Genomic DNA, 139,673 nt, shown 5'->3' on the forward strand with positions numbered 1-139,673 from the left:
ATATCTTATCCATATTCCTATTGATGAGGTCCATTTGGCAAACTTGTCCCCAAAGACAATTGTCTCTTCCCACCAGCCAAGAAATAAATTTGCATAGGTGGGAGCAGTGGGACTCCCCATAGCTGTACCGCATTGCTGGTGAAAGATCGTGTCTTCGAAGATAAATATATTTTTTTCCAACACAAAATGTAATAACTGTAATACCTATTGGTTATGGGCCACAAACTGAGTACCTCTGGATCTAAGGAAGTACTCTACCGCTTCACAACCAAGTTTATGTGGAATAGACGAGTACAATGCCTCTACATCCAAACTAGCCAATAGTGTGTTATGCTCCAACGTAATACCTTCAATTTGTTTCAGAACATCCATGGTGTCACGTACATATGATGTGAGACCCAGTACAAACGGACGCAGCACCTGATCTATATATGTACTCACATTCTGTGTTAGATTGTTGATGCCTGAAACAATCGGTCTGCCACGTAAGGGAGGATACCCTTTGTGGATTTTGGGCAGGCTATAGAAACATGCCATGATGGGAAACTGTGGATACAAAAAACCAAACTCACTAGCACTGATCAAGGATCTGCTCTTGGCATCACTCAGAATGCCCAAAAGCTCATTTTTGAACCGTGCTGTGGGATTGTCTTTTAAAATGGTGTAACAGTCAGGATTGAGTAAAATGTCCTCACACATTTTCTTGTAGTCTTCTCTGCTCATAACCACGATGTTACCACTTTTGTCAGATGCTTTTAAAACAATATTTTGTTTTTTCTCCAAGGTGGCTATATGTGGAACATTATCTACAGGGTGTGCTATATGTGGAGTACTATCTACAGGGGGGCTGTATGTGGGGGCGATATGTGGAGCATTATCTACAGGGGGCTATATGTGGGGCACTATCTACAGGGGGTCTGTATGTGGAGCACTATCTACAGGGGGAGCTGTATGTGCGGGCTATATATACGTAGAATTATCTACAGGGGGGCTATATGTGGGGCAATGTCTACGGGACTCTGTGGGGCACTGTCTACAGGGGGCACTATGTGTGGGTGGGGACACAGTGTATGGTGCTATTATAATCAGGGACACAATGTATGATTCTATTAGAATTAGAGGTGCAGTGTATGGCGCTTTTATATTTTGGGGCATTGTGTGTGGCACCATGAGAATTTTATCTTCGTTTATAGGTGCAGAAATGTTTGAAAACTGAGAAGCTGAAGACATCTGAGCGCAAAACTTCAGAAATGGGTCATGACTGGGAGAAGTCATCATAGAGGTCTGGACCGAATGGAGACATCACCTGTGAGTCACTTAATGTAAATTTTTATTCTGCCTCTAATCAGTACTGTACTCACTGTATGATCTGCAATGAGATAATAGGTGGTATGATTTTTTTTTTTCTTTGTGAGGCTGCTAATGATGTAGAATAGCTAGGGGTATGTCAATCAAAAACTGGGTGGCGCCATTTAAATTTTCGTCTCAGAAAAGCTAGAATCGGCCCTGAATCCTGGAACTTATATCCTTCTCTTTTGTTTTATTGCCAGAAGAAAGTAAGGCAGTACATAATAATATGATTATATATTTATAGGGCTTGGAGGGCCGGTGGTTGTGATACAGAGTTACAAGCCCCCAATTTCAGGGGTTTTCCCACAAAATATACACAGTAAATGAATGATTGCAGTGGACACCACTCCATTCAAAATCTATAAGACTAACGAAAACAGCCAAGAACATCACTAAGCCATTTCTGGTCATGCGAGAGGAACGGGATACTCAGTGGGGGTCCCAGTGTATGAATCATACTGTGCGTTTAGCACCCTTCCTGTCAATAGGTGAAAAACCCCTTTAAATTACAAAATCAATGTCCCAGAAGCTGCCATAAATAATTTCACAATGTTATATTCATAAATGTATTTATAGATAACACTGTATATGTAATCAGCTTTGTACAAATCAGAAAAATATAAAATAAGGGACAGTAAAAGCTAATTTCCTTGCAGAAATAAATGAACGAGAAAAATATTCGATGACAGGAAAGTTTTTCTAGGTGTTTTTGTAAACAGATGTTTTTTCCAATCGGATTGGTATTTTTGGATTAAAATCCTAATGAACAAAAAGACATACAGTAGTTAGAAAAACACCTGCTTCGGACAAACCGTTTAGTCTGATCAATTGTATAGAGACATAGCGTAGTGGAGAGCAGCGGGAAAGAGATGCTCCTACTCTAGCGGATTCACCATGACTATGCATTACATAATCACCCATTTAGGTTCCCCCAGGACCGCAGCAGATCTCCAGTGCGGCTTGTACAGATTGCTCATTCCCCTAATAACAAGCTTACCCACCCACTCCATTCACTATACTACTGGCATCTAATATTTGGCGTCAGCACAGTAGGGGGAGGTGTTGACTACCGCTTCACCCTTTGTCCCATGCAGGGGAGTATTACTTTAAGAACCCTATAACCCTGACAGCAGATATAACTGTGATTTGAAAATGAACAAAATATCAGGGCTGAATCTAAATATTCAGCTCTTAACACCGAACTGGAGGACTGCTTTAATTTTGTCTGAGAGTTACGATATGAGAAAATCCATGTGCGGCAAATAAATTTGCAATGATCATAAAAAATTTTTTTTTACAGAGGAAAACTTTGTGATCTTTCCAGCTATCAACATACTGTATTTAGGGTTAGATCGGAGGGACAGTGACACATGCATTATCTAAGAAGAAAGAATCTGTCCAGTAAGGTCTTTTTTCCCATATCGCTTATGGTTGATCTTCACTGATCGTGCATATAATGAATAGAAATGTCCATCCGATTCTCAGCCAAGATGTGAAAAAAACAGCCAGGTAGATCCCATTTTTGGCAGGTTTCTGTCTTTATCATCCTTTTAAATAATTTGTTTTATAAAAATGACCCCCCCCCTCCCCCACCCACAATAACCAAAAGGCAAACAGTTGCTGAAAAGTTGCTTTGCTTTATGCTTTACTTTGCATTATGAAGTTTTCCCTGGACAATTTACAATTCTTCAAAACTCTTCACATCTTTAGCGAAATAAAATAAGCACAATTTCACACTAGTTGAATTTCACTATTTCGAAAAGGGAATTCAGATATTTTTATCAGAAGATCTGGTTCAGTGCATGCCAACCATATTCTGTGAACCAAGCATGTCAAGAGGCCAAACATGATCATTTGAAAGCTCCAAATTAGGCCTGTCCTTTTAAATTCAGAAGACATTAAGACCTACTGTTGTGACTTGTCATCCATCTCTTTAAGAATATATTACGTTTCCATTCATTTCTTTATCAATGTTCCATATCAATATCAATCATGGATGTTATCATCGATGTCATATAGCTTCTGATACCTTCCTAGTCTTTGATCTTCCAAAGATCTTTTAAGGTGGGTCTTCTACTAGAACCATATCTCTCAGAGTTAGCTTTGGTAGTTGCCATACTGGGTGTGAGGTTCAGTATTGATTTCACATGAAAACAATAAGTCTCAAGAGAATAAGTCTGGAACTACTTAGGATGGACACCAGATGGTTCCTTGCATGAAGAACAACGCTTACTTTCACCATGGACTTCAAGGTTCTTAAAGTTTTTCACACTTTTTTCTTGTCATTGTTTTCTCATAACTCCATGTACTGTTTCCTTCTTCCTATATGAGGAGCTCCCTCATCTTTACTCTTCAGTTCCAGCATCACTATCTGATCCCTTGATCGGTTCACTACGAGTAGCTTTCACTGGCATACGGCTGAAATGGCCCCTGGAATATGTTAGACTTTCAGAAAGGTTCTCATCGTCTTCCTCTTCTCCCAGATATACTCGTTCACCATCTTTTGCATCAAAATCTAGAATAAAAGACAATGGGCTGATCTATCAATGGTGCCGTAGGGAGCATAAAGACGGAGAAAATGACTTTGTAATTCTGGTTTACATCCAGAGGCTGAAAAGTGTTTAATAATTGGAACAAATCAGTGCAGGTTTGGATGTAAACAAGATTGTTGTCGTTCACTGGCAGCAAGCAGAGATCTTGTAAGTGGTGCATAAGGAGTTACAAGACAAAGTATATCAGATAGTTGTATAACTTTTCATTATACAATGAATACGTTTTTGTACTGTCCTAAAAGTAATAAAGGTTTTCGATGACCTATAAAGTTTGATTCAGGCCGTATGCATTATTACCTGATGTATCAGCACAGTATTCAGCACCCTCTGCAGGATCCTATGGAACAGAGCACATTAATACATTATTTCATATCATCTGTGTCTCTAGGAATAGCACATAAGAGAAACGGTTACACAAATTGATTTTGGCAGCAACAAAGTGCCGGTACCAAGTGCAATGTAGCATGCACCATCCATGTCCTACCACTAGAGGCAAGGTGTAAGGTGGGGGAGACAAATTGGACATCTCCTTTTAATAACTAATGATCTTTTAGGATTAGTTTAAGAAACTTTGTGCCGATAATCGACTGGAGGCATCCATTTTATGAATTTCCTGTCTATGAGATAAAAACTGTTTATTATTTTTCTTTTCTGAAATGAATACATTTTGTAATATACTTTCTTTTCCAAACCTGCACGCATCGCAGGTTTTAAGTCCACGTCGCGTGGACCAGGAAGTTCGGAGCGGCCCTTCTTTTGGTGACACGCGGACACAGGTTCTGAGGTGGAAGGAGTCCCCCCCCCCCCCTTGCTCTGTGTGTCGATGATGCGGATGAAAGGGAATTCATCAGCTAAGCCAGCCCCCCTCCGTCACGGCTGATTCAGAGACCGAGAAGGGAGCTGGTATGGCTGATGAATTGAGCGCCAGGCAACCACACTAAATGAGTTGGCTGCTTTCTCATAAATATCGACGCTAGTAAATCTCTACTTTCACTATATATTAGTGATTAACCAGGTTCAAGATGTACAGTAAGACGTCCACCCAAAATTGTAGTAAAATATGGTCTTCTAGAAGGGTGGTCCTCTCTAGGGAGTGGCCAATATACATAGGACAAAAGGGAAAAGAAAATCTACCACAGAAAAATCTGGCCTAAATGGGGGGTGGCATTCTACAAGAAATGGCCTTCTAGTGGGGTTTCAATGTACTGTATTTCTTACCTCAGATATCATTGACTCATCCATTTCGGCCTCAGATGTGTCCTCGGCCACTTCATGACGCCCTCCTGCAGGGAGCTCATCCATCCCAAATATCTTTTCATAGTTCGTAATGAGAAATTCTACAGCTTGTGCCTGGTTTCCTGAATCTAACAAGCAGGTCATAGGTTTGTCCTGATCAGGGGCTGGACGAATCAGTGTGGGTCCAAAGATAATTCCCAAGTTATTAGGATTCATCTTGTTGTCCTCAAACCGTACAGAAACTCTGAGGAATATGAAAAGAAAGGACTGATCTTTACTGTACACAACAAAATTATGGGGAAAAAATATCTTAAATTTGGGAACAATTGATCATTTTTTTGTATTGTATTGTACAAAATTACGCCAAACCAGACTACTGCAGTTTTTCTTACCAAAATCTTGGAACAACTCCAGTTAGAGAAGGCAATTGTCAGAACTTGTTCACATCTATATTTTTGTTCCTAGGCCATAGACTTTTATTGCTGGTAAATATATTCAACCTAAAGCTTAAAGGGGTTGTCCAACTTTGGATATTGCTTTTTAGCTACAAAGGTCCCCTGACAACGAGCAGATCACAGGATGACCCACAGCAATCAGCTGTAATCTTATGGAAAACATGGCAAGTGATTAATTCTTCTACAGCGCCACCACATTAGAAATGAAGCATTACACAGTTCCCATTGAAATCAATGGACTGTTCATGTAATGCATGGACATACCAGGACCTCCAGAACAAGTGATTGTTAATAGATGATGGTCTAGAACATGGATTCCATTCCCCATTAACTCATAATTCTCTAGTAATATATTTAAAAATCTATTTTCGATATTAGACAGCTCCTTTAACTACAAGATAGACATAGGCTTGATCACTGACAACCACTTTTCTGGGTCAGAAGTTTGCTCAGAAGTTGTCACATCCACGCTCATTCAGGGTGCATTACCGAGAAAGGCAGGCAATGAGCATAGAGGAATGCATTGTCCTGAATAGAAATCTATAGTGATGGGAGTGATATTCATAAAAGGTATGGGGTTTAAGTGACCCAAAATAATGTATAATTAAACCACTTTCTTATATACTTGTCTGATTCCACTCAAGTGTCGTCGTCCCCCCCTCATGCAATTCTATAGACTAAAAGTCACAGCCACCATCATCAGTTGGAAATGATGTGATGTGATGTCATCAAAAATGGCAGAGCCCAATGGAGAGCTGCACCAGGGGACTAGAGCGGAATCAGACCGGTAAGTATGTTAGATATTTTTAAACTATATGTTCCTTTTCAAATGTAATTGAACAGCTGGAAAACAGACTACACAGTCAGACCAATATACAGTTCTAGACTGCTGATATGGGGGGAACTCCAGAATACAAAGCCAGACTGCTGCTGTAGGGCACACTCCATCCTACACAGTCAACTGCTTGTAAGGCCCCATGCACACAACCGTAAAAATCGTCCGTATTCGCGAACCGTAATTACGGTCCGCAATTACGGACCCATTCACTTCTATTGTCCACAGACACCTTCCCGTTTATTTACAGGAAGGTGTCCGGGCCGTAGAAAGCCGCCGCAAAGGACATATCCCATTTTTAGCTTTTTGCGGACCGTGCTCCCATACTTTGTATGGGAGCACAGGCCGAAAAATGCAGGTGGCTGTCTGCGGCCGGCCGCGCCCACAATCACGGGCAGTGATTATGGGCACGGCCGTGTGCATGAGGCCTTAGAGAGCATTCCCAGAACAACATAGACAATACAGTTGCAGTTAAACTACTAACTTTATATTTGGTTCAGTGCCAAAAGGCCAGGTTGTGCCAAAGTGACTGTTGACTCACAGCCCGACCTACGTGCAGATATAGGTCTCTCAGAGGCTACTCTGAGCCACAGCCTGACCCACCTATACGCAATTCACGTGGTTGCACCAGTCACTTTGTAGGGGTATTGCACTGCACCTTCGCGGGTCCTCGTAGACGCTACGTCACCATCTTTCACAGAATCCCAGCTACCCTCGGCTATAGGTGTGCGGCGTGCATGTCGCATAATACTATGCTTAACTCAGAGGCCCCTCAGTAGGCCTTAGGGCAGCCAGACTCACTGTACACTGAACACTCAAACTCTGGACTGGCACTCTTACATTCCACTCTTGATTATACAATGACTCCTGAAGTCTTTGTGGCACTACACACCATTACATCCACTCTCCTTCACTTCCTTCTTGCTCTTTCTTATAAACCCTTGCTATAGGTCCTTCCCTACGCAGCAGTGCCATAGTGCAACGATCCACTCCATCACATTCCCCCAACATCAGCAGCAAGCCCTGCGAGGGCCTGTGCTGACACTGGACTAGTCCTGAAAGATGGTCAGTAGAAGGCTTAAAGTTTCTGTGACTGGCAGGGCTTGATGGAGCCGCCGCGAACAGGCGTACAATAAATGTGAGGGCAGCAATGGGTACACATTAAACACCAACAACAAATGTAACCCTTTCAGGAACAAGGTCATTATGGCCCTTGAGGACCAGCCCCATTTTTTTAAAAATCTGACGTGTCATTTTATGTGGTAATAACTGTGGAATGCTTTTGCCTAGCCAAGCGATTCTGAGATTGTTTTCCCCTGACATATTGTACTTTATGTTTTTGGAAAAATTTGGTCAATAAATTCATTGCTTATTTGTGAAAAACACCAAAATGTAAAGAAAATTTGCAAAAATTATAATTTTCTAATTTTAAATGTTTCTACTTGTAAAACAGATAGTAATACCACACAAAATTGTTGCTAATTAACATCCCCCATATGCATCGTTTTTTTAACATTATTTTCTTTTTCTAGGACGTTACAAGGCTTAGAACTTTAGCAGCAATTTCTCACATTTTCAAGAAAATTTCAAAAGGTTATTTTTTCAAGGACCAGATAGACCCCATAAATCACCCCATTTTAAAAACTGCACCCCTCAAAGTATTCAAAACAGCATTCAGAAAGTTTCTTAACCCTTTAGGAGTTTCACAGGAATTAAAGCAAAGTGAAATTTACAAATTTCATTTGTTTTTCCTGAAATTCATTTGTAATACATTTTTTTCTGTAACACAGAAGGTTTTACCAGAGAAACGCAACTCAATATTTATTGCCCGGATTCTGCAGTTTTTAGAAATATCCCACATGTGGCCCTAGTGTGATAATGGACTGAAGCACCGGACTCAGAAGCAAAAGAGCACCTAAAGGATTTTGGGGCCTTATTTTTATTAGAATATATTTTAGGCACCATCTCAGGTTTGAAAAGGTGCCAAAACAGTGGAAACACCCCCAAAAGTGGTTTTGAAAACTACACACCTCAAGGAATTTATCTAGGGGTATAGTTAGCATTTTGACCCCACAGGTCTTTTGCTATATTTATTATAGTTTGTCTATGAAAATGAAAATCTATTTTTTTTCAGAAAAAATTAAAAAAAATTAAATTTTTACAATGAATAAAGAATAAAAAGCTTGTAAAGCTATGTCTCCCGATTACGGCAATACTTCATATGTGGTAATAAACTGCTGTTTGGACCCACGGCAGAGCTCAGAAGGGAAAGGGTCATATGTAAGCTGTGCAGAGTACATCAGGGTATATAATAAGAGGGTATAATAATGCGGTAAATAAATAATATTTCATAGATATGTGGCCGGGGTCGCACTGATAATTGGTGCCCAATCTTATCCGCTTTTGGAACGCTCTGCACAATTTCTGTTGCTATATTCTGAGCGCTAGAACTTTTACATTTTTTTCTCCAACGGAGCTGTGCGAGGTTTTATTTGTTACGTTACAATCTGTGGTTTTCATTGGTACAATTTTAGGGTACATGTGATTTTTTGATCACTTTTTATTAGATTTTTTGGCAAGGAACGTCACAAAAAAACATACATTTTGACAATGTTTTTTGTCCTTTTTTTTTTTTTTTACAGTGTTCACCGTGCGCTATAATTGACATTTTACTTTATTCTGCATGTCGATACGATTACGGCGATACCATATGTATATAGTTTTTTTTAATGTTTTGTGACGTTTTCGCAATAAAATCACTTTTCTATAAAATTATTTATTTTTTGTGTCACCATATTATGAGAGCCATAACTTTTTTATTTTTCAGTCAAAAAAGCGGTGTAAGGGCTTGTTTTTTGCGGGATGGTTTGTAGTTTTTATTGGTATTATTTTGGGGTATATGCGACTTTTTGATCACTTCTTATTCTATATTGTGGCAGGGTTGATTTTTGCAGTGTTCACTGTGTTGGAAAAATGATATTATAGTTTTATAGTTTTGGTTGTTACGAATGCGGTGATAACAAATATGTGTACTTTTTTAACATTTTAATTTTTTTCCTAGAATAAAAAACGTAGGGAAAAAGCATTTTTTGTTTTTGTAACTTATAACTTGTTTTTACACTTTTATAAAACATTTTTATTACTTTTTTTTTATTTATTTTTTACTTGAAGACCTGCAGCACTGTTGGCTGCTATAATACATTACACTACCTAGGTAGCGTAATGTGTTATAGACTGTCAGTGTGACGTTGACAGTCACACTGACAGGAAGCCTATAAGGACCAGCCGGAGGCTGGTCCTCATAGGCTTCCGTGCATGAAAGACCGGGAGGCCGTCGTATGGCCTCCGGTTTTTGCCATGCAACCGACGGCAGCACCCGCAATCGGTCCCAGGGAAAGTTTGTTGTAGCAGGTCCCGATCATGTCTCCGGGGCCAGAGACAGGGGTTGACAGTGCGATCCGGGTGTCACCGCTACTCTGACACCCAGATCGCGCTTTTAACACCCACTCTGAATTCACTTCGGCGCTGCACAGAGCCCAGCAAGCGCGAACGTGAATTTACTGTGGGCGGGCAGGAAGCAGTTAATAACGGTGATCATATTCTCTGTAGCCGAACCAATCGGTTCGGCTATCAGAGAACAGGTTGCTGGGGAGCCGGGGACACTGACACTGCCGGCGTCAGAGCGCTCTCCCCAGCGGTATGCCGGCAGAAGCAGAGGTCTGCAGATTCACATCCTCGCTGCACGTGGGTATATGTGAATAGGACGTGAATCTACAGATTGTCGGCATGAAAGGGTTAAAGAGGAACACAAGGATACTGTAAAGGGGGATGGAACATGAGGGTTATCCAACTTACATGCTCTTATAGGGGAGATCCAGACTACATAGTCAGACTGCTGTTATAGGGGGCTTCATACTACACAGCTAAACTGCTGTCATAGGGTGCTCCAGACTACACAGTCAGACTACTGTTATAGAGGGGCTCAATACTACACAGCCTGACAGCTGTTATAGAGGGGCCCAATACTACACAGCCAGACTGATGTTATAGGGGGAGGTCCAGACTACACATCCAGACTACTTTTATAGAGGGGCTCCAGACTACACATCCAGACTGCTGTTATAGGGGGAGGTCCAGACTACACATCCAGACTACTTTTATAGAGGGGCTCGAGACTACACAGCCAGACTGCTGTTATAGGGGGAGGTCCAGACTACTACATCCAGACTACTTTTAGAGAGGGGCTCGAGACTACACAGCCAGACTGCTGTTATAGGGGGGCTCCATACTACACAGCCAGACTGCTGTTATAGGGGGAGGTCCAGACTACACATCCAGACTACTGTTATAGGGGGCTCCATACTACACAGCCAGACTACTGTTATAGGGGGCTCCATACTACACATCCAGACAGCTGTTATAGTGGGCTTCATACTACACAGCCAAACTACTGTTATAGGGGGCGCTCCAGACTTCACAGCCAGACTGCTGTTATAGGGGGTGCCCCAGACTGCACTGCCAGACTGCTGTTATAGGGGGCGCAAAAGACTTCCACAGCAAAATAGATATTATAGGTGGAGCTCCAGTCGACAAGCCAGACTGCTATTATAGGGGTTGCTCTCGACTACACAGCCAGACTGCTGGTTTGTCTTGAGCTCCAGGTGACATTGTTGTTTATATAGATGACAGCCCCACACCTATAGCAACGGACAAAACTCACCGGTACAGATGAGCAGTCAAGTGGCGCAGTGTGTTGTAGTTAGTAGCTGGAAGCTGACAAAGAATATCCTTCATCTGCTGAATGGCCTCTTGTCGAATTTTTGGCTCCCTCTTGTCGTCAGGGAAGTCTCTTGAAAAGGCCATAAACGTCTCATACAGGTGATGGGAGACCACAGAGTCCGGGAGCTGGAAAAAAAAAAAAAAGAGATGAAGCTTCACTGTTCAAATGTTTATGTCTACTATTGTTCCTGGCTATGAATTGTGATGTTCAAAAATATCTATACAGTATAGTGCGCAAATACCATCTATGCAAAATGACAGGGCATTGTACCTCTTTCAGGAAGTGCTTGAGGGCACTGGTGATGTCATGAGGTGAATGTCCTGACAGATCCACAAGTTCTCTGCCATTCTCAAATGCCTGCAGAAGTTTTTCCACCCGAGCTTTGGCCCCACTTATACGGTACAGGCCCTGGAACATATACAATAAGAAAACAATTATTAATAGGTGGCTTACACTCACAATTAGATTTTGTGCGTTTTGCAGCAAGAGACATCGGTTAAAGGGAACTTGTCACTAGATTTTTCAGTCACTTAACCACCAACATGTTGTTACACTGATGGGGAATAGGTTTCTTAACCTGTCAAAAGTGTCTGTTTTAGCATCATGAATAGAAAGACTTTATGATGCAGCATGCGCTGCATGTAAATTATCTGAGAATAGTCATGTGGGCGGTACCAGTCTACTAAGGAGTCATGTAGGCTTGGCTTGATTGACGTCCCACAGGGCCGGGATAAGTGATTATGGAGCTGGGTTGTAATGACGTATCCTGGTCTGTGGGACGTCATTCAACCCAGGACTGCATGACTCCTCAGGAGACCGGGACTGGCCACATGACCCTTTTTAGGTAATTTACATACAGCATTATGTTATAAGTTATTTTTATACATAATGCTAAAATGATTACTTTTGACAGGGGCATGTTTAGAAAACTATTTTTCCCCGGCAGTATAATGATATGGTGGGGGTCTGGTGGCCAAAAATCTAGCGACAGGTTCCCTCGAATCTTGAAGAACCAAATTAAAATGAATAAATATGTGAAAAGAGAAGGTAATGACTAACCATGACCAAGTTTAGTGTGGCATGATAAATTTACCTGTTTTCCCAGTGCCCGTAACTCAATCTCAGATGTACATTTGGCGATGATAAAGGGCACCTCCTCAGGAAAGTATCTTGGGAATTGACAAAAATCAACACCAAACAGAGCTATTTTGGGTGGTAGTTTCTGATGACCACATTTGATCAATAAGCCCTCTAGACATTTCTTATGACAAGTCAAGTAGCACTGCAGTAAAAAAAAAACAGGATTAAGTCAGAAAATAGTAGAGATGTATAGCTCCTATACATGTATGGTAGGAGAACTTGTACTATATATTCACAATTTTAACCTCTCACCTCCTCACACTCAACTCCAGAGACCATGAAGCCTTCACACTCTCTGCATTTGCTTGGAACTCTTGTACGTCGAAGTCGGTGGCTTTGGGAAGCTGGTGACATGACCAGCTTGTCCAAGCTGTGTGGATGCAAGCCGTTCTCCGAAGAGGCATCTGTAGAATCTACAAAGTCATGTGAACAGTGAGGTAGGTAGCAAAAGGGCTTTATGCACAAATGTTAAAGGATAAACCTCGAGTGTAAAGGTTTCTAAATGGAAAATTACTCACCAACATCCTCTGCATGGAAGGAATCTCTCTCATCAAGGTCTTCAGAAGACATGGTCCCCGTAGAAGAAGCCTTGACCACTTTCTTTACTAAGTGAACTAAATGGAGGTAGGAATAATAGAAAAGTTGTAACTCATATAGTTAAAGGAGTCAAGATCAGCTTGGTGACACCTTTAAGGTTAACAGTGTGTCAATTAATATCTCCAACCAGGTACTGTCATGTGGAGAGAACTAAAAAATGATGAAGGCCTATCCCTTCCAATTCAGGATCGAACCCAACATCCCAGCATTACAAGGAGGCAAAGCGATTATTACTTATATATCCTTCTCTTAAGGAAGGCAAGCACAGCCCATATTACTAAGGGGGTACACTATCCGCAACGACAGAACAGTACAGACTCTGTCTTGATATCCACAACTGGTGACTCCAGACTTTCCTTACCTGAATTGTCCAAGAGAGATTCTAGATATCTGGGATCACTGGTACCTCCTACACTCTCAGAGTCGCTGGGCAGAATCTTGTTACCCCAAGAGCCTCGTTCTCCTTAAAAAGAAAAGGGAAAAAAATGCAAGTTAAGGAAACAACAAGGGGAAGTGCAAGATATTTTTTGTATTTTGAGCTTTTGTGGCTTAATATACATCAATGAAGGAGGCCTCTATTCTGTTCATTCCATGTGAGATCCCATCTGCAATCACATCTCAGATAATGATGTACAGGGATGTAGCTATAAAGAATGCAGGGATAGCAGTCACACCCCAAAGGCCCATCTCTTCCACACAAAGAAGAAACCAGTATTATTATTATTATTGGCACATGGTAGGTGGGTGGCCCTGTTACAGATTTTGCAGTGGGACCCAGGTGCTCCAAGTTATACCTCTGATGCTGTATGGTTGATTGTGTACGTATGATATCATTATATCATATTGTGAAAGTATAACCTGTATGTGTATTATTCTGTATAGGTATATCCCATGGGTGTATGTGGGTTCAGCATGGATAGGTACATAATCAATTCAACACAACACCTGGTAATATCCTTGTTCCCGTCTCATCAATTTTGATATTGAGGTCAGATAAGGAAGATGACACTCGGACTAGTTGCACTGCATTTTTTCGTTTGCCGCTAGGTGACAACCTGCAAAGTTATAATAGGATTAATATATAATTAGGCTGTAGATAAAAATCAAGCAGTCATTATGTAGGGTGAAGTAATAATAACCGGTATGCCAATTATCTAATAACATTTCTGTGTCTATGATTTGCGTGTCCAATGAGAACCCAGCTACCAGGGATTATTTCCTCTTAACCTGGCAGTAGACATGAAATTTCTGTGGGTAGATCCCACTAACAATCTCATGAATATGGAAACCAGTATACGTGGCTGGATTTAACAATTGGACAGGATATATTTCAACCCATTCTATTCTACTGTTTTCCAAGGAGAAGCGGCACCAAAGGTATCTGACAGCTGCTTATTCCTGCATAAAAAAAATATATTTCCTATGATTATAATTCAAGACTTTCTAATTTCATGTTAGGAATCTATTTTCAATGCAATATCAAAAAAAATTGATCCTCTTTGGTCTTTCGGCTCGAGAGTATGCACTGTGAACGGTGCAATATAATGTTCTCCCTTGGATTATACCAGAAACCAAAAAAAATTGCAGTGGCCAAACAGCTCATTAGTTTAACCAGTTTTTTCCATGTTAAAGGGGTTGTCCGCTTTGTTAGAAGAATCCCAGAAGATACGTTGATCACAGGGTGTCCTGCTGCTGAAAAACCCAGTGATCCACTGTGATCTGAAGCCCAGCAGCAGGTGCACAATTCTCCTACAGCACCACCCCAGGGGAAATTAAGCATTGCATAGTTCTCATTTAAATCAATGGCTTGTCTGTGTAATGCTGTCTCCTCCAGAGCAAGAGGCGCTTTATGTAGCTGTTCACCACTATGACTAATAGATGGGGATCCTGAATTGGGAATCACTTTATTAACTCAGTTTTCCAAATAGGATATTCGAAATTCTTTTTTGTAAACCAGACAGCCCCATAGGGATACAGAGGCTAATGGAAAATTGGTAGAATATTTCATTTTGCTGTATGGTGGGTATGGGCAGCTTGTCAATGCTCCATTTTAAAGGGACAGGTTGCATGTTCTATATTTTTTAGATTGGCTGTACCTCAATTCAGCCTGTAGATGTCACTGTTGCTGTAGTTATTGAAGTATTTAAACAATCAAGTTGACATATAATAGTAATTTTCATAAAATGTAGAGCAAACAAATAATTTTCCAATAAATCTGCATATTTCAGATGGATAAAAACTACTAATTCCCCCCACAAGTAGATATAAAGTATACAGGAATATTCTTCATAGCATGGTGATGTCACCTTTGGCCTGCAGGGATGTGCTCTTGGAAAGTGAATTTTTCAGGCTCTATACACTTTCGTGGTAGAGTCAAGATGAATTGAAGATATCGGTCTCCAACTTCATATGGTTCACACAGGCTGTGCAAGTTACCGTAACCAGCAGGCACTAATTCACACTGTGAACGTTTCAAACGCATAAGGTTCTGTGTCACCTGCCAAGAAACAGACAAAATGACTGTCATAGGTTCTGTTCAATATCAGGTTTTCACAACAGAAAAAAGGCTCTCCCCTAAAGACGGAAGGAAAATGAGGGATAAACTTTTCTAGACAGGAAAAGCTTTAAAACGAAGTGCATAATGAAAAGAAATGGTATCAGCAGACCATTGAAGGAACATACAGATGTGTCCACCCTTAGGGTATGTGCACACACACTAATTACGTCCGTAATTGACGGACGTATTTCAGCCGCAAGTACCGGACCGAACACAGTGCAGGGAGCCGGGCTCCTAGCATCATACTTATGTACGATGCTAGGAGTCCCTGCCTCTCCGTGGAACTACTGTCCCGTACTGAAAACATGATTACAGTACGGGACAGTTGTCCTGCAGAGAGGCAGGGACTCCTAGCATCGTACATAACTATGATGCTAGGAGCCCGGCTCCCTGCACTGTGTTCGGTCCGGTACTTGCGGCCGAAATACGTCCATCAATTACGGACGTAATTAGTGCATGTACACATACCCTTACCTTTGCTTGAATTTGGTTAAGGACTCCAATTTTTCATGTAACCAATTTAATAAAACAATAACACGACATGCTACCAAAACCCTTGACCGGCTGCTAGTCACATCACAACCACTGGATGGCCACACGTAGACACAGAGCGTAGACATCTAGTGACCAAGCATCGCAAAATCATGTGGGGTTTTTTAAAGCTGGTCATCTCTCCCTATACGTCTCAGGATATGTTGAGATATGAGGAAAGATAAGGAAGGACGCATCTGTTTGCCAGCAACCACATATTGAAATAAAAATATTGCATAAAAAACACAATGCTGCAATTCAGATCGTTCTTGAGAACTGCTACTTCAAGAAATAATATGGAACCAAAAGTTCAGCCCACAGATTTATCAAGCTATAAAACATTTAGTAAGCCTACATAAGTAAATTTATGAGAATGGTGTATCCATACCTACCAACTTTCAAGCAGTGCCAAGAAGGACATACAGTATAATGCCCCCATGGCCTCCCGCATACAGTATAATGCCCACATAGCTATTACCATACAGTATAATGCCCCCATAGCTGCCTACATACAGTATAATGCCCCCATAGCTGCCTACATACAGTATAATGCCCCCGTAGCTGCCTACATACAGTATAATGCTCCCATTATTGCCCCCATGCAGTATAATGCCCACACAGATGTCCCCATGCAGTATAATGTCCCCATAGCTACTCCTATATAGTATAATGCCCCCTTAGCAGGTGCCCCATACACTATAATACCCCTTATCAGGTGCCCCCATACAGTATAATGCCACCTTAGCAGGTGCTGCCTACAGTATAATGCCCCCTTAGGTTCCCCCATACAGTATATTGCTCCCATAGCTGCCCCCATACAGTATAATGCCCCCTTAGCTGCCACCATACGATATAATGCCCTTTCAGCAGGTGCCCCATATAGTATAATGCCCCCTCAGCAGGTGCCCCATATAGTATAATGCCCCGTTAGCTGCCACTATACAGTATAATGCCCCTCAGCAAGTGCCCCCATACAGTATAATGTCCCCTTAGCTGTCACTATACAGTATAAGGAGGAGGAGGAGGAGGAGGCTGGTGACAACTCATGTACATAAGTATTGTATGAGATGCGCACATAGACGCAGTAATACGTATCAGTCTACAGTAGATATTTACCACCATATGGAACATACTAAATATTCAATGCATCATCTGGATCTCACTGTAAATAAATGGGACATGTTTGAAAACAGATCTGTCATACCAGTCGTGGCTCCATTAACAACGGAAGCCATGATGGTAGTATGAACAGAGCCCGAGTGCAGGATGCCTATGTGCATTTTGACCCCTAAAACAGTATGTAAAGCGGAACCTGATGGCACACTCTATTGCGTGCACCCTTTGATAAATTTGGCCTGATTCTCGCCAAATGTCCTCTCCAATTTCATTGGTGCAAAATACGCCATAATGAATAAACGTGGGCCAATGTCTTGCACCTATGTAGTTCTGTCCTACTTGATGTTGCTGCACGATTGCAATTGTATGGTTTATTTTCAATGCTACCTTCATAAAAAATGATTGAACTAGCATAAAATAAGGCTTTGGACATTTAACCCTGCAGATCTTCAGATTTGTTAGTTACGGAAAGAAAATCACTGGTAACCATCAATTTCCCTGTAAGCCAGTGTTTGCCAACCAGGGAATCCCAGTGTTCCTCGGTACCTGGTTAGGGGTTTTTCAGGAGGCAGCAACTGTATGAACTGTCCATATTACATAGGAATGAAGTAGTTGTAGGAGTTCCCCAGGAGCGGAAATCTTTTAACGGGATGCCTCCAAAGGTAAAAAGGTTGGGAATTATTGCTCTAAGCATTGACCCACTACCAGTTGGACAAAACTGCCTCCTACTCTTCTTAATGTGCTGTACTAATGATATTCCACATGAAAAACGAACATGACGGTAAGCAAATTTTCAAAGTGCCATAAGGAAGGTGCGCTATGTATACCTCACAGTAAATGATCTGTCGTCAGTGTCCACCCCTGCACAGGGCATCTTGGCTGCAATGCTCTGCAGTATCATGGTTAGGAAAACATTAACCAATTAAGAAACTGTTCTATTTTACCGAGGCTTCACACCAGTGGTCTGCAATTTGTGGCTTCGCAACAAAACTACAACACCCAGCATACCATGACAACCACTGTTAGAGAATGGGTTTAGTTCAATTGTGTGCAGAGGTAACAGTCCATTTGATCCCCGGTGCCAGATATGAAGACACCAGTGGCACATGGTAGGTGAGGGGCCCTGCTACAGATTTTGCACAGGAACATATGATTCTACAGAATCCGAATGTGCTTTCTTCTTTACCCTCTATTTGGCACTTTGACGGCTGGTTATTGGGATGGTTGTATCAACAAGTATAACTCTATTAGGGAATTAAACTTCTGGTCTTTCTTTAATAAGCATGTCATAACAATGGGTTACTTTTAAACAAAATTGTGGCACCAATTTAAGAGAAACTAATGCAAAAACTATATATTCCAAAAAGTTTTTGCCCCATTTTTTGGATGTGGTGGTTGTGCAGATACAGTACCTGCAGCGTATATACATCATCATTTCACAGACCGTATATTGGCACATACCTCCTTCATCACCTGGTCCCCCTGGTTAATGAGTTTTCTGATGTGAGATATTATTCTCTGCCGGACTTTCTCCTGCTGATCACTCCGGGCATTCGCTTCTGTCACACTAGATTTGTATATAACCTCAGCCTCATGTGCCTGAGATGGAAAAAGAGAGTATCCAGATATCGTAAATAGTTAACTAGATGCACACATACACATCATGTCTCTGAGTACAGCCATAGACCCAACGATTATCTGTACAAAAATATTGAGCCGCTTGTATAATAGGTGATAAGAAACAATAGACCGGATTCAAAGTTATGATTCCTTTTTTTTTTTATGAGCCCACTGTTTCCCCACCTATCCTCGCCTCCCATCCCGTCACCAATGATTCACAGGCGCTGATGTGTACAGGCAGATACATTAGTGGCCATCAATTATTAATGAGGAGTCCAGTGAATGCTTTCTTATTGGCAATTATACAAAAAGGCACAATATTTTTTTATGCTGTTTGGTGTAATAGCTCAGCTGATCGGCCCATGTTTTCACATTATACTATTATTGAGTACTTCCAGGAGGGCCCAAGTACCCAACATATTTGTCTGTTTCAACAAGTATTGTGTAATGCTTCATTTGTTCCTGTGGCATCACTGCCAGGTTTCCCTGGAACTTACAGCTGAACACTGGGAGACCTAGGAAGACCCTGTGATCAACTGATCAACAGGAAACCCCTTTAATAAATAGGGATTGCCAAAAATGGACAATTCCTTTAAATGAACCTCTGTCCGCCCTTGTTCTTACGCATTAAAGCTTGTTCAGGAGCCTCTGTTCTTGTAGTCCTGATCTGCAGCAATAATACGTTATTACAATGGGCAGGATGAATCATGTTCAGAGGGGAATCCTTTCAAAGGGATGCACGTACACAAAATTTTTATCAACACCCCCAAAGTGTAGATGGACCATGCAAGACCTGTGGATTCGTCAACTATGGGATTTTCATCTCAGAATAGGTCAATTTTAATACTATATATATATATATATATATATATATATATATATATATATACCTTGATATGAGCCTCTTCACGAGACTTCCTTCGTTTCTCCAGAAGTTTGCTTGCATTTCCTGTGCTCTGCTCTTCTTCTATCTTGGCACTCAGTTGCTTGGCCTTCTCGAGGTCTTCACAGCGTTGTACATATTGCTGACGGGCCTTACGTAAGGAGGTCACTGAATCTGACTGTAATGGAATAGAAAAATGTGTCACAACAGGACGTATTAAAGTTTACAGTTTAATTACATGGTGAACATGTAACATGGTGATTATGGAACTCGAGTGGTCTGGAAAAAGGTTTCTCTGCCTCCCATTGATTTCACTGAGCGGTCATAGGCGGAACCACGGAAAGAAAGAACATGCCGCTTTTTTCCCTTGAAAAAAAATGCCTCTGCCTCCCCATGAAATCAATGGGACACGGTTTTTTGTTGCTGATAATGACGTGGTTTCCGCGTCTAAGTCAACGCCAAAAAACTCTGTGTGAACTGGCCCTTATACTACTAGTAGGAAAGCACAGCCTATATTATGCTATCTTACCAGTCATATTCTATCAGTGTCAATTGTTTCTTCCCAGCTAGTTTGCATTTATATATTTGAAACCCTTTCATTAAGGACAGCTGTGTCATGTCATCTTAGTCTGACCCCCAAAATAGACCATGCTCTCATGTGCAGACAGAAGGTCACTTTCCCCTGTGTCTCTGACTTCCTGTGAACTGCAGAATTGCATCATCACCTATCAAATCCCTCCTGGCAGCACTGAGACACCTCCACTCCCCACCCAACTTCACCCTCCTTGTTCCTCTGTTTGCCCCCCCCCCTTCCTTCTGCATAGAGTTCTGTCAAAGAGATTATCTCTGCCCTATCTAATGGAGCAGGGGTGCAGTGATATAATAGGTGAGTCCATACATTGAGTAGCTGCAGAGTTATAAATCTCCCTTGACTCACACTGCCCATCTATACTATATGTAAGTGCTGTATGCAGAGTCCAGTGTATTCTATGAGATACAGCTTCACACTGCTCTCTCCTGCATCCTGCTTGTAAGAGCTGACAAAGAAAAAATGATCACCAGCAGGAGGCAGAGAAGACAGGTAGAAACTGTATCACAGAGAAAACACTAAGAGTCTGCAGTGTTAGGGTACAGCAGTTTTTTGTCACTGATCTATCATTGACTGCACTTAGATATGACTCAGAGCAGAGCAAGTGCAGTGTGATGAGTCTCTACCCCAAATGCAAAGCCAGAGGCATGATGGGAAATGTAGGCTGCATTAGTGGAATCATATGAGAGAGGAGGAAAGAACAAAGATGGCAGACATCCCATGAATGGCAAATTAACTAAAACAGGTATACACAAGGCATACACAGAAGCCTCTACATTATTCTTTAATAATAGCCTATGCTGCACTATATAAGCAAAAAATGCTGGAGTGTTTCTTTAAACAGACACGGTCACTCACCATTCTTTTCTGTTCTCTCAGCCATTGCTCCCTAAACTCCTTTCTCCACTTCTCAATCTCTGTCTTCTTTGCTAATAAAGGCTGGAACAAAAAACAGACATTATATGACAGAAGCTTAGGACATCTCTTGTAGAAAATTTTCCCCTAGGTTTTCAGTGGGACATGTTTAAAAATAGGGCTCAACTCTAAAGTCTGCATTACAGCTCTGTGCAAGCTGCAGGTCCAAAAAAAAAAATCATAATATAGCATTCATAGATGTCTTTGGGGCCATTCTATACCTATAGATGTTTCCACCCTCACCTATGCTTTTAATTTTTCATGACACCAATTCAATACAAATATCACATGCTAGCAAAACCCGTAAAAGACTGCAAATCACATCACAACCACTGGGTGACCACACATAAACACATATAGCATAGACATCTCGTGAAAGAGTATCGCAGATTCATGTTTTTTTTTAAAAGCAGATCATCTCGTGCCACACATCTAAGGATATGTAGAGATATGAGGTAAAGGTAAAGAAGGACACATCTGTATATATGCTTCTGATTTCAAACAGACATATGGAGGTATTCTTGTCAGATTTATATGGAAACCAACATAAACAATTGTGGCATGCTCCATCAGATGCTGTTTTATGGTAGTATTCTTCTCTAGAAGCATTGTCTCCAATGGAGAATACCTTCCTATCATGGTGCCATATGGTGTTCTTACCTCTCTGTAGTATGGAGCCATAAGGACTGCCGAAAGGGAAGGTAAAGTAAATCCCATTTCCAATTTATGGGTAAGATATTATGTCATAGCTATTTTGTGAGCATAACCTCTTAATATACTTATGCCCATCATCTTCACAGTAAAGAGCGGAGCCAAGTGGTAAAAAGAGCAGCTACTCACTTGGCAATACTTCTTCATCTGTAGCAGAGCCACAGTATCAAGGGCTGAGTTTCCAGTCTGGGTTTCATGGTCCAAGAGTAGGAGGTAGACATCTTGTAGGGGCATGCATGTCTGTAACACAGAGGAACCACATGGAAACATGACTTAGTTATCTGAGTATGACCCATGTTAAATACTGACATTGTTCATAACTATGGATATTTCTATTGTGTGCGTCAAGTTAACTAAATAGATTTTACTCTCTTCCTTACCCAAATGTAACTGTTTTGTTCACATATTTCCAAATATTTTTAGTAAAAGTCAATATTTTCTTTGTTTTCTTTTCCTGCTGCGATGACGTACCATACAGCCACATGACAACTGCAACCAATCACTGGTCTTAGCGTTCACATGGATTGACGGCACGTTATCATGCAGGAAGATAAACAAGGAACGGTGGGATCAACGAAGCATCATAGCTAGGGTAGGGGGGTTTAATTAACAGGCGAGTAATTGTTTATTTTTTTATTTAATAAAATTTCCTGCACCTACGTCTATCTTAGTAAAATTTCTACAACTCTCGGATTACCTCCTTAAGTGTACAAATAAATGTAATATTTTCCTGCATAAAGCTGGCTTACATGTGGTGTGGCATATTTTATAAACTGTCAGCTTTTATTCTGTGGTTGAGGAGCCAGGTGAAAGTGGCAGGTTAGTTATGGAGGATTAATTTTAACTAATAGAGGATGTAAAACTTCATGGTGGTGAACAGGCTTTGGAAGTGGCCAGCCTGAAGGATGTGGTAATGGTAACAATATTCAGGGGTGGGCAGGGTGGTTAAGCACAGGAGTGAGGATAGGGTCATTGGTGCCCTTGAGGGAAATGGCTCTTCTAGAATGGCAATCCAGAGCGTGCTACCCCTTTATTGATGTCTGGCCGGGTGCTGTACGTCACACAGTATTTGTGAATCCCAATGGCCTAGCACTTCACCTGACTCCTGTGATTATTTAGTCTTGTGATTTAAAGGGGTTGTCCACTACCAGACAACTGATGACCTATCCACAGGATAGGTCATCAGTGTATGATCGGTGTGGGTTCGACACCCGGGCCCTGCACCGATCAGCTGCTCCGGCTGCCTCTGGGCCCCGGAAATCCATGCTGGAAGCAGTTGGCTCTGGTCACGGAATAGCGGCCCAGCTGCAGTACTGCAGCTCTGCTCCTATTCAAGTGAATAGGAGCAGAGCTTCAGTACTGCAGCACGGCCGCTATGCAGTGTGCAGAACCAACTGCTTCCAGCTCTGTACACTGCATACTGTGCCATGACAGCTGATCAGTGCAGGGTCCAGGTGTCAGGAACCGGTGGATAGGTCATCAGTTGTTCGGTAGTGGAAAACCCCTTTAAATAAAGCTGTGACCATTTTCACACCCAAATAAAGTGTTTTGTATATTTAATACATAGTCTATGTGGTTTGGGTTGTTTTTAGTTGGAGTAAAGTCCCAATCCCTTATCCAAAAGTCATGGAAATGTTGTCCAGGGAGCTTAAAGGGTTTGTCACATCAGAGACAACTCCTTTCAGAATGCCACCCCTTGTGACGATTATCTTTTCCCCATGGGTTTGGCTCCTGGCACCACCGGCAAACAGCCGATCTTGTTCGGGAAACCCTGGCCAGCCAGGCATTTATCTGCGCCGGCCGCTGCAGGGGAAACGTAATATTACATGTTGGTGATTCCGATGAATGGCTGCCCTTGTAATACAAGGACAGCTCAAGACCGCTAAAACGGGAGTTGCTTATTCAGAGTGGCTCTCCGTTCTGACTCACAGAGGGCGGTTTCAAGCATTTTTATATTTTTTGCTAATAGGATATTCACTGAGAAACAGGCATGTACAAAAAGATATTCCCCTCCATGCTACTTTCCTTACTATATCACAGCCTGCAGTCTTACACCGACATTGAGGGAGATATAGAGTACAGCAGCGACATCTCCCTCCTCTCTAGTATTTACTGTTTTACACTATACCGATTTATAGGGAACTAGGAATGTTTTTGAACATTTACAGAGAGCTTGCAGGCAACGAAAGGGAAGTTACAGGCTGCAGGAAATTAAGGAAAATGCTCCTTCCCGCTCATAAGATATGGTACAATGTTTCATATATTCAAATAAACTATTAATTTTTGAAACATTTAAATTACAAATTCAACTCTGCTCCATACAGTCTTTATATAATTTGTCTTTTTGTTCCATTTAAGGGAGAAATTCCCTTTAATATTCAACAACTTACTAAAGCTTCCATATATTGAGATTTGTAAACCATGACAATCCAAACCTACAAGTTTAAAGGATAACCCCATGTTTATTGATCTAATTAATCTATAAATATTTGTAAATAGTCTTATTTAAACATTTTCTAACGTTTTGTGTTTACAGTTCCTATACAGACCTCTGTGTCTCTATGGTTACAGACTACAAATGAACCCTGTGTAGTCTGATCCTGCAGTCATGTGTTACTTTGTTTTATCTGTCCCTCTCCTTGCTAATGGGCAGATGGAAAAGAGTATCACATAACTGTAGGACGTGCTCGTAATTACGACTCGGGCCACGGGCAGCCGGCCGCTTTTGCGAGCCGTGCTCCCATTATAAAGTATAGCAGCACGGCCCGTAAAATAAAAAAATAGAACATGTTCTATTTTTTTTAACGGCACGGGCACCTTCCCGTGAGAAAACGGGAAGGTACCCGTGGCTAACAGAAGTCTATGGGCCCGTTATTGTGGGTCGTAATTACGACCCGGAATAACGGGTGTTTTTACGGTCGTGTGCATGAAGCCTTAACTAAGTAGAATTGATGCTTCCTATTATCCACTGGGTACTACATAAGGAACTTACCTGTTGGTTAAGGCTACTTCTTGCAGACTCACACAATCGGATGGTGTTCTTAGCAAATTCAGACTCTGCAAAAAAGAATAACTGAGTTGAAGAGAAAATATCTCACATATCAGTACTTTGTAAAACAATGTAAAATTACAGAGTTTACTACAATGTCTCAGAGGTGTAGGTGTCTGTCCACCTTCTATGAGCACATTGAACCAAACCGAAAAGACATAATCAATATCAAGTGTTACAATTCAGCCTACAACCTAAAGCTAAAAAATTTAAAATATTATATTAGGGCATTCTGTGTTAATATCCTCCATCAGTTAGCCAGAGCAGACAGTGGCAATAAAGAGCATGTCTTACTCTGGAGAACCCAGCACATCTACGCTTGACATGAACATCCCATTGATTTGAATGGGAACTGTGTTATACTTATTTGCTCCTGTGGTGGTGCTGCAGGAAAATGGAGTATTTGCTGCCAGGTTCACCCGCGGATTACAGCTGATCATTCTCAGTTCCAGCAGCAGGACAACTTGTGATCAGCTTTTTTTTGGCAGACTATTCTAACAAAAGCTAATAGTAAAACGCACACGACCGATTTAACCAAATCTCGCACAAAACTATTACTGACTTTGGTCCTTTCTTGTGTTCAAAGATGCCACTAATGGTCTAAGAAGGTCTTCTTTTTTGTCTGGGCAACCTTGAGACTATGTCCACATTAGTTTAGGTGGCTCTATTGGCATTTCTGTCAGATTTACTGACAAAAATAGTGCAGCATGCAATGACGGAAACCACACCGGGACCCTAGTAGACCCCATTATAAGTGAATGGAATCTGTCAGGTGCCATTGTGATCCGTAATATGACTATTAATAATGGAAGTCATCACACATATGTGAACAGAGCCTTACTCATTTTTTTTAAAGGTAATTTTATTAAGACCTCCTAGCAAACAGCGGTACAAATAAAAAAAAAGTATAAATAATGTGTAATGACGGGGGGTGGGGAGACAGACAAGTGAGCCCTAATCTACCCGCCACTCAGTCCCTGCCTACTTGCAACGACCCGCCCTAGGCGACGGGGTACAACTGGGCGACAGTCCCTACGCTCAATAAGTGCACGACAGACAAACAGACAAGGGTACACAGAGCTAGGGGGAGAAAGGGGCAGTTGCCCACGGCAACACCGTGAGCAACAAGAGAAGTAAACAAGCCGAGTCAAACCAGGAGTGTACGCGGTACCAAACGCAGAGCAGGAGAGTAGTCAGCAAGTCGGGGTCAATATGAAGCAAGGACAATAGTACAAGACGCTGCAGCAGGGCCAGGAAACCAAACGAAAAGAATCACAAGCAAAGGAGGAACAGGAAAGGCAGGTATAAATAGACAGAGGGCGGGAGCTAGCTCCGTCTGGCCAGGCTGTGATAGGTTCTCCCACTCCTAAGCCTGCCACCCTGAGTGGTGGAAGATGGAGTCAGTTTTACAGACATAGAAGCAGGTGCAGACTGATTATCTATGGGCGTTAACCCCGAAGCTGTGCCTGGCAGATCCTTTACATAATGTTGCATGCATCAAGTAATACAATAGTACCAAGCATATATGGTCAATTCTTAACAAAAAAACATACAGATACATTTCCTCACAAATCAATATGCGTATATATTAGCTAACAAAACAAAACCTTAACAAACAGCCTTTCCTTATCGGAAGAAAATGTAAAATAATATCTGGTGAGGTCCAGTCAAGGGAAAAGTTTAGTGGAGGAATGGGGGACCAGAGATAGACATCAGTAAATTCCAGGCCCAATCAACTCAATTAATGTCAAGTTATGAGCTAGTATGAGGGTCGGCTATCCAAGAGCTCCACACTTTCAAAGATGTATCAGGGAATCCACATGCTTCATAATTGAGTATAAGAAGCAGCAAAGTAGAATTAGCCAACGTAATCCATGCTGACAACGTAGGGACCTTAGGATGTTTCCAGTGCAGGAGTATAGTTTTTTTTAGCATAGAATAATAGGAGTGTCATGAGAGATCTAAACAGAGCCTTAAGGTAGTGTTACATGGCCCGACGTGGGCTGGGTAAACGAGCGGTCTTGTTGATCGGCGCTCGTTTGGTCCTTTCACAAGGAACTAGTACGGGGACGTTACTCCGATCGCTTGTCCCCATTCACTTCTATCGCATCGGCAGCACATCTCCCTGTTTACACAGGGAGACGTGCTGCCGACAACGATAAAAGTTTATGCATTTAAAATGATGCAATCAGCCGGTGAACAAGCGTTTGCTCGTTCATCGGCTGATCGTTGCCCTGTTTACACAGGGAAAATATCGGGAACTGCTCGATAATTGGAAGTATAAAAGGGCTTTTACTCTTAGTGGTGGAAATAAGCTTCTTCCACAGTCATTGTCTCATTAATCCATTCTCCTAAATTAAAAAATAAAGGAACTTGACCACATGACATTGTTTCTGAATAAAACCCACCACAACATAGAAGGCTGCACCTTTAGAGACATGGTGGTAGAGCCAGACATATCTAGGGTTCGGTTGAGTGCAAGTAACCCAAATATTATTTTACTTCTCTAAACACACAAAATATACGTAGAATTCTAGATTAACAAATAATAATTTTAGTGTAAAAAATCTGCTAATCCAAAAAAGCTGTTTTCAGCAGTTACATTATATATACCATAGCTGAGTTTCTTCTCAATGTACCCCAACACTTCCCGCACATATTTACACCAGCGTTTGGCATAGTTGAGAGCAGATTCCACTCCTCCCTCATTACATATGAGAATTTCATCATCTGCAAAAAGAGACAAAACAGACATGAATTAGGGGGTGTAAATAATAGTGTTTTAACGTTAGCAAAACGATGTAGTACAATGTGAACTGGTAACTGGGGTTTAAAGGAACACTCCAGACAAAACTGATAGACTTTGCTATGCCTAATGCAGGGTCTGAGGGGGAGGTGTATGACACAGGGATTCAAAGAACACCAAACAGAGAAGTCCTGTCTTGAGACCTTGTTGCACTAAGTATAACACAGCCTGTCCGTTTTGCCTGGAGTATTCCTTTAAAAATAGAATAGGTGTATAAAGATTGATCGGTACATAGCCTTTAATGGTATCCGTTAAAAGTATACGTCATGAACTGGGGTCGTGAGAGTTCATGACATATATGTTAAACGGATACCATTATAGTCTATCGGTGAGGGATGACACTATTGAGCAGTCATTTAACATATGGTATCCGTGTTTGTCATTAAAGGCTATTAAAAAGCCCATGACGGATACGATAAACAGATGCCTGTGAGGTATGCCATACAGTAGCACGTCACCCATAGGCTTCCATGTTAAAACCAAAAACGTATACAGTGCACTATACGTTTTACGGGATCTGGGAGGATGGAATATTGTAGTCTATCACTTATAGGAGCCTGACAGAAGCCAAAAGGATACACTTAATGGACCCCTATGGACATGTTTCGCGTCTACGTCAAGAGCTTTCCCGACATACACGCTAAACATAGGGCAAAAACGTGATGTGCCTTAACCTGTTGGAGTCGTGTTGTGCCACTGGTCACGCCTGCTTATATATACCACGTCTGGTGTCTATAAGTTCATCTGTGCCGAGCCTCCATTACTGTCTGGACTAATAAAGGTACTTTTGTACTAGGACTGTTGTTTGGCCATCTGCTACTCCGCTACGGCAGTGCGGCCTAGTGGGTCCACATACCCACGGATCGTGACAACAGGACATAGGAAAGAGATGAGTGATGAAAGAAGGGATGTATGGAGACCAGGACAGGTACTTGCATATCAAGTAATATCGGGAGAGTCCATGAAAACATTCCTTGTGCTTATTACAGGTGTGGGATAATGTTCTGAATACTGAAAGGCAAACTTTAGTCGGTACTTACTAGATAAAGGTGTCCCATCCTTGTCATTTGCTGTACGATTTATTTCCAGAGGAGTGCTGATCTATGAGAGAATAGTAAATGGACATTGATAAGATAAATGTCATATAATCTCAATGTAATATTTATTTGGAAAACACTTTATCAAGAATAGTTGTAGCTACACATTTGTGTCCTTGGTATTCACCAGTTAGTAGCTTCTTACATGAATATTATTCTTCAGACGAGAAGAGAGAGTACCCCAGAGCAAAATGCCTCCCCGTCCCCATCATAGTGCTGAATTTTGTCATCTAGGACAATCTGGTGTTTGTCACCCCCTACATGTCTCTTGGGCCAATTGCCACCCATTTGTTTTCTTACAATTCTGTTCCTTTGGAGGTCCCCATAGCAGTTGCCTGTTCTGCCTCTATGGGATGTACACCCTTGATTCAGACAGATTGCATTCAGGCCAGTCTTTCGTAAACTTTTAGAAATCCCAGGTTTACACACCATAGTTCAGATGGGGTTTGCAGATGGCTGGGCTGGATCAAGGTCTGAGGAAACCCCTGGGAAAAACATATGGGGTGGGTAGACCACTGTTTTGAAAGGACTACACCTTACAATGTACAGTTCTGTATAACATAATTATTCACATAAAAATGCCATACACTGCCTACATAACAGTTCCATACAGTGAACCCAAAAAGGTACCTAAATAATTCCACAACTAATGATGTAAGCTCCAGATCACCCACCAATGAAGTTTAGGCCTCATGCACACGACCGTAGTGTTTTTCTGGTCCGCAAATTCCATGACCGTGTTCCGTGAAATGTCATCCGCAGTTCATCCGTATGTAATCCGCAAAATGCGGATGAAAAAAAAAAAGCCTAGGTAAAAAAGGATGACGACAGAACTCATTCCCGCTCGTCGCCTAGCAACACTTCCGCAAATACGCAAACTGCGGATGACACACGGAGGTGTATCCGCAATTTCCACGGGCCCATTGACTTCTATTGGCATGTCCGCATCAAATTTGCGGCCCGTAATAAGACATGTCCTGAGTTTCTGCGGCACGGATGTGCGGACATGCGGAGACCCGTGAAAACACGGATAGTGTGTATGGGCCCATAGAAATTAATGGGTCCGCAATTCTCCCGTGGATTTGCGGGGGAATTGCAGACGCAAAAACACGGTCGTGTGCATGAGGCCTTAGACTGACCCTGAGTGATGGATGGGAACAGGTTAGTGGAGGCCCCTTTTGCCCATTATATAATCTATAAAATGTAACCTCTCTCCTTTATATCTGCCAGTGGAAAACACATCTGAGCCTGGGTGTATGAACATCTAAGGCTATGTTCACACGGGGTATTTTGCCGAGTTTTTTGACGCGGAAACCGCGTCGCAAAACTCGGCAGAAATGGCCCGAGAACGCCTCCCATTGATTTCAATGGGAGGCGTCGGCGTCTTTTTCCCGCGAGCAGTAAAACTGCCTCGCAGGAAAAAGAAGCGACATGCCCTATCTTCGGGCGCTTCCGCCTCTGACCTCCCATTGACTTCAATGGGAGGCAGGAGAAAGCGTACTTCTCGCTGTTTTATGCCCGCGGCGCTCAATGGCCGCGGGCGAAAAACGGCGCGATAATCGCCGCGGAAATCGGCGTGCAGGGAGAGGAATATCTGCCTCAAAGTTCCAAACGGAATTTTGAGGCAGATATTCCTCCCCCAAAATACTCAGTGTGAACATAGCCTAAGGCTATGTTCACACGGAGTATTTTGGGGGAGGAATATCTGCCTCAAAGCTCCAAACGGAATTTTGAGGCAGATATTCCTCCCCCAAAATACTCCGTGTGAATAGCAATTATCGCGCCGTTTTTCGCCCGCGGCCATTGAGCGCCGCGGGCATAAAACACGCTTTCTCCTGCCTCCCATTGAAGTCAATGGGAGGTCGGACGCGGAAGCGCCCGAAGATAGGGCATGTCGCTTCTTTTTCCCGCGAGACAGTTTTACTAATCGCGGGAAAAAGACGCCGACGCCTCCCATTGAAATCAATGGGAGGCGTTCTCGGGCCGTTTCTGCCGAGTTTTGCGACGCGGTTTCCGCGTCAAAAAACTCGGCAAAAGACCCCGTGTGAACATAGCCTTAGGCTGGGTTCACACAGAGTTTTTTGCAGGAGGAAAATCTGCCTCAAAATTCTGTTTGGAATTTTGAGGCAGATTTTCCTCTGTCTGCACACCAATTTTCGCAGCGTTTTTTGCCAGTGGCTATTGAACATTTCTTCTGTTTCAAGAGGCGATTTATCAAGGCACTAAAATTAGGGAACCAGGAAGGGGAAGGCCCAAACATATCTGCTGGAAGCGAGGGTGCCCGTGTTATACCAGGACAACACTTTCCCAGCATAATTCCCAAAACTGCAAAGGTGGGGAGTATGGACCAAAAGGGGATAAGAAACAACCATTTATCAGTGCGACACTCGCCTGTGCATGAAGGATTGTGTCACAGCGTAACACACATCTATGGCTTATTTTACCCCATTATTACACCACCTGACTATGCCCCTGATATACTCCGCACAGCTCACATGTGCCCCCACATTATAAACTAAAATACAAGAGAAACTCCAAACAAAACTACTACCAAGCAAAATCCACCCTCAAAAAAATGATGATCTCTCCCTTCTGAACATTACAGCCTGCCCAAATAGCAGTTTACTTCCACATATATGGCATCGCCAAACCAGGGAGAACCCTTTTAACTATTTTTGGGGTGTGTGTCTCCAGTGGCACAAGCTGGGCACGACATAATTGCCACTGAAATGGCATATTTGGGAAAAATTTACATTTTTACTTTGCACCATATGCAGCGCAATCATTTATGGAAAAGACCTGTGAGGTGAAAATGCTCACTACACCCCTTAATAAATGCCTTGAGGGGTGTAGTTTAAAAAATGGGGTCACTTCTCACGGGGTTCTTTTATTATTTCACATCTGAGCCTCTGCAATTGTGAACTAATACTTTATAAGTTGCCAAATTAGGCCTCCATTTCGCGTGGTACTCTTTCACTGCTGAGGCCTGTCGATCATTCAGGCAAAAGATTAGGGCCACATGTAGGATGTTTCTAAAACCGGGAAACACTGCATAATAATTAGAGAGCTGTCTTGTTATGGTGGCACAAGCTGGGCACCACATATTGGCATATCTATGGAAAAGTTCCCATTTTCACACTGCAACATCGAGTGCACACTAATTTCTGCAAAACACCTGCAGGGTTAACATGCTCACTACACCCCTAAGTGAATACCTTGAGGAGTGTCGTTTCCAAAATGGGGTCACTTCTGGGGGGTTTCCAGTGTTTTGGTCCCACAGGGGCTTGGCAAATGCGACATAGCGCCCAGAAACCAATCCAGCAAAATCTGCACTCCAAAGCCAAATGCCGCTCCTTCCCTTCTGAGCCCTACTGTGTGCCCAAACAGCAGTTTATGATTTTTATTTTCACTGCCCAATTCTAATAAATTCTATGAAACACCTGTGGGGTAAAAATGCTCACTACACCCCTAGATAAATTCCTCAAAGTGTGTCGTTTCCCAAATGGAGTCACTTTTGGAGTTACCACTGTTTTGGTCCCACAGGGGCTTTGCAAACGAGACATGGTGCCAAGAAACCAATCCAGCAAAATCTGCGCTCCAAAGGCCAAATAGTGTGCCTTCCCTTCCAAGCTCTGCCGTGTGCCCAAACAGCAGTTTATGACCACATATGAGGTATTTCCGTACTCTGGAGAAGTTGCTTTACATATGTTGGCGTTCTTTTTTTCCTTTATTTCTTGAGAAAATGAAGAATTTTAAACTAAAGCTACATTGCATTGAAAAAAAAAATATTTTTTTATTTTCACTGCCCAATTCTAATAAAAACTATGAAACACCTATGGGGTCAAAATGCTCACTACACCCATAGATGAATTCCTCAGAGAGTGTAGTTTCCATAATGGAGTCACTTTTGGGTAGTTTCCACAGTACTGGTACCTCAGGGGCTTTGCAAATGCGACATGGTGCAGAAAAACCAATCCAGCAAAATCTGTGCTCCAAAAGCCAATTGGCACTCCTTCTCTTCTAAGCCTTGCCGTGTGCCCAAACAGCAGTTTATGATAACATATGGGGTATTTATATACTCTGGAGAAATTGCTTTACAAACGTTGGGGGTCATTTTCTTCTTTATTCCTTGTGGAAATTGATTTTTTTTTTAGCTAAAACAACATCTTATTGGAAAATGTAAAAAAATAATTATTTTCACGTCCAAATTCTAATAAACTCTATGAAACACCCGTGGGTTCAAAATGCTCACTTCACCCCTAGATAAATTCCTTGTGGGGTGTAGTTTACAAAATGGGTTATTTTTTGGGGTGTTTCCTTTGTTTTGGCATCACAAGACCTCTTCAAACCTGACATGGTGCCTAAAATATAATCTAATAAAAAGAAGGCCCCAAAATCCACTAGGTGCTCCTTTGCTTCTGAGGGCGCTGCTTCAGTCCATTAGCACATTAGGGACACATGTGGGATATTTCTAAACACTGCAGAATCTGGGCAATAAATATTAAGTTGCGTTTCTCTTGTAAAACCTTCTGTGTTACAGAAAAAGAAAATTACATATGAATTTCTGCAAATAAATGAAATTTGTGAATTTCACCTCTAAATTGCTTTAACTCTTGTGAAACGCCTAAAGGGTTAAGAAACGTTCTAAATGCTGTTTTGAATACTTTGAGGGGTGAAGTTTTTAAAATAGGGTGATTTATGGGTGATTTCCAATATATAGGGACCTCAAAATCACTTCAGAACTGAACTGGTCCATGAAAAAATAGCCTTTTGACGTTTTCTTGAAAATGTGAGAAATTGCTGCTAAAGTTCTAAGCCTTGTAACCACTGCCAGCATCAGCACCCGGCAAACCCGAGAATGTGCTGGGGCCCACTCCACTTGGGGGGGCCCAATCGGCCGCCGGGTGCTGACGCTGCCATCGTTAAGGCATCACTGTCCATATATGGACAATGATGTAAGAAGGAGAGGAGTTCCAGGCAGAGTACTAGCAGCTCTGCTCCGGGACTCCGTCTCAGTAAATATGGACAGCGATGCCAGGACCAGAGCAGTGTCCCAGCCTGACTGTGCTGGTCCTGCCTCCAACTGAGCCTGCGTCCGCAGGACGCAGATTCAGTTGGGTTGAATGCTGGAGACTCGCTCCAGCATTCACTGTGCCGTGAGCAGCTCGGCACAGGCAGGCGCGATGTAGTGACGTCACTACATCGCGCCTGTCCGCGACGAGTCACTCACAGCACAGTGCAGAGGAGGAGAAGGATCCTCCACACGTCGTGGGAACGGGGGTAGGTAAGTATTTATGTTATTATTTTTCTATTAGCTATATATGGGGGCATTATACTAGGTATGGGAGGGGGGTCCTATTGTAGCTTCTGAGGGGGCATTATACTGTATGGGACAGCTATGAGGGGCATTATACTGCATGGGGCATTATACTGTATGGGGGCATTATACTGTATGGAGATCATTATACTGTATGGGACAGCTATGGGGGACATTATACTGTATGGTGCAGCTATGGGGGGCATTATGCTATGGGGCATTATACTGTGTGGTGCAGCTATGGGGGCATTATACTGTATGGTGCAGCTATGGGGGGCATTATACTGTATGGTGCAGCTATGGGGGGCATTATACTGTATGGCGCAGCTAAGGGGGGCATTATAATGTATGGTGCAGCTATGGGGGGCATTATACTGTATGGGACAGCTATGGGGGAATTATACTGTATGGTGCAGCTATGGGGGACATTATACGGTATGAGGCAACTATGGGGGCATTATACTGTGGTGGTCAGCTATGGGGGCATTATACTGTGTGGAGGGCAGCTACGGGGAGCATTATACTGTGTGGGGGGCAGCTATGGGGAGCATTATACTGTGGTGGTTAGCCATGGGGCATTATACTGTGTGGGGGGCAGCTATGGGGGGAATTATACTGTGGTGGATTTATACTGTGGGAGCAGCTATGGGGGGCATTATACTGTGTGGGGGCAGCTATGGGGAGCATTATACTGTGTGTGGGGGGCAGTTATGGTGGGGTCATTATACTGTGGGGGCAGCTATGGGGGCATTGTACTGTGGGGGCATTCATGGGGTCTGTCGGGCAAGGCAGCTGGGCATAGGTGTGCGCAGGGGTCTGGTGGTGTTGGGGAGGGGGAGGGGGGCCTAAGCTGAATTCTTGCACTAGGGCTCATGAGCCTTTAGCTACGCCACTCCCAGGCAGAGTGCTAGTAGGGCTCTACCCGGGACTCTGGATCTGGGGTTGCCCCTGACAACACTATCCATATATAGACAGTGACGTCAGGAGCTGTGTGGCACTACCTGGTAGGAGGGGGCTGTGTGGCACTACCTACTGAGGGCACTAAATTTATGGGGGTACAAACTGGGGGCTTAACTTCTATATGGGGGCATAAACAGGGCCTAACCTCTATATGGGGGCACAAAGTGAAGTTTTTCGGCATTTTACTGCCGCTGTGAGTTCCCCTGCAAAGGGGCCCACTAAGTCTGTGTCGCCCAAGGGCCCACATATACCTGGAGCCGGCCCTGCTTGTAACGTCCTAGAAAAATAAAAGGATGTTCAAAAAATGATGCAAACATAAAGTAGACATGTGGGAAATGTTAACTAGTAACTATTTTGTGTAGTATTACTATAAATTTTACAAGCAGATACATTTAAATTCAGAAAAATGCTAATTACTTGTACATTTTCTCTAAATTTTGATGTTTCTCACAAATAAATATTGAATTTATCGACTACATTTTTTTCACTAACATAAAGTCCAATATGTCACGAGAAAACAATCTCAGAATCGCTTGGATAGGTAAAAGCATTCCAAAGTTATAACCACATGAACTGTCAGAACACATGTCAAATTTGAAAAATAAGGCTCTGTCAGGAAGGTCAAAAGTGGCCACAGCGGGAAGGGGTTAAAGGGGTTACCCGAGTTATTTAAAAAATTGTCCATGGATGCAAAAAAAAAAAATAAAAAATAGCCATTGCTCACGCATCCCCGTCATTCCAGCACCGCCGCTCCTGTTCTTTCTTGCCGCTGTGTGTTGACTACCCACGAGATCACGGAGGCCAGTGATTGGCTGCAGCGATGACAATACACAGCGGCGGGGAGGAACGGAAGCGGCGGCACTGGAACGACAGGGATCCATAAGTTGAGCAAAGGCTAGGGCTGGGAAATTAATCGAAAAAAAAACTAAACCGGAATTCAGCGCAATTAACTGATGTCATTTTGCACTTTTCAGTTTTTTTAATTTTCTTTTCCGGTTTAAACTGTATCTGCATCTTCAGGACACAGATACAGTTGAATACAAGGGTATGTTCACACGCTTAACAAAAAATGGCTGTAAAATACGGAGCCGTTTGAGGGAAAACAGCCTCTAATTTCCAGTTTTTTATGCATCAAGCGTTTTTTACGGCAGTTTTTGGAGCTGTTTTTCTATTGACCCAATGAAAAATGGCTCCAAAAATGGCTCAAAAAGTGACATGCACAAGTAAAAAACGCCCCGTGGGAACGATATGCCGTTTTTCCCATTGAAATCAATTGGCAGATGTTTGGAGGCGTTTAGCCTCCGTATTTTTAGCCATTTTTCTGGGCATTTACGGCCCTAAAAATGGCAGAAAATAAGCCGTGCGAACATACCCTAATAGTAGAGCAGCTATACCGAGAGATCACGCAGTCTTGTCGTCCTTGTCTGCCAAGAGCTTAAGAGCGAGAGCGTGCGCGTTCTCGTGCAAGCGTGCACAGCTCCGACACCGCTGCTGACGATACTCTTGCCGCCATGGAACAAAAGAAGAAGAATTCACATTCTTCTTCTCCTCTTCTGTTCAGTGGTGGCGGAGCTCTCCTTTACCCATGCTCTTGCTGTGACACTGTCCGTAACTGATTGGACAATGTCACAGCGATAGTAACACGCCCCCTTGCCAATTTTAACGGCACCGATATCTAAATAACGAAGGAGGATAGTAAAACAATTTAAAGTGCCCCAGGATTCGTACAGCCCTGCCTATTACATGGTGCACTTAGCTGCACATGTATGGGCAGGTAAAAGGTACTCTTTAAGCCTGTGGCTCCTTCACTAGCTGCAATCGGACTGCTTTTATAGCACCCTTCAAAGCATTGTAATGGTCAAGTCCACCAAGGAGAAGTTCAGTGATCCGCCAGACACCCCCAGGCCGGGGAAAAATCAATTGGTTCTCCCTAAATACTGGAAGAAAATAAACGCTCCTTCACCCGCGAGATCCTTCAAGATGGTGATGGAGGCGGCCGCAGCAGCAGAAACGGCAGAGTCAGACCTCGATAGCGTGACTGACGGGGAACAGGCCAAGGCCGCACCTGCACCGATCTCTAAAGGCTTTCTTCGTAAAGCTCTAATACAAGCACTGCGTCCAGTGATGACCGAGGTAGCTGACATCAAGATAGAGGTTCAGCAGATTGGCCGTAAAGTGGAGGAGCTGGAGTTGACCTGCACTAGCTTAGTGGAACATTCTGAAGTGCTTGCATCTACAGTCTCTCAATAGACAGTACATATCAACAGGGCCCTTACCCTGATTGAGGATCAGGAAAATAAAAGTAGGAGGCGAAATGTACGTATTAAAGGCTTACCAGAGACATGGGCGTCGAAAGCACTACAGAAGGTAATCATGTTCTCTGACCTAATAGGCCCAGATAGTGCGGCAACAGTCACCATGGAACGGGTTCACAGAGCACTACGCCCGAGGCCCAAACTGAACAAGCAACCCGCGATATTATATGTGGCCTATTCTCATATGTGGACACAGCAGCTATGCTCTCAGCAACAAGAGAGAGGCGCTTGTTTCTTTACCAGGACGCAGAGCTTTCATTCTACCAAGATTTGGCTCCTACGACTCTAGCTAAGTGGTGCCAATTGAAGCCGTTACTAGAGACTTTACGTTCCCGCAATATTCAATATTCCTGGCTCTTTCCATTTGGCCTTGCCATCCTACATGAAGTAAGAAGAATGACAGTCCATGCTCCATCTGATCTAGAAGGGATATGGCCGATATTGGGAATGGTGCTTGTAGAAGTGGAATCATGGATGCCGATTCAAGACATGGGACCCTTTACCATCTCTCCCGAAATTCACACCTTGAACTGTTGTGCGTAAGCCAAAGTCTCCAAAAACAAAGAAGTCTTCTTCCAAGGAACCATCTCTACCCACCTGAAGATGGATCATGGACTTTTTGGCTGATACTTATCGTGAGTTGCTCGGAAACTGTGGTTTCTTTCTGTCACAAATATAAGTTGACAGTTTCTAGTTTTTGCCAGTGACCTACAGGTTGATTCTATAAGGTATTCTATCTCCATTAGAGGGTCTTTGGTATTGTTTATCTCTTTTTCCATGCAAATGTTTATTATGTTTTGAAGTTTTCTGTTAGATTTCCATTAGAGTGTGGTCCACCCATGCGCCTACTCGAGCGGGGCCCCATCTCCCACCCCCAACTAATCCAGACACTTCACTGCCTTGTGATTTAACTGGATTCCCCTTCTGCTTTGGTAGAGAGGGCTCAACACAGAATTATTGATTTGTGGGCGATTTTACTGCGCTAAGTGCAGCATTGCCTTCGGGCAGTCATACATTTATCTTTTGATTGTTTCTGTCCTCCAATTTGTAAATACCTCCACCCCCTTTGTTTCTTGCTCATTCCCAGACACCGAAACCCGCCCCTTCACCCCCTCCCCATTATTATTTGGAAGGAAGACAAGACTTCAGCCCCTAAGTAGTCTGATTTGATGGCAGAAATAGTAATTTAGTCATTCAATGTTCAATTCACCTGAAAAAAAGACACCATGTTATTCTGCTTTCTCGCAAAATTAAGGCCTCTATCACCTTTCTCCAAGAAACGCATTTTAAGTCCAACAAAATTCCAAACCATCCTAAAAATTACTTCTCACAATGGTTTCACAGCTGTCACTTGAATTCAGCTTCTAAAGGTGTCAACACCGCGATCTAAATACCTGTTCCCTTCAAGCTCACCCAACACTATGCTGACTCAGAAGGTCGTGCCCTTTTCCTAAAGGGTACTATATACATCTGTAATGTATACGCTAGTAAATACCTATGTCCCTAATGTTAACCAGGTTGCCTGGTTACTAAAGACACTGGAACACCTCAAGATGTTTGCAGAAGGCCCCATAATCTTAGGTGGAGACCTAAACACAACTTTAAACCCACTATTAGACTCTTCATCAAAGAGGTCTAGTACCTCACAAGCAGCTATAAGTAAGTTGTACTCAGTACTTCAAAATCTTCATCTTGTAGACATCTGGAGGCATCATAACCTAGCTACTGATTTTGCTTACTTCTCCCCCGTACACAGATAATTTCAGAGATTGGACTATATTCTTATGTCATATACAGTCCATCCCTACACCGCATATCCCAAAATTGGGAGCATCACAATATCCGATCATGCCCCTGTATATACTCACCTTACTCTGAATTTATTACCAGTGAGGGAATGGAGATGGCATTTAAATAAATCTTTGCTGGACACCGAGACTCATTGTACATTTCTGAGAAAACATTTACAAGTGTTTTTTTTAATTTAATACTACCGATAACAATAATCACCCAGTTGTTTAGGAATCCCATTAGGCCTAGATACACAGCTTTTTGATAGCACTTAGATCTAGGGTTAAGAAGAGCAAACAAAAGGAATTTGACTCCATGCAATCACAGATAGCTGCATTGGAACGTGTGCACAAATACTCTAAAACTGTTAAGGATCTGCCAGGCACAGCTTCTGTATCCACGCCCATAGGTAATCAGTCTGCACCTGCTTCTATGTCTGTGAGACTGACTCCATCTTCCACCACTCAGGATGGCAGGCTTAGGAGTGGGAGAGCCTATCACAGCCTGGCCAGACGGAACTAGCTCCCGCCCTCTGTCTATTTATACCTGCCTTTCCTGTTCCTCCTTGCTTGTGATTCTTCTCGTTTGGTTTCCTGGCCCTGCATCAGCTTCTGAACTATTTGACCCTGCTTAATATTGACCCTGGCTTACTAACTACTCTCCTGCTCTGCGTTGGGTACCTCGTACACTCCTGGTTTGACTCGGTTTGTTCACTACTCTCCTGCTCTGCGTTTGGTCCTCGTACACTCCTGGTTTGACTCGGCTCGTTCACCTCTCTTGTTGCTCACGGTGTTGCCGTGGGCAACTGCCCCTTTTCCCTTGCTTCTGTGTACCCTTGTCTGTTTGTCTGTCGTGCACTTATTGAGCGTAGGGACCGTCGCCCAGTTGTACCCCGTCGCCTAGGGCGGGTCATTGCAAGTAGGCAGGGACTGAGTAGCGGGTAGATTAGGGCTCACTTGTCTGTTTCCTTACCCCCATCATTACAAAAACAGTTTTGGTTCAAAGAGACCTTATTTCTCTTAGGCCCCATGCACACGACTGTGCCCGCAATCACGGCCCGCGATTGCGGGCACAGCCGGCCGCTGACTGACAGCCGCATTTTTGGGCCGTGCTCCCATACAAAGTATGGGAGCACGGCCCGCAAAATGCGAAAGAACGGACATGTTCCATAATTCCCGGAACATTTCCACGGCACGGACACCCTTCCGTAGTGCTACGGAAAGGTGTCAGTGTTCAATGAAAGTGAATGGCTCCGTTTTTTACGGTCGTGTGCATGGGGCCTTAGGGAACAACTACGAGCACTACTTAATGCTAGGTCGGCAAAACACCACCTTTATTTTCAACATAAGGTTTATGCTCATGGCAACAAAGTGGGTAAATAAGTCATCACTCATAAAGAAGGCTAGAACTCACATTAATACGATCAAAAATGAATTGGGTATTGTACAATCCTCCACTAAAGATATAGCACGGTCCTTCCAAGCATTTTATTCTAAACTCTATAACCTACAACAGTCTGAAACCTTAGATCCCCTGATGGATGGAAGTGACACGGTGAACTCCTTCCTCACCTCCTTCAATTTACCATTCATGGACGAGGATACAGCCTCTAGTTTGCTAGCCCCAGTCTCCCTCTCTGAACTTTCGAAAACTGTTAACTGCTTCCATCCGGGGAAGAGTCCGGGACCTGACGCTTTTCCCTTACTCTATTATAAGAAATTTTAGGAGATTCTTCTTCCACAGCTTGTGCTCACCTGCAACTCCTTATTGTCTGGCTCTTCTCTTCCTAGACAAGCCTCGGAAGCACATGTCACATCTGTTTTGAAAGAGGGTAAATACCTGATGTTGTGCAGTAGCTACAGGCCTATTTCTCTTTTGAATCTTGATGTAAAAATCTGACCCGAATCCAAAGACATATAAAGCTACTGATTTTAATCCCTTACTGAGAGGAGTTTGCGAGACCTGGAACACAACACATTCTCAATATGTTGGTTCCCCGGTTACTCCTCTCGTCTCATTAGGGAATACTTTGAATACTTATCTTAACAAGACTTGCTGATCGCACACATAGTTCCGGATGAACCTTCTTTCTAACAGATAGTCCCTTCCCTGAACCCTACATTTCTCCACTATCAACATTTTAAAAGGTGTTGCTCCATTTTTTTGAAGTCACATACTGTTAGCAGACCACTTACAGATTTTGTGAAGATAGTCGTAACTAAATCTACAGTTTCAAGGAAAATTTAGAACTTGTGTCATGGCTTTCTTGTTGTTCCTCCAGCTGACAAACCAAGCTTCTTATTGGCATGGGAAAGAGAATTAAATGTCACCTTATCAGACTCCAAGACTAAATTAATTTTATCTCATGCACATAGCTTCTTAACGTGTGTGCGTCTACAAGAGAACCATTACAAATTATTAACTAGATGGTACAGAACCCCAGAGTTCCTGCTTAAATGCAACATCTCCACCTCGAATCTCTGCTGGAGATGTAAGAGTGACATTGGGTCACACTCTCACATATGGTGGAGTTGCCCTCACATTTCACCTTTTTGGAATACAAATCATACAGGCTATTCGTAGTATTTCTGACTCAAACTTTGACCTAACGGTGGATATGTTAGTACTAGCCAGACCAAGTAATCTTTATTACCCCTCCAAGAACTGTCTAGCTGGACAAGTAGGTCACATGACAAATATATTTCTACTTGGTCTCCGAGGCTTAAATATGCTACAACTTTGAGTCCTACTTAACACATCTCTTTCCTAGGCATCAGTAGACAAATTTGGCAGCTGCTGGATCGTAGATATTTCATATTCTATGTGGATTGTTGTCAACGTCTTTTTTTGTCTCATCCTCTTCCTTTTTCTGCCCCCCTTCTTTTTTTGTCCTTCCTGTTTTGCTTTTTGACTTTTCTTTTGCTCATTTGCAATCATCTCTGTAATATATGACGTATGTTATGCATAAAGGTGCACTCATATAGATCCTTGTTAATTAGGTGTGCAAAAGAAGATGTTTTATTGCATGTACAATGAGCTTATTTTCCTCTGTTTGTATTACAAAATTTGAATAAAATTTGAATATTTAAAAAAATAAAAAAAGGGGGAGAAAAATGCCTTCCTGACCCGACACCAAATATTTTTATACATTTACAAAAGCATTCTTGTTATTTTGTTCTAGACGGCATCTAAAAGCCCTTTTACACAGAACGCTCATTCCCAATCATTGCCCTGTGCAAACCGGGCAAAGAGCAGTCGATGAACGATCTAATTGCATAGTTTATCCAGCCGAAAATATTATCATTGTCGGCAGCACATCTCTCTGTGTAAAGAGGGAGACGTGCTGCCGACATGATAGACGTGTATGGGCATGAGCGATCGTAATAACGAGCTCTCGTCCCCATACATATCTCCTTGTGACCTGTCTTGTTGATCGGCGCTCGTTTACGCGGCCCCCTCAGGCCGTGTAAGAGGACCCTAAGCTTCATAATCCATCTGCATCTCCTGTGACAGTACTAGCAACTTCCACTACAGTGGGACAACCTATCTGTCTTTTCAGGTTCCCCAGCCACATTATCCACTCTACTTTATATTGAAAGCTGTGTTATGCAGTATTTATTGCTACTCACTGCTTATCTCTGACAGCAAACTGAAAGAAGAAGAATATTGCTCCCATTGTAGTAGAAGGCCCAGGTTTCTATACCCTAATGCAGCATCTATAAGTTTTCTATATCTGCCCATGTTTCCTTGGGTATAGATGGCACCTAGTTCACATTATTGGTGCAATTACACACACTAGAAAAGCATAAATTATATATTATATCAGACAATCATAAGAAAAAATATATAATCACTAGCGTTCGGTTATGTAAGTGGTTTGAGTATTATCGTACTTGCCAGCTTTTGAGAAATCCCATCAGAGGGACAATGTGGGAAATGCACTTATCACAACAAATACATTTTTTTTAGGAATATATCCTACCCATTAAAATGTGGACCCCACTCGTCAAACCTAATCTTTAAAAGTGCATACAGATGTGTTCACCCTTATTTTTGCTTAAATTTGGTTTAAGACTTCAATTTATACCGAATCAAATTCTATACATTATCGCGACATGCTAGCAAAAATCTTGACAGGCTGCAATTTACATCACAACTACTAGGTGGCCACACATAGACACATAAAGCATAGACGTCTCGTGACAGAGTATCGCAAAATCATGTTTTTTTTCCAAAGCTGGTCATCTTTGTTCCACATATCTCAGGATATGTTGAGATTAGAGGAAACGCAAGGAAGGACACATCTGTACTAGTGTACATGCCTGCTGACCCTCATAAAACACACCAGTGCCAGTCACAGCGCACGCCACAATTCCCCTCCTTTTACCTGGGTGCGATCATGACGCCTTTAGGGGTTCAACATTTATGTGGAAGTACTCCCACTTACTATAGCTCTGCCGGTGGTTTGCCGGGCAGGTGGTAACCCTAGCCTTACCTACCATCACTGTTTGTATGGTTGTGGTCAGTAATGAATCGGAGCATACACTCACAAGCTCCCAGCATGCCTTTCTGCCAAGATCAAGCAATGTGAGTCATATAGTCAATAACATTCAGGACTGTTCTGACCGGGAAATTGTCAGATCAGATTAAAGTGGCACCAATCAGAAGAGGAAGTAAAATATGCCTATTATATGTATTGTATATATTAACACATTCATAACCTAGCACCAGTTGTAATAATTTACACTTTATTTTAGAGATTCTAAAATCTTAGCTGATCCCATATCTTTGCTACTCGGTAGAGAGAACCTGTGCAGGACACCTTTCTCCAGAGGAACTGCATTATAAGCAAAGAGGGTGGGAATTTTGCCCAAAGGTCATGGAATAGGAAATGAAGGGGTAAAACCACCATAATGAGGGGACCATTATGATTATTGCTATGGTGCCCGCTGTCTTCTATGTACAGAAGAGGCTGGACGCAGCAGGGTGAAGGGAGGCCGACATGACCGTCCTGGTAGGGAAAGGGTTAATTAGGTGAGGGAGAGTTGGTAGGAGCTGAAGGAGGGACGGGGAGGAGTTAAGGGGGACGGGGGGCCGTTACTGCGCTTCCCGCTGTTTCTCGGCATTGAGCCGGAAGCAGCGGGAGGAGTAACATAGGAAGCAAGTAAGCTCCCCGTTGCCCGGCTTTTAGTAATGGCAGAAGCCCTTATGTTAGAGCGGCTGCGTGCCGCTGCTGTGCACCACGGTCCCGGATGGCTAGAGGAGACCGTGGCTGCAATAACTAGGATCCCGGACGCCGTTTCGCCACGTCGGGCACGGCGTTCGGGGTCTGTTGAAAGGGACAGGCTCCCCTCCCCCGGCCCCCTTACGAGCATGGCTATGGCGGCGGGGGGGGAGTCGGCAACAACCGCTCCTGCGCTGGGCAGGCAGAGAGCGGTGCCAGGGGTGACGGCGACGCAGGCTGGGTCGACCCGTCCCTCTCGGCGGTCCCGACCTCCAGAGCGCCTCAGTCCGGAGGTAGTCCCGCGGACACGGCGTCGCAGAGGGAGCCCGATCCCGGACGCTGCAGGCCAGGCAGCTGGGAGGACCGCCCCTTCCCAGGCCCTGCGTCCTGGCAGGAATCCCAGGCCGCGACGGGGTCCGGCGGTAAGCAGGGAGTCGCAGGCTGGGCTCCCTGTCACCCCTCCCCCATCAGATGGAAGATTTGGAGAACAAGGTACGGCCGCCCCGCATGGTGATGTTCCGGCCAGGGGGCAGGCTTCGTCAGGATCATCGAGACGGACGACTAGATCTGCAGCGACGTCAAGGCAACAGGTCCGGTCGGAAGTCTGGGTCCCGGCGGTCGGGCGGCAGGTTGCCGGCCCATCGGTCAGCGCGTCCTCATCCCCGTTCCGAAGATGTCGTTGGGAGGGACAGTCGACGGCGAGAGAAGAACTGGAGGAAGGTGAACTGGACGTGTATCGTCGAGGTCAGGATGGTCCGGCTGACGGGAACACAGCGCCTGTGCAGCCCGGTGAGTGTATAACTCCATCTTTGTCTTATCCAGCGATTTTTATGTCAGGTGTCGGCGGGGGGGCGGCTAGCATTGCATCGGGGGCCGGTAGTGGCGCGGGCGGACGCGACGGAGCGGGTTTGGCAGACTTAGTGGGTTGCTTAAGGGAGCTGGTGGGGCGCCTGGATAGGGCCGCGGCGCCGGTAGTAACGGAAGTGTCTCCTGCGGTAGTTTGGGAAGGCCCCAGGGACGTGGGATCGTTACAGGCGCGTCCTGTGGTGGCGGTTAGAGAGGCGGTCGCGGTGTCGGTACAGACCGAGGCACAGAAGGACGGCGATCGAGTGCGTATGGACGATCGTGCTCGGGGGGAGGTGTATGTTTGTTTTGAGGGTCCGTTGGGGGCGCATTTAAAGCAGGAGGTGCGTGATCGGATCTGGAAAGACGAATATGTTGAAATTTTTTCTCTCTTGCCGCTGGCTAAATTTAATTTGGATAAGAGCAAGCGGGATGAGAGTAAAAAGGACGAGGAGGAACGGCGGCGGTATAGGCTTATCCCGCAGACGTTCGTTAATTGGTCGCAGGCGTTCGCCATATTGGCTAGTGTGATAGGGGAAAAGGCGCCGGAAAATTGTTCGGCGTTATTTTGTTATTTTGATGCCATTGGGGAGGCTCATAGGGCGTATGGGGGTCAGGCGTGGCTGCGATATGACGAGCAATTCCGTCAGCGGAAGGCGGTTCGGCCGGCGATTCGGTGGGACCAGAAGGATATTGCTCTCTGGTTACGGGTTACGGCTCCGGTTAGGCAGCCCTTTCCCGGGAGCGGTGGCCAGGGAGGCCAGCTTAGTCAGAGTGGACAAAGCGGCGGGGGAAAGGCGGGGTTTTGCTGGCAATTCAATGAAGGTCAGTGCAAGTTCGGGGCCACGTGCAAGTTCAAGCACGTGTGCTCCGAGTGTAATGGTGCATCACACGGGGCGGCAAAATGTATGCGAAAAAAGAGGTCAGGGAACCAGCACGGGGCTGGTCAAGGGGGTGTCGCCGGTGAGGGTGGAAAGGATGGCCCCTTATCTAAGTGAGTATCCGGATAGGGCGGCAGCTAAGTTGCTTTATGAAGGGTTTTGTGTTGGTTTTGTTATTCCTCCGCCTCCTTATGAGGTTCCGGTTACGCGGAGGAATTTAAAATCGGCTTACTTGCATGCGGAAGTCGTGTCGGAAAAGTTGTTAAAAGAAGTTTCGTTGGGGCGCATGTCGGGGCCATTTGTTGAGTCGCCGGTAAAAGATTTAGTTGTGTCCCCTTTGGGTATTGTCCCTAAACGCGAGCCCGGAAAGTTTCGTTTGATTCAACATTTATCGTATCCCAAAGGTTCGTCGGTAAATGACGGGATTGATCACGAGTTGTGTTCCGTAGTTTATACCTCATTCGATAAGGCGGTGGGGTTAGTGCGGGCTGCGGGTCCGGGGGCGCTGCTAGCAAAAACCGACATCGAGGCGGCGTTCAGGTTGTTGCCGGTCCATCCAGAAAGCCAACGGCTGTTGGGTTGTTTTTGGAATGGGGCCTTTTACGTGGATCGGTGCCTTCCGATGGGGTGTTCTCTTTCTTGTGCATACTTCGAGGCGTTTAGTAGCTTCGTGGAGTGGGTAACGAGGGGAGTATCCGGGGTCGACTCGTTGATCCATTACTTAGATGATTTTTTGTGCGTTGGCCCGGGGGGTTCGCCGGTTTGCGGTAATTTGCTTCATGCACTACAGAAGGTGGCGAGGGATTTTGGGATCCCTTTGGCGCCGGAAAAAACGGAGGGCCCGGTAGCGACGATTTGTTTCTTGGGAATCGAAATTGACTCGGTGGCAATGGAGTGTCGGCTCCCGGCGGATAAGTTGGGGGCTTTGAGGCTGGAGGTTCGACGGGCTTGTAGAATGAAGAAAATGGCGCTGAGGGAGCTTCAGTCGCTGCTGGGGAAGTTGAATTTCGCCTGCCGGATTATGCCGATGGGGAGGGTGTTTGGTAGGAGGTTGGCGGCGGCAACGGCGGGAGTGCGCGCGCCGCATCATTTTGTGCGGCTCAAGGAGGAGCACCGAGCTGATCTTCAGGTTTGGGATGACTTCTTGGGCCAGTACAATGGTCGCTCGCTATGGATGGCGCCTGCGCAGGATACGAGTGATTTGAATATTTTTACGGATGCGGCTGGGGTGGGTGGTTTTGGAGCTTATGGGGGAGGTCCGTGGTGCGCGGGTCAATGGCCGGCTAGCTGGGTGTCCAGTGGACTCACGCGGAATCTGGCCCTGCTCGAGCTGTTTCCCATCGTGGTGGCGGCTACCATTTGGGGGGACAGGCTCAGGGATAAGAAGGTCCGTTTTTACTGCGACAACATGGGGGTGGTGCTGGCCATTAATAACATCACGGCGTCCTCTCCTCCGGTAGTTCAATTGTTGCGACATTTAGTGTTGGTGTGTTTGTCATTGAACGCGTGGGTGGTGGCGGTGCATGTCCCGGGTGTTCAGAATTGTATCGCTGATGCTCTTTCTCGCTCGCAGTGGGACCGGTTTCGGCAATTGGCACCGGGAGCGGAACGTCTCGGGTTGGCGTGTCCGGAGCATCTGTGGGATCTGGTATCGGTCCCATAGAGCAGCTGTTAAAAAGGTCTTTGGCGCGCGCGACGTGGAGTGCGTATGCTGCTTGTTGGAGGCAGTGGGAGGAGTGGTTAAGAGAGTTGGGTGACGTCAATACGGATAGAGACAGGTTGGTGGCACTTTTGTACTGGTTAGGGGACGCCTGGGAGTCGGGGTTTTCAGTAGCGAAGGTGAACCGGTTCATATCTGCGGTGGCGTTTGGGTTTAAGCTGCGGGGTTTTCGGGATGTATCGAAGGAATTTCTGGTATCGCAGGCTTTGAAGGGGTTGCGTCGAGGTAGGGTGGAGGCGGATAGTAGAAGGCCGGTGTCGTTTGCTTTGCTTAACTCTTTGGGCGGTTCATTAGCATCGGTATGTCGTTCTGCAGATGAAATGGTTTTGTTTCGATTGGCTTTTTCGTTAGCGTTTTTTGGAGCATTTAGAATAGGGGAGTTGGTGTCGCCAAGTACAAAACGGGCAGGGGGGCTGAGATCTGGGGAGGTGAGCCTATTTGCAGATCGGCTAGAGGTATGGTTGCGTCGATCAAAAACTGACCAAGTAGGGAAGGGAAAGCTGATAGTTTTGTTCGCCCTCCCGGGGTCGGTCATGTGCCCTGTAGAGTGCATGCGGGGTTTTACGCAAAACGGGGGGTCTCCAGATTTGCCTCTATTACGTCATGTGGACGGGTCGTTTTTGTCCAGGTTTCAGTTTGGAGCTGTATTTAAAAAATGTTTGGCGGCAGTTGGTGTTGCGGCAGGGTCATATTCATCTCATTCCTTCAGGATTGGCGCAGCAACGGAAGCGGGGCGCTGGGGGTTGGATGATGAAGGGGTGAGGCGTATTGGTCGTTGGGAGTCTAAAAGGTTTAAGTCCTATGTCCGCCCCCATATGTTATGATTGGGGTTGTTTACGCTTTACAAATGTTATATTGGTGGTGCCTAATTGTTTTTTCCGTTTCAGATTCGCCTCCTTGTCTGGTGTGGTTGATGGGTCATTCGTACGTGCACTGGGGGGCTTTGAGGGCGGACGTCCGCCCGGATGGTCGCCAGTTGCGCATTCCGCGACAGGATGCGGTTGTGCATTGGCTGGGTTTTAGAGGTATGTCGTGGAACAGGGTGTTGGCGGAATTCCAGACATATGCGCGGCTTGATAGGGTTCCGGAGGTTTTAGTGTTGCACGTGGGTGGGAATGACTTAGGAGTCCGCCCTTTTCGTGAGTTGGTGCGGGATATCAAACATGATATGTTGTGTTTGTGGGTATCTTATCCCAAGTTGGTGGTAGTGTGGTCGGACATAGTCCCAAGAAAGCATTGGCGGTTAGCTAGATCGGTGGAGAGAGTCAATAAGGCTCGCATAAAGGTTAACCGGGCGGTGTCCCGTTTTGTGGCAAAGAACGGGGGCATTTGCGTAAGGCATAGGGATTTGGAGTCAGGAGTGGGGAATTTCTGGAGAAGTGACGGGGTTCATCTGACCGAGGTTGGCATTGATCTGTGGAGCTTGGCGATAGCAGAAGGCATAGAAAGGGCGGTGGTGGTGTGGAGGAACTCACAGGCTTAAGGGGGTCAAGGCCTGTTTCGCTGTGGCGGGGGGAGTCCTTGAGGCCAGTCAGTACAAAATGGTGGGGGGGTCGCATCGGGGGTATGCGTCCCCCAAAAAAGGTACATGGTTGAAGACTTCATCGGGTGTTATCCCTTTGAAGTGGTCTTCTGGTAGAAGGTATATCACTTGAAGGCTTCATCGGGTGTTATCCCTTTGAAGTGGACTTCTAGTGGTCGGTATATCACTTGAGGGCTTCATCGGGTGTTATCCCCTTGAAGTGGACTTCTAGTGGTTGGAGCCATCTGCAGAGGTGAACGGTGCTTCCGAGCTGGTTTACGGCTGGAGGTAATTGGTGGTTTGCAGATGGCTAATTCGGTGTGTTCTTAATAAGGAACATCTGAAGGGGCTTCAAGGACTTCCTCTGCTCGGGTTAATGTTAACGTTTAATTGTTATTTATGATTCTGACCCATGTTGGGTCATGTGAATTATTAGGAGGAATTCTCTGGTGGATTCCTAACTAGTTATCCGAATGTTTCGGATTTAAATTGTTTTCATAAAACTGTGAAATTAATAAACGGCTGCTGTGGCCATTTCACATCCAACCTCGGTGTCATGTGTCTTTACTAAGTGGGGGTGGGGGGGATAGTATGGTCTAAGGTTAACACACGACTCTACCTAGGCAGGTCAAGAAGAGGCTGGACGCAGCAGGGTGAAGGGAGGCCGACATGACCGTCCTGGTAGGGAAAGGGTTAATTAGGTGAGGGAGAGTTGGTAGGAGCTGAAGGAGGGATGGGGAGGAGTTAAGGGGGACGGGGGGCCGTTACTGCGCTTCCCGCTGTTTCTCGGCATTGAGCCGGAAGCAGCGGGAGGAGTAACATAGGAAGCAAGTAAGCTCCCACCCTCCCACCCTTGGTTTGTTACTCCTTAGGTCTTATGTACGTCCGTCTATGAGCGTTGTTTTATTTGTGTGCTTATTTAACATGTTTTTCTTTTTTCCGGAGTAGGTTCTGTTGTCATGGCAGCTGGCGGGGGGAGTCCTTGAGGCCAGTCAGTACAAAATGGTGGGGGGGTCGCATCGGGGGTATGCGTCCCCCAAAAAAGGTACATGGTTGAAGACTTCATCGGGTGTTATCCCTTTGAAGTGGTCTTCTGGTAGAAGGTATATCACTTGAAGGCTTCATCGGGTGTTATCCCTTTGAAGTGGACTTCTAGTGGTCGGTATATCACTTGAGGGCTTCATCGGGTGTTATCCCCTTGAAGTGGACTTCTAGTGGTTGGAGCCATCTGCAGAGGTGAACGGTGCTTCCGAGCTGGTTTACGGCTGGAGGTAATTGGTGGTTTGCAGATGGCTAATTCGGTGTGTTCTTAATAAGGAACATCTGAAGGGGCTTCAAGGACTTCCTCTGCTCGGGTTAATGTTAACGTTTAATTGTTATTTATGATTCTGACCCATGTTGGGTCATGTGAATTATTAGGAGGAATTCTCTGGTGGATTCCTAACTAGTTATCCGAATGTTTCGGATTTAAATTGTTTTCATAAAACTGTGAAATTAATAAACGGCTGCTGTGGCCATTTCACATCCAACCTCGGTGTCATGTGTCTTTACTAAGTGGGGGTGGGGGGGATAGTATGGTCTAAGGTTAACACACGACTCTACCTAGGCAGGTCATGTATGTCACTGTATCAATACAGTCTATGGACATACTGTAGATATATAGTGCATCCGTAGACTCCATAGACTGCAAACATGTACATCCTGACAGCAGAGTCTACGGCAAATATACACAACATGTTCATACAACTGCGGTACCTGAGATCTCGACCCATGGAACAATTATTACAGCATATACAGTAAATGACAAACATTTATCAACTTTAAAAGTTTGTTGCCACCATTTTTGACCCATTGGTACAGCAATAAAACCAGACATCACACCAGTTTACTCTGTTATAAGAATAAGACTATCTCTGATACAGGCATACAACATAATAATAGTGCTACCATGATTATGACTGATTTCTGAAACTGATGAAAGCCATATTGGCCCCTATTGCAATAACAGCCAGGGTACCCTAATAGTAGTGACAAAGTGCCCTCCATAACAGTAAAAGCCAAAGTGCCCGCAATAGCAGTGACATGTCCCTCAGAGCATAGGCAGCTAGAGTGCCCCCTAACAGTGGCAACCATACTGGCCACATAGCAATGCCAGCCGCAGTTCTACCGTTAATGCCACCAGTCATACTGCCCCCTATTAGTACCACAAGCCACACTGCACCCCCATGTGCAGGACCTATAAGATGCATGTGAGCCCCTCCTGGTGGCTCACATTACTCTTCAAGGTCCCGCAGTGTAGAAAACAGAGAATCGAGCTGCCCTCAAATTAAAGCCCTCCATTATCTGTATCAAAAAATGGAACCGTGGTCGCTAGTTGTGCTCCCCTGGATGTAGGTCTCCCATATGGAGAGTCATGTGGTGAAGGCAGGACTAAAGAGTTGTGTTGAACAGTCATGTAGTCCAATGTATGGAAATGAGGCCTCTGGTAATTTTACCTTATCAGCATTGCATTAGTGATATTTTTTGCATTAGTTATAAAAATCTGAACTGTCTCCTATAAACTAATTAAAATAAAAATATGGAAAGAATAGCCAGGCAATATAGTGCCCCTGTGCAAGACTAGAACATAGGCCCCTTGTCATGTTTATCGAGAGTAAGGTGCCAATCATTGATCGCCTTTCTAGCAAAGCCTTAAATGCTGTACCCAGAAGTGAGATGCTCCCCCTTTCCTGGATACAAATGTATATACATCTATAAGACTTTCGAATATGGTAGCGGCGCTGCATGACGCACGGGAACCCTGCTAGGATTCCTGCACTCCCATTCGGCACCTTCCCTGACATGTCATTGAACCGCCTACATCGTTCCACAGTAGCCTGGCAAGAAGAAACCAAGACAGTGGCTGTATGATGACATGGGAACACAGGCATATTGTGGAAATGTGTTTTTTATTCAAGGGGCACAGTGTGGGATTTTTTTTATTTAGAAAACATAGTGTAGGACATTTTATTTATTTAGGGGCCGTATATTATTAAGGGGCACAGTGTGTGGCATTATTTTAATCAGGGGCACTGTTAAGGACATCATTTTATTTAGGGCACAGAGTGGGATGTTAGTTTATTCAGGGGGGACTGTGTGGAGCATTACTTTATTCAGAGGGCCCAGAGTGTGGTATTATTATATTAAAGGGACGCAGTGTGTGAAGCTAATATATTCAAGGGATACTGTGAATGGAGCTCTCATTATCGGGGGCACTGTGTGGGACATTATTTTATTCAGGGGGGACTGAGTGGAGCATTACTTTATTCAGAGTGTGGTATTATATTCAAGGGATGCAGTGTGTGAAGCTATTATATTCAGATTTCACACAGTGTGTGTGTTCCTACTTTTGTCAGCACCATAATCAGCATTGATTGCGGTGCAGCACAAGTTAAATGGGTTGTAACCACCACCGTAGCAGTGGTAGAGGCTGCTAACTGGCCATGGTGTCAGTCATCCTTGAATTAAAAATGTTGGCAGAGTTTCCTGCCCCGTCACTTATGCAGGTGGGGCAACGATGTCACATCATCCCGCTCCCTGCGCTGGAGAGGAAGAAGTCCCACCACACAGTTAATTGAGTCATTTTTTTTCTTTTCAGTGGCACTAATAATGGTGGGTAGGGCAATAATTTTGTAGAGGGCAAAATATAGGGCATTAAAGAGTGCATAAAAGGGGGAATTATTATTGAGTGGGGGTATAAAAGAGGGCATTATTACTGAATGAGGGCATAAAAGGGGCATTAGTACTGAGTGGGGCATAAAATGGGGCATTATTACTGAGTAGGGGGCACAAACTGGGCATTTTTACTGTTTGGGGCATAGAAAAGAGAACAGGGGCACTATAACTGTGTGGGGCATAAAGGGGGCATTTTTACTGTGTGGGGGGACTAAAAGTGGCACTGTGTAGGTTCTGTAAAGGGCATAAAAGAGGGAGTACTATTATTATGTGCGGCACCAAGTGTGGAATTATTGCAATCTGGGGCACTATGGGTGGGGAGTGTGCTGAAAAAGTGAGGAGCCACAGTTGTTTGTGTGTTGAATTCTGCAGAGACAAGCTGTTGTTCGGGAGGAGTCGTAAAGGGCGGATAAAGAAGAAAAGTCACTCCAATCATAGACTCACCTGTGAGTTACTGGGTAACTGTGATGTATTCATTTATATGGTCAGCAGAGTGCCTGTGTATAACTGGTATCTACTACTATATGGTCAATGTTTGCTGGTAATATTGGTCTTTATACAATGGATTGTATTCCTTAACAGTATGGTGGTATTATTCAGTCACTATGTAGTGGTAATATGTGGTCATTGTGTGGCGGTATTATTTCCCCGCTTATATATAGTGTTATTATTGGTAATGATGGTCTTGGTACTGTTCAATAACAGTATGGTGGTGCTATTTAGTCACTATGAGGTGGTAATATTTGACTTTGTGTGGTGGTATTATTTAGCCCATATATAGTGTAATTATTGGTAATGTTGGTCTTGGTATACTAGGTTTTGTGCAGCAACAGCATTATGGTAACATGTAAGGTAATATTTGCTCCTTGTACAGTGGTGTTATTTGGTAACTGTATTATTTAGAGGTATACGATCACACATAGATTAGTGCTTTTGAAGAGGCAATAATTTGTAGGCCCGGCAGTGCTGCTATTCATTTTACAGTATATATAGAGACATTGTACTGCTGAGGCGCTATATCTAGTGCCATCATGTGCTAGAAATGTTATTTCATTAAAAAAATTTGGTGGTGGGAGAAAAATATATGCCTTAGGGCATGTATGATATAAAGAAAAACAGATGTGGTTTTTACAAACCATACCTAAAGAACCCAAAATTGCAATATAATATAGCACGGTGCCATTCCTGATATGAATTAAATAGAAAAGAAAAAAGAAAAAAGAGATTCAGAAATGTAAATAGGCACTCTTGGGCTCAATAAAATTGAATAATTATTTTATTTCTTGACTCCAGATAATACCGGAAAGAGTAAATTTATACATATACAAAAAACAATTTAAAAAGAGAAATCTCCTGGCCAGGGAAAGAACATACGAGTATTATTCAAAACACAAGTAGTATAACCTAATAATTGTGTGACATAATGTATGTGTTTCAAACCATTTTACAAAAGAGTTTCCAATAGGAAAACCGCCATGATATGTTCACACCTGCGGTTTCCAAACATATATTCAATGTGTATCAGAAATACCAAGAAACCTGTTTAGAACAATGGTTAATCATATAACATGTAATAAGCCTTCAGAATATAGGTAATATTACAAGAAAAATATAAAGTATGATATATATATGTACCACACATTAACAAGACGATTTCTTGAAAAACCGCTAGACTGTATTCACATTTGCGGTTTCCAACCATATATGTATTAGGTATAATAATGTTGCCAAAGGACCTTTTGACAGTAACTATTGATGTTATAATATACAATAGACCCTTCGAGACAAGATTGATATTACCAAATGGATATATAACATGATGTATATGTTATACAATTATACAATTGAATTTCAAAATGGAAAACCGCTGGACTGTATTCACACCTGCGGTTTCCAACCATATATGTATTATGTATCCAAATATTGCCCAAGGGCCTGTTCGAGGTTACTGTTAGTGATATTAATAAGGAAGATATTTTCTACCTACGTATGTAATATGATTTGGCTCTCAACAATAAAAATGGCCTCATTAATTGAATAAATGTGGTTATAAGCACGTTTTTTTCACTCTCATCGAGTAGATGGATAATTCCAATTCAAAGCTGATCACAATAGGAAGTCTCTTTCCCAGACCCACGAGTCTGTATGTAGCTCTCAGGCAGTTGAATGTTCGAAGAAAAAAACTTTTTGATATTATAAGCTTTTCAATGGATTTTTACCTTCACCTCCGACATCCAATAAGTGCCAGGAAGACCATGCAAGGAGATAATTTACTCCGATGTAGAAAGTATAGTAGATCTCCTCAGGAGGAAAATTCACCTGTATGGTCACACAATTGATTTAAAAACAGCCACGACTCCACAATTATTTCTCTTGGCGCCTTCCTCTATAGATCCATGCTGGTAACAACCATTGTACTCACTGGGATAGAAGCCCAGAAATGCAGGATCATGCACTGAAATTTCAGACGAAAAGAAGGCACTCCAAGAGGAACAGACCAAGCCGGGCAGAATCGCACGCCGGCAGCCGAATAGGTAATGGTTCCAACGTATGTTCCTTTCCACAGAAGGTCTTCAAAACTGGACAGGTATTCTCTGGGCAGGGTTAGGACGTCACTACCCGCCCCATTGATTAACACAGCTGACGCGTTTCATCCCTGAACGGGATTTCTTCAGAGCAGTTTGACAATTACTACCAATCACACTATATTTATATAGTGTCCCAACTTCATTCATTGGTTCCATAATCAAAAACATAATGTTTCACATAAAGATCTTGTGGATATTATATATTTAACTCTTGCATGAAATGCCGCCATGATGTATATCTCTCAATTTAAATAACAGACAAAAGAATTTATATATTCAAACCAGCAATTAGAATATCCAAAAGATCAAAATACATAGAAAATATTTAATATTTATCCGGAGGAGGGTAATCAGTGATGTGTCTCTACTTGGTCAAAAATGAGATCAATCGTTAAATTTAAATACCATTACTGCCTAGATTTTATTAATAAAATTAAATCTTCCGCTAATACGGTTAGCCATTACTGTACAGACTTTACGATGGATTTATGGAGGAAAATATTTTTTCTACATCAAAAGGAGATCCCCCATTGTAACGGAAGATGAAACCTGTTCAGTTCTTTCAGCACATGTATGTATATGAACTATATTCAACAATACAAGAAAGTATATGAGATACAGATGATACCTTAGGGGAGGCAGGGACGGAGAACTATTACCAGTTAAGGCATCAGTACCCGGGTCCCCACCGCCCCCAAAGCAGAATCAATCCCAATACAATAAATCTAAGTGTGTAAATTTAACTATTGAATTACATCACATTGAATATATGCATAAAAAGAGCTATGATGACTAACAGGAGCCATCCCACCCATTTGAGATTTTTTATCCAATAGATTGATCATTTTATATTGGGAATAATGTTACCCACAATCATACTAATAAAGGAAGATTATAATTGAATAAAAGATATATAAGTTATCCAGATGAAGAGGCAATTTAGGGTTAAACTTTCAGATTTCAATAACAGGACCAGAGATTTTTATATTAAATTCAAAAAGATTTTTTTCCCAAGAATTTCACAAACAATTATCCTAGATCATCCTCCAAAGGTAACATAGAGAGGATTCCTTTCTTTTAATCCAACATTTTTTTATATATCAAAGATAATATATATATAGAACCAACTGATTCCAAAGTACTAAAAATTGGGGAAGATATGGAGCAATCTTTCAGACCCCAACCGTTTAAAGGAACATGTTAAATTTAATTTCATTATTCAATCCCCAAGGATTCAAAGTTTTTAATGTATAAATCCACATAGTTTCCTTCTGAAGGAGTATTCGATTGAGATCACCTCCCCTTCTATCTTGAGATAATTGATAAATCCCCATAAATTTTAAGCCAGTTGGAGATTGAGCATGGTACGTTTTAAAATGTGCAGCTAGAGGATTAGCCATTTCACCCTTGTTGATATCTCTAATATGTTCACTGATGCGAACCTGTAGTTCACGTTTCGTTTTCCCAATATATTGTTTCCCACATGGGCAAGTAATAGAGTAAACGACCATGGTTGAGCGACAATTAATAAAGTTATAAACTTTAAATTCCCTTTTATGTTCACTATCCAGAAATTTGTCTGATTTTAAGACATACTTACAGCATTTACAAGAGCCACACATGAACATTCCTTTGGGACGTTTCTGTAACCATTTCTCATTATTTGGGGTCCTTCTCTTAAACTCAGAACTCACCAGCAAATTCCTCAAAGTAGGGGCCTTTCTTGGAACCATACTCGGTATGTTCCCTACTATTGAATTAATTCTTTTATCCAAAGTCAAGTGTGGCCAGTTTTTAATCATCAGATTCCGGAGTATGTTCCAATGGGACCCATACCTTGAAATGAATCTAACTCTATCATCACTATTATCCTTTTTGACTCTTTTAAGAATTTCCTCTCTATTATGCATAGATGCTCTATTGTATCCTTTCTTGATCATTTTCTTGGAATAACCCCTATCTTCAAAGCGAGATGATAAATCTTGCGCTTCGCTTTTAAAGTCCCTGAAATCCGTACAATTACGACGAATTCGAAGGAATTCACTAATCGGAATCCCCTTAATTTGAGATGGAAAATGATGGCTGGTTGCTGCCAAGAGGGTATTACCAGATGTCGGTTTCCGATATGTGGTCGTTTTTAATTTATTTCCTTCTCTATGGATATTAAGATCTAAAAAGCTAATATGATCTTTGTTATGAGAGAAAGTCAGAAAAATATTAAGTTCATTGGAGTTTAAATCACCAATAAAACTTTCAAGTGAGTCCAAGGGTCCCTTCCAGCACAAGAGAACATCGTCCATGTATCTCAGCCAAACGGATGCACATTTTCTGAAAAGAGGATGAGGATATACTATGAACTCCTCCCACCAGCCCAAGTGCAAGCAGGCATATGATGGTGCACAGGAGGATCCCATAGCCGTTCCACGAACTTGACGATAAAATTTACCATCAAAAGAGAAACAGTTATAATTCAAAACGAATTCCAACATTTCAATAATAAATTCATTTTGATGGGCCCAGTCTCCTCCCCTCCTCTCCAGAAAATGCGCAGCCGCCTTAAGGCCAACATTATGTGGGATGGAAGTATACAAGGACTCCACATCCAATCCTACCAGGATAAAGTCTTCCTCAAAATTCAAATTATTGATTTTATTAAGAAGATCCCCCGTATCCAATACAAAAGATGGAAGTGTACGCACAAAAGGTTTCAATTTTTCATCAATATATTTGCCAAGATGATCTGTTGGGCCATCACACCCTGAAATAATAGGTCTACCTGGGGGTGTATTCCTATTTTTGTGTACCTTAGGGAGTACATATATTGTAGGCATACGGGGTTCTCTTACCTCTAAAAATTGGAACTCATTTTTGTTTATTAGGCCCTCATCCAATGCAAAAGTCAATTTTCTATTCAAAGTTCCCATTATGTTATCCAGTGGATTATCATTCAAAAGGGAATATGTATCCGTCTCCAATTGTCTTCTAATTTCACCGACATAGTCATCCTCTCTGAGGAGGACAACATTCCCACCCTTGTCACTGGGCTTTATTACAATGTTCTCAATATTTTGTAGTTCTTTTAGGGCTTTTCGTTCCCTTTCAGTTAGGTTGTCCTCACACAGAAAGGAGGACCAGTCGATGACACTTATATCTCTAAGCATGGCCTCCAAAAATGCATGTGTATATCTGTTAGAGTGTATACTAGGCATAGTACTACTTTTTTTACGCAAACCCGTGAACTCTGGGATAATCTCCGCACGGTCCTCTCTAGGAATATCTATATTCTCCAATAGGTTACCTTCCTCCCATAATTCATTTAAATCCGCTAGGGTGTCTAAATCAGACATTTCCAAATCTATTTCTCTCTGTGATTCTAACATAACATTCTCATTTTGAATATTCCTCTCATTTTTTTCCCCATGCCAAAGTCTCAAAAGAATCTTTCTAAGAAAAAGGTGAAGATCTTTACATATTTCAAATTCCTTACCAGGGGTAACTGGTGAAAAACCCAAACCACGATTTAATAAAGATATATGGTGTGTTGATAGAGGGAAGTCTGTTAGATTAATTATATTATTCAGATTATTATCTATCTTCCCCTGCGGTTTCCAACCATATATGTATTAGGTATAATAATGTTGCCAAAGGACCTTTTGACAGTAACTATTGATGTTATAATATACAATAGACCCTTCGAGACAAGATTGATATTACCAAATGGATATATAACATGATGTATATGTTATACAATTATACAATTGAATTTCAAAATGGAAAACCGCTGGACTGTATTCACACCTGCGGTTTCCAACCATATATGTATTATGTATCCAAATATTGCCCAAGGGCCTGTTCGAGGTTACTGTTAGTGATATTAATAAGGAAGATATTTTCTACCTACGTATGTAATATGATTTGGCTCTCAACAATAAAAATGGCCTCATTAATTGAATAAATGTGGTTATAAGCACGTTTTTTTCACTCTCATCGAGTAGATGGATAATTCCAAGACAGAATAGGAATAGAGTAAGGGTGAGAAGAAATACCTTTATGTCAACAGATGGGGAAACTACAAGTGACCTATCTAGTGACAATGAGATGGGTAAACACGTTAGAGTTGAGGAATCACAATCCAAGGTTTCTTTTTTAGGGGACAGAAACAGAGGAAAATTCGGAGAGGAAAGAATAGTAGAGAAAAAAGGAGGACCCAATACAAGACAACGCAGGGGAAGATAGATAATAATCTGAATAATATAATTAATCTAACAGACTTCCCTCTATCAACACACCATATATCTTTATTAAATCGTGGTTTGGGTTTTTCACCAGTTACCCCTGGTAAGGAATTTGAAATATGTAAAGATCTTCACCTTTTTCTTAGAAAGATTCTTTTGAGACTTTGGCATGGGGAAAAAAATGAGAGGAATATTCAAAATGAGAATGTTATGTTAGAATCACAGAGAGAAATAGATTTGGAAATGTCTGATTTAGACACCCTAGCGGATTTAAATGAATTATGGGAGGAAGGTAACCTATTGGAGAATATAGATATTCCTAGAGAGGACCGTGCGGAGATTATCCCAGAGTTCACGGGTTTGCGTAAAAAAAGTAGTACTATGCCTAGTATACACTCTAACAGATATACACATGCATTTTTGGAGGCCATGCTTAGAGATATAAGTGTCATCGACTGGTCCTCCTTTCTGTGTGAGGACAACCTAACTGAAAGGGAACGAAAAGCCCTAAAAGAACTACAAAATATTGAGAACATTGTAATAAAGCCCAGTGACAAGGGTGGGAATGTTGTCCTCCTCAGAGAGGATGACTATGTCGGTGAAATTAGAAGACAATTGGAGACGGATACATATTCCCTTTTGAATGATAATCCACTGGATAACATAATGGGAACTTTGAATAGAAAATTGACTTTTGCATTGGATGAGGGCCTAATAAACAAAAATGAGTTCCAATTTTTAGAGGTAAGAGAACCCCGTATGCCTACAATATATGTACTCCCTAAGGTACACAAAAATAGGAATACACCCCCAGGTAGACCTATTATTTCAGGGTGTGATGGCCCAACAGATCATCTTGGCAAATATATTGATGAAAAATTGAAACCTTTTGTGCGTACACTTCCATCTTTTGTATTGGATACGGGGGATCTTCTTAATAAAATCAATAATTTGAATTTTGAGGAAGACTTTATCCTGGTAGGATTGGATGTGGAGTCCTTGTATACTTCCATCCCACATAATGTTGGCCTTAAGGCGGCTGCGCATTTTCTGGAGAGGAGGGGAGGAGACTGGGCCCATCAAAATGAATTTATTATTGAAATGTTGGAATTCGTTTTGAATTATAACTGTTTCTCTTTTGATGGTAAATTTTATCGTCAAGTTCGTGGAACGGCTATGGGATCCTCCTGTGCACCATCATATGCCTGCTTGCACTTGGGCTGGTGGGAGGAGTTCATAGTATATCCTCATCCTCTTTTCAGAAAATGTGCATCCGTTTGGCTGAGATACATGGACGATGTTCTCTTGTGCTGGAAGGGACCCTTGGACTCACTTGAAAGTTTTATTGGTGATTTAAACTCCAATGAACTTAATATTTTTCTGACTTTCTCTCATAACAAAGATCATATTAGCTTTTTAGATCTTAATATCCATAGAGAAGGAAATAAATTAAAAACGACCACATATCGGAAACCGACATCTGGTAATACCCTCTTGGCAGCAACCAGCCATCATTTTCCATCTCAAATTAAGGGGATTCCGATTAGTGAATTCCTTCGAATTCGTCGTAATTGTACGGATTTCAGGGACTTTAAAAGCGAAGCGCAAGATTTATCATCTCGCTTTGAAGATAGGGGTTATTCCAAGAAAATGATCAAGAAAGGATACAATAGAGCATCTATGCATAATAGAGAGGAAATTCTTAAAAGAGTCAAAAAGGATAATAGTGATGATAGAGTTAGATTCATTTCAAGGTATGGGTCCCATTGGAACATACTCCGGAATCTGATGATTAAAAACTGGCCACACTTGACTTTGGATAAAAGAATTAATTCAATAGTAGGGAACATACCGAGTATGGTTCCAAGAAAGGCCCCTACTTTGAGGAATTTGCTGGTGAGTTCTGAGTTTAAGAGAAGGACCCCAAATAATGAGAAATGGTTACAGAAACGTCCCAAAGGAATGTTCATGTGTGGCTCTTGTAAATGCTGTAAGTATGTCTTAAAATCAGACAAATTTCTGGATAGTGAACATAAAAGGGAATTTAAAGTTTATAACTTTATTAATTGTCGCTCAACCATGGTCGTTTACTCTATTACTTGCCCATGTGGGAAACAATATATTGGGAAAACGAAACGTGAACTACAGGTTCGCATCAGTGAACATATTAGAGATATCAACAAGGGTGAAATGGCTAATCCTCTAGCTGCACATTTTAAAACGTACCATGCTCAATCTCCAACTGGCTTAAAATTTATGGGGATTTATCAATTATCTCAAGATAGAAGGGGAGGTGATCTCAATCGAATACTCCTTCAGAAGGAAACTATGTGGATTTATACATTAAAAACTTTGAATCCTTGGGGATTGAATAATGAAATTAAATTTAACATGTTCCTTTAAACGGTTGGGGTCTGAAAGATTGCTCCATATCTTCCCCAATTTTTAGTACTTTGGAATCAGTTGGTTCTATATATATATTATCTTTGATATATAAAAAAATGTTGGATTAAAAGAAAGGAATCCTCTCTATGTTACCTTTGGAGGATGATCTAGGATAATTGTTTGTGAAATTCTTGGGAAAAAAATCTTTTTGAATTTAATATAAAAATCTCTGGTCCTGTTATTGAAATCTGAAAGTTTAACCCTAAATTGCCTCTTCATCTGGATAACTTATATATCTTTTATTCAATTATAATCTTCCTTTATTAGTATGATTGTGGGTAACATTATTCCCAATATAAAATGATCAATCTATTGGATAAAAAATCTCAAATGGGTGGGATGGCTCCTGTTAGTCATCATAGCTCTTTTTATGCATATATTCAATGTGATGTAATTCAATAGTTAAATTTACACACTTAGATTTATTGTATTGGGATTGATTCTGCTTTGGGGGCGGTGGGGACCCGGGTACTGATGCCTTAACTGGTAATAGTTCTCCGTCCCTGCCTCCCCTAAGGTATCATCTGTATCTCATATACTTTCTTGTATTGTTGAATATAGTTCATATACATACATGTGCTGAAAGAACTGAACAGGTTTCATCTTCCGTTACAATGGGGGATCTCCTTTTGATGTAGAAAAAATATTTTCCTCCATAAATCCATCGTAAAGTCTGTACAGTAATGGCTAACCGTATTAGCGGAAGATTTAATTTTATTAATAAAATCTAGGCAGTAATGGTATTTAAATTTAACGATTGATCTCATTTTTGACCAAGTAGAGACACATCACTGATTACCCTCCTCCGGATAAATATTAAATATTTTCTATGTATTTTGATCTTTTGGATATTCTAATTGCTGGTTTGAATATATAAATTCTTTTGTCTGTTATTTAAATTGAGAGATATACATCATGGCGGCATTTCATGCAAGAGTTAAATATATAATATCCACAAGATCTTTATGTGAAACATTATGTTTTTGATTATGGAACCAATGAATGAAGTTGGGACACTATATAAATATAGTGTGATTGGTAGTAATTGTCAAACTGCTCTGAAGAAATCCCGTTCAGGGATGAAACGCGTCAGCTGTGTTAATCAATGGGGCGGGTAGTGACGTCCTAACCCTGCCCAGAGAATACCTGTCCAGTTTTGAAGACCTTCTGTGGAAAGGAACATACGTTGGAACCATTACCTATTCGGCTGCCGGCGTGCGATTCTGCCCGGCTTGGTCTGTTCCTCTTGGAGTGCCTTCTTTTCGTCTGAAATTTCAGTGCATGATCCTGCATTTCTGGGCTTCTATCCCAGTGAGTACAATGGTTGTTACCAGCATGGATCTATAGAGGAAGGCGCCAAGAGAAATAATTGTGGAGTCGTGGCTGTTTTTAAATCAATTGTGTGACCATACAGGTGAATTTTCCTCCTGAGGAGATCTACTATACTTTCTACATCGGAGTAAATTATCTCCTTGCATGGTCTTCCTGGCACTTATTGGATGTCGGAGGTGAAGGTAAAAATCCATTGAAAAGCTTATAATATCAAAAAGTTTTTTTCTTCGAACATTCAACTGCCTGAGAGCTACATACAGACTCGTGGGTCTGGGAAAGAGACTTCCTATTGTGATCAGCTTTGAATTGGAATTATCCATCTACTCGATGAGAGTGAAAAAAACGTGCTTATAACCACATTTATTCAATTAATGAGGCCATTTTTATTGTTGAGAGCCAAATCATATTACATACGTAGGTAGAAAATATCTTCCTTATTAATATCACTAACAGTAACCTCGAACAGGCCCTTGGGCAATATTTGGATACATAATACATATATGGTTGGAAACCGCAGGTGTGAATACAGTCCAGCGGTTTTCCATTTTGAAATTCAATTGTATAATTGTATAACATATACATCATGTTATATATCCATTTGGTAATATCAATCTTGTCTCGAAGGGTCTATTGTATATTATAACATCAATAGTTACTGTCAAAAGGTCCTTTGGCAACATTATTATACCTAATACATATATGGTTGGAAACCGCAAATGTGAATACAGTCTAGCGGTTTTTCAAGAAATCGTCTTGTTAATGTGTGGTACATATATATATCATACTTTATATTTTTCTTGTAATATTACCTATATTCTGAAGGCTTATTACATGTTATATGATTAACCATTGTTCTAAACAGGTTTCTTGGTATTTCTGATACACATTGAATATATGTTTGGAAACCGCAGGTGTGAACATATCATGGCGGTTTTCCTATTGGAAACTCTTTTGTAAAATGGTTTGAAACACATACATTATGTCACACAATTATTAGGTTATACTACTTGTGTTTTGAATAATACTCGTATGTTCTTTCCCTGGCCAGGAGATTTCTCTTTTTAAATTGTTTTTTGTATATGTATAAATTTACTCTTTCCGGTATTATCTGGAGTCAAGAAATAAAATAATTATTCAATTTTATTGAGCCCAAGAGTGCCTATTTACATTTCTGAATCTCTTTTTTCTTTTTTCTTTTCTACTTAGGGCATGTATCCCTGATCATAAAAGACGCTGGCAGCGTCCCTGCCAGTCCAGGAAACATTTCCTGATGTTGGCCAATGTCAGGAGATTCAGCAAGGCAGCGCCTGAAAGTGAAATGGACTGAGGAGACCCAAGGCTGGTAAGTAAATTTGGGTCTGAATATTATAACTTTTTTTTTTGACTGGTCTGAGGTGTGATAAGAAGTCTGGTCTAAGGTCTTAATCATTTTGGGGTTCCGGCAGGGGGTCGTAATGAATTTAGGGATCTTGCCTGGGCTAACATATCAATGCTTAGCTGTAATGCTATTTCTAATCCTTTGGGGCTGTAGGGTTTTTTTGTTGGTTTTTTTAAACACGACCTGGCAGGAAAGTGTGTACTTGCCTAAATATTTCCATGGAGCTGGTAAATGTTAATGTTTGAGAGGGGGGCATTCAAAAGGGCTCTGCCTTTTCTAGTAACGCCCCTGCGGAGATCTGAGGTTTCTCTGATCCAGGCTGTTAATGTTGGAGGGTTTATGTCAATCACAGATGTCCCCCATGCGGGCATCACGCTGCTACAGCTTCTGTTCACTGCAGGATCACGATCATGTATGTAATGATGCAGCAAATGGCTAATATATATTTGGAAAATTGAAATTATTTTATTTGGTTATAGAAGTAGGAAAAATTTTCTGCGGTCAGCTGAGTTGCGGGCACCACATATGCATATCTTTGTCGTCCAATTAGGGAACTAAGCGCTTTTCGCTGCATTTTTTGCCCACGTCACTCGACGGCCGAGGGCGAAATCACGGCAAGAAATTGCAGGCAGGTCAAAATCTGCCCCAAAATTCCTGAAGGAAGAAATTTTCTGACTGCAAAAAAACTCAGTGTGTACATACCCTTAGACCGAGTGCACATGTTGCGTATTATGTGCGGTTTTGCGTAATGCAGCGTAATACAGTACCAGCAAAATCTATGAGAATCTATTGTATACATGAGATTCCAGGTAATCTGATGTCCCCGCTGCGGTATTTTCTGTGACGTAAATTGACCCGCAGTGCGTATTTTCGAAAACCGGAGCATGTCAATTTATCACGAGATTCTGCTTGTGAATTCTATCCCTGTAGTTCTAAAGAAATACACAGCAAAACTCGCACCAAGAAAACGCAGCTATTTACGCAGCAAAACATAAAAACCGCACCGAAAAACGCATCAAAAAAACATTATCGGTTTTTCTTCAAAAATCTTTTTTTTCTGCTAATTTCTTACGGTTTCCTGCGATTTTGCTGCATATTTTCCACAGCAAAATATGTAAGGTGTGCATGTTGAGGAAATCCATCTTCTTATCAAAAAGTTTCCAGAAAAAATAGAGCTTCGCAAATTATTGTTATAGTAATGTAGTGTTGTTATAGTAATGTAGTATTATTATAGTAATGAAGTATTATAGTAATGTAGTATTGTTATAGTAATGTGGTATTATTATAGTAATGCGGTATTATTATAGTAATGTAGTCTTATTATAGTAATGTAGTATTGTTATAGTATTGTAGTATTGTTATAGTAATGTAGTATTATAATAATGCAGTATTGTTATAGTAATGTAGTATTATAGTAATGTAGTATTGTTATAGTAATGTAGTATTATTATAGTAATGTAGTGTTGTTATAGTAATGTAGTATTATTATAGTAATGTAGTGTTGTTATAGTAATGTGGTATTATTATAGTAATGTAGTATTATTATAGTAATATTGTTATTGTAATGTAGTATTGTTATAGTAATGTAGTATTTTTATAGTAATATAGTATTGTTATAGTAATGTAGTATTATTATAGTAATGTATTATTATTATAGTAATGTAGTATTACTATAGTAATGTAGTATTATTATAGTAATGTAGTATTGTTATAGTAATGTAGTATTATTATAGTAATGAAGTATTATAGTAATGTAGTATTGTTATAGTAATGTGGTATTATTATAGTAATGTGGTATTATTATAGTAATGTAGTCTTATTATAGTAATGTAGTATTGTTATAGTAATGTAGTATTATTATAGTAATGTAGTATTATTATCGTAATGTTGTATTATAGTAATGTAGTATTATTATAGTAATATTGTTATTGTAATGTAGTATTGTTATAGTAATGTAGTATTTTTATAGTAATATAGTATTGTTATAGTAATGTAGTATTACTATAGTAATGTATTATTATTATAGTAATGTAGTATTACTATAGTAATGTAGTAGTATTATAGTAATGTAGTATTGTTATAGTAGTATATTATTATAGTAATGTAGTATTATAGTAATGTATTACTATTATAGTAATTTAGCATTATAGTAATGTAGTATTACTATGGTAAAGTAGTAGTATAATAGTAATGTAGTATTGTTATAGTAATTTAGTATTATTATAGTAATGTAGTATTATAGTAGTGTAGTATTGTTATAGTAATGTAGTATTATTATAGTAATGTTGTACTATTATAGTAATTTAGTATTATAGTAATGTAGTATTATGGTAATGTAGTATTATTATAGTAATGTAGTATTGTTATAGTAATGTAGTATTATTATTATTATAATGTAGTATTGTTATAGTAATGTAGTATTATTATAGTATTGCAATATTGTTACAGTTATGTTGTAGTATTATAGTAATGTAGTAATGTAGTATTGTTATTGTAATGGAGTATTATTATTTTAGTAATGTAGTATTGTTATAGTAATTTAGTATTATAGTAATGTAGTATTGTTATAGTAATGTAGTATTATAGTAATGTAGTATTGTTATAGTAATGTAGTATTATTATAGTAATGTAGTATTGTTATAGTAATGTAGTATTATTATAGTATTGTAGTATTGTTACAGTAATGTAGTAGTATTTTTACAGTAATGTAGTAGTATTGTTACAGTAATGTAGTATTATAGTAATGTCGTATTATTATAGTAATGTAGTATTGTTATAGTAATGTAGTATTATTATAGTATTGTAGTATTATTATAGTATTGTAGTATTGTTACAGTAATGTAGTAGTATTGTTACAGTAATGTAGTAGTATTGTTACAGTAATGTAGTATTATGGTAATGTAGTATTATTATAGTAATGTAGTAGTATTATAGTAATGTAGTATTGTTATAGTAATGTAGTATTATTATTATTATAATAATGTAGTATTATTATAGTATTGCAATATTGTTACAGTTATGTTGTAGTATTATAGTAATGTAGTAATGTAGTATTGTTATTGTAATGTAGTATTATTATTATAGTAATGTAGTATTGTTATAGTAATGTAGTATTATAGTAATGTAGTATTGTTATAGTAATGTAGTATTATAGTAATGTAGTATTGTTATAGTAATGTAGTATTATTATAGTAATGTAGTATTGTTATAGTAATGTAGTATTATTATAGTATTGTAGTATTGTTACAGTAATGTAGTAGTATTTTTACCGTAATGTAGTAGTATTGTTACAGTAATGTAGTATTATAGTAATGTCGTATTATTATAGTAATGTAGTATTGTTATAGTAATGTAGTATTATTATAGTATTGTAGTATTATTATAGTATTGTAGTATTGTTACAGTAATGTAGTATTATGGTAATGTAGTATTATTATAGTAATGTAGTAGTATTATAGTAATGTAGTAGTGTTATAGTAATGTAGTATTATTATTATTATAATAATGTAGTATTGTTATAGTAATGTAGTATTATTATAGTATTGCAATATTGTTACAGTTATGTTGTAGTATTATAGTAATGTAGTAATGTAGTATTGTTATTGTAATGTAGTATTATTATTATAGTAATGTAGTATTGTTATAGTAATGTAGTATTATAGTAATGTAGTATTGTTATAGTAATGTAGTATTATAGTAATGTAGTATTGTTATAGTAATGTAGTATTATTATAGTAATGTAGTATTGTTATAGTAATGTAGTATTATTATAGTATTGTAGTATTGTTACAGTAATGTAGTAGTATTTTTACCGTAATGTAGTAGTATTGTTACAGTAATGTAGTATTATAGTAATGTCGTATTATTATAGTAATGTAGTATTGTTATAGTAATGTAGTATTATTATAGTATTGTAGTATTATTATAGTATTGTAGTATTGTTACAGTAATGTAGTATTATGGTAATGTAGTATTATTATAGTAATGTAGTAGTATTATAGTAATGTAGTATTGTTATAGTAATGTAGTATTATTATTATTATAATAATGTAGTATTGTTATAGTAATGTAGTATTATTATAGTATTGCAATATTGTTACAGTTATGTTGTAGTATTATAGTAATGTAGTAATGTAGTATTGTTATTGTAATGTAGTATTATTATTATAGTAATGTAGTATTGTTATAGTAATGTAGTATTATAGTAATGTAGTATTGTTATAGTAATGTAGTATTATAGTAATGTAGTATTGTTATAGTAATGTAGTATTATTATAGTAATGTAGTATTGTTATAGTAATGTAGTATTATTATAGTATTGTAGTATTGTTACAGTAATGTAGTAGTATTGTTACAGTAATGTAGTATTATAGTAATGTCGTATTATTATAGTAATGTAGTATTGTTATAGTAATGTAGTATTATTATAGTATTGTAGTATTATTATAGTATTGTAGTATTGTTACAGTAATGTAGTAGTATTGTTACAGTAATGTAGTATTATAGTAATGTAGTATTGTTATAGTAATGTAGTATTATAGTAATGTAGTATTATTATAGTAATGTAGTATTGTTATAGTAATGTAGTATTATTATAGTATTGTAGTATTGTTACAGTAATGTAGTAGTATTGTTACAGTAATGTAGTATTATAGTAATGTCGTATTATTATAGTAATGTAGTATTGTTATAGTAATGCAGTATTATTATAGTATTGTATTATTATTATAGTATTGTAGTATTATAGTAATGTAGTAATATTATAGTAATGTAGTAGTATTATAGTAATGTAGTATTGTTATATTAGTTCAAATAACTAATTGAATAACAATAATTTTGTATTGTATCAAATTTGAATGTAATGCGACCCGCCAACTTCACATTTCTTCTGTGTGGCCCCTTTTACCGGCTGAGTTTGAGACCCCTGTTCTAATGCATTATAGTTAGGAACATACAACCATTGATTCTTAGTTACACAGTGTCCACTACATTCATTCTCTTAAATGAATATTATAATAATAATAATGCAGTGAAAACCTGATGCTACTTACAAATTGCCACTAGGCCAAGTATTTTTGGGAAAAATATTGATATGCAGCTGTATAATGGTTTCAATAGAGTATTTGATTGCATTAAAAGGTACATACAAGACCGGATAAGAACGTTCAGCAGCTAAAATGAACTAAATATAAACCATATTGTTACATAATTACATCATTATTTGTATTACAATTCATATATGTTAAGGCTGCATGCACACAATAAAGCTGTGGTCACAAGGCTTATTCAGGGGCACTCAGAGTCCCTAGGGGTCATTCATTTTGGAGCTGTGGGCACTCCATATGCTGCCATATGGTGCTTCTGTGACGCACTGTAGTGTCTCCTAGCAGCAATGCCACAGCATGGAACATGCCACAAATATTTTTCTCACAAATGCATACTGTATAAAAAGGAAAAAAGAGATGGATTTTTGTTTGCAAGTTTTCAGATATATGTAGGCAAGATTCCGTTGTCTAGTGGGGAGGCTGGGTAGATTTCCCGATGTATAGTGTGGGGAGGTAGGTGAACTGGTGCCAAGGGAAGGCGGTAGGTACAGTATATTACCTGATGAGCAGTAGGAAGCGTGGGAAGGTGAAGGTGAGTTACCTGGAGTCCACTGTGAGTAGGCAGCTATGTTAATTTCCAGAGTGACTAGTAAGTGAGAAAGTCTATCTGAAAGCTCAACACAGGCAGCACAGTGATGTCATCAGTTCCAGGCCCAAGAAATAAGGCTTGAGGCAAGTGAGGTCATCAGTCCAAGTCCGCTGTCTTGTAATGGCTGACAATACAGTTGAATATGTTCTTCTCCACTCTCACTTTCTGACAAGGGTAAGGATTGCTCTACAGCGAGTTTTTTGTATTTTTTTTTTTTTTGCCTGAATGCGTTCATGGTTTTATCTTGGACCACAGTTCTGGGATTAACCTGCACATCTTTTACAGAGAAATTCTGTAAATGCTTGGCAATCAAACACAGACGTTTAAAAATGATCAATGGTTTGGACTGAGATCGATCTCTGGGCATTAAAGCTAATGGGCCTCTTACCAATATACTATAGCCATAATACACTTGATTTGTATTAATAATTTGTATTTGAGGAGCACTTATGACTTAGTTTTTTGTGTTGTTGCAGGCTCTGCACTTAAAGCCCTCACTGACTAAGGTGCCGAGGGCCTCCTTTGGCCATTGGGCACTGCCCTAATGCCCAAATGATCAACCCGGCCCCTTGCTTGCCTGCATGTCCTACTGCTTACATATTCCCATACCACAGATCCAATAAGACAAAATGATAACACTGCCTAATAAGAATGTGCCAACTTCCCTCTACGACACCTAATGATATCACACAATAATACTCGTAGCCTCCCTTTGACGCGCACAATTATACCACTATGAAAAACAGTGCCAACCTTCGTCAGAGATCATTAACAATGCCATCCTCCCCTTCTTATGGAATGATAATGGAGCATATTAACAGTGCAAAGCTCTTTTTTATCAGACCATTCAATATTTTAGCACACACAGTTCTGGCCGCCATGTCTAATAAATGAAATGATAACACCACATGAAAGGAAATATCTGTCCCTACCCTCATTTGCCACAAATAAACATACTAATATTTTCCATGTCTCACCAGTGGTTCTTCTTCATCATGTTGAATCTCAGAGTTTGCTAGCCCAGAGTCATTTAGGAACATGTCCACGGTCCTACATGGAATAAACACGGTTATTAATTTCAGAATTATCAAAGCTGGAAAAAGTTCAAAAAGTTCCACCTGTTTTATATCTAATTGGTCCATATTAAGGCAAAAGACCCCATCGTTTGCCTCTGTGCCATGGGTTGCAGTTTACTAGATGTGGTGCCTTCCACTTGGTCTGTGAATGTCTCTTTTTTTTTTGTAAATTCTTTATTTGTAAATTTTGAAAGGGAGGAAGCGAAGTGGAAAGGGTACATTAGAAAAATAAGGGAATTGGGTTAGGGAAGGGATTGATTTGGAGAACCAGACAAGGAAATAAGCAGGAACATGAACCTTTGTCTCTGCTATTACATCCATTACAATATTGTCCAGCCGAACAGGAATTTTTTAGACTTATTTAATATCCTTGTCTTAAGTCACAAGAAAATGAACATGAAAAGTCAAATGTGAATTTCGGAAGGAGTCGGTCACCCCACATACTTTTTTATATTTTTCCCTTTAAAAGGAGTCTAAATATTGTGAGCCGTGTAGAGTCAACAACGGATCCCAGATTTTGTGATATGTTTCTATGTTTTTTCTAATGTTTGAATTGAACAAACGTCTTTTCTCCATTCTAAAATCGATGGGGTGTGCGACTCTCTCCAGTTCCTCGCAATAATTGCTTTTGCTGCATCTATGAGAAATGAGGCACATGAGTTTTTATTGAGGGTTTTATGTGATGTGTCTATATTCAGTAGTACTAAATCTAAGGTCAAAGTGATTTTATACTTAAGTAATTTGCATAATATTTTCTGACTTTTTATCCAGAAGGGTTGAATGAGATCACATGTGAACCAAATGTGTGAAGGGGTTCCAATTTCTTTTTTGCAACGCCAGCATTTGGGGGGAGTAATTGGGACCGATTCTATTTAGCAGGTCTGGTGTTTTGTACCAGCAGGATATTATTTTGCCATTTAGTTATTGTATTCATATTGAACAGTAGTCAGAATGGGCGTTCCTGAGAATACTGTTAGACTTTTTCTTAGAAAATTGTACGTTTAGTTCTTTTTCCCATTTCCCAACAAATGATGGCGTCTCAGAGTTAGGCCTCATGCACACGAACGTAAAAACGCCCGTAATTACGGCCCATAATTACGGGCTCATAGATTTCTATTGGCCATGGGTACCTTCCTGTATGCTTATGGGAAGGTGCCCGTGCCGTTGAAAAATATAGAACATGTCCTATTTCAGTCCTTAATAACGGCACGGGCAGGCCCATTCTTAGAGCAGAAATTCAATCAAATGCCCCCTCATTACCGCTTTTTGTTCTTCCCAGATGTTTGTATTACAATTATTATCTGGAAAATTATCTTAGAAATAATTTTTAATACAAGAAAGATGTGCCTTATTCTCACTGTTTATAAGGAGACTGTCATTAAGTTTCCAATTGAAGTATTGTTCTCCTTGGTTTCTTGAGAGTGCAAGAATAAGTATAAGGGTATGTTCACACGGCCTATTTTTGACCGTAAACGGCCAAACAACGGCCGAAAAACGCCTGAAAAATCGGAAGCAGAACGCCTCCAAACATCTGCCCATTGATTTCAATGGGAAAACAGGGTTCTATTCCGACTGAGCATTTTTCATTGCATTTTTTTTACCTGTAAAAAAACGGGCGTGAAAAAGAAGTGCAGGACACTTCTTGGAACGTTTTTTGGAGCGGTTTTCCATAGACTCTAGTGAAAAAAGCTAAAAAAACGGCCGTAAAAAAATGCAAGCGAGTGGCACAAAAAATGTCTGAAAATCAGGAGCTGTTTTCTCTTGAAAACAGCTCCGTATTTTGAGATGTTTTTCACTCTGCGTGTGAACATACCCTAAGAGGAGAGTGATCAGAAATAGAGGTGGAGCCATAGGCTTCTCTATCTATAGCGCCGATTGAGGAGTGTGGAATAAACAAATAGTCTATCCTGGAATATTTTTTATCTACTGCTGTGTAAAAGGAGGAGTCTTTATTAGACGGATTACAAATTTTCCAAGCATCAACCAATTGAGTTTCTGCAAGTAGCTTTTTAGTTTTCTAATTTTAGAAAGATTTGGTTAAAGAATCCATGTTGTGATATGTTAGGTGAATAAAGATTATTAAATGTGAATAATTTACCATAAACTGTTCCCAATCTTCCTTCAGCTTCTACTAGGACATCTTTAAAAATGAAGGGAGTGTTCTTATTAATAACTATGGCCACGCCTTTTGATCTCTTCAAGGGCGAAGGGGAATTATACCATTTCGTATATGTTTTACACTTTGTAAGTGGTGTATAGCTTTTTTTGAAGTGAGTTTCCTGAATAAACGCTACATAAATTTTTTAATTTTTCTAAGAAACTAACAAAATGTGACTTTAGCGGAGACATAAAATAATAGGAAAGGGGTAACTTGGAATGTATTTCGAGAGCTAAACATATACATAAGTATATATTTATACACAATTATTACAAATTTTTGCTGCCGGCTGTGAGCTAGATAAGATAAATCCAATCGCAGCTGGAATTAATTGCTCGAATCACGAACCCTGGGGTGGGAGAGATCAATATTTTTTTTATAGTGTTAGTAATCATAAGGAGGACATTTAAGTATAACAATAATAGTTAATTCTAACAAAAAATCTTAATATCTGAAGCTATAGTAAACACATTATCTGTAATAAAGAAGGTGGTTAATATTATATAAATTCTTTACCAGATATCCAAAATATGTACACTTCAATCTGGTTGTGGAGATTGATTGTGACTCAAAATAGAAGAATCTGGTCGGGCACTCAGTTCTGTAACCATCTGTCTTTTTTCTTTTTGGTGTTTTTCCCATTTCAGGTTCAGATCTTTTTATTTTTTTGGTTTTCTTAGCAGGTCATTTGTCAATTCTCGGGTCTTGGGAACGGAGGTAAGTCGCGTTTCTCTTCTGAACTGGTCCAATCTGGAATTTGTAGGCGGTTCAAGTCCAGTTTTTTAAGAGTGAATTCTAAGTCCTTTGGGGTTTATTTTGTCAACGATTTGTTGTTAAAGGTTATTACCAATCCAAATGGAAACATCCCTCTATATGGTATATTCTTGTCGCTGGGAATTCTTGTGAGTGGTTGAAGTTGACGTCTTAGCTCTAGAGTTAATCTCTATAAATCTTGATATATCAAGACTTCATTTTCCTCGTACTCAATTTTTTTTGGCATACCTTGCTTTATGAAATATCTCTTCTTTCACCCTAAAACTTTGCAAGCAGCATAAGTTGTCTCTTGATTTTTCAGGTTTCACAGACTTAGGGCTGAACACTCGTTGTGCTCTCTCAATGCCCACATCATTTTCTCAGTTCTTACCAATAAGTTTGTTGAAGATCTGGCCGAGTGCAATTGGAATTTCCATATCTTTGACTGATTCCACGATGCCCCTAATCCTCAGATTATTTCTCCTGGATCTGTTTTCAAGGTCATCAATATGGAATTTTTGTAAATACAATTCTTTCTGTTTATCCAATAAGATCTCTGAGACTTTTTCAGAATGTGCTTTCACTTGTGAACAAGTATCTTATAATGATTGGATTCTTGTAAACGCCTGTTTGACATCATTTCTAATCTCGGATATTTCCTCTTTCATCGTTTGAGTGAATTCTTTGAACATTTTCCTTATGCAATCAGTTGTCGGGAGAGCCTGAATGTATTCTCTCAGATCAGTAGATTGTTGAGTTGGTGGTTCCTCTTCATCACTTTCTGACCATGTGCCAGAGCAAAAGTTATCACTCAGTTTGTCCATTTTAGTATTATCTCTTGAGCCGGAGCTGTGAGGCACATCAAATGACAATTTTTGTTTTGATCTGTCTGCTACCAAGTTTTTCTTTGTGGTTTTGCTGTTTTTGATTTGGTCCTCATTTGAGTCTTTTGAAGTTTTACCCATCTTGGTCTGTTTTTCTGTATAACTTGTTGAGAATTGAGATAAAGTTTAAAACATTCAACTGATTAAGAGCTATATTCCATAGGGAATCTTTGAGGGTAGGGTAGAAATGTCCAGTTACAGTCACATGGAATTTTTATTGTCAATCTATGGTGAGTTTCATCAAGGTCAACTATAAAAATTGGAGCGTGGCTCCTAGTAAGTGCAGATGGAATGTGATGTTCTTATTTGACTTTTAATCAGAAAGATTTGGGCTATGCTCTTCGTCCGTATAAGTGAATGCTGATAATATGTGAAACAAGCCTTATGCTTAGATTATGTCTTGTTAATGTCAGAGGAGGGACTTTACCCATTCACATTTATGGTGTTTAAAAGAGGTTTCCCATATGCAATTGGATGTGCGGCCTGTAGTTAAATAATGTCCGCAGTAATAAAAGTGGCTGCCGCCTACCTGTGCCTGGTGGCAGAGAAGCGTTTTTCCTTGAATTTTCCTCTGGGAAAGGATGAGGACCCGTTCTATGGTCCACTGAGATGTTTAGGACACACTCTTCTTTTGTGCATTGCTTCCTGATGGGGCCACCGCAACTCCCCTAGTGGAGAGACTAATTTAGGTCCTGGCTTCCGGTGAGCATCAAGGCCTCAGCCTGCCTTTCAGGCTTCGTCTGACAGAGAGCTTCGGAGAAGCGACGATCTTGTCTTGGGTCTATTCCACACACCGGTGTTAGTCCCGCATCAGAGGAGAGCAAGCGGCCCTGTTAAGATGACGCCACTCGAAAAATTCAGGGCCTAGGATAGGCGCGATAGAGATCTGCATCCCTGGGATGTATTTTTTCACTGCCTTTCAGGGATAAAGGGGATCCCTGTCTCTAGTACCCGCTGATCTTGTGTCTGTAGTTGCTTAATTAGCAGTATGCTTATGGATTAAACAAATCCGAGCAGAGAACTCAATGGATGCGTCCTCTCTCGAGCAGCGCTAGGCCACGTCCACCCATGTGAATGTCTCTTTATATTGTCCTTTTGTAAACAGACACATTCCTTTATTATTTTCCGATTAGGCCTCCCAGCTATACGCCCATTAAGGGAAGTCTGCATGTATTGGTGGAAGAAGTGATCCCGACACAATATGAACAACGCCTTCTGCATCTTCTAATGTTTTATGCACAGAAAAATATTCTCTTGAATTGGGAATCCTTCTCATCCTCACCCCTAGAATATTGGATTTCTTTTATATGGGCATTCTATATGAACTCAATTATGCCTCCAGGGGCACTTTGGATAGTCCCTCTGCAGCAATGCTATTACCACAGTCCACATCAGAATCTAATATTCATGAACATTAGTAATTTTTCTTTCCATGGTATGATTATTCTATAATATATTAATATATTATAATAAGGCTACATGCACACATTGCGAAATTTGGTGCAGAAAATCTGCAGCAAAAATGCAGATAAACGCAGGTAATTCTGTAATTAGTGCATTTTAGGTGCGGTTTTTACATTTTTATTCGGAAATAGGTGTGGTTTTATGCTGCGGATTTTGGTGCGTTTTTGTATAAACTTGTTAGATACAGTTCTGAGGCGGAAACGCAAGATAAATTAACATGCTGTGGATTTTAATATCCACACTGCAGGTCAATTTACATGCGGATAAATTCCATTACATGTAGAAGAGATTACTTATAATCGCATTTACTTTGCTGGTACAGTATTTTGCTGCGGATTTGCCTCAGGAAAATATGCGTGGCAAATACACACTGTGTGCATTCTTTATCTTCTATTCCATCCACAACTTCTTCAATAACCAAAATTCCAAACTATAGTCAGAAATGTGCTGGTCATACTCACTCGTTCCCAAGACCTATCTCCAGGGCATCCAGATCTCGGAATATTTCACTAAATCTTTGCCGTCCTTCTGCAGGCCGAATCTGTGCGTTCACATCTACAAGAGACACGCCAATTATTATTATTAATAATAATAATAATAATAATAATAATAATATATAGGTAGCAGGAAGTCAGACAAATGGTCCACTCTTCCTACATAAAATTATTGGGACGAAATACTAAATAAAGTAAAAAAAAAATAGATTGGGTCATCCATTAGTTGCCAACATTTAAAAATAAATTCCAGGTACCCTTAAGTGTGTAATACTTTCTCGGAGAACCCCATTCTCCATTGCGAAATGGTTAATGCAAGTAGATTTATCCATTATTCTAAAACCGGTTCAGGTCTAAGCTGTTTTGAGCCCTCAGGACCAGACACCCTTCACCCATTTTTAGCACATGTTAGTTAAACGGTTAAAAAAAAATGTATTCGTTAGGCTAACTACGTGATTTTTGGGAGTTTTTTTTCATAATCAATGCAGATTTTTGCTTTTTTAGCATTTTTAGGCTTATAATTTAAAAAAAACTAATGAAATTGATTGTCCTTGTCTACCGTAAATTTTGATATTACATGTCTATTTTAGGGTAATTGGGTCAGGGCTTACCACAATTATTAGCGATGGTAACAGAATTTTTTGGGGGGTATTTTATGTATATCTTTTATTTAATTTTCAGCTGCCCAACCGCTAGGGCAGCAAGTTTAAACTCACGTCATATATACTATGTCGCTGGCCTTAAGGACCTGGGCTGCCCTTCATATATATGTTAACTAAGCAGGGGACCCCTAGGGATGTGCCATAAAGGTCTCTTTGTGGAATACCACTTTAAGCAGTGGTGTGAGAGGCTGTGGGCCCCCATGGGCCGCTCGGGCACTGCTCTAATGCCCACATGGTCACTCCACTTCTCGGCCCAAAAAATGTATACAGTGTTGCATAGTTTGTAAGCATCTGCCCACTTATCTCAACCGCACAAGAAACTTGCATTGGCTATGAGCATCTACACAATGCGTTGGAGCTGTGTTCTGCTGTGGTCTAAGGCCTAATGGGGATACATGACCCCCATTCTCTGATAAGTAGGAAACCCCCTAGGGATGTGTCATAAAGGTCTATTGGAATACCCCTTTAATGGGTACTTTGAGTAGCTGTTGGCCCCAATGGGCCCTCGGGCACTGCCCTAATGCCCACATGGTCAGTCTGCTCCTCGGTGAAACAAGTTATACAGTGTTGCATAGTTTCTAATCATCTGCCCATTTATCTCAACCACGCAACAAACTTGCATTGACTATGGGCACCTACACAGTGCATTGCCATCCTTACATTTTCAATTAAATCCTCAAATCCTACAGTATGTCAGCTGTGGTTATCTATGAAACCGATCCCTCCTGCCATTAGTTACATTTCTAATCATGTCATTCTTCTGACACATTTTGTGCAGACAGAAATAAAGTTACTGACTTGTTATACTATGCTGAAAGCAGGATGTGGTTAAAACATCACCAGGAGAACATATAACCTAGAGTCTGACACAGACACGTACCATGAGTATGATATAGAAACTAAGACTGAGCGCATAGTATACATACGGGTTATAATCATAATTCCTTCACATACGACATATGTGAGCCCTAAAGTCATATACTGTATGAAGGAGGTATACATGTTTGTACACATATAATGCATCTCTGTATACAGCTAAAATATACATTGCATTCTTCCCATCTGTGTAAGACAATGAAGGAGTACACATCATACCTATACATTGCTATATATACATAAGAAATACAGTATATGTCCTACTTAAAATTTGCACATAAATTGTATGCATACTGTATATATTGAATAGCATTCTATACACCCGCTACAATGTATATATATATATATATATATATATATATATATATGTGTATATATAGGCTTTATAGCAATCACAATTTACATAATGTATAAATACGTGGTTGTGAACACAATAGGGGAACAGACACACAGCTATATATTAAAGAAGAGATAAGACTACAGAGGCAGTAAGCGAGGGAGAGTGACAACAGAATGAAAAATTGGGGGGCAGGTTGTAGAGTTTCTTACCCCCTCCTCTGCCTGACGCCATTTTTCCCAGGCCCAGCTGGAGTGGACGCCCCTGCAAATTGTGGAACCCGGGTTTACTGATGTAGTGACAAAGACCCGCAGCTTCCTTACAGAAGTCATCACATCAGGAAGTGCAGAGTGAGAGTGCTGAGCGCTGCAATCACCCACATAGGCGTATTTACTGTGTATCTAACATTGAGGGCACCAGTCACTGCTGTTTAGACTAAAATGTAAAAACGTGGATCCTATATGTCACTATGCTTGGGGATTTCTATATACATGGAGCGCCTATGAAAAATATTCACCCCCCTCCCCTGACTCTACAAAGCAAAAATGAATGACAATTCTAAAGTGCAAAGTAATTGATTGCATAAGTATTCACCCCCTTTATTATAATACAACTAAGACATCACTGGAACAGAAAGTCATGAAAAAAAGTAACCATTCAAGAAGGGCACTAGTGAGGAAGACCACCAAGAGTTGAAAAATACTCATATATTATAATCTGCCAAAAGGCATGTGAGAGACTGAGTTCACATGTCGCAGATTTTTTTTGCGGCTTATTTTGCGGATTTGATGCAGTTTTCATCCTTTTGCATTGCAAAGGGTAAAATTGGCGATGAAAATCCATGTCTGTGAACTCAGCCTAAGGTTATGTTCCCACAGACAGGAGACGCTGCAGAAAATCTGCAACATAAAAACCTGCAGAGGAAGCTCAAGAATCCACAGGTAAATCAGTCACAGAAATCTGCAGCAAATAGTGCACTTTTGCTGCGCATATTTCTGCGGAAACGCTGCCTTTTTCTGCAGCGGTTTTACCTACGGATTTAGGTTGTGTTCCCACAGGTCGGATATGCTGCAAAAAAACTGCGCAGTCCATCTGACCTGGAACCCGCAGCACCTTCCGCGGTTGAAACGTCATCCCAGGAGGCTGGACTGCAGAAAGAAGGAGAGAGTTCTGGGTAAGTATGTTTTTTTTTTCCTGAGTTGCGATTCTTGCGGCGGAATCCCTGTGATTTTGCCGCAAAAGTCGCAACACTTGGCTTTCTGTTGCGGGTTTTGCATCCCCATTGAATTCAATGGGGAAAACCTGCAACAGAAAATCAACAAAAACGCTGCATAAATTAACATGCGGCGAAGTTAAATTCTGCACCGCAGGTCAATTTATTAACGTTTGCGCTGCATTTTTTTTCTGTAGCATGGCAATGAGATTTTCTGAATCTCATCCACTTTGCTGCAACTGTAAATGCTGCAGAATTTCCGCACAGAATTCTGTTGCAGAAATTCTGCAGCGTTTACGCTATGTGGGAAACCAGCCTTAGTGTAAAAGCCTTGATTATAGCAAACTTTATGTACACCTGAGAATTTTTTGCAGTTTCTACTGTGATTCCACAGCGGAATCGCTGTAGAACCTGCAACACAACTCAACTTGCAAGTTTCTGCAAGTTCCATTCAGATGAATGGAACAAAGTTTCTGTCGCAGAAATAGCGTTCTTTGCCCTCGCCCCCCTCCTAAACTCCAAAAGATCTTACTAGACAGTGACATGCTTGCATTTAAATCACCATCCATATCAATGTCCACAAATATACATACCTAACTACCATTATTCAAGCAAGTCATCATGTGCATGGTCATTGAGGTGCATGGTGACTTGGAAGTGCTTTAATGTGACAGTGGGCCCCTTACCTACTGGGCCCCTGTGCAGCTGCACAGGTTGCATCACTGGTATGTCCGACACTTGCCCCAGGGCATCTTCCCTTTTTGCCCACACTATAAATCTGGCAGTGCAATGTCCCAATCCAGAGTTGTCTGTAGAGCAGCGGTTCCCAACCCGGGTTTCCTGGAACCCTGTGGTTCCTCAGAACTTGGTGAGGGGTTCCCCAGAACACAACAGCAGCAAGCAGCATGACGTGCAACTTTTACAGTAGAGATGGCAAACTAATTATAGCCTAATCAAAGATGCTAGCAAAGCATTCAACATATCTCAGCCAAACTATTGCACTGGGGAAGGACTAAAGAATTCCTTACCTATCCCTACAACAAGCCTCTTTGAGGTAGTAATATGAGTAGGGGTTCCCCGTGACTAAAAGCATTTTTCAGGGGTTCCTCATGGTAATAAGTTTGGGAATCACTGCTGTATCTGGTCGATATAGCTTGGCATCTATCATATGGCTTTAGACTAGAAATGAATCCCTAGAAGGAACTAGAGGTCACGATTGATAACACTTCAAATTCCCATTGTAGCTCAGAGTTTAGGGTCCATCATATTTCGTCAAGGATTAAACACTTTTTACAATCTGTCTAATGTAATAAAACATGAATAACTGGTGCAACATGGAATGCTAAACTCATACATAACATGAATGGATGAAAAGCCTCCAGAGATAATTATGAAAGATTAACCTGTGGGAACTTAGTTGTTGAATGGCATTTACTATTCTGGTATCATTCCGGTTGATATTAGGGTATGTTCACACGCACTAATTACGGACGTAAATCGGGCGTATTAACCCCCGAATTAAGTCCGAAATTACGGCTTGAATGCGTTGACAAACATCTGCCCATTCAAAGCAATGGGCTGACGTTTGTCTGTTCACACGAGGCGTATATTTACGCGCCGCTGTCAAAAGACGGCGCGTAAATAGACGCCCGCGTCAAAGAAGTGACCTGTCACTTCTTGGGGCGTAATTGGAGCCGTTATTCATTGACTCCAATGAAAAGCAGCGCCAATTACGTCCGTAATGGACGCGGCGTTCAAGCGCCTGCACATGCCGTTATGGCTGAAATTACGGGGCTGTTTTCTCCTGAAAACAGCCCCGTAATTTCGGCCGTTACGGACGCTGTAGTGTGAACATACCCTTAATGAGATTCTATTGTCCTGACGTATATGACTGCAATTAACTATGGAGTATCCAGAAGACGAGACATGTTCCCTGGAGAGAATGGTATGGACTGCAGGCTAAAGCAGAACTAAATTGATCAGTACATTTTTGATGACCCAAAAGGGGGACAGAACTGCTTTACAAGCAACTTTTTAAATATACTTGTATTGTCGAAATCATTGCTTCTTCGGGGGCTATTGGGTGTGCAGAGATTGCAAACACAACCAGTCCCTGGCACCTAGAGAGGCACTAAGACACTATGCTATATAAGAGGACAATAGTACTGTACCAAGAACAGTGATTGGGGGGCCTGGTGCAGTCCAACTTTTATATTTTTTTATTTTTTTTGGCCCTGCGCTTAAAGGGGCATTTCTATTATAAGAAGTGATGAGATATCGCTAGGAGATGCCATTACTTCCCGTAGATTACCTAAACTAAGGGGTTGAAGCTCCTTCAGCTTTTTCCCTGCACAGCAGTGCTTCCGCTGTGTATTGTAGTTCCCTGCCCAGAGTGCGACTCTGCAGCGAGAAATCTGCAAAAGAGATGCAGCGCTTGACTAACATTATAATTCCTTCATTCTGAGGATTGTTGGGGGTCCAGGAAGTCTGACCCCTACTGATTAGGAAGTGACGGCATACCCTAGCATATGTCATTACTTCTAATAGTGTGAAACCCCCTAATCTTTAATGCATCTGATTCAGGTCTATGGGCCTCTTCTGGCCATGGGCCAGATGCCAATGCCCTTGGGCATTATGCCAGAATAGTCAGTTCACCCGTTTCCTATTTTTACTCTGCTATTCTTCCCTTGTAATTTATGAATAAATCCTTTGGTTCTCGATGTGAAGAAAGAGTCAGAACAACTCAGAAACACATAGTTTAATCTTGAATAATGAATCTAAGTGGCTGATCATCATTTTCCCACTGAGGGTCCACACTATCTACATTTACCGTACACCCAATTATTGTTCTCTATTCCATTAGAAGCTAAGGGGACAGATCGTATTTAAGTGATTCTTTTTCCTTGGAACATATGAACAATGTGCTGATATAATGTTATTATGGGACTGGCTTCCTTTAGTTGTGATTGTGTTCCAATAATAACGAGTAGCACTGTGGTGAATTTCAGGTGAGAATTTCAAATTCCCTAGTCTCGGGCTATGCACTCTCCGAAGTTCTTGGTTTGTCAGTAGTCTCCAGGTTATAGGATGCTGTACCAAAAGGCTTATAATCACAAGGAATCTGAAATTTCGCATCGTGCTGCATGTTATTGGCTACACAGGAAGGGAGTACAATAATAACTTGTATCATAGTCAATTGCTATTTATGCATTTCCCTTATATGTTCTCTAATGGTAGGGTATAGTATTTACTGTAAAGTATTGTAGGGTAATATGTCCATATATGGACAGTGATGCTCGGAGGAGAGAAGGAGTCCCAGGCAGAGCTAGAAGCGTCTCTGCTCCGGGACTCCTTCTCTGGGAAAGCCCCTGACATCACTGTCTTTATATGGACAGTGTTGTCAGGAGCAGAGCAGTGTCCCAGGCAGTGGCGTAGCTATAGGGGCTGCAACGGTCGCAACTGCGACCCCAGACGAAGGCATTTGCCGAAACGCGCGTCGGGTGCGGGCGTCTCTCCTGTGTGTGACCATGAGTTTGGATAGGCTATCATTTCTTATACGTGTCAGCTATTCCATACTGGCAGTTTGATATTTATCAGCCTCTGAGCACATCAACTACTAGCTCCTTTTATGTGCATTTGGTATACTATTATATATTTCCCTTATTTATTATTGCAATTTTAGCATTACCATTTCACTTCTAACAATTGTTTTGATGTACTCTGTATATGGCTTGGCTGCTATCGTTAGACTTCTGATACGATACGCATTTGTTCATATATTTCTATATTTAAATACATATATGCCTACTATATTTATTCACTACTTTGGTCTAGAATAGGTTGACGCCTTTTTTCATTGTGTGACATCTTTTTTATTCTGTTATGTCTAAATGTAATAAAGTTAATATTTTTATATTCCAATATTGTTTTGCTGAAGTTGATAATTTTTTCCTCTCTGGAGTGTTCCTATAGTTGTATTTTATCTACGCACCAAGGTTTACTTGGTCATTACTATGAATTGTTTTTCATAAGTGTCATCAATTTAGATGGATATATTACACTAATACTTGGATGCTATACATTGTATTATCACTAATTAATTAAATCCCTCCGTGGGTATTATTTTGGTTATTTTGGTGCCACATAGTGCTGTCCGCGCTGGTCCTGCTTCCAACTGAATCTGCGTCCGCAGGATACACATTCAGTTGGGTTCAATGCTTGAGCCTTGCTCCAGCATTCATTGTGCCACAAGCGGCTTAGCGCAGACAGGCGCAATGTAGTGATGTGGGGGGCATTATACTGTATGTGGCAGCTATAGGTGGCAATATACTGTGGGAGCAGCTATAGGAGCATTATACTGTGGTGGTCAGCTATGGGGGGGCATTATACTGTGGTGGTCAGCTATAGTTGGTATTATACTGTGTGGGGGTAAGCTATAGGGGGCATTATACTGTGTGGGGAGCAGGTATGGGGCATTATACTGTGTGGCGGCATTATACTGTGGAGGCATTGATGGGGTCTTTCGGGCAAGGTAGCTGGGCATATGCGTGTGCAGGGGTCTGGTTGTGCTGCAGAGCGGTAGGGGGGCTCAAGCTGAATTCTTGCATCAGGGCCCATGAGCCTTTAGCTACGCCCCTGGTCCCAAGCAGATTGCTAGTTGTGCTCTATCCGGGACTATGGCTCTGGGGTTGCCCCTGACAACACTGACCATATATTCTGAAGCGCAATCCCCAGATTACACTCCTAGAGGGAAACCCAAAGGCGCTACCTACAGGGAGGGGGCTGTGTGGCACTGCCAGGGAGAGTGGCTGTGTGGCACTACCAGGGGGCTGTGTGGCACTACCAGGGAGGGGGGCTGTGTGGCACTACCAGGGAGGGGGGCTGTGTGGCACTACATGGGAGGAGGGGGCTGTGTGGCACTACATGGGAGGAGGGGGCTGTGTGGTACTATCTGGGAGGGGGGGCTGTGTGGTACTATCTGGGAGGGGCTGTGTGGCCCTACCTGGGGGGGGCTGTGTGGCCCTACCTGGGAGGAGGGGGCTGTGTGGCACTATTTACAGAGGGCACTAAATTTATGGGGGTACAAACTGGGGGCCTAACTTCTATATGGGGGCATAAACAGGGCCTAACATCTATATGGGGGCACAAAGTGAAGTTTTCTGCCATATTACTGCTGCAGTGAGTTCCGCACAAAGGGGCCTACTAAGTCTGTGTCGCCCAAGGGCCCACATAAACCTGGAGCCGACCCTGAAATGATAAGTAAAACACCATAACAGAGGACAGTATATAACAATATAGCACACAGCAGTGTATAATGATGTAATGATATAATAGAGGGAAATATAAAACAATATAGTACACAGCAGTGTATAACGATATGTATAATAATATTATAGAGGCAGTATATAATATATTACATAGCAGTGCACAGTATAATCATATGTATAATGATATAGTAGAGGGCATTATATAACAGTATAGTAAAGAGCAGTGTAAAATAAAATTCATGATAATTTAAAAGAGGGCAGTATATAACAATATAGTACACAGCAGCTAATAATGATATGTATAATGATATAGTCGAGGGCAGTATATAACAATATAGTACACAGCAGTGTATAATGATAGGTATAATAATAAAATAGAGGGTAGTATATAACAATATAGGACACAGCAGTTTATAATGATATGTATAATGATATTATGGACGGCAGTATATAAAAATATAGTACACAGCAGTGTATAATGATATGTATAATAACATTATAGAGGCAGTATATAATATATTACATAGCAGTGTACAGTATAATCATATGTATAGTAAAGAGCAGTGTAAAATAATTTTCTGTATAATATAAAAGAGGGCAGTATATAATAATATAGTACACAGCAGTGTATAACGGTATGTATAATAATATAATAGAAGAGGTATATAACAATATAATACACAGCGGGGTGTAATCATATGTAGAATAATATAATAGAAGAGGTATATAATAATATAGTACACAGAAGTGTATAATGATATATATATATAAGGATATAGTGGAGGGCAGAATATAACAATACAGTACACAGCAGTGTATATTGATTTTTATAATAATATAATAGAGGGCAGTGTATAACAATATAGTATACAACAGTTTATTATGATATGTATAATGATATAGTGGAGGGCAGTATATAACAATATAGTACACAGCAGTGTATAATGATATGTATAATAATATAATAGAGGGCAGTATATAACAATATAGTACACAGCAGTTTATAATGATATGTATAATGATATAGTGGAGGGCAGTATATAACAATATAGTACACAGCAGTGTATAATGATATGTATAATAATATAATAGAGGGCAGTATATAACAATATAGTACACAGCAGTTTATAATGATATATATAATGATATAGTGTATATATGCATAATGATATAGGGGAGGGCAGTATATAGAAATATAGTACACAGCAGTGTATAATAAGTATAAAGATACAGTAGAAGGTATTACTGTACATAATAGTACAGAGTAATGTATGACAACATAGTATAGAACAATATGTGGCCAAGTCTATGGTGATCTAGTGGCGATATAGTGTGTATTGGGTCATACCTCGTACTCTGTTGATAAGATTGGTCATTGCCTCCTGTACACAGTGAGATTTAAGTGCTGGATATTTGAAGAGCAGGAATACAACTGACTGGAGTAATTCTGATAACTTGAGCTCAATGTGGTCACAAGAAGGGGGACCTGCGAGAATGACGAGAGATGGCAATAAGTGGGGAAAAGGACAAGACCCAATGACAGAATTCAGAAGCCAAATGTCACACAAACCTGAATTGATTTAATATTGGAATATAATGAGGAGTGAGCTGTACATCCATCAACCCCTTTTATTGCCATAGAACAATGAACTATAGAACTACGTAGTCCTTTAAATTCTTAGGTCATTGACCTCCTAACCCTTGGTGGTCCAGTGTAACATTTGCGTTACTTCCTCAACCCTAAAGAAATCTGATAATGATTAACACACTCAAATAACCATCCCCTTGTGATATATTCCACCTCTAAAGCTGCACACTGTCATCAAGGATGTTGGTGGTGGTATTGGGGTCAATCATCCTTGTTAAAAGTTCAACTTTGATTACATTTATCAAAATTGTCTTTGAGCATCTTCTGAAATATCATTCAAACATGTCAAAAGGTCACATCAGTAGGTACCACCATTGAAGATGACCTTCATAAAGAGATGACTACATGTTCACAAGTGCACTCACAGCTCCAGGGCCACCACTGATGTGACATGTCAAAAGATGCAATAATGGAAAAACCCATTGAATTCAATGTCTATGGCCAGTACAACCCTATATTATCCAAACTATCTTTACTATAACCAACCCCTTCCACATACCTCTAATTGTCACTATAAACGTTCTCCTCAGATTTTCCTTTTAACTTCTCACCTGACCCTTGGTAGGCATCTCTCATCTCCTGTAGCTTCTGATCAACTTTCCTGAGCCGAGAGCAGAACTCGATCAATTGAGAAGAATTCATAGGGGTATCATGACTCCCCATCCAAGTTGAGTGGAAGAGAGCCGACAGATAGCACTCCCCTACAAGACATCTTGACGTAGCCCCAACTTCCCCTGCACAGCTCATGTCTGAAGTAATACGGACGGTTTCACTCACTGATCTTAAATATCTGTTATGTGTATGAAGGATAAGCTCATCTTGCCTCTATCTGGGCTCCCCTTTGATGTTCTTGTTCCGTTAATGAATAACTGGACTGGAGAGCTGACAATCTATACATAGCTTTAGATATGGAATTAAAGGATGGAATGTACCTCACGGTCTACAACTAAGACACTTCTACCTCTGAGCCTAGACCACAAGAGATGACACTTGCTACACTAGTTGAGCCCTCTTAAATGCAAAAATCCTGTTGTCTTCTAACCCAGTGATGCTACCTCTAGTTGACATCCATGCTGTCTGAAATTCTCCGTCTGTCCAGCGAAAGAAATGATATTCAGTATCTCGGAATCTCAATTTGGGATACTAAGGTAATAAAAACAATGTGGGTGAGAAGAGGAAACTCCCAAATAACTTTGTCACTGCTGCTGGATAAGCGCCACGCATCAATGAGTAAGACCAGAGCTAAACATGGCAACACTATCCTGCCATACATACATAGGGTTAAATTTCTCCATATATTCAGCTGGAGTGATCGATCCAGTGCTCGACTTTCAAGGGTCCTATTAAGAATACTGTTGCTGCACAATGTCTGTGTACATTTTTACATCAAGGGTTAAATTCCTGTAACAGGTGTGTGCAGGTGATTTTAATGATCCCACTAATTGCAGGTAACCGGCTCTGCAGGAATAGGGAGATAGACCTGCCCTCAACCCCTCCCGCAGATCCCTATTAACCACTGTGTCCTCAACAAAAGAAAAAAGTCAGAATCAAATGCTGGAAAGGAGGGTAAAAAAATGTTCCTATTAAACCTATGACTAAAATTGAGGGAGGTTTTTGCAGTCACTTTATGGCCTGTTTGACTTTATGTTCCTTAAAGGAAATTGTAAAAAATGGTGTACCTGCTATAGAGGCTGACCATGTGTAGCGTCCACGGCCGCTGACTTTCGGGATTACTCACACCCCGACGGCCGCAGCCATGGATCTGTGAGCGCTGGCCCGCATCTCCTCCCTAGGAGACGCCAGAGCTCACTTCTGCTCCATTCTGCTGTGTCCCATAGGGTGCGTTCGCACGCTAGTGCCTGGCCTTAAAGGGCCAGCGCACGCACGTGAAAATAATAATCTAGTAGCCCATGATCACCCTGGACTATAAGAAGGGCCCTGCTCCTGTACTCCTTGCCTGAGCATTGTGTTTACCAGTGTTAGTCTTGCAAATAGTCCCTTAGTGTTGTACTGTTCCCAGTGTTCCCGTACCTGTTACCTGCAGGCGGATATGCTAGTCTGCCATATAAAACAGGACCAACGGTAAACGCCATTACACATCGGCTGGATGCGCAAGATGCAGTCATCGCAGCATCCGTTCCTGTTGCTCCGGCTGTTCCTCCTGCTGCAGCTCATGTCAGTACCAGTGCTGACTCCCCATTCTCGCTGCCACTACCTCCTCGTTACAACGGCGACGCGAGGACCTGCAGGGGATTTCTGAACCAGTGCCAGATCCACTTCAGTCTACATGCCAGAGCATTTTCTTCTGATGGCGCAAGGATCACATTTATAGTCTCACTCCTTACTGGCAAGGCCCTAGCATGGGCGAATCCTATCTCGGAACGTCATGGACAGGAGACCAGTGACTTCCAGTGTTTCCTACAGACTTCACACAGTATTTGAGGAACCTGGACGAGTCTCCTTTGCAGCTGCATCTCTTCTGATCCTTCGCCAGGGGGACACCTCCGTGGGCGAGTATGCCATTCAGTTCCGCACCTTATTGGCAGAGCTGTCCTGGAACAACGAGGCCTTGGTGGCTACATTCTGGCAGGGACTGTCATCTAAAATTAAAGACGAGCTTGCCGCTTGTGATCTGCTACCTACCATGGGTGACCACCTTCTTCTAGCTACCCAGATTGACATGAGGATCCGGGAGCAATCCCAAGATGTTTGTTAGGAGAGAATGGTTACTGGCTACAGCTTCTTCCATGGGCCGAGTTTTCATACAACAACCACACAAGTTAGTCCACACCATTCTACATTGTGTACAGTCAACATCCACAAATCCCTCTTCCTGTTCCGGCTACATCCCAGGTACCCACAGTTGACTCTGCATTCGGAGACTTTCTACAGGTCTGGCAGCAAACCCAGTCCTCTATTCTTCAGGCAGTCGATCGCATGAAGCGGAAGGCGGATACTAGGAAAAGAGAGCCGCCTCAGTATCTGCCGGGTACCAAAGTCTGGCTGTCCTCTAGGAATATCTGTCTAAAGGTGCCTTCCTACAAGTTTGCTCCCAGGTTCCTCGGACCCTTTGAGATACTACAAAAAAAAACCCTGTCTCCTATAAACTTGGGCTGCCTCCTAACCTCAGTATTCCCAACTCCTTTCATGTGTCCCTCCTGAAGCCTGTGGTCCTGAACCGCTATAGTAAGATTCGTGGTCCCGCAGTGGTTCCAGCGGTTCATCGGACGTGTTCGAGGTTAAGGAGATCCTGGACTTAAAAAAAAGTAGGAGGAAGAACTTTTTATTTGGTGGATTGGAAGGGATTTAGTTCAGAGTACAGGTTCTGGGAGTCAGAAGAGAACCTCAATGTTTCTACCCTTATTAAGAAGTTCCTCACTCGCTCTGGTCCCAAGAATATGGGGCGTAATAGGGGGGATACTGTAGCGTCCACGGCCGCGGACCATTGGGACAACTCACCCCATGACGGCCACAGCCATGGATCTGTGAGCGCTAGGAGACACCAGCCCTCACTTCTGCTCCGTTCTGCTGTGTCCCATAGGGTGCGCGCGCACGCTCATGCCCGGCCTTAAAGGGCCAGTGCGCGCACATGAAAATAATCATCTATTAGCCCATGATCACCCTGGACTATAAGAAGGGCCCTGCCCCTTTGCTTCTTGCCTGAGGATTGTGTTTACCAGTGTTAGTCTTGCAAATGGTCCCTTAGTGTTATCCTGTTCCCAGTGTTCCCATACCTGCTACCCGCTACCTGTATCCCGTTCTACCTTTGTTCCTGTGCCCTAGAAAGTTGGAGTCGTGTTGTGCCACTGGTCACACCTGCTGTGTTACACCACGCCCTGTGTCTGCTGCCAAGGTCCAATCTAAGCCTAGTCGTTGCTACTGTCTACTACAGGTGCCCTTGTGCTTGAGCTATATATACATGGACTTGGTACACTATTTGGCCAGCTGCTATCCTGCTACGGCGTTACGGCCCAGTGGGTCCACATTTCCACAGATCGTGACACCATGTCACTACTATGGGACGCTTGGTGAGAGGGGGCACTGCATAGGTAACTGTAGCTTCCCTAGTGGCAGCTGTAGGGAACTAGAAGTTTATTATTTCACTCTATGACTATGCAAAGGGAAGCAACAGTTCCCTACAGCTGCCACTAGGGAATCTACAGTATTGCATACAGATAAATAAATCTCCCAATGAGTTCAATAGGAGCTGTATAATTTTACATAAAGTAAGCTCCCCCTAGTGGTTACTGCAAGGAATGAAAAGTTGATCACTTAACGCTATGATCATGTGAAGGCAAACAGCAAAACCACTTCAGTTTTGGGTCCATCGTACCATGGGTCCCATAGAAGTGGAACAGTCAGTATAAAGAGAATACGGGAATTTGAAGCTCAAAACCCTTGTAAGATGTTTTATGAAATTCATTAGCACAGAATTTTGTACTTACCAATGAAAGGGGGTTCAACGACGATCATTGCCTATAATTAAAGAATATTTCACTGTATGTAGCTGCAAGGAAAAAAAATAATATAATCCAGAAACTGTGGGAGTGTTGACTTGCTGGATTATGGAAAATACATACACGGAGCGTTTTGCTGTGAGAATCTATGATTTCGGGGAATGAGTCTAGGAATAGGACATTCTGGTGGAGAGCACGAGAATGGGTACAGCTGTGGCAGAGGAATGTGTTGATCTTGCGGCAGCCAATGACCTGTTGGGGTTTCAGCATATGATTTTGTTAATAAGGACAATGCTATAAGTGACAAGGACAGGTTTATGGAAGGAGCTGGGACATTGAGACAGATCGGAGGTCATGGGGAGGGAGGAAGTGGAAAGAGCAGGCATCCCATAGCACCTGTCACGATCTGTGGGTATGTGGACCCAATAGGTCGCACCGCAGTAGCAGGATAGCAGCTGGCCAACCAACAGAGTACCAAGTCAATATAAAGTCTGAGCACAAGGGTACCTGTAATAGTCCAGACAGTAGCAACAGCACAGATGGGACCTTGGCGGCAGGTGATGCAAAACGTGCCAGATGACACCAGTGGTGGTGTATGTCAGCAGGCGTAGTAGACGGCACAAGATCACTCCAACACTAGAGATGGCACAGGAACAAATACAGCACGGGATACAGGATACAGATAGCAGGGCACGGGAACACAAGGAACAGGATATGGCTAAGGGACCATTTGCAATACAACAACACTCAGGCAAGGGGTGAAGGGACAGGGCCCTTTTTATTGTCCAGGGTGATCTGGGAGTAATTAGTTAATTCTTAACATGCGTGCACGCTGGCCCTTTTAAGGCAGGGAATGAGCTCGTGCACGCACCCTAGTGGTCACTGCAGGACAGGACGGCCGCATGTGCTGGCATCTTCGGGGAGGAATACTTTGGCAGGATGAAAGGGGTCAGCGGTCTGCGACTGTGGCCGTTACAGCAACACAGAGTATTTCAGAAGAGATATCCTGATCAAGTGAAAGAAAATGACTTGTCCAAAAATGTGATTTTGTTACTGAGGGAAGGGCTGCAGGTGATAAGGGTAGTGTCATGAAATAGGGTGAAAAAATTCTGTAACGAATCAGATAATGGATATTACAACAATAGAAAATGAATATGTTAATCTTGTCGGAAGCAGTGACATGTCCTCTCATATAATTATGTTAGGTAAGACAAGGTTATATGTGACAAGCAATAGAAGAAGAATAGAGACACATCAGAGGTCATCCATAGAGAGTTAGATGAAAAGAACAGGGTCCCACAGCAGCTCAGAGCATTTCAGGAGATGAGTGTGGTGGTCTGGTGGCAGGCAATAACCAGAACTGGGTTGCTGCAGAATTGGTAGTATCAATGTATTTTAGGGAAAGTTGGCATTATCTGAAGGAACAAGAACCATATATTAGGGAATTTTTATAAGTGAAAGTTAACCAATGGCAAACCTATACTTTGTAAGAGATGTCATTATGTATACAGTATATATAGGCTCAGCATCTATATAACTCTAATTACAGATTAGGACTGGGCAGAGTTGTAGCTGGGCTTTACTATACCAAAGACAACAATTGAGTTTGCTGCCCATTTCCTGTATCTAAATACCTTGGCCTAGGCAGAGAGGCATATTTGCGCCACCCAGTACATGGGGCACATGCCCTGCCAGTCCCCTCTAACGACACCACTGGGACTCCTGGTTTGCTATGCTACTGTATTTAGTTTTAAGTTTAAGCAGTCAGGATAATGAATGCTTTATCCTGCATTTATAACTCATTCCTAAACCACAGCCAGTGCAACCCACCCAACCCCCAACCACTGTCAATGGTACTGATAGCAGCAGTGGTCTGTATGCAGCTTCTTAACTTGTCAGACACAGAAACAAGGACAACTCGCTGATATATTTACCACCATGTTATTGTGTAGAACAGTACTTCCCAACCGGGAGGCCGCAGGACCCCGTGGTTCCATGGGACAATGACAGGGGTTCCGCAGCAATCAGGACTTGATGACCATCCTCAGCTCTCTGCCCCCCAGCAACAACTCACTGTGCATTTGTGGTGGAAGAGAAGGTCTTTTGCGCAGCTTTCAGTCTGTAAGTCCGGTCTATAATAAGGCCGGTCTATATCAGCATTCAGGAGTCAGGATGCAAGACGGCACACCACATCACTACACAGAAGGCCTTCTCTTCCTTCCCAAATAACCAATAAATGGAAGTTGTGAAGCATAGACCAGTGTTCTCAAGCTGCTGAGAATCTCCAAATATGCCAGCATGCTGGGTGTTGTAGTGCCTTAATCACAGGTAGCAGAGCTCTGCACAAAGAAGTAATGTAGTACCCAGCAATTCTGTAAAGCAGTCCACGTCTTGTACCAGGTACACCCCACCCCCCCAAATCCTAGTTCAGTCAAAGCCCAGGTCAATCATTATAGGATTCAAGTTATTAAGTGGGGACACTGAACAGAACTAAAGGGGCAATAAATAGCAAATGGGCTCATAATTCAGTGCCTCCTTAGAGCTCATCTGCCATCCATTGCCCCTTTAGTGCCCTTATGATTAGTGCCTCCTTAGGGTCCATTTGTCATTTATTGCATTTGTAATGCCCTTTAAAGGTGCAATGAATGACTAGTGGGCCTCCAGTGGGCACTAAACAGAAGGGCACTAAAAAGGCAATGAATGGCAAATGGGCATTGGATTATTTACCCATTTGCCATTTATTGCTTCTTAAATGTGTCCTTACGTTCAGTGCCCCCTTTCTGCCCAATTGTCATTCATTGCCTCTTTAGTGTCCTTCTGTGACAGAAGGGTGCAAAAGGGGCAATAAATGGCAAATGGGCAACAAGGGTGCACTGAATAGGAGACTACGAAATGAGCAATGAAAGTATGAACCCTTAGGGTATGTTCACACTGGCTATTTTCTGCCGTTTTTCGGGCCGTAAACCGCCGAAAAATGGCCGAAAGATCGGAAGCAGAATGCCTCCAAACATCTGCCCATTGATTTGAAAGGGAAAAACGGAGTTCTGCTCCGACAGGCCGTTTTTTTTAAGCGGAATATTTTGAAAAACGAAAAAGAAGTGCATGTCACTTCTTGAGACGTTTTTGGAGTCGTTTTTCATTGACTCTATAGAAAAACAGCTCCAAAAACGGTTGTAAAACATGCCACGAAAAACGCGACTTTGAATAAAAAACGGCAGAAAATCAGGAGCGGTTTTCCCTTGAAAACAGCTCCATATTTTCAGGCGTTTTTTATTTTGTGTGTGCACATAACCTTAAAGTGCAGTAATTTTCTGCATGGAAAAAAAAGAGGTGGACAACTTTTGTAAGTCAACCATACCCACACAAATCACATTATTAATTAGTAGGGGTACCCAGACATAAGAAGTCTTTTTTCCAGGGGTTCCCCAATGCTAAAAAGGTTGGGAATCACTGGCTTAGAGTAATAAATAGTTCTAATTATTCATAATTTATTGTAATAATGGGTTAATATAAGTAAATCATCAGCATAAAATAATTGTCCATTGCTGTTGTCTAATCACAGCCGCAAAAATTTCGATTTATGTATTTAAAGCCCAAGGTGCAGCAGTAGCAGCTGAACACATACATCCTGGGGGAGACTTTAGTTCCACATAAGAGAAGAGCAAATGTGGCTGGTGTGGAGGCACAATGGGGCAGATTTTTTATTTCTGTCTTCAAATTAGACCGCTTAGAACTAGACCAGACAGACAGAAGATGCACCAAACATATCACAGTGGTGCACGCTGTAGGATAAATTTGGCGCATTGTGCTAGAAACTTTTCTCTTCCTTACACCACACCTCTTTGGTTGGCTTTCTTTAGACCACTATTTTGTGCCAAAATTTGCACTTTGGCGCGTTTTTGGTCACCTCCTTTTTGCTAATCCATGCCACTTCTCTATAAACTGTCTAGAGGTGCAAAAAGTGTCTAAAACACATAATAAACCTGGTGCAAGGCATGTATAATGTATGATGCAAGTTTTTAACCTCTGGATGTAAACATGAATGTTTCGATTTACTGACAACAAGCAGATAAATAAAATTGTGAGGGAATCAAAATGCTAAATAAATTACAAAGTTGCATAATTCTTTGTTACACAACAAAAAAAAATGCATTGTCCATACTGGACAACCTCTATCCATATGCATCCCTATCCAGGACATATGGGTGTGATAGAGGAGTTGTCACCCGCTGAGGAACCCCATCTATTAGCCAGAGCAGGGAGTCACCGCAGCAAATGGTGGACCATGTATTACATTTTTTTTATTAAAACCAGGGAGTAGCTGTAATATGTATAACTAACGGGTAACTCCAGACAGCATTTCAGGCTGCAACCATGGGCGTAACTATAGGGACAGCAGAGGTTCTAGTTGCACTAATGCCCCTCTGCTACATAGGAAGACACCAGTATTATTTGTGGCACATGGTAAGTGGGGGTCCGGTTACAGATTTTGCATTGGGGCCCAGGAGCTTCAAGTAACACCTCTGGCTGCCACTCACTTTTCAACAGTCCTTGAATTGTATGGTATCTGGTTGTCCTCTGAGACTGTTGTTACGAAGGCACGGAGAGCGCTACATCACAATGTGTGGTAGGAAGTGTTTCCTCACTGGCTGTGACACAATCTGCACACAGGAAATACTGAGCTGTGTAGTTTTCTGTCAACCCTCAGAAGAAGGGACTGCCGTCAATATATAGAACTTCCTTTAATTCCTCAGAAAAGCATTTGTTTATAAGTCTACCAGTTGGCAACACGCAGAAGGGTCAGACAATATGACTGGTGAATATGCAAAGCACTGGTGAATCCCCTGTGGCTTAAAGCACTACGTGCCTCAGTGATAGTATTTGATTCTAGTTAGCTGACTACAATATTCTCAAAAATATTGTTGCAATCAGGAACAAAAACAGCACCTTTTGCACATGATATGTACCTTAATGACCCTCAATACGCCTTAATGACCGCCCATACACCTTTCCACAGCGATCAATAAGGGTACTTATGCCAAAACACCGCCTTTTCACGGCGCTGTGTCATAGAGCGTGTGTCAGGCTGCCTATTGACAGCCGGGCTCCTGCTCTAACGGGCAGGATCCCAGTTATATCTGATCCTGCTCATTTAACCCGTTAGATGCTGGTCAATAATGATTGCGGCATCTAACTGGTTTCAGAGGTAAGTGGTTTTCTCCGTCACCCCAGCGGCACCCCGCATAGCGATCCCAGGGTGCCAATGGTTTCCATGGCAGCCGGGGGCCTAAAAAACTCCACCAGGTCTGCCATAAGTGTTTTGCCTATTAGGCCCTACCAAAGGCAGGGCTTAATACAATGCCTGTCAGTTTTACACTGACAGGCATAATACGCTGCAATACAGAAATATTGCTGTGTATTAGAAAAGCGATCAAACGATCGCATAGTGAAGAGAGAGCCAAAAGCCCCCAGGAATAATAACGCCTCTGCATCCCTTTGAAATCATTAGCGCCAAAAAATGCAGAGTGAACCATTATGAGCCCTGGAGACAGGTCCTTTGCAGCTGAAGTTTCACATGGACAGATGTTTGTGGTATGTGAAAGAAATGTATGGCAGATTTACTGAGGTAGGCCAGCAAACTTGGTCTGAAAAATAAGGTGCACTTTATACTTTGCTACACCTTTACATTACACCACAACCCAAACAAAACACTTTCAGCAATGAGGAAATGACCAACAGCCCCCCTCAGAGTAAAATGACTGTCAGCCCCCCCAGTAAAGTGACCATCAGCCTCCCAGTAAAGTGAACATCAGCCTTCCCCAGTAATATAACCATCACTATCCCTCCAACCTACCTCATAGCCAGGGCCGGCGTCAACACCGGGCGAACCCGGGCAAGTGCCGGGGCCCACTACACTTGGGGGGACCCACTCAGGCGCCAGGTGCTGCCGTAGTCAAGGCATCACTGTCCATATATGGGCAGTGATGTAAGGATGAGAGGAGTCCCAGGCACAGCGCTAGCGGCTCTGCTCCGGGACTCTGTCTCTGGGGAAGCCCCTGACTTCACTTTCCATATATGGATAGTGATTTCAGGAGGAGAGAAGGAGTCCCAGGCAGGGTGCTAGAAGCGGCTCTGCTCCAAGACTCTGTCTCTGGGAATGCCCCTGACATCATTGTGCATATATGGACAGTGTTGTCAGGAGCAGAGCAGTGTCCCAGGCAGTGGCGTAGCTGTAGGGGTCGCAACAGTCGAAACTGCGACTGGGCCTCTCAGCCTGGGGGCCTGCAGGGCCCCCGTTGCCACACAGCGCTGACCGCGCTGGTCCCGCTTCCAACTGAATCTGCGTCCGCAGAACGCAGATTCAGTTGGGTTCAATGCTGGAGCCTTGCTCCAGCATTCACTGTGCCACGCGCAGCTCGGCGTAGGCAGGCGCGATGTAGTGACGTCAACGCGCCTGTCTGCGCTGAGTCACTCACAGCACAGTGCAGAGGAGGAGAAGGATCTCCTCCACCCATCGCGGGAACGGGGATAGGTAAATAATTGTTATTATTTTTCTATTAGGTACATACATATGGGGAAATTATACTGGGTATGAGAGGGGGGGCTCATATGGTAGCTACTGAGGGTGCATTATACTGTATGGGGGGCATTATACTGTATGGGACAGCTAAGGGGGGCATTATACTGTATGGGGGGGGAATTACTGTATGGGGCAGATATGGGGTGCATTATACTGCATGGGAAATTATACTGTATGTGGCAGCTATGGAGGGTATTATACTGTATGGGGGGCATTATACTGAATGGGGCAGCTCTGGGGGCATTACTGTATGTGGCAGACATGGAGGGCATTATACTGTATGGGGGGCATTATACTGTATGGGGCAGCTATGGGGGGTATTATACTATATGGGGCAGTTATGGGGGCATTATACTGTATGGGGGCATTATATTGTATGGGACAGCTATGGGGGGCATTATACTGTATGGGGCATTCTAGTGTATGGGGCAGATATGGGGGCATTATACTGTATGGGGGCATTATAATGTATGTGGCAATATACTGTGGGGGCAGCTATAGGGACATTATACTGTGGTCAGCTGTGGGGGGGCATTATACTGTGAGGGGGCAGCTATGGGGAGCATTATACTGTGGTGCTCAGCTATGGGTGGCATTATACTGTGTGGGGTGCATTATACTGTGTGCATTATACTGTGTGGTGGCATTATACTGTGGGCGCATCTATGGGGGGCAAAATATTGTGGAGGCATACGTGGGGTCTGTCGGACAAGGTGACACGTTGGGTTCGTGGACCCACTGGGCCGTACCGCCTTGGGTACCTGTGGAAGCTCGGACAGTAGCAAGGCAGGTCTCGGCTGGGACTAGGCAGCAGGTAGACGTCAGGCATGGAGTAGCAGGACAGGCGTAGATACAGCACAGCACGACTACAGCTCAGCACGGCACTTGACCAGGATAGCACGGGATACAGGAACAGGGAACACTGGGAACTGGAAAACACGAGGAGACCAGTTGCTTAGACAAACTAGGAAACGACAAACAATGCTCAGGCATTGCAGGAAGGGGCTGGATCCTTCTTATAGTCCAGGGTGCTCACGGGCCAATTTAGCATCAAAGTCCAGTGCGCGCGCTGCCCCTTACAGGACCTGGCCGACGTGAGTGGAAGAGAGCGCTGGCGTCTCCTGAGGAGACTGGGGCCAGCGCTCGCCGACCCATGGCTGCGGCCATCAGGAGGTGAGTGAACCTGACATCCCCGCAGCCATGGACAGGAAACGAGGTAGCTGGGCATAGGCATGTGCAGGGGTCTGGTGGTGTTGGGGAGGGGTAGGGGGACCCAAGCTGAATTCTTGCACCAGGGCCCATGACCTTTAGCTACGCCCCTTGTCCCAGGCAGAGTGCTAATAGTACTCTGCCCGGGACTATGGCTCTGGGGTTGCCCCTGACAACACTGTCCATATATGGACAGTGATGTCAGGGGCTTCTGAAGCGGAATCCCCAGCCAGAGCATCGGCAATGCTCTGGCTGGGGATTCCACTCCTAGAAGGAACCCCAAAGGCACTACCTACAGGGAGGGTGGCTGTGTGGCACTACCAGGGAGGGGGCTGTGTGGCACTATCAGGGCGGGGTTGTGAGGCACTACCTGGGAGGGGGGCTGTGTAGCACTACCTGGGAGGTGGGGGCTGTGTCACACTATCTGGGAGGGTGGCTGTGTGGCACTACCAGGGAGGGGGACTGTGTGGCACTACCAGGGAGGGGGGGGCTGTGTGGAACTACCTGGGAGGGTAGCTGTGTGGCACTACCTGGGAGGGGGCTGTGTGGCACTATCTACAGAGGGAACTAAATTTATGAGGGTACAAACTGGGGCCCTAACTTCTATATGGGGGCATAAACGGGGCCTAACATCTATATGGGGTCACAAAGTGACGTTTTCTGCCATTTTACTGCCGCCGTAAGTCTGTATCACCCAAGGGCCCACATAAACCTGGAGCCGGCCCTGCTTATAGCACATGGCTAGGCAATAAACGATGACCTCACCGGCAGCTCACCCTCTGAGCTTCACCTAGTCCACAGGCAGAGACAGAAGTGAATTACTTCTCCTGCAGTCAGCACAGTAGAACGCCGCTGCAATCACATCATAGAGCCACAATAGTCTTCTTACTGCCGGAGAAGGAATCACATACTTACGCTGCAGAAGACCGCAGCGTCAATGGCTCCTCTCCATCAGGCTGTTCTGGCGGGAAGCTGTGGGTGGGGGGTACTTGTAGAAGACGTGCGTGCGTCACGTCTGCTGCAAGCACAAGCATTTTTATATTTTTTTGGGTGGATTATAGAAGTGTCGCATCACTCCGGGAGGGTTCTCAGGGCACCCCGGTTGGGAACCACTGATCCAAATAATACGCTCTTTAAAGAGCCCACAAAATACTGAAATATACTGTAGTTCCAACATAATACAAATTTAATTCCTAAATCATACTACCATAAATAATACTGGGTGGTTTTAGTTTGCTCCTAGGATTCCTGTTCTTGGCAAAGCTACGGCTGTTGTTATGAGAGTATTGTGGCTGTTGTCAGGCTCCCACACTTGAAGATTGTAAAAAAGACATAAAGGTTTCTTTTCAATCGCCTACAATGCCATATTTATACATTGCTCCATGTAGGGTGGAATTGTAATTCAAGACATTTTTTAGGCCAGATATATTTAGGTCACCATCCTTAGATATAGTCAATAAATAATAATTTTTTCTTTATCAACAGTTTTTATTAGAATAAGAAAATTATACAATATATTGCAACGCAGTGCAATGAAAAATCAAAACTCTACATTATATTTTTGTAAATAATAAAAGGAAACAACTTAAAAGAGCAAAAATAATAACCGCAAATGAAAAAGATCATCGCTATAACCGCGATGGAGTGAAATATTTAGGGAAACCAGTCCCAAAAAGCTTTATACCTATGGGATATTAATTGCTGGAGTCGAAACAAATAGAATTACGAAAAAAACAAAGACCAGACAACAAAGGGGAAACACATACAGAAACAAAAGCAGCTGTTTTTGTGCTTGCTAAATCTAGTGGTTTGTATATCAAGTGGAGTTACTAAACCGGATTGACTTGCTGTGTTCTTGTGTGGGATACTGTGTGTGATTTATGAATTGAGTAGTTTGCAAAACGGACACAATTTAAAACCCTTTTTTCCTTCTTAGCTTCTGTCCTGCTGTGCAGCTGACTAGGGGAAGGGATTAACTACTCTCAGGTGGTATAAATTAGCCCTCAGGCCTCTGTTGAGCTTTCTCTGTTTTTCTGCTTGCTAAATCAAGTGGTTTGTATACCAAGTGGTGTTACTAAACCGGAGTTATGAAGAGGAGTTAAAGCCCCTGTAAGTACTCTTCTTTTACTTTAACGATCTGGGTGTACTTGTAAATCATAAACTAAATAACAGCATGCAATGTCAATCAGCTGCTTCAAAGGCCAGCAAGATATTGTCAAAGATTATTGTCAAACAAGGTATTGTTAAAAGAGGCATGGATTTGCGGGACAGGGATATAATATTACCACTTTACAAAGCATTAGTGAGGCCTCATCTACAGTAGAATATGTAGTTCAGTTCTAGGCTCCAGTTCATAGAAAGGATGCCCTGGAGTTGGAAAAAATACAAAGAAGAGCAACGAAGCTAATAACGAGCCTGGAGAATCTAAGTTATGAGGAAAGATTAAAAGAATTAAACCTATTTAGCCTTGAAAAAAGATGACTAAGGGGGGACATGATTTACTTATATAAATATATTAATGGCACATACAAAACATATGGTGAAATCCTGTTCCATGTAAATGCCCCTAAAAAAAACAAGGGGGCACTCCCTCCGTCTGGAGAAAAAAAAAGAGACGACAAGCCTTCTTTACTGTGAGAACTGTGAATCTATGGAATAGTCACCGCAGGAACCGTCACAGCAGGGACAGTAGATGGCTTTAACCTCTTCACGCGCTGCTCCGCAATAGTACGTCCTGCAGAGGGGTTAGTTAGTGTCCGGTAACCGGGAGGTCAGCTGTCCCCGACAGCTGACACTCCAGCCTTGCCGGTCAGCGGATCATCGCCGCTGATTTCGGCAATTAACCCCATAAATGCGGCGATGGATTGCCGTCACCGCATTTAAGTGGTTTGAAGCACATCGGCAGCCCCCATGAAGTGATTGTGGGGGCTACCAATGCTTGTCATGGCAATCGGAGGTCAGACAATGACCTCCGGGTTGCCATGTACGGAAGCCTCGGAGGAGCAGCCTCCGGCCGGTCCTCGAGGCTTCCTGTCAGTGTGACTGTCACGTCACAATGACAGTTAGAGTACATTACACTACGTGTGTAGTGTAATGTACTCTAGCAGCGATCAAAGCTGCAAGTCTAAGTGTCCCCTAGTGGGACAAGTGAAAAAAGTAAAAAAAAGATAATAAAAATGTTTTAAAAAAAGTGTAAAAATAAAAGTTATAAGTTATATAAACAAACACTGCATTTTTTTCCTATAATAAATCTTTCATTATAGGAAAAAAATGAACACGTTAAAAAAAGTACACATATCTGGTATCACCGCGTTCATAACGACCCCAACTATAAAACTATAATGTTATTTTTCCCGCACGATGAACACCCCAAAAAAAAACAATAAAAAACTACACCAGAATCGCTATTTTTTTGGTCACCACCCCTCCCAAAATAGAGAATAAAAAGTGATCAAAAAGTCGCATGTACCCGAAAATAATACCGATAAAAACTACAACCCATCCCGCAAAAAACAAGCCCTTACACAGCTTTTTTGACTGAAAAATAAAAAAGTTACGGCTCTCAGAATATGGTGACAGAAAATTTTTATAAAAAAGTGATTTGATTGCGCAAACACTGCAAAACATAAAAAAACCCTATATACATATTGTATCGCCGTAATCGTACCGACCCGCAGAATAAAATATAATGGTCATTTATAGTGCACGGTGAACGCCGCAAAAAATAAACTAAAAAACATTGTCAGAATTGCTTGTTTTTGGTCACCCGGCTTGCAAAAAAATGTAATAAAAAGTGATTAAAAAAAATCGCATGTACCCCAAAATGGTACCAATGAAAAGTACAGATTGTCCCGCAACAAGTAAGCCCTCACACGGCTCCGGTGGAGAAAAAATAAAGACGTTCTGGCTCCCAGGAATATGGCGATGCAAAATGTGCAGTGTTTTCTAAAAGCAGATAAGATCCGACACCATTTATCAGTGCGACACTGGCCACATATCTATGATTATTTATTTACCGCATTTTTATATCCTCTTATTATGCCCTGATGTTCTCCGCAAAGATTACATATACCCTGATGTTCTCCGCACAGATTACATATGCCCCCACATTATAAACTGAAATACCAGCAAAACCCCAAACAGAAAAACTACCAAGCAAAATCTGCGCTCCAAAAGCAAAATGGCATCCCTCCCTTCTGAGCCCTGCAGCGTGCCCAAACAGCAGTTTGTGCCCACATATATGGCATCACCATACCCAGGAGAACCCGCTTAACGCTTTGAGGTATTTGTCTCAGGGGCACAAACTGGGCACGACATATTATGCACTAAAATGGCATATCAGTGGAAAATTGCAATATTCACACCATCCGCTGTGCATTAACCCCTTTGAGCACTATGACTTAATAGCACGTCATGGTGCGGGGGTGATGTATGGAGCGGGCTCACGTGCTGAGCCCGCTCCATACGCTGCGGGTGTCAGCTGTGTATTACAGCTGACACCCGGGACTAACGGACAGGAACAGCGATCGCGCTGTTACAGGAGTCTGTAAAAATAACAATATACTGCAATACATTTGTATTGCAGCATATTGTACCCGCGGATCCAATAAAATGTGTAGAAGAATTAAAGTTATTAGTAGTGAGAAAGAAAAAAGTTTAAAGTTAAAAAAAAAAAAACCTTTTCCCATTTTTCTTCAAAAGTAATGTAAAAAAATAAACAGAATTGTTATCGTAAAAGGCCGAACTATTACAATATGCCATTATTTAACTCGCACGGTGAACACCGTAAAAAACTTAAATAATTTAAACCGCCAAAATCGCTGTCGTTTTCACCGCACGGCGAAAGGTGTAAAAACGAAAACCCCAAAAAATGGAATCAGATTTTTTTTCCTATAGTTTCCTATTTTTTTTTCAGTTTCCCAGTACTTTTTATGGCACCTTAAATGGTATCAATAGAAACTACAATTCCTCCCGCAAGAAATAAGCTCTCACATCACTCTACTGACGGAAAAATAAAAAAGTTATGGCTCTTGGAAGGCGGGGAGTGAAAAACGAAAATAAAAAAAGCAAAAAATGGATCAGTCCTGAAAGGGTTAATTCATTTCTAATGAAAAAAAAAAAATGTATGACCACATGTGGGGTATTTCCGTACCCTGGAGAAATAGCTTTACAAAAATTGGTTGTTTATTTCTCCTTTATCCTAAGGGGAAAATGAGAAAATGCAACATTTTAGTGGAAAAAAATTGTGATATTAATTTTCTCCGCCTAATTCTAATAAATTCTGCAAAAGACCCGTTGAGTCTAAATGCTCATTATACCCCTAGAAAAATTCCTAGAGGGGTGTTCCAAAATGGGGTAACTTGGGGGGCTTCCACTGTTTTGGTCCCTCCAGGGCGTTGCAAAGGCGGCATGGCACCGAAAAACAATCCAACAAAATCCGTGCTCCAAAATCCAAATGGCGCTACTTCCCTTCTGAGCACTGCCATGGGTCCAATCAGCAGTTTATTACCACATATGGGGTATTGCCGTAATCAGGAGAAAATGCTTTACAAATGTTGTGGTTCTTTTTTCCTTTATTCCTTGTAAAAATGTACAATTTCTATGCTTTTTCAGAAAAAAAGTTGATTTTCATTTTCACTGCCTAATTCCAATAAATTCTGCAAAAAACCTGTGTGGTCAAAATGCTAACTATATCCCTAGATAAATTCCTTGATAGGTGTAGTTTCGAAAATTGGGTCACTTTTGGAGGGTTTCCCCTGTTTTGGTCCCTCCAGGGTGTTGCAAACGCGACATGGAACCGAAAGCCAATCCAGCAAAATCCGTGCTCCAAAATCCAAATGGCGCTCCTTCCCTTCTGAGCCTTGCTGTGGGTCCAATCAGCAGTTTATTACCACATATGGGATATTGCCGTAATCGGGAGACATTGCTTTACATATGTTGGGGTGCATTTTCTTTATTATCTCTTGTAAATATTAAAAATTTCTCAGAAAAAAGTAGATTTTCATTTTTACAGACTAATTCTGATAAATTTAGCGAAAAACCTGTGTGGTCAAAATGCTAACTATACACCTAGATAAATTCCTTGAGGGGTATAGTTTCCAAAATGGGGTAACTTTTGGGGTGTTTCCACTGTTTTGGCACCACAAGACCTCTTCAAACCTAACAAGGTGCCTAAAATATATTCTAAAAAAAAAGGAGGCCCAAAATCCACTAGGTGCTCCTTTGCTTCTGAGGCCAGTGCTTCAGTCCATTATCACACTAGGGCCACATGTGGGATATTTCTAAAAACTGCAGAATCTGGGCAATAAATATTGAGTTGCATTTCTCTGGTAAAACCTTCTGTGTTACAAATTTTTTTTTATTAGAAATGAATTTCAGCAAAAAAAATAAAATTTGTAAATTTCACCTCTATTTTGCTTTAATTCCTGTGAAACGCATAAAGGGTTAAAACACTTTGTGAATGCTGATTCGAATACCTTGAGGGGTGCAGTTTTCAAAATGGGGTGACTTCTGGGGATTTTCTAATATATAAGGCCCTCAAAGCCACCTCAGAACTGAACTGGTCCCTGAAAAAATTTCCTTTGGAAATTTTCTTGAAAATATGAGAAATTGCTGCTAAACTTCTAAGCCTTGTAACGTCCTAGAAAAATAAAAGGACGTTCAAAAAATGATGCAACCATAAAGTAGACATATGGGAAATGTTAACTAGTAACTATTTTGTGTAGTATTACTATCTGTTTTACAAGCAGATACGTTTAAATTTAGAAAAATGCTAATTTTTGCAAATTTTTTCTAAAGTGTGGTGTTTCAGAAATAAATACCAAAATTACCGATAAAATTTTTTCACTAACATAAAGTACACAAGAAAACAATCTCAGAATCGCTTGGATGGGTAAAAGCATTCCAACGTTATTACCACATAAAGTAACACATGTCAGATTTGAAAAAATTGGCTGGGTCCTGAAGGCTAAAACAGGCTGGGTCCTGAAGGGGTTAAAAAAAGGCTTAGATAATTTCCCAGAATAAAAAAATATTAGCTCCTATGTGTAGAAATTTTTACCTTCCCTTTTCCCATCCCTTGGTTGAACTTGATGGACATGTGTCTTTTTTTTCAACCGTACTAACTATGTAACTAAGAGAAGCAGCGTTACAGGCATTCAAAAGAGGCCATCCAACCAAAGAGACAAATCTGAGCCGTCCCGAAACAGTGACCATACCGTCCAAGTCCCGATCAGCAGCCAGCAACTCCTCCATTCTCATGATATTGTTCATCTCAGTTACCCATTCCTGTAAAGAAGGTGCATTAGCGGATTTTCAATGACAAGGTATCACAGCCCTAGCTGCAGTCAAAAAATGCCTAACAGCATGCAATGAGGTGTGGGAGCGACCCAGGAGCCATGGAAAGCACTCCAATAGAAGGAGAAGCAGGAACAGAGGTATCAAAGAGCTTATTCCCAAGATCAAAAAAATGTTCCCAGAAGGGACGGAGCTTAGGACAGGTCCCACCAAATGTGTAGCATGGTTCCAGGAGCACCCCACACCTCCAACAATCCGCAGACACATCATGGAATATCCAATGTAGAAAGGAAGGGCAATGGTACCATCTTGTGAGGATTTTATAATTTTTTTCTTGTGCAAAACAGGGAGTCGGCGGTTTGTGGACTAAGAGGAAAGAAGTCTGCCAATCCTTCTCAGAGTGTTAAATACCCAGCTCCTCATCCCATGCTGTAGTGAACACCAACTGAGAGTAAGAATAACTGGGCCGGAGGATCCCATGTAGATAGGATAGCATATGAGAAGGAGCAGAAGACAAGGACAGGTAAAGTTCCAAAGGAGTCTTATCCTGAAGCAAAGCAAGACAGGCTCCCATGGAAGAAAGATAAGACCGTAATTGAAAGTATGACCACCAAATTGAGCGTCTCCCCGGGCAGGCATCCCAAACAGCAGCAAGCGAGAGGATTTCACCATCAGGAGTAAGGATCTGAGCCAAAAACACACCGTCTCCCCCAGCAGAAGAACGTGTCCACACCCACGGTCGGAGGGAAGGAAGGGCTATTAAAAAGAGGAGTCAAGTGACCCGGACGGTTAGAGAGGTCCGAAGTACCTATGACCCGTTCCCAAACGACAAGAAACTGACGTGTGAGAAAAGGAAGAAGACGTTGGTCGTTGTGAACTATTCAGCCAAGGCAAGGAGGACAATGCAAGAGAGGACATACTTTTCTCAATGCGTACCCATTGCTTACCGGTATGTGAGCGGAACCAGTCCACTAGTCTCAGGAGGAGTGCAGCTTGGTGGTAACGCTTGAAATCCGGTAAACCCGCACCACCCTCTTGTTTAGGACGACTAAGGACAGAGAACCGAATACGAGGTTTAGAGGAGCCCCACACAAATTTGGTTATGGCACAATGTAACGTCTTAAAGAGGCTCTGTCACCAGATTTTGCAACCCCTATCTGCTATTGCAGCAGATAGGCGCTGCAATGTAGATTACAGTAACGTTTTTATTTTTAAAAAACGAGCATTTTTGGCCAAGTTATGACCATTTTTGTATTTATGCAAATGAGGCTTGCAAAAGTACAACTGGGCGTGTTGAAAAGTAAAAGTACAACTGGGCGTGTATTATGTGCGTACATCGGGGCGTGTTTACTACTTTTACTAGCTGGGCGTTCTGATGAGAAGTATCATCCACTTCTCTTCAGAACGCCCAGCTTCTGGCAGTGCAGATCTGTGACGTCACTTGCCCAGGTCCTGCATCGTGTCAGACGAGCGAGGACACATCGGCACCAGAGGCTACAGATGATTCTGCAGCACCATCGGCGTTTGCAGGTAAATCGATGTAGCTACTTACCTGCAAACGCTGATGCTGCTGCAGAATCAACTGTAGCCTCTGGTGCCGATGTGGCCGACACGATGCAGGACCTGTGAGTGACGTCACAGATCTGCACTGCCAGAAGCTGGGCGTTCTGAAGAGAAGTGGATGATACTTCTCATCAGAACGCCCAGCTAGTAAAAGTAGTAAAAACGCCCCGATGTACGCACATAATACACGCCCAGTTGTACTTTTACTTTTCAACACGCCCAGTTGTACTTTTGCAAGCCTCATTTGCATAAATACAAAAATGGCCATAACTTGGCCAAAAATGCTCGGTTTTTAAAAATAAAAACGTTACTCTTATCTACATTGCAGCACCTATCTGCTGCAATAGCAGATAGGGGTTGCAAAATCTGGTGACGGAGCCTCTTTAAAGAAGACAGCTAGTACAGTAATAGGGATAGTTTGAAATACGTACAAGAATTTCGACAGTATATCCATTTTAATAGCATTAATGCGATCAAACCATGACATGCGCCCACCCCCAAACACCTCTAAATCTCGCAAAGTGCGCTGGAGGACAGGTGTGTAGAAATATTCAAGGCCTCAGATTTAGGGTAATTGACTTTAAAATTACTTAAGTGACCAAATCGCTCATACTCCCCAATCAAGGACTGCAAGGAAACCATAGGATCTGTAATGTACAGGAGAAGATCATCAGAATAAAGTGCTAACTTACGATGTTGGGCACCAATACAAATGTCATTAATGTTGGGGATACTCCGCAGTGCCACAGCAAGGTGCTCCATGACCAGAACATACAGCAGAGGCGAGAGGGGGCACCCGTGTCTTGTACCATTGGTGACAGGCAGGGAATCAGACAAAAGACCATTAACTCCAACTCGAGCTGTAGGCCTATGATAAAGTGGCATAATCTTATTCAACATGTTAGAGCCAAGTCCAAACTGAGTCAAGACACTATGGAGAAACACCCAATGCACCCTATCAAAGGCCTTTTCGGCATCAACAGAAAGCAAACACATAGGTACCTTAGGTGTTTGATCATATGATGTTAAAAGAAGGGTCTTATTAGTATTGTCACGTGCTTCTCTTCCACGTACAAATTCCACCGGGTCATCCCTAAAATAAATAAATATTTTATAGATAGCTGCTACGTTTGGATCTCTTAAAAATACTGTGCTTAAAAGGGTTGTCCAAAATTTGCAGTGCCACGTTTGTCCATGGGCTGTGTCTGGTATGCAATTCAGCCCTATTTACTTAGAGGGGTTGTCCCACAAAACACATGTATCCCCTAACCACAGACTAGGGGATACATGTGTGATTGATGGTGGTCCGACTGCTGGGACTCCCAGCATTAAAGAGAACGGGGGACTGAAAGCCCCCCAAAGTGCTGCATGAGAATGGGGCGCTTGTGCGCATGCCTAAACGGCGCTCTATGCATTTCTATGGCACATCCGAGGCCTGTGTCCGGCAGCTCTATAGAAATGAATGGAGCGCCGATCACGCATGCGCACAAGTGCTCCATTCTCATGAAGCACTTTGAGAGATTTTCGAGCATTCAGACCCACAGCGATCATACATGTATCCCCTATCCTGTGGATAGGGGATACAGGTGTCTTGTGGGACAACCCCTTTAAATGGGGATGAGCTGCAATACCAGACACAGTCCATGAACTGAAGTGGCGCTGTTTCTGGATAAGCCCTTTTAAAGTTTGTGTACAGTGGCGTAGCTATAGTGGTCGCAGCGGTCGCAGTTGCGACCGGGACCCCAAGCCCGGGGGGCCCGTTGCCACACAGCGCTGGTCCCGCTTCCAACTGTATTTGCGTTCTCAGAACGCAACTACAGTTCAGTGCAATGCTGGAGCCTTGCTCCAGCATTCACTGTGCCGCGAGCGGCCCGGCGCAGGCAGGCGCGATGTAGTGATGTAGTCACACCTGTCTGCGCCGAGTCACTCACAGCACAGACCGCAGGAGAAGGATTCTCCACCCGTCGTGGGAACGAGGATAGGTAAGTAATTATGTTATTATTTTTCTATTAGCTACGTACATATGGGGGCATTATACTGGGTATGGGAGTGGGGGCTCATATGGTAGCTGCTGAGGGGGCATTATACTATATGGGGGCATTATACTGTATAGGACAGCTAAGGGGGGAATTATACAGTATGGGGGCATTATACTGTATGGGACAGCTATAGGGGGCATTATACTGTATGGGGGACATTATGCTGTATGGGACAGCTATGGGGGCATTATTCTGTATGTGGGGCATTATACTGTATGGGACATCTATGGGGTCTTTATACTATATGGGGCATTATACTGTATGTGGCAGCTATGGGGGGCATTATATTGTGTGGGGCATTATATTGTATGGGACAGCTATGGTGGGCATTCTACTGTGTGGGGCATTGCACTTTATGTGGCAGCTATGGGGGCATTATACTGTATGGGACATTATAGTGCATGGGGCAGCTATGGGGGTGTTATACTGTATGTGGCAGCTATGGGGGGCTTTATACTGTATGAGACATTATAGTGTATGGGGCAGCTATAGGGGCATTATACGGTATGGGGGGCATTATACTGTATGGGCTCAGCTATGGGGGCATTATACTGTATGGGACATTATAGTGTATGGCGCAGATATGGGTGGCATTATACTGTATGTAGCAGCTATGGGAGCGTTGTACTGTATGGGGCATTATATTGTAAGGAGTGCATTATACTGTATGGGGGCATTATACTGTATGGGGCAGTTATGGGTGGCAATATACTGTGGGGGCACCTATAGGGGCAATATACTGTGAGAGGCAGCTATGGTGGGGCATTATACTGTGTGGGGGCATCTTTGGGTGCATTATACAGTGTGGGCAGCTATGGGGGGGCATTATACTGTGTGGGGGCAGCTATGGGGCATTATACTGTGTGGGGGCAGCTATGGGGCATTATAGTGTAGGGTCAGCTATGGGGAGCATTATACTGTGGGCATTAAGGCGGCTGGGCATAGGCGAGCGCAGGGGTCTGGTGATGTTGGGAAGGAGTATGGGGGCCCAAGCTGGGTTCTTGCACCAGGGCCCATGAGTCTTTAGCTACACCCCTGTTTGTGTACCACAGCTTTAGCCAATATCCATTGTCATTGAATAGAAAATTGCTGCAGTGACATCTGCTGGCTAAAATTAGGTTATTTCACAATTGTGTGCATCATGCAAAACAACGCTTTGTATGCATTTCTAAGAAAAAGGAAGGACAATGTATGCATCATTATTGAGAGAAAAAAAATATGAGTCCCAAAAAAGAGGGAATTTACATGTAAAATAAACTTTTTTTTATCAACTGCAGCCTGTGATGTGAGCGTTTCTAATAATACGCAACCCTCTGATCCCTATTCTACAAGGAGGAGCCTTCTGAAACACTACAAGACACAAACAACATGAAGAACACATTGAATCAACAACCCTGAATGAAGAAATTCACAGACAACACATCTTAGGTGTGGTTGTTGTATGTTAGTTCCTGTAAGTGATTAATATGTGAATGTTCTGCGCATTCAGATGAGGTACATGTAAGACCACAATTAATGGTAATAGAAATCTCGGTATTCTAGACTTCCTGAAGAGAGGCTTTTTTTAAAGAGAAATTCCAGTAAACACATAAAAATAATTCCAACTACCCCCTATCTCAGCCCATAGTGTTCTTTCATCATGTTACCTCGGCCCCATGCACACATCCTTAGAGTTCATCCATCCGTAAATACTGTCCATAAGTACGGATCCGTAGTAATTTATGGTCATCCGTAAATCATCTGCACATACAGAACAATGTCTGTAATGCATTCGAAATTATGGATCCACAAAAACCAGGGAGGAATCTTGGGTAATCCCCTGGCGTCACATAGCAACGCTTCCATAATTACGGACAGCGACGGATGCACATCCGTGGCCGTCTGTAATTACGAAAGGACCCATAGATTTCTATGGGGAGCCCGTGCTGTAGTTCTGGACAAAAAAAGGACATGTTCTATTATTTCAACGGCACGGACACCCATCCGTAAAAATATGGATAATTACGTAATTACGGTCGATAATTACAGATGAAAAAAATACGGTCATGTGCATGGGACCATAACGTACCTTTTCAAAGAGCCTCTGTCTACCATCACCATTGTAGAAATCACTGTCTGCAGTCAGTAGCTCCAGTAACTACACGCCTTGATGCCCTGGTTAGGCATCACACAGGGAGCGAAGCCCCGATCACAATCAGAAGTTATAGATATAAATTATATATATATATATATATATTTATTTATTTATTTTTTGTATTATTTTTTTTTTTGCGTGTCTGTACATTTAAAGTATTTTCGAAAAAAAAAATTGGGGGGATGAAGGATAAGTGAACGAATGCATTAAGATAATTTTTGGAATTTTTGTCTGTCTATTTGTTTGTGCACGCATTACGTGCAAACTTCTGACCCAATTCGGGTGGAGTTTTTTGAAAAACCTCAGAAGATTTGCGAATTTAATGTTTTCAAAAATTCATTTTCATCAAACGATGATGGGGGAAAACGGGTATCCGTTGTATCGTCGAAGATCACCCCTACAAGGCGGTTTCACAGATAGTCAGGTTACATGGTCAAGAAATTGTTTTGGACAATCGATGGGTTGAACCCTATTCACCGGTATTATCAAGAACATTTCAAGCTCACATCAACGTTGAAATATGGAACAGCGTCGAAGACATCAAATATATACAGTGAAGGAAATAAGTATTTGATCCCTTGCTGATTTTGTAAGTTTGCCCACTGTCAAAGACATGAACAGTCTAGAATTTTTAGGCTAGGTTAATTTTACCAGTGAGAGATAGATTATATATAAAAAAAAAAACAAAAAACTGAAAATCACATAGTCAAAATTATATATATTTATTTGCATTGTGCACAGAGAAATAAGTATTTGATCCCTTTGGCAAACAAGACTTAATACTTGGTGGCAAAACCCTTGTTGGCAAGCACAGCAGTCAGACGTTTTTTGTAGTTGATGATGAGGTTTGCACACATGTTAGATGGAATTTTGGCCCACTCCTCTTTGCAGATCATCTGTAAATCATTAAGATTTCGAGGCTGTCGCTTGGCAACTCGGATCTTCAGCTCCCTCTATAAGTTTTCGATGGGATTAAGGTCTGGAGACTGGCTAGGCCACTCCATGACCTTAATGTGCTTCTTTTTGAGCCACTCCTTTGTTGCCTTGGCTGTATGTTTCGGGTCATTGTCGTGCTGGAAGAACCAGCCACGAGCCATTTTTAATGTCCTGGTGGAGGGAAGGAGGTTGTCACTCAGGATTTGACGGTACATGGCTCCATCCATTCTCCCATTGATGCGGTGAAGTAGTCCTGTGCCCTTAGCAGAGAAACACCCCCAAAACATAATGTTTCCACCTCCATGCTTGACAGTGGGGACGGTGTTCTTTGGGTCATAGGCAGCATTTCTCTTCCTCCAAACACGGCGAGTTGAGTTAATGCCAAAGAGCTAAATTTTAGTCTCATCTGACCACAGCACCTTCTCCCAATCACTCTCAGAATCATCCAGATGTTCATTTGCAAACTTCAGACGGGCCTGTACATGTGCCTTCTTGAGCAGGGGGACCTTGCGGGCACTGCAGGATTTTAATCCATTACGGCGTAATGTGTTACCAATGGTTTTCTTGGTGACTGTGGTCCCAGCTGCCTTGAGATCATTAACAAGTTCCCCCCGTGTAGTTTTCGGCTCAGCTCTCACCTTCCTCAGGATCAAGGATACCCCACGGGGTGAGATTTTGCATGGAGCCCCAGATCGATGTCGATTGACAGTCATTTTGTATGTCTTCCATTTTCTTACTATTGCACCAACAGTTATCTCCTTCTCACCTAGCGTCTTACTTATGGTTTTGTAGACCATTCCAGCCTTGTGCAGGTCTATGATCTTGTCCCTGACATCCTTAGAAAGCTCTTTGGTCTTGCCCATGTTGTAGATGTTAGAGTCAGACTGATTAATTGAGTCTGTGGACAGGAGTCTTTTATACAGGTGACCATTTAAGACAGTCTTTAATGCAGGCACCAAGTTGATTTGGAGCGTGTAACTGGTCTGGAGGAGGCTGAATTCTTAATGGTTGGTAGGGGATCAAATACTTATTTCTCTGTGCACAATGCAAATAAATATATAGAATTTTGACTATGTGATTTTCTGTTTTTTGTTTTTTTTATATAATCTATCTCTCACTGGTAAAATTAACCTAGCCTAAAAATTCTAGACTGTTCATGTCTTTGACAGTGGGCAAACTTACAAAATCAGCAAGGGATCAAATACTTATTTCCTTCACTGTATGTAAATACGTCAACAAGGGTAGTGACCAGGCCACGTTTGCGTTGAGAAATAATAATGAATACGACAAAGTCACAAGGCTCCAATCTGGCCGATATATAAGCTCTTCTGAGGAGGTGTGGCGCATTTTGGGCTTCCACATTCATGAAAGACATCCGCCAGTGATGCATCTTGATTTTCACCTTGAAGGCGGGCAACGGGTGTACGTCAACCCTGAAAATGTGGCAGAGCGGTTAGAAAACCCGAGACAAACCAATTCGCTAGCATACATTCAACTTTGTGAAACAGATGATTTCGCATTAACACTGTTATATAACGAAGTTTCATCATATTATACTTATAATAAGCAGCAAGGTGTTTTCAACCGTAAAATACATGGAACAGCTGTGAATAGCGAGCCCGGCATTTTAGAATAACACGTCATTGGAAGAGTCTATAGGGTGCATCCAAACAACTGCCAATGCTATTACTTACGCTTACTTCTACATACAGCGCAAGGACCTACTTCTTCTGACGAATTGCGAAAGGTTGACGATATTGAATATCCTACATACCAGGCTGCTTGCCGAGTGCGTCACTTGCTAGATGGTGATCAGCATTGGGATGGAGCTTTGGCCGAAGCATGCGTCCGCGATAGTCCACATCGCTTGCGTCATTTGTCTGCCATTTTGCAGGTTTTTTGTGGACTTTCGGTTGCTGCACAGTTGTGGCAAAAATGTCAGGAAAAATGAGTTGAATACTTTTTCAGGAATGCACAACTAAACAATAACGACAAACTGAACGACACGTTGTGTGAAAGTAATATAAATCGATGTTTGCTGGCTATCCAAGACATAGTCACATCTATAGGGGGTAATCCTGTCTCTCAATATGTCATGCCCGCACCAGCTTTAGACGGGGAATGAATTAACAGGGAGTACGCAGCGGAAATAAACTTTAATCCAGCGTAACTGGCCGAACCATTGCAAAACGGTGTCTCAAGTCTGACAGCAGAACAGCGTATGATATTCAATCGGGTATGTCACAGCGTAGATGGTACTTTGGGAGAAATCCTGTTTTTAGATGCACCCGGTACGACGGGAAAAACATTTCTCACCAAAGTCATCTTGGCCCAAATATGCAATCAAAGCAAAATTGCTCTTGCTGTCGCTACGTCGGGCATAGCAGCCACATTGTTGCCCTAAGGCAAAAACGCCCATACAATGTTCAAGATCCCGATTGACTTGAATCTTACAGAAAGCCCAGTGTGTAATGTTTCTAGAAACAGCGACAAAACTAGGGTTCTACGTGATTGCTGCTTAGTAATATGGGACGGGTGCACTATGGCAAACTGTAAAGCGGTAGAAGCAGTAGATAAAACCTTGCGAGATATCAGAAAAAATGACCAACCCATGGGTGGTATGACAATGCTTTTCTGTGGCGATTTTAGGCAGACTTTGCCAGTCATACCACAAAGAACAAGGTCAGATGAAATTGGAGCCTGCCTAAAGCGCTCAAGTCTGTGGCGCAACGTTATACCGATGCATTTAACAATAAATGTGTGGGCGCAAACAGGAGACAACCCAAATGCACAAGAGTTTTCAGATTTATTACAAAAAATTGGTGACGGCACATATCCACAAGAAGAAGGGAAAATTATTTTGCCTGGTAATTTATGTTGTACTGTTCCATCACTGCAAGACCTTATTTCTTTTGTGTATGGTGACCCACTGCAAATAACAAATCATGAAAACTCTTAGCTATGCGAAAGAGCTATTTTGACCCCTCGCAACGACCAGGTAGCAGCAATAAACGCTGAAATAGTCATTGAACAAGAAGACGTCATCAACTATCCGGTGGAGTTTTTAAATTCCCTAAGCACACCCGGTCTTCCGTCACACAAAATTAATTTAAAAGTCGGCGTCCCCATAATTCTCCTTAGAAATTTAAGCCCACCAAAACGATGTAATGGCACCCGACTAAAAATCACAAATCTACAACAAAACGTGATAGAAGCTGAGATTTTAACAGGATGCGGCGCAGGTGATAGCGTTTTTATACCCCGAATCCCCCTCATTTCAAATAATTTCCCTTCAGTTTTAAACGTGTACAGTTTCCTGTCAGTTTATGTTACGCTATGAACATCAACAAAGCGCAGGGCCAAACGCTGCGCGTTGCGGGCGTGGACCTCAGTCAGCTGCTTTGTGCATGGCCAGCTCTATGTGGCTCTCCCCCATGTTAGCAACTCCACCAATCTTTATGCACACATCCCTGGTGGTACTACTGCTAACATTGTTTACAGGGAAGCGTTGTCGTAGTGAACCGGACTACTGAAAGATAATTATTTTTAATTGAAGTTTGTTTGTCTTTGTTTTTTTTTTTTCACTTTGTTTTGAGTATGGTCCACGGGTGTACAAGCTTCTCAACCAGTAAAAGCAAATAGACTTTGGGATCTAGCACTCTCGGCAGACCCACTTTAAAGAGTCTCTGTCACCAGATTTTGCAACCCCTATCCGCTATTGCAGCAGATCGGCGCTGCAATGTAGATTACAGTAACGTTTTTATTTTTAAAAAACGAGCATTTTTGGCCAAGTTATGACCATTTTTGTATTTATGCAAATGAGGCTTGCAAAAGTACAACTGGGCGTGTTGAAAAGTAAAAGTACAACTGGGCGTGTATTATGTGCGTACATCGGGGCGTGTTTACTACTTTTACTAGCTGGGCTTTCTGATGAGAAGTATCATCCACTTCTCTTCAGAACGCCCAGCTTCTGGCAGTGCAGATCTGTGACGTCACTCACAGGTCCTGCATCGTGTCGGCACCAGAGGCTACAGATGATTCTGCAGCAGCATCGGCGTTTGCAGGTAAGTCCATGTAGCTACTTACCTGCAAATGCTGATGCTGCTGCAGAATCATCTGTAGCCTCTGGTGCCGACACGATGCAGGACCTGTGAGTGACGTCACAGATCTGCACTGCCAGAAGCTGGGCGTTCTGAAGAGAAGTGGATGATACTTCTATACACAACGCCCAGCTAGTAAAAGTAGTAAACACGCCCCGATGTACGCACATAATACACGCCCAGTTGTACTTTTACTTTTCAACACGCCCAGTTGTACTTTTGCAAGCCTCATTTGCATAAATACGAAAATGGTCATAACTTGGCCAAAAATGCTCGTTTTTAAAAAATAAAAACGTTACTGTAATCTACATTGCAGCGCCTATCTGCTGTAATAGCAGATAGGGGTTGCAAAATCTGGTGACAGAGCCTCTTTAAGTTTGATATATTATATTCCGTAAACCTCTGCCCAAAAGCCAAGGATGATCGGACAGTCCCAAAACATGTGTAAAAAAGAGCTAACTGCCCCCAAACAACGAGGACAGGTGGGGGATTAGAAGTTTTAGTTATATAGATTACTCTTGTGAGCAGTATACTGTAGAGATACAGGTGCAGGTCTAAAGCATAGGAAAAGGCATAGGAGAGGCAGCAGACTATATGCTAAATCCAGCCCATTGAAAGGCTGGGATTATTTGTTGGCAATAGCCTCATATCGTCTACGGGTAACAAGAAGCAGCCAGGAAAATAATGAGTGACAGCAGCAGAATACCCAGGGATAAGCAGATTTGTGGTTGACACTCAGTACATTCCTAGATTGTTGCTATGTAACAACCCAGACACATTTTGCCTGATATTTTCCAAATCAGAAACTTACAACCAGGGCCGGCCCTAGGATAGATGGCGCCCTGTGCGAAATGATCTTTCAGCGCCGCACCCCATCATTAAAAAAAAAAATGCCCCATAAAAAAATTATAATGCCCCTTTAGTGCCCCCATACAGTATAATAATAATATTTAATAATATAATATATTACAACCCCTTCAAGGACAGTATTTTGTCCTCTAATTGTGCCCACATTATTATGCCATCTGTAGTACCCCTACACCGTATAATGTCCGCTTAGTGGCTCCCACACAGTATAGTGCCCCCTGTAGATTTTGCCATACAGTCTCCCTGTAGACCGTGCCATAATTCCCCACCTCCTTTTTGTAGATCGTGACATACAGCCCCCCATCTCCCCCTTGTAGACATTGCCATACAGTCCCCCACCTCCCCCTTGTGGGTAGCGCCACACAGCCCCCTTGTGGGTAGCACCACATAGCCCCTTGTAGGTAGCGCCACACAGCCCCCTTGTGGGTAGCGCCACACAGCCCCCTTGTGGGTAGCGCCACACAGCCCCCTTGTGGGTAGCGCCACACAGCCCCCTTGTAGGTAGCGCCACACAGCCCCCTTTTAGGTAGCGCCACACAGCCCCCTTGTAGATAGCGCCACACAGCCCCCTGTAGAGTGTGCCACACAGCCCCCTGGTTGGTAGTGCCCCACAGCCCCCTGGTTGGTAGTGCCCCACAGCCCCCTGGTTGGTAGTGCCCCACAGCCCACTGGTTGGTAGTGCCCCAAAGCCCACAGCCCACTGGTTGGTAGTGCCACACAGCCCACAGCCCCCTGGTTGGTAGTGCCACACAGCCCACAGCCCCCTGGTAGATAGTGCCACACTGCCCCCTTGTAGGTAGTGCAAGGACTACGAAATGACCCTGATAGCTGGCGGGCAATAGACATTCAAAAAAGGACAACTGTGCAGGAGCACACAAAATACCCAGCTTTCCCAGCTATCAAATAAATGTGTGGAAATAAACTAAGATATAACTTTTATTTAGTTATATCTTAGTTTATTTCCACACTTTTTTTTTATACCCGGGAAAGCTGGGTATTTTGTGTGCTCCTGCACAGTTGTCCTTTGTAGGTAGTGCCATACAGCTCACAACCCCCCTGTAGATAGCAACCCCACCCCCTTCCAGTAAAGATAGCGCCACTGTAGCTCCTTGAAGGAGCGGAATCCCTGTGTGGCCGGGGATTCCGCTCCTGGAGTGCTGCTTGATGCCTCTGTCCATATATGGACAGTGACATCAGGGAAAACTCCTGAAGCGGAATCCCCGTCCACAGCGTTGCAGACGCTATGACCGTCGATTCCACTCCAGGAGAAGCTCCTGTCGTCTGTGTCCATGACGTCATTGGCTTCTCGTGGAGTGGAATCCCCGGTCATAGAGTCTGCAATGCTGTGACCGGGGATCCCGCTTCAGGAGTTTCCCCTGATGTCACTGTCCATATATGGACAAAAACATCAAGCAGCGCTCCAGGAGCGGAATCCCCAGCCACACGGGGATTCCGCTACTTCAGGGAGCTACAGTGGCGCTAGTAGACAGCAGAGCAGGGAGATACCTCCCTGCTCTGCTATAGTGCCCCCCTGTAGATAGCAACCCCCCCTTCCAGTATAGATAGCGCCACTGTAGCTCCCTGAAGGAGTGGAATACCCGTGTGGCTGGGGATTCCGCTCCTGGAGCGCTGCTTGATGCCTCTGTCCATATATGGACAGTGACATCAGGGAAAACTCCTGAAGCGGAATCCCCGGTCACAGCGTTGCAGACGCTATGACCGTCGATTCCACTCCAGGAGAAGCTCCTGTCATCTGTGACCATGACGTCATTGGCTTCTCCTGGAGTGGAATCCCCGGTCATAGAGTCTGCAAGTTTGTGATCGGTGATTCCGCTTCAGGAGTTTCCCCTGATGTCACTGTCCATATATGGACAGACACATCAAGCAGCGCTCCAGGAGCCGAATCCCCGCCCACACGGGGATTCCGCTCCTTCAGGGAGTTACAGTGGCGCTAGTAGATAGCAGAGCAGGGAGATACCTCCCTGCTCTGCTATAGTGCCGTCGCTACCGCTATAGCAGCCACAGCAGCTGCTAAGAGCGCCACTGCCCTCATGCCCGGTGTCACCGCTAGCAGCCGCTATGGCTGCTACAGCGGTAGCGACGGCCACTAAGTTAAGAAGTGCCCGGGCAGAAAGGCGACTGCAGTTAGTGTGTGTATCCCCGCTGGTAGTTGCAACGGCGCGGGGATACACACACCCGCTGGCGCCGCTCTTGCAGTGTGGCGGCTGGCGCCCTGTGTGACCGCACTGGTCGAACATAGCTAAGGCCGGCCATGCCTACAACATACAGTTGCGACACTGGAGTTTCTCTTTAAAGGCGACCTGCCAGGAGGTCCCCTACTCTCTGGCAAGACACAGTGGGTCTCATTTATCTAAACTGTCTAATAATAAAAGTGGCCCTTTTGCCCACTGCTCTTGAAGCATTAAAGCTGCAATGTGATTGGTTATTATGGGAAACAAGGCCTATTTTTTGTTAGACAGTTTTTAAAAATGAGTCCATTAAACTATAGAGTTTTCTCGTCATTTCTCTGCAGGGAAATTGTCACGAAAGAAAGCAAAATGCCCAAGAGAGCGGGCATTAATTAAAGAGACTCTGTCACCACATTATAAGTGCCCTATCTCCTACATAAGGAGATTGGCGCTATAATGTAGGTGACAGTAATGCTTTTTATTTAGAAAAACAATCTATTTTAAACCACTTTATTAGCGATTTTTAGCTTTATGCTAATGAGTTTCTTAATGCCCAAGTGGGCGTGATTTTACTTTAGACCAAGTGGGCGTTGTACAGAGTGTATGACGCTGACCAATCAGTGACCAATCAGCGTCATATACTTCTCTCCATTCATTTACACAGCAGCATCGCGTTCTTACTAGAACACTATGTGCAGCCACATACACAGACATTAACGTTAATCAAGTGTCCCGATAATGAATACACATGACCTCCAGCCTGGACGTCATGTGTAATCAGAATCCTGACACTTCTGAATCTTTTCTGTGAGATTCCAGCAAGCCACGCGTAATCTCGCGAGATTACGAGGTAAATGAGATTTTGTTTCCCTTGCTGGAAATCTCACAGAAAAGATTCAGAAGTGTCAGGATTCTGAATACACATCACGTCCAGGCTGGAGGTCATGTATATTCATTGTCAGTACACTTGATTAACGTTAATGTCTGTGTATGTGGCTGCACATCGCGTTCTAGTAAGAACGCGATGCTGCTGTGTAAATGAATGGAGAGGAGTGCATGACGCTGATTGGTCAGCGTCATTCACTCCTCTGTACAACGCCCACTTGGTCAAAAGTAAAAACACGCCCACTTGGGCATTAAGAAACTCATTAGCATAAACCAAAATCACTAATAAAGTGGTAAAAATAGATCGTTTTTTTAAATAAAAAGCATTACTGTCACCTACATTATAGCACCGATCTCCTTATGTAGGAGATAGGGCACTTATAATGTGGTGACAGAGCCTCTTTAAATTTCTGCCTGTTCATATTGAACTTTCAGTTAAAGGAATGGACCTCTCTAGTCAACCCATCGACATTTTGACCTATTGGGTCATATGGCGTTAATAGAACAGGGTCTGATGATCAGGACATCTACTTATGATCAAGAGCAATGAGCCTCTGGAAAGAGCAGCTCTCACCCTGAACGACCATTAACATGCTTACAATTCATGGACACTCATCGATTTAAAAGCAATAACAGCTAATAGCCCCCATGATAAACTAGTCAAAAAGGGGCCGGTTGGTCAAAAAGTATGACGCCAATGATAATGTGGGGAATTCCGAAATTACCAGGACAAAATTCTACTATTTGATTATTCTAATAAAAAGAGCTCAACTAAGACAAATGTTACTTAGAAAGTTAATTTTTAGTTTTGTAATAGAGAAGTTGGAAATCCTGAGTTCTAGAACAGAACTGAACAAAGAAAACTTACAAATGCTGCAAACCTACAGAGTCAATCTTGGTTATTTGCGATTATCTAGTGAGACATCTAGTGGTTGTATAACATTTATTTTTCAAAAACATCACCATTCTTGGCCATGGGCTGTGCTTGCTAAATTTTACCCACATTGATATAGTTCAGCCTAATCTTCTGCAATGTTGATCCAGAGGAAGGCTAAAAAAAAACCTTGAGGCCGAAGCCAATTTTCCTCATATTAGGGAAAACTTCCTTCCCGGCTCTAGTATGGCAAACAAAATAAATCCCTGGATCAAGGACCCATCTACAGTAATCTAGTGCAAATAATGTGTAATATTAATACTTACAAGAAAGGCAACCAGGCCCCTTTTAACACCTTGGCGACATCCGCGGTATGCTTACGGCGCAAGTGCTATGTAGTTAGAGCCAAGTACTGTAAATGTATGGCACAGGAGCAACCAATATACAACTGACACTCTGCTGCAATGGCTGGGATCAGAGATAACTCCAATCCCAGCTGTTACCCTTCAGATGTCACAGTCAACTGCGAATGCGGCATCTGAGTGGTTAGACCGGGAGAGAGGGCTACCTATCTCACCCCATCTGTGCCCCCGCGTTCTTGTGAACGCGCATCTAAGCTCAAATCAAATCAGATTTTAGCTTAGATGAGTGTTCAAGAGAAGAGAAGAGGGACTGGAGACTGAGCCGACAGGGAGGTAGCTGTCGGATTTGAGATTGAACAGAATTGAGCATCTTGCTGTGCGTTGCAAAAAAAAAAAAAAAAAAGATGCAATTTTTTTATGTTTAACCAATTGCAGAAATGTTTTAGTCTCAATAATACATAAAATACACACAAAAAAAAATGCGAAGGTGTCCAGAACCTTTAACTCTCAGAACACAGGGGTGTATGCCATCTGGACCAGATGATTTGTCTATTTTTATTTTTTAAGGCGGCTCTGCACTTCTCCCTGGGTCAGAAAAGTGATATTTAATGGAGAATTTATTTTATTCCTCTGCATTTTCACTTGACATTTCATAATTCTCTGTAAACACAGTGGAGAAGAAAACGTTGAAAAAAAAGTGTTGAGGGCCAACACTTAATTTTAACTTTTCTACTATTCATATATTTGAAGAAAATATTAGGGGTTTTTCTCTCTTTGGCAATGAGTCTCTCTGTCTCCAGCTATGTGGCCTTTATCTCTTTTTTACGTTATTTATTTTCTCTACCACACAGTGGGAAAGCCGGAACTTCACATTCGGCATGTGAGGATTAAAACTTAATTTCCATAGTGTTTCTTTAAGCATGAACCCCGACATATGTATTCTTAAACGTGTCTTCCCTACCCCTAGCGGTGTGTGTGGGGGGGGGGGGGTGTGACACTTTCCCTTTAAGTCCAAAAGAGCAATTCCTGCCTCTTTCGGCCTAATTCACATGAGCGCTGCGCACCTCAGACGTGGAAAACGATAGTTTTTCGCAGGCGAGGTGCATCCGTGCTCGGCGCTGCGGCATCCCACATAGTTGAGAGTCTATGAAGGGATGCGTGATGCGTGGAAAGATAGAACATGTCCTATTTTCCCACGGACCCTTCAAACGGTCCATTGAAACAACGGCTGTGTCAACGGCCACATTGAATTACATAGGTCCGTGGGACGGACGCTGTTTCAACGGCCGTCCCACGGACGTTTAACACGTTCGTGTGAATTAGGCCTTTGGAGATCTATAGGTTTCATTTTCTCAATTTATATCTGGGTAGTTGAAGTCACCCATAATCACTACCTCATTGTGATTTGCTGCATCATCTATTTGCCTACCAGATTTTCTGAGGATTTTGTTATATTATTGTTAAATATATTTGGTGACTTAAAACAAACCCCTAACAGTATTTTTCATCCCTGTATTTCTACCCATAGAGACTCTACATTTTAATTTCCCTTATAGATATCCTTCAAGTGAGCTTTAGATAGAAATTTACATAAAAAGCAAACCCCTCCCCCTTTCCGGTTTTTAAAATTCTTTATGAACTGTAACCCTGTTAGTTAACCGCCCCATCAATTACAGTTCATCAATTATATTTTTCATTCTTCTAGTGTTGGTCAGCGTGCAATTTAGAGGTTTTGGGGTATTTTTTTTTATTTTTTTCAAATATATCCTTAGTGCTCCATCTACCCTATCTTAACTATTATAATGATTATGGATACAATTCTTCCAATCTTGAAGAAGTCTCTGTGAATTTCATCTCTGGTGACCACTACTGAATCCTAGAAACCTCATTTTAGGATTTTAGGCATGATGTACATAGTTAAGGGGAAGTCAAAGGCTATCGATGCTTTTGCACTGAAATTTTTTTTTAATTTTTTATTCGGTTCCTAAATGCAAAATTAAGCAACTTTTTAAATAGTCTTCATGAAAAATGTCTCACAATTTTGCTGCTGAAGAGTATGTGTACATAGCTGGCTGTGCTGCTGATTCTAACATAATCTGACAGCACACTGTTGGGGCTGCTCCCTCTGCTCTCAGCAGATAGAAGGCAGTTGCACATAGGTCAGAGTGTGGAGAGGGGCGAATGCATCCAAGTGTTCAGGGTGGGCAGATGACAGACTGAACTGTATCACAGTGTATTTAGGGAGGAGAGCACACACAAGGTAGTTTGCATGGGAGGACACAGAGATCCCACAGGTTATCAGTGTAGAGAGAAAGGCAGTGGCATAGCTATAGGGCATGCAAAGGTAGCAATCGCTACTGGGCCCTTGTGCCTAAGGGGACCCAAAAGCCCCATTGCTACATAAAAAGACACCAGTATCATATATGGCACATGGCAGGTGATGGCCCTGGTACAGATTTTTAATTTGGGCCCAAGAGCAACACGTTTCACCTTTGGAGAAAGGAGAGCACCCAGAGCAGAATCTGCTGGAGGAGGGGGAAATCACACACTTCTCAACATCAGTGCCTATCAGGACAAGGGAGAAGAGATCCCTCATGAGCTGTAAAATGGGTAAGCAGCACCAGGATGATGTTGTGCTGACACATGACAGCTAGTGAAGACAGCAGCATCCTGGACACACAGACCTCACATCCAGCGTGTATTACTGGGACACAATTAAATTAGACAAGTCTGAAACATGGAGTAGGTTGTAAACTGCATATAAGTGGATCTGAAAATTAATGAAGGATTAAAGATTGCAGCCTCAAACTTAGTGCAACTTTTTTAATTAAACGCTTCCACCTACATAAGTAAAAAACATTTTTTCCATGTCAGTGGTGTCCAAAGCCTTTAAATAGATATTTACCTTCTCAGATGTACAGGAAGGCATACAGATTCCCAGTTGCACAAGCATCTCTTTTTTTCGTATGTGAAAATTTGCTTTGCTATTGTCACGTTTTCCGCTCCCTGTCGTCGGCAGCACTTTGTACTAATCGATGGTCGCCGTCCTCATGTCCCGCGCCGCACCTCTCCTTCTGCCTCGACGTCCGGCGCACGCTGACTCTGGTATTCTTACCACCTGACCCTCTATAAAAGTCCTGCCTGCTCTACCATTCATTGCCAGAGCAATTTGGTTGCTAGCGTTCCTCTGTGTTCCTAGTTCCTTGCAGTCTTTTCTTCTGAAATTCCTGTGTACCGGTCTTTGCCAGTTTCTGACTATCCGTGCCTGCTGCCATTCATACACCTATCGTGTTGAATCTCTGCCGCCTGCCCAAACCTATTGCTACATTTAACCATGTTGAACCTCTATCACCTGCCTAGACCTATCAACAGAAAAAAGAAAATAGTAGCAAAAGCCACAGTATGCTCACCCAATGCGCTCGTTCTGATAGCTGTAGTTCCTCAATGGAGTGCAACGAAGAGGGGGCTTGCAGGCTGGCAAGAGATTCACATAATTTTTGTTGCCTAGACCTATAGCTACATTTACCACTCTGCCTCTTCCAATGTCAGCCATCACCAAGGGAGGATACTCCCCCGCAGCAAAGTCCACATCCCCGTATAGGGGTTAAAGGGCGAAAGCCGGGAGTTCCCTTAGACTCCACTCAACAGAGTAGTCCCAAGACACATCTCTTGGTGACAAGGAGGGTTCACACTCCCCTTGCTGGCACTACTGCAAGCCAAGGGCTGTCATTACAGCTATCGAAGTTGGTGGATAATGTCTTATTGAAGTAGGCATCAGACTCAGATGATTCTACATTTAAAAAAAGATCTAGGAGCCGAGTCTTATTTTCCATTGTTGAAGATTAAATAGAATATGTTTTCAAGTTACAGCCACAAAGCATGACTGAGATGCTTATTCTACCCCGTATGCCCAACTGCCCCTACCACCAAAAACATGTCAGTACCAATGTCAAATGGAGCTAATCAACTTACTTATGTTTGTTTCTTTACATATGACATAACACATTATATATAAAACCGTTATTTATTGGCTGGAACAGACAATAAGATTTCTCTAGCTAATTTCTAAAACTGTCCATTTCTCTATCCACTGATCTATTATAATAACATATTTAGAATATTTAAATCTTATAAAAAGAGTGCTGCTCAGAAGAAACCTGTTCCTCCTCCCCCGCCGCCACCACCACCATCATTATCATCATCATCATCATCGTCCCCTCCAGGCCGCTCCTTCTTTTTGGTGCTCTCCACTTTGTACTTTATTCTTCGGATGGGGTCGCTGATGCTCCTTGAAGCTGTTGAGTCACAGAATTCTGGAAGAAGGAAGCTCCTGTCAATGATCTCAGAGACTTCCTGCCAATTTTGAAAGCATGGAGTTCCCAGACGAACCACCTCATCTACTGCATTTGGAGAGATGATCTGCCCAGATGGCTTGAGGACTACAAGGACTGGTACTTCCGAAACTGAGAACTGAACTTCCAGGTCCCTAAAATAGAAGTGTGTGTAAAATAACTTAATAAATCCAAACAAACAACATCAATCTCTGATCTCTCAATTACTATTTGTTTATTTTAACATAGCAGGGCTGAGGAAGGAGTTGTGTGGCACAAAGCAGAGCCGGGGGTAGCAGTGGTATTGAACATAGCAATGCAGAAGAAGGAGTGGTCTGGAACACTGTAGGAAAACTGGCAATAGAGTGGGCTTGAAAATAGAAGAGCAGAGAAAGGACTAGTTTGATACATAGCCCAGCTAGTAAAGGATTGGTGTTAAACTCAGAAGCACTAATGAAGCCTGGAGTTGTCGGTCACATAGCAGAGTTAGGAAAGTAGTGGTCTGGGAAAGTAGTGGTGTGAAGCAAAGCAGACCTGGGGGGAGTGTTCCGTCACATAGCAGAGCTGAGGAAGGAATGGTGAAAAACAAAGCAGAACTGGGGAAAGGAGGAGGGGCCTGGCACATAGCAGCGCTAGGGAAGGAGTGGTCTGGTATATAGCACAGCTTGGGAAGGAGTGGTCTGGCACATAGCAGCGCTAGGGAAGGAGTGGTCTGGCACATAGCACAGCTTGGGAAGGAGTGGTCTTGTATATAGCACAGCTTGGGGAGGAGTGGTCTGGAACATAGCAGTGCTAGGGAAGGAGTGGTCTGGTATATAGCAGAGCTAGGGAAGGAGTGGTCTGGTACATAGCACTGCTTGGGAAGGAGTGGTTTGGTATATAGCACTGCTTGGGAAGGAGTGCTTTGGTATATAGCAATGCTAGGGAAAGAATTGTCTGATATATAGCACTGCTTGGGAGTGGTTTGGTATATAACACTGCTTGGGAAGGAGTGGTCTGGTATAAAGCAATGCTAGGGAAAGAATGGTCTGGTATATAGCACTGCTTGGGAGTGGTTTGGTATATAACACTGCTTGGGAAGGAGTGGTCTGGTATAAAGCAATGCTAGGGAAAGAATGGTCTGGTATATAGCACTGCTTGGGAAGGAGTGGTCTTGTATATAGCAATGCTTGGGAAGGAATGGTCTGGTATATAGCACAGCTTGGGAAGGAGTGGTCTGGTATATAGCACAGCTTGGGAAGGAGTGGTCTGGTATATGGCACTGCTTTGGAAGGAGTGGTCTGGTATATAGAACTGGTTGGGAAGGAGTGGTCTGGTATATAGGCTTGGGAAGGAGTGGTCTGGTATATAGGCTTGGGAAGGAGTGGTCTGGTATATAGCAATGCTTGGGAAGGAATGGTCTGCAATATAGCACTGCTTGGGAAGGATTGGACTGGTATATAGCACTGCTTGGGAAGGAGTGGTCTGGTATATAGCACTGCTTGGGAAGGAGTGGTCTGGTAGATAGCACTGGTTGGGAATGAGTGGTCTGGTATATAGCACTGCTTGGGAAGGAGTGGTCTGGTAGATAGCACTGGTTGGGAAGGAGTGGTCTGGTATATAGCACTGCTTGGGAAAGAATGGTCTGGCACACAGCGCAACTGGAGAAGAAGTGATCTGGCACACAGCAGCGCAAGGTAAAGAATGGTCTAGGTTCTAGCACAAAGGAGAACTAGGGAAGGATTGTTCTGAAACACAGCAGCACTGGAGAAAGAATGGTAGTTGTGGAGTGCTATCGGACAAAGTAAACCTGGGGAAGAAGTGATCTGGAGCATAGCAGAGCTGGGATAGGTAAGCGAGAAGTTGTGAGGCAAGCAGTGATTCGGAGCTAAGGGAGTAGTCTGGCACATACGAGAGCTGGGGAAAATGAGGTCTGACAAATAGCAAAACTTGGGATGGAGTGGCCTGCCACATAGCAGAGCTAGTGGGGAGTGGTGTGCCACATAGCAGAGCTGGTGGGGGGTCCGGCAGGCGGAAAATCTGGAGAAGTGTTATGGCACTCACTCAGCAGTTACATGTATGTGCCAAGACTGGTGACCTATATGAAATGAAAAAGCCGTTCTAACAATAGATTTTTGATCATTGCCAGTTAGGAGCCCAGAAATGGATGTTAGGTTTGTATAGGCCATATTACCCCTAGCATAAACCGTTAGATGCCATGTTCAATCACGACCGCGGCATCTAAAGCGTTAGAATCAGGGGAGTGGCCCCCTCCAACATGCCACTGCTCCCCCCCCCGCGACATCATCCCCCCAGGTCTGCCGTCTTTGCACTTCTATGAAGCACTGCATTTGGTAGGGCTTCATGGGAGACAGTAAGAAACACAATATACTGCAATACATTAGTATTGCAGTATATCATGTAAGCTATCCAACGATCGCTGGTTCAAGTCCCCTGGGGGGGACCAATAAAAAAATTAAAAAAGTGAAAAACAGTTAAATAAAGTTCTAATGTTCCAAAAAAATAATAATATTAAAGGTTAGAAAAAAAAAGCTTTCCCATTTTTTGCAAAAAGTAATGTTAAAAAAAATAGAAGTTAACATAACTGGTAATACTGCGTCCGTAAAAGTCCAAACTGTTACACTATAACGTTATTTAACCCGCTCTGGAAACACCACAAAAAAAAAAGTAGAACATCCAAATTGCTGTTTTTTGGTCACCTTAGCTCTCCAAATAAATGGAATATAAAATGTGATCATAAAGTCACATTTACCCCAAAATGGTACCAATAAAATCTACAGCTAACCTGCAAAAAATAAGCCCTTATACGGACTGTAAAATTCCAAAATTATAGCGACACAAAACAATTAATTTTTTTTCAATAAAAGTGGTAAAACATAAAAAAATATATATCGCTGTAATCGTATCAATCCGTAGAATTTAAAGTGAACATGTAGTTTTTACCACCTGATGGATGCTGTAAAACCGAAACCCCCCAAAAATTGCTGTTTTTTGCCCATTTCACCTCACAAATCATTTTCTTTCAGTTTCCCAGTACATTATGTGGTACATTAAATGGTGCCATGAAAAACAATAACTTGTCCCGCAAAAAACAAGCCCTCATACGGCTATGTCGACGAAAAAATTAAAAAGTTATGGGGGGTGGTAAAACGAAAATGAAAAAATGAAAATTGGACGTCTTTAAGGGGTTAATGGCCAAAATAGCTGCCCGTGTAAAAGAGCCTTAACACAATAAAAAATTTAAAAAAAAGGATATTGTGATTCTGTAATACTAAGCCTACAACATCCCATAAAACCACAGCGATTACCAGATCCTCACAATGCTAATCCTATGCTGGAATCCAGATTACATTGAGTCAGGGTGAGTAATGATGCGCAATGAGAGAATAATTGCTCAGATGGAAATAATATCCATAATCATTTACAGTTTATCAGATTGTAAAGATAATTCCTTAATTTAGTGTCTGTGATAAGGTATTTCTTCAATGCACTACTCTATTATGTGACACCATTAGTCAATTTATACAGGATTATGATGCTGCATTTTATATACTGATCATTCCTGGATAATTCTGCAATCTCACTGGAGAGGACTGACATCTTAAACCTTCAGTAAGAGAAATGTATAATGTTATATGTTCTACTTAACGGGGAACTGAATGGTATAGGTTTTTGGTTTATTAACTTGGTTTCTTCACAAAAGTAATTTTTCGGGTTTGGATGTTGCTCCCCTTTCATTTTTTGATAAAAGTCTTCAGTGCTAGGCTCTATGGGGTGGTGTTGATGGTCTTGCCCAAAGGGGGGGGGGGTAATTCCCAGTCTACTCCACTCGTGGAAAGACTGGTGTATCGCATATTTTCCAAGATAGTCTTGTGTTCCTCTCCCCAGGCCTAATGGACCCTGGCATCTGCCCAGTTTTGTGTATTGCTGACGATAGCCCTAGTTGGGTTAAACGTGATAAAAAAATAACAAACACTTGAGAACAAGGAGTCATTACGCCACAGATCATAGAAAAATGTATACATTTTATTACATATAATATCATGAGCACAAATAAAAACAGAACGAGGTTCTAAAAATAGAGTCCATGTGTGGATCACTCACAAGACCATAATACAACCATAGGCATAGTATTATTGCTAAACACCGAAAAAATATATATAATAGCTAGTGACCATAGAACACTAGATGGGTACTGTCTAGTGACACTAGTGCTAAATGAGTCTAGTGTCATTTATTTCAGATGTCACCATACCTAGCATTCAGGTATCAGACACGTTTTGGGTCCTGTTTGAAGATATATATATCAATGCTCAGTACATAATTCCGGACACAAATCAGGGGAAATAAGATTGACCTGAAATGGACGGAAATATAAAACTACGTCCGCCTGTTACTACTAGGGGGATCAGTGTAGCAAGTCTTACCCATGGAGATGGAGGTGAAGTGGTCCGCATGGTGATAGAACACCCCGACGCGCTTTTTTGTTATGTTTTGGACACAAAACATGGGGAGATGCTTTTGATAATGACTTGAAATGATTAGTTTAAACAGACACAAATAGACTTACGATAGATATACTCCCCTCCCTGGGGTTGCGTATGCTGCGGTGATGTCGAGTGCCCGCCTCGGTCTCCTTTCGTCAGTACACAGGCACTGCGCCTGCGCTGTCTCCCTAGAGACGCGTCCTTGGAGGCGCGCACGCGCTGTGTGACGACGGGCGATGGATGTCCCGCGGCCTCAGAGACCATCCCGCGCATGCGCCGCAGACCAGGGGATTGGATTGATTGTAACACATGCGGTGACAACCCGGGACACTACTTAAGAGGACAGGTTATACAGCACTCTATACCCCCTGAGGAAGCGATACCTGCGAAACACGCGTCGGGGTGTTCTATCACCATGCGGACCACTTCACCTCCATCTCCATGGGTAAGACTTGCTACACTGATCCCCCTAGTAGTAACAGGCGGACGTAGTTTTATATTTCCGTCCATTTCAGGTCAATCTTATTTCCCCTGATTTGTGTCCGGAATTATGTACTGAGCATTGATATATATATCTTCAAACAGGACCCAATACGTGTCTGATACCTGAATGCTAGGTATGGTGACATCTGAAATAAATGACACTAGACTCATTTAGCACTAGTGTCACTAGACAGTACCCATCTAGTGTTCTATGGTCACTAGCTATTATATATATTTTTTCAGTGTTTAGCAATAATACTATGCCTATGGTTGTATTATGGTCTTGTGAGTGATCCACACATGGACTCTATTTTTAGAACCTCGTTCTGTTTTTATTTGTGCTCATGATATTATATGTAATAGAATGTATACATTTTTCTATGATCTGTGGCGTAATGACTCCTTGTTCTCAAGTGTTTGTTATGTTATATTGGAGTTATGCTACTCTGTATTGATACTCTGGAGGTGTTCTAGAAACTCATTTGGCTACACCTAACCAGTTACTGTACCTGAGACAATTTTGTTTATTATAGTGATAAAAAATTATAAAATTTTAGTTATTTTATGTGAGTAATTATTCTATATTGGCAGATTACTGGTAGCTACTGGCAGCACCACCTTTTACCATCATTTCATATCTGATAAGTTCACAAAGTATTGTGCAGGTATAACACATACAGTATGTTGGAGTTTGTGGTTGCACATTCTGATGCCATCTGAAGCACTGTAGATGGTGGCAACATGACTATGGTCTCTTGGAAGTTTTTCAGTAGAATTTGTCCCTCTTTTATGCAATCTCCATGACTGGACTTGAAGGTCATAAACCCGTTTAGTTTTAGGAGTAGTGAGTGAAGATGTAATGAGGACAACATGACTGGTTAGAGTCAATACCGTCTTTTTCTTCTAAATTATTTTTGTTGATGCCTTTTATATTTTTCAAATACAAAAAGGTCATTATAAGAGAATTATAACTACCAGCAGTCAAGTAGACTCTAGATTTTACCTTCTAAACTCTTCATCCTCGAAGGGAACCAATAACCATCGTTTTGGCATGTCCTTTATAAAGCTGTCGTGCGCTTCTTCATTGCGGTCTAGGGACACATATATCAGTGCAACCTGAGATGATCGATTCACATAGAACTCATCAGTTAGTTTGGTAAAAAATTCCTTTAAGAACGGTGCAAACTCCTGACAGCGTGAACATCCTGACTCGGCAAAGTACAAAAGTAGAATGCGATTTTCCAACCGCTCCCAAACTTCTCGCTCGGTGTCCAACTCGTCCTGGTCGCGGTTATTTTTTACCAGTACTTTGCCTAAGAATAAACCAGCCATATTTTTCAACCCCTGTAATGAAGAAAACACTTTAGTTTTGCTAGTAGTTCAAAAAATTAAAAAAAACTGCAGTTGCAAATTTTATCAAATATAATAAATTATATATATATAAATATATATAAAATATATATAAATTCCCCAAAATACCAGTAAATATAAAAGCCATCGAGGTGCATCAAGTTGTTAAAAAAAAATAAAAAAATCCTTTTCTTATTTATAACTTTCATCTTATGATTCATTGTCATATCTCAGTTACTACATGTAGAGGTAAAACATTTGAATTCTCTACTGTCTTGTTTGAAAAATGTAAAGTGTACGGACCCTAAACAGAAGCAAGTTTCAATGGGTCCGTAATATGGACCTGCAGGCACTAATGTGCTACTGTATGGTGCCTCTGTGAAACACCATATTCTTACTTTAACCCCTTAACGCTCCATGACCTACTATTAGGTCATGCTAACTAGAGCATTCGCGCTCAGTGACCTAATAGTAGGTCATGGAGTAAATGCGGCGCCATTTTCCGCCGGCGTGTTCACGAGCTGTGACAGCTGCTGTTTCAGACAGCAGACTATCACAGCTCAATGTGTCGGGACCGATCGCGGAGGTCCCCCGCCGATAAACCCCTTAGAAGCCGCGTTCAATAGTGATCGCGGCTTCTTAAGGGCTAAGCCACAATCGACGGCTCGATCCGTGATAGCGGCCGGCGATGGTGACCATGGCAACCAGAATCCTAACAATGGACTCTGGCTATGCCATCGACGGAAGCCTAGTACTATGCTTGCTGTCAGTGAGTAGCTGACAGCTCTAATACACTGCACTACGCAGTGTATTAGAATAGCGATCAGAGCCTCCTGCCCTCAAGCCCCCTAGTGGGACAAAGTAATAAAGTCAAAAAAAGTTGTGTAAAAATAAGAAAATAAAAGTTTTAAAAGTGCTAAAATTAAAAATCCCCCTTTTCCCTGATCAGTCCTTTATTATTAATACATATAAATAAACAAACAAACTATACATTTATCCCGCACGGTGAACGCCATAAAAGAAAATAATAATAAACCGTACCAGTATCACAATTGTTTGGTCACTTCACCTCTCAAAAAATGGAATAAAAAGAGATCAAAAAGTCGCATGTACCTAAAAATGGTCCTGTTCGTTCGAAACTACAGTTTGTTACGCAAAAAACAAGTCCTCGCACGGCTTTCTTCATGGGAAAATAAAAAAGTTATGGCGCTTAGAATAAGGCAACACAAAAAGTAAATGATTTTTTACAAAAAGTATTTTATCATGCAAACGCCATAAGACATAAAAAAAAAAAAACTATAAACATATGGTATCGCCGTAATCGTATCGCCCCGCAGAATAAAGTGAATATGTCATTTATAGCGCACGGTGAACGTGGTAAAAAAATAAATAAAAAACAATTGTAGAATTGCTGTGTTTTAGTCACCACGTCTCTTAAAAATAGAATAAAAACTGATCAAAAAGTCGCATGCACCCCATGAAAACTACAACATTCCTCAAGGGGTCTAGTTTCCAAATAGGGTCACTTTTGGGGGGTTTCCACTGTTTTGGCACCACAAGACCTCTTCAAACCGGACATGGTGCCTAATAAATTAAATTTAATTAATTAAATTTCACCTCTACTTTGCTCTAAATTCCTGTGAAACACCTAAATTGTTAATAAACTTTCTAAATGCTGTTGTGAATACTTTGAGGGGTCTAGTTTCTAAAATGGGGTGTTTGATAAGGGTGTCTAATATATGGGCCCCTCAAAGCAACTTCAAAACTGAACTGGAACCTAAAAAATAAATAAAAATGAGGCAATACTTTGCTTCTTACATTATACTGATAATGAGCCGTGCCCACCCCGAGATGAAACCAGTTTTCACCGTTTGTATAAATGGAGACCCCTATTAGACCGTTTCAGTGCCCGGTTTTCCCAAGCATTCACCCCCCAGAAGTGTATTTCTATTGATGAGTCCTTGGTACATTTTAAAGGGAGGCTACAATTCCGCCAGTAACTGCCGAGTAAGAGGGCAACATATGGCGTGAAAATGTATAAGCTGTGTGAGAGTGCATCAGGGTATACCTACAAATTTAGGATATATGAAGGGAAGGACAGCAGTATTCAGCCCCCAGAATGCCCCCCCTTACTGGGAGTTAATGCAAAAATTGTGTGGGATTTGGTGCACCCACTGCTGGACCAGGGTTACCACCTCTACCTGGATAATCTTTATACCAGCGTCCCACTCTTCAAGTGCCTTGCTTCCAGAAGTACTGCGGCATGCGGCACTGCTAGAAGAAACCTGAGAGGCCTCCCTAAGACTCTGCTTGGGCAAACACTCAGAAGGGGTGAGAGCAGGGCACAATCTAGCAGCAACATATTGTGTGTCAAGTACAAGGACAAGAGAGATGTCCTTGTATTGACAACAATACATGGCCACACCAGTACCCACGTACCTGTACGAGGTACCAGTACAGGGACCCCCAAACCAGACTTCATCCTGGACTACAATAGGTACATGGGAGGGGTGGACTTGTCAGATCAAGTCCTGAAGCCCTACAGCGCCATGCGGTGTGGTATAAGAAGCTGGCCGTGCACATCATACAGATGGCATTGTATAATGCGTATGTGCTACGTCGATGTACAGGCCAGTGGGGAACTTTCCTGGAATTTCAAGAGGTGGTTATGAAGAAACTAATATTTAGGGACCAGGAAGGGGGGGAACCCAGTACTTCTGGAAGCGAGGCAACACGCATCGTACCAGGGCAACACTTTCCAGGAGAAGTTCCCCAAACTGGCAAGAAGGGAAATAGTCAAAATAGGTGCAAAGTCTGCTATAAGAGTGGGATAAGGAAGGACACAATATATCAATGTGTCACGTGTCCCGAAAAACCAGAGCTCTGTATGAAAGAGTGTTTTAAAATGTATCATACATCCCTTGATTTTCAATCTACCCCAGTTTTACTTACCCTGATGCACTCCGGACAGCTTATCCCCCTCATCTTTCCCTTCTGAGCCCAGCTGCGTGCCCAGGCAGCTGATAACAGCCACATGTAGGGTATTGCCGTACCCGGGAGAACCTACATTACAGTTTATGGGGTGTATGTCTCCGGTCAAAATGCTCACTACACCTCTAAATGAATGCCTTAAGGGGTGTAGTTTTTAAAACGGGGTCACTTCTTGGGGGATTCAACTGTACTGGTACCTCAGGGGCTTCTGCATACATGACTTCGCACCAGAAAATCCCCAGTAGGCCAAATGGTGGTCCTTTCCTTCTGAGCCCTCCCATGGGCCCAAACGGCAGTTTATCACCACGAATGGGGTATTGCCGCACTCAGGACAAATTGGGCAACAAAATGGGGTATTTTATTTCTTATGAAAATAAGAAATTTTTAGCTAAAACTACCTCTTACTGGAAAAAATAAAATTTTTTTTAGTTCCCAGCCCAATTCAATAAAATTCTGTGAAAGAACTGTGGGGTCTAAATGGTCACAACAACCATAAATAATTCCCGGAACATTTCCACGGCACTGACACCCTTCCGTAGTGCTACGGAAAGGTGTCAGTGTTCAATGAAAGTGAATGGCTGCGTTTTTGCGGACCGCAAATGCGGTCCGCAAAAACTGAGGTTTTTTACGGTCGTGTGCATGGGGCCTTAATCGGGAGAATTTTCACCCCATGCTTCCAGAAGCCCCTCCCACAAGTTGGATTGGCTTGATGGGCACTTCTTGCGTACCATACGGTCAAGCTGCTCCCACAACAGCTCTATGGGGTTGAGATCTGGTGACTGTGCCGGCTACTCCATTACAGATAGAATACCAGCTGCCTGCTTCTTCCCTAAATAGTTCTTGCATAATTTTGAGGTGTGCTTTGGGTCATTGTCCTGTTGTAGGATGAAATTGGCTCCAATCAAGCGCTGTCCACAGGGTATGGCATGGCGTTGCAAAATGGAGTGATAGCCTTCCTTATTCAAAATCGCTTTTACCTTGTACAAATCTCCTACTTTACCAGCACCAAAGCAACCCCAGACCATCACATTACCTCCACCATGCTTGACAGATGGCGTCAGGCACTCTTCCAGCATCTTTTCAGTTGTTCTGCGTCTCACAAATGTTATTCTGTGTGATCCAAATACCTCAAACTTCGATTCGTCTGTCCATAACACTTTTTTCCAATCTTCCTCTGTCCAATGTCTGTGTGCTTTTGCCCATATTAATCTTTTCCTTTTATTAGCCAGTCTCAGATATGGCTTTTTCTTTGCCACTCTGCCCTGAAGGCCAGCATCCCGGAGTCGCCTCTTCACTGTAGACGTTGACACTGGCGTTTTGCGGGTACTATTTAATGAAGCTGCCAGTTGAGGACCTGTGAGGCATCTATTTCTCAAACTAGAGACTCTAATGTACTTGTCTTGTTGCTCAGTTGTGCAGCGGGGCCTCCCACTTCTCTTTCTACTCTGGTTAGAGTCTGTTTGTGCTGTCCTCTGAAGGGAGTAGTACACACCGTTGTAGGAAATCTTCAGTTTCTTGGCAATTTCTCGCATGGAATAGCCTTAATTTCTAAGAACAAGAATAGACTGTCGAGTTTCACATGAAAGCTCTCTTTTTCTAGCCATTTTGAGAGTTTAATCGAACCCACAAATGTAATGCTCCAGATTTTCAACTAGCTCAAAGGAAGGTCAGTTTTATAGCTCCTCTAAACAGCAAAAAACTGTTTACAGCGGTGCTAACATAATTGAACAAGGGTTTCCAAGTGTTTTCTAATCATCCATTAGCCTTCTAACACAGTTAGCAAACACAATGTACTATTAGAACACTGGAGTGATGGTTGCTGGAAATGGGCCTCTATACACCTATGTAGATATTGCATTAAAAACCAGACATTTGCAGCTAGAATAGTCATTTAGCACATTAACAATGTACAGAGTATATTTCTGATTAATTTTAATGTTATCTTCATTGAAAACAACTGTGCTTTACTTGCAAAAATAAGGAAATTTCTGAGTGACCCTAAACTTTTGAACGGTAGTGTATATACATTATATATATATATATATATATACACACACACACACACACACACACACACACACACAGCACCAGAACCAAGCTCATTACATATATACAGTACCAGAACAAGCTCAGTACATATATACACAACACCATAACCAAGCTCATACATATATACAACACCAGGACCAAGCTCATTACAAATACATTTCAGTGCAGAGATCATTTGCAAAGTCAGGTTAGCAGCTTCCAGTATGACTTGAACAATGGTAATGCTATACCGGATTGTTGTGTATACCCCAAAAAATAGTACCCTCCATCTGTACAGATCATACAGTAATAATTAGGCTTCATTCAGACCTGCGTCGGGGCTCCGTTCATGGGTTCTGTCAGACCTTTCCGTCAGGGGAACCCACGAACGGAAACCAAACAGAAACCATAGCTTTCCGTTACCATTACTATTGATTTCAATGGTAACGCTTCTGTTGCTAATGGTTTCCGTTTCGCAAGGTTTCCGTTTTTTTGGCGTAATCCATAGAGTAGTCGACTGTATCCACCTGTAATCTATCACATTTAAGTAACTTAGATGTGATCTATTATAGCTGGATCCTGCATGTCAGAGACACACCGGACACGCTGTCACTGAACCCGTCAGTCCCACGCACCTGACGTGTTCAGGATTCAGCGTAAGATACAGCTGCTCTGTATACAGGATACAGAGCAGCTGCATCTCACAAAGTTAATTTTTTTTTAATAAAAACGAAATATAAAGTTGCACAAAACACACTGACTCACATTATATATATATATATATATATATATATATATTAAAAAAAAATCCACTTCAAAGGGTTACGCAGCCTTTAATGCAAACAATCAGATCTTTACTAACAACCATCGTCCAGTACAACACACAGCACATGCAGTTTTAC

The 139,673-nt window shown here is 42.1% G+C and overlaps 2 protein-coding genes across 4 annotated transcripts in view; both read right to left on the minus strand.

The window, feature by feature from the left end:
- Positions 1 to 2,975: 2,975 nt before the first annotated feature.
- GMIP (GEM interacting protein) lies at positions 2,976 to 88,252 on the minus strand. The gene is made up of 22 exons (XM_075859510.1): positions 88,162 to 88,252; positions 87,311 to 87,448; positions 77,575 to 77,668; positions 71,756 to 71,828; positions 28,763 to 28,823; positions 27,530 to 27,646; positions 24,860 to 24,924; positions 21,997 to 22,107; positions 21,100 to 21,180; positions 19,660 to 19,830; positions 18,611 to 18,748; positions 15,252 to 15,442; positions 13,891 to 14,000; positions 13,307 to 13,408; positions 12,867 to 12,962; positions 12,601 to 12,761; positions 12,302 to 12,490; positions 11,479 to 11,616; positions 11,149 to 11,333; positions 5,121 to 5,382; positions 4,200 to 4,239; positions 2,976 to 3,865 (listed from the first exon to the last, which is right to left on the minus strand). The coding sequence occupies exons 1-22, from the start codon at positions 88,250 to 88,252 to the stop codon at positions 3,696 to 3,698; spliced, it is 2,784 nt and encodes a 927-aa protein (XP_075715625.1). The 3' UTR covers positions 2,976 to 3,695.
- A 38,874-nt stretch (positions 88,253 to 127,126) lies between these two features.
- NXNL1 (nucleoredoxin like 1) overlaps positions 127,127 to 139,673 on the minus strand; it is a 29,583-nt gene continuing 17,036 nt past the window's right edge. For all 3 annotated transcript variants that reach the window (XM_075858714.1, XM_075858715.1, XM_075858713.1), the window contains exons 2-3: positions 133,406 to 133,746; positions 127,127 to 127,587 (exon numbers count right to left, since the gene is read on the minus strand). In XM_075858714.1, the coding sequence (XP_075714829.1) occupies positions 127,248 to 127,587; positions 133,406 to 133,746 (681 nt within the window). In that variant the 3' untranslated portion in view covers positions 127,127 to 127,247. The remainder of the gene's footprint in view (positions 127,588 to 133,405; positions 133,747 to 139,673) is intronic.

Source organism: Rhinoderma darwinii, chromosome 3 (genome assembly GCF_050947455.1).
Source record: "Rhinoderma darwinii isolate aRhiDar2 chromosome 3, aRhiDar2.hap1, whole genome shotgun sequence".
NCBI lineage: Eukaryota > Metazoa > Chordata > Amphibia > Anura > Rhinodermatidae > Rhinoderma > Rhinoderma darwinii.

Bases quoted from the DNA above. Each gene is read 5' to 3' on its own strand.
- GMIP (XM_075859510.1), bottom strand. From the start codon at position 88,252: ATGAATTCTTCTCAATTGATCGAGTTCTGCTCTCGGCTCAGGAAAGTT. The intron at 24,925-27,529 runs GTATATATAATG...TCTTTTTTGCAG, and splicing joins TGAGAAGAAACTCAGCTATG to AGTCTGAATTTGCTAAGAAC. The intron at 11,334-11,478 runs GTACAATGCCCT...TTTTTTTTCCAG, and splicing joins TCAAGCACTTCCTGAAAGAG to CTCCCGGACTCTGTGGTCTC.